The sequence below is a fragment of the Megalopta genalis genome, unplaced genomic scaffold (assembly GCF_051020955.1).
Source record: "Megalopta genalis isolate 19385.01 unplaced genomic scaffold, iyMegGena1_principal scaffold0086, whole genome shotgun sequence".
Classification (NCBI taxonomy): Eukaryota; Metazoa; Arthropoda; class Insecta; order Hymenoptera; family Halictidae; genus Megalopta; species Megalopta genalis.
Window position 1 is genome coordinate 174,866 of NW_027476155.1, and position 144,179 is coordinate 319,044.

The window sequence follows — 144,179 nt, forward strand, 5'->3', positions numbered from 1 at the left end:
TAATTTATATGTTTTCTTGAATTTAGGAACCAGCACTAATAATAAATGAGTAACTAAATGAATAATAAGTAAATCTGTCGAATTTTATAATTAGACATATCTAATTAGATATGTTTTATAATTGTAATGTTATTATAATACGATTAGACTAAATAATTATATTATAATGTTATAATAGAATTGTTTACGAATGATATTCTATAAATACGACGATTATCAAATATATAATTTTGTATATAAAATTTTTTATGATTTTTGTGAAATGCGTTTATAATTTTGGTAAGATGTTTTTATAATCTTTATTAAATGTTTTGTTAGGGATATCTTCGTATCCCTTAGTGCCTCATCCTGGCCGCCCCGAGGTCGTCGCCGACGCGTCACCGGCGCGTCCACCGCGTACCACTCTGCTTGTTTCTTATGGTCACAGTCTGTGGGACCCATGTGCACGCTAGCCACGTTTTGTACTAATGTTTATTAAACCACGTTGTGTTAAGTAATTAACCTGTGTCTCTCACTTCCATACCTCTTATCATGTTTCTATCATTTTTAGAAAATGTTTCCTCGATTAATAAAATGTAGTTATAATTCTTACAAAATGTAGTTGTAATTCTTACAAAATGTAGTTATAATTCTTAGAAAATGTTTCTATAATTCTTATAAAATGTTTAAATAACTTTTATAAAATGAATGATGAGAAGTTTGATACAAAATTTGCAAGCTTTCCGTGAGATTAGGGTTATCCAGAAGTTCTGGAAAAATATTAATCCTTCGCTCCTGCGTTGTCATATTTTCGTTTCGTTATCGGATATAAATGATTCAGCTAGAGCCGATAATCGAATGCTTTTTTCGAATACAAAAGTGAGTTTGGTTTTTATTTCCTGTGGATTGAGATTCTCTTCGCTCTGCGTGAATACATTGGCATGCATATCATACTAACTGTTGTTGCTGCAGACTGCATTGATTTTAATCGCGCAAATTTTCTCATATATTACCATCGAAATCTAACATGAGTATTTCAACGAGATTTAATGTGCAGTAATATTAGATTAAAAATTACAAAATTTAAATTTGTTGCATTCAATTCATTTATTTTGTGTATAATAATCTAGTTTTATTTTGAGTTTATTCAATATTTATAGTTTATATACATAATTATTTATAGTTCATTTAGAACTCTTTTTACATGTACACAATTATTTATATCTTTTATACGATTTATTCTATATACACATACGTAATTATTTATATTTTATTCAGGGTATATTTTATACGATATATTTTATACAATTATTCATATTTTATTTCTAATTTACTCTATATGTACATAATTATTAATGTCTTCTCGAAAATATACATATCTACATGTAATTTTAGTGACGCCTTATTTCAAATTCATTTTGTATAAACATAATTGTTTATGCTTTATTTATTTGTTCTATATACGCATCATTACATATGCTTTAATTAAATGCTGTCTTAATTGTTATACTTTAAAATTGATTTTATGCGTAACTATTCAAATTTGACTTAAATTTTTCGACAAGATATATTAACGCAACAAACATTCCAAAAATAAAATTGACATTCGCGTAAACGATTCTTGAAAGTATTTCTATTTTAATAAATCAAATACTTGCTCGCCTCGAAATGCAATCAGCCATTTTGCATACAAACATTTGAGCGGAACACTGAATTGACATCCGCAAACTTAGAACTTCGAGTAACAAAACAACGGCTCCATTTCTTGATAAAAATCAAATTTCCCTTTCCAGCTTTATCCATTTCTTTTACCGTACTGTTTTAGAATTTTTCATATATTCCACGCCGGGGAACCGCTACACTCCAGCAGATTAACAATCTTTTTGTTTCTCCTCTCGTTCGGAGAACAAAGCAGGTTGATTTTATGGCCGCCATGCAATCTTTCGAGAGCGCGTTGCAAGAAGCAGTATAATTTCCGACAGAACCATTCCTCTGGCGTGGAAAGAATTTTACAGACTATTCCGGCTTCAGCTAATCTGTCCACAAAGTTTTAAGTCCATGATCTTATTACTCTCGTTTCGAAAAATGACCGAAGATCAATTTCTGTTTTGGTTGTTCCGATTTTTAGAAAAACACTTCTATATAAAAGAATATTCGTACGTTCGTATAATTTTTCCTAAATAAACAGCGAGAATGGGATACTTTTAGATCATTTAAAAGTTATTCATTAATAATATTATTAATATTAATATTATTCATATATTAACAATTTTATTATTAATACTAAAACATTTCAAAATTTCATATATTTGATTAATCATTTAATTGATTAATCAATTAAATTAAACTTGCAAAGCAAAGTAATATGACATCGATTACTATTTCAACATTCTTATCTATTGCAAATCTTAATAGAATTAAGAAACTTTTATGAATGAGCATAGAAATTAGATTTTAAATAATTTTGTCACTCGCATACAGGTGACGTAGTCAAAGTGTTAATGATGCAATTAATATAATTTAATAGTTTCACTTAAGTTGGATACGTTAGAATTAACAGTTAATTTTTGTATAAATAATTTCGAAAATGAATATCTTATCGGTGTTTGGGTCAAAATAATTGGTACAAGTAGCTTTTTCAAGTGTCGGTAATTGGGACATCTGCATTATTTTTATTCTTCATTAATTTCACATCAAATTTATGCTTTCTACAAGTATTTATATATATATATGCAACAGATGAACAAAAAATCATGCTTAATGTGTCGGTAATTGGGACCCTTACCCTACAGTGCACGTTACAGTGCATTCTTCTAGAGCACATTGAGCGTTACAAAATAATATACATCCTCGTCCAAAAGTATTGGAACTATATTTATTTAGCATAAATTATAATATTAAAAATAAACAAACATGGAAAATAAAGAAGAAATAAAGAAGAAGTAAATTTAAGAATAAGTTAAAATATTTCAGGCAATTTCCTATCGAATTTTCTGCAAGCCTTCTGATACTTTTGTAGGGGGGTGTACGAAGCACCCGGACACCGAGCGACTGCGATCTCTTTAAAAATCGAACGAGAATCAACGTTCTTGGAGAAAAAGCGCTCGTTTACGATTTGGTCCAGCAATTAATAATTAGTTTATTGGGTTGTTGGCGGTGAAACGTGCTCGACGTGCGGAACGCTTTAATTGAAATTGGAGCAGAAGCGGCTCCGTGGTCAATATTCCATGAATATTTTGCACTTGCGAAAGAACTCCATGAATGCCACCTCCTCTGCCGGCATTATTAAATCGCCGGCGTCTACCGTAATGTATTGTGCGTTACGTATTGTCGGTGTATGAAAACAAGCGCGAACGGCGCCGCGCCGCGCCGGGATAAAGGGAACGCAACCATAATATGCTGACGATAATGAAAGTGTGTTGCCGGCAAGAACGGTCAAAAGTGCCCTAAATTCGGCTCGCCGCGATGTCGAAATACGATGAAGCTACAAATAACTTGTGCCAGCAGAAACCACCGCCTGCCGAAATATGGCTTTGCAATCGTTATTTGCAACGTTGTTTGTTAAATACGGGCCTTGAAACGCGACGCGGGCGACCTTTACCGCGATTCCGTGCCAATTCCCGTGATTCCGTATTTAATTGTTGAGAAAATATTATTAGCAACGTTATAAGCAATTATTATTATTTTTATTATTTAAATTGGTTTCTTTCATGAATTCGGACGTATTTTGAACGAAGACTTTGTGGAAATTGTGGAAGCTTTCATTGGACGGATGTTTTTTTAAACATTGTTTATACCGGCCTTTATTGGCAAATTTTTGACAATGGATTCGTTGATAAATTTTGTCAGTATCTGATTTATTATACTTGTTTCTTATTTTTGGAATTGTAACTCAATTGTGATTATAAATGTTAATTGAAAATTCGATATTATTTCACTTTATATATAAGTACGATTGTAATATTCAATCTTACTAACTTGGGCACACTTACAATGAAAATCATATAAAAGACTATGACTTTTCTTTTTGGCTTCTTTAATATTATAACTTTTAACAGCAACTTTCATTGTAAGTTAATTGTGATTTAATATCATTGATATTTCAATCAATTAATTTCAATCAGAACTTTGATTTCAATTATCGATATTTATTAAAAATTTGCGGTAACCTCAATGTTATTATTACTGTAATTTTCAAGTTACTTTGGGCACGATTTCAATAAAAATTGTGTAGGAACTGTATTTGAATGATCTTAATTCTTTTCCTTCATTTGATGTTGCAACTTTTAATAGCACATTTAATTGTATCTCTTATAATTTACTACCATTATCTTCAGAACAAAAATTGTAATTTAATTATGATTTACAATAAATACAAGTATCCAATACATTCGAATATACTGTAATTCGAATATACCGTGTCGAATATACTGAATATACTGTAATTATCAGACTGCAGACTTTTATGCATTTATGGCAAAAATGTGTCACACTGTTTTCGACTTATCAAAACTATTCCAAGAAACAATTTATTTTTACACAATGTAGATATTTCTTACAACCGTGTTGGAAAATTGATATTTTGCATAAAGATCCGCAGTTTAGTAATTACAATTATATGAAAACTCGATAAAAATTATAATAACTCCTTGACAAGATAATTTAAGAGGCTTGTCTTAAATAGAACACCCTGTATAACTAGCGTTGACATTTCCAAAATATCACCGTAAACATAAACATGTTCAACTTTCTGAACAAACCCTCCTCAGGCCGTCGTAAAGAAGCAAGCTAACAATAAGTAAATAAAACCGCAGCGTTCATTCGACAGAAAAGTGTACTTTGCAAGTGCAGGGACGTACTCCTTGGAAAAAAGATCACACTCCCCGACGTTTGAGCTTGACACACAATGTAAAATTACCTTGTTCAACTTTCTCCTATTTACTACAGAAACAGCGGCTCTCTCGAAATACCATCGTTCCGACTATTGTACATACAATTTCATTCTCAGCCTCAGTCTAAGTCTCAGTCTAAGTCTCAGTCTCATTCTTAGCCCCATTCTCAGACTCACTCCCATTCACAGTCTTACACTCAGTCTTAATCTGAGTCCCATTCTCGGTTTCAGACCCATTCTCAGACCCATTCTCAGACCTATTCTCAATCCCATTCTCAGCCTCATTTTCAGCCCCATTCTCAGTCCCATTTTCAGTCTCATTCTCAGATTCATTCTTATTCTTATTCTCGCCCTCATCCTCATTTCCCGAAGCCAGTCCCCGCCCGTGCTGCTCTACGTCGGAATTCAGCACGCTCAGCACTATTGCGTTCCGGAAAAAAGTGCGTGAGCGGTGTCGTCACACCGAAAAATCGGTTTAAAAGCCAGCCAAATCGTCCAAGCATTCAGTTCGCTACGATTGTTCAACCGATTCTACATCGATGAATTCGTTAACAGCATGTCTGTGCGGTTTGTTGGTAGCTGCGATGGCAGTGCAAGCAATGCCAGCTGGCAAACTGGAGACCAAGATGGCCGAATCCTCGGCGATCAGTCCCAAGGATTTCCATTTGGAGGATGCGGGTGCTGAGAAGGACAGGCTGAAGAAGCAGGCGTCCTTCTGCGTGGAGATCCGTCCAGGTGCTCAAAATGGACAGCAGGTGTCTCAGGATGGGTCGCAGATGAAAATGCAGGGCCTGAGCGTGGTGCAACAATCGCAGGTGGCGCCAAAGATGCAGAGTTACAGCTTCCAGCAGGCCCCGCAGCCTGTGCAGTCTCTGGGAGTCTTCCAGGCTCCTCAGGTAGCAATTGCGTCGTGCTTTCTAATTTACCATGCTTCTCTCGACGCATAAATTCACTATGATCTGCATGTATCTTGATTTTGTGTTATTTCTTGAGAATCGTGAGAGATTTAAAGTTTTCGACAAAAGTTGTTCGTTTTTCGTAAGAGCTCTCATTTAGTAAATAATTCATCGATTGTTAATTTCGATCGATGAAAATGTACACGTAATTCTCCATTTTGTGTCATAAGTCTTTGTAATTATTTGTATAATTTAAAGGGAGAACTTATGCGTTCGAAGTTTTTTTTATCGCTTATGGTTACAGTAACACTTAATTTCTCGGTGATTCGAAGAATTTATTCGAAAAATTGATTCAAAGGATGTCTTCGAAACGTTATTCGAGAATTTATTCGAATCATTATTTGAATGTAACATAATTCGAATAAAACTTTACTCGAATCATTATTTGAAAGAAACTTTATTCGCGAATCATTATTTGAATAAAACTTTATTCAAATCATTATTTGAATTCGTTATTTGAATAAAGTTATATTTGAATAATTTATTCGAAAGATTAGTCGAATAAAATTTTATCCGTAAAATTTATTTTCAAACTGTACGAAAAAATATTCATAAAATTTATTCGGATTGTTCAAATGAAATTCTACTTGTATAATGTCCAACTCTGCTATTCCGCCATATCGTTGATTTCATCGCCACTGTGAATTCTGTTGGCGTAGTACCGATCTCCAAACTTCAACGCTAATTGATAGTTCTTAAAAATTCGTACCGACGGAGCTTGTGTGTGTTATGAAATAGTTTTCCATCCTCAGGCATACGTGGTGCCCCAGCAGTCGTTCGTGGTCCCCCAGCAGGTGGTGCCCCAACAGGTGGTTCCCCAGCAGATGATGCACCAGCAGGTGGTCCCTTCGGTGCAGACTCTGCAGATCATCCAGCCATCTCAACCTTGCCCTCAGGAGTCGAAGGTGCAGATCGTAGAAAGGAGAGTCGAGGTCCCAGCACCGACTCCAGTCCCCGAAGTGGTCACTGTAAAGCCCCAGCCCCAGCCCGAGAGGATCGTGGAACCGCAGACTCAGGTGATCGAGACCATTAAGCTGGTCCCAGTGCCCCCAGTTTGCAAGGATAAACTGGTTGTCGTGCCCTCCAAGCCCATGGTGGTCGTTCCTGAGCCAACTATCGTCAAGGTGCCTCATTGCACTCATCAAAGCGAAGGGATGACCTGCAACTGCAATCAACAGGCGATAAGGGCTGCCGCCGTAGGACCTGTTGATCACATGCATCACATGCACATGAGGGCTCATACTCATCCCATGCACCTTGGCAAGATGATGACTGACTTTCGTTTCCTCAAGGACCCAAAAGCTTAGAGGTAGGTGAGGAAATGTGTTAAATGAGCATTATTTAGGGACTTCGGAGTGTTAACCAACGCGGGGGTGCTATTGAAATATGAATTCAGGCAATTTTATGAATCTAGGGAATTTCGGTTTCATGAATCGGTGGCTATCTTTCGGGGATTCACAGTAAAACAGGTTAGGGAAGTTTTTGTTTATTTGTTAACCTGGTTTTACGAGATTCACAATGTTGAATTCTGGGGGAAATTCTGTTTTATAATTGCATCAATGCAGAACAGAATTATTTGGAACTTAATTCAAATGGACGGGTTGACTTTTTTAGATCCAAGTTCAGGAAATGTGTGGTTATGTTTGTCAGTTTCCGGCACTCTGCATCGAGATTCCTTCAAGTTAGATGCTTGAGTAAATTGATAGTTCGTAGGGTTGAGAAGGAAAAATTTTCAATTCTGAGTCTAGCAGTTTGGGGAATTCTTGTTTTATGAATTGGTGGCTATCCACAGGGATTCGCAAAGTGGCAAACTAGAGAATTATTGGATTATAAATTCATAACAGTGCAGGTTACTTACGATATTAAATTCTAGGGGATTTTTTACTATGTAGAGCAGAATTGTTTGGACCCATATTCAAATGAAAAGTTGATTTCCTTTTTAGCTTCAGGTGTAAAAAATGTGAGGTTATGTTTAACAGTTTCAGACATTATAATATTGGGATTCCTTCGTGACAGAAGCTTAAGTAAATTAATGGTTTTTCAGCTTGAGATTTTTCAGTTTTTCAGTCCAGGAAATTTTGTGTTTCATAAATTGCTGGCTTGTCTCTGGATATTCAGTGTGTGGCAAGCTATAGATTTGATTTATAAATAGAATGTTTGGGGACAGAGTGGTGGTCTAGTGAAAATGTTATTTTTATAAGTCCATCTATACAGTAAATATCTATTTTAATCTTTATTCAAACGAAAAGTTGATTTTTTAGCTCTGAATCTAGTAAATGTGAGGTTACGTTTGGATACTTTTGCAGCACGACGTATTTCTTACACTACAAAATTAAAATTTCTTCTCTTCTTCTATAAGATGTTTAATTAAACGCATGATTCATGGGGCTCGGGCAAAATCAAAAAATATTAAACGACCTTTCACGAATCCGTGGCAGTTTAAGGCTAGGGAATTATTGGTTTATGTGCTGGCAACAGCGCCTAGGGGATTCAAAATGTGGACTTTTAGCAATTCATGTGAAACAAAATAATTCAAAACTTTATTTCATTAATCCTGAGTGATTTTTATTGAAGTTTCTGGGATTATTAAATAATAATTATTAAGGATATTAAATAGACGGGGACATTAAAAGAGGGAATTAAATTAACATTGCAAAAATTCGTTATCCGATGCGAGAATAATAATTCCAACAATGTGTAGATTTATTTCAGCGAGCCTGGTGAAACTGCGAAATTTAATTTCGGCACATTCTCTGTATCGCAGATGAGCAATACACGTTGGATTTTCTGATGACTCTACAGCGAACGCGATGACGATCGATCTGTAGGACTCTAAAAGTAGATTCCGATGTAATGCTTCTGTACGCTCTGCGAGATCAAATAAAATGAAAAATTTGATGATACAATCACGTTGTTCAGCCGGCTAATTAGCCAACAACTCCCTGTAATAAATTTCCTACGAGCTAATTTAATTCCCCATCGGAAGTTTCCTCACCAATATTTAAATCTTCGGTCCCTCTATTTATTTTAAATTACGCTTTTCGGTTCGGCGGCTTTTCACGTGAAATAATTACACGCCGTTTAATTTATCTCATTACGTTCATACTTGCTACAATTACGTCATTGATTAAACAACGAACAGCCGTACTTTTAATAATGACTCGAACATTTGATACGATTTTAACACACTTCCCGGCCATTAATTCTTTTCAGTTTCTATTCTCATCGTTGTTTAAATAATTTATTAAATGGAAGGTATCGCTATTACGAAATATTTAAACAATTTCGCAAAATTAAGCTAAAAAAGGTAGTAGGCTCCTATATATTTTGTGACTTTTATATAAATTAATTTCGAGCGATGGATAAGCATATAATTTTATAAATTTGGCATACTTTGGGCAGACTTGGCATACTTTTACACTGTCCGACACGATTTTTGGGTTCCTATAGCCACTATGAAATTCTTGTAGAGCTTCACTCCCTGAACAAGAATCCGTAAACCGAATTACTCCATCACCCTCAGTTTTTTAAATAAACGAACTTTTGTAAAAACCCAAAATTTTCGACAAAAATGAGGTATTGCAAGAGAAAAGTAAAAACGTTAGAAAGTTCTAATTGGTGTTGAAAGATAGAGGAGTTACCAACTCCAAATACTCTGGTGTGATTTTTTGTGTGAAATATAACACAGTTTGGTGATTATTATCCACAGAAATATGTAAAAAAAAACAGAACATTGAAGTACTAAACAAAGTTCAAATATTATTTACGAAAAGTGGATGCCCCATTGGATCTCTCCATCGGTGTCGATTACGCGTAGTTTCGGCCCTGTCAGACAGAGAGAAGCGAGCAGCGAAGCTCATGGCGGCAAAACGTCGTGTACATGTTGCCGTCGAACATTTTCTCGATCTACTCGAAATGTATATCGTTCCGACGCTTTTACCGGGCCGTTTCTTCTTCAGAAATGTCTACAGAATCCGATCCTGGGTAGAGTTTTCGTGCTGAACAAAAAACTTTTCGTAAAAATACAAAAATATTGCGCAGAAACTGCTCACGTCGACACTTTTTTAAATTTTCACATTAATTTATTGTTATTTAGGACCAAAAACAATTAATAAATTGCATGCCATTATATTCGGGAAACTCTCCTCTATCTTTTAACACTAATTAGAACTTTCTAACGTTTTTACTTTTCATGCAATACCTCATTTTCGTCGAAAATTTTGGGTTCTTACAAAAGTTCGTTTATTTAAAAAACTGAGGGTGATGGAGCAATTCGGTTTTCGGATTCTTGTTCAGGGAGTGTCACAATCTTGTCGGACAGTGTAATTAGTGATATATAAATTGTGACAATTAATATCGTTTTTTAAAATCGTTTTACACTCTAAATTACATACACATAGCTTTACTATTAATATTATGGCATCGACATAAAAATATACGTCATTAAACGTGCAGCAACGCTTTTACGCTTTGAAAGATCTTCGAGAAACAGGTCTGTCAATTAAAAATATTGGAAAAAATTATGGCATTGGCATTAGAACAATTCAACGCATTCACATGATGCTACAAAAATGAATGCGCTTGGAAACAAAAATAAACGCGAACTTCAGCGAAGAAAAATAGTAAAGCTACATTATTACGATATACTAAATAAAAAATTATTATCATGGTTCGTACAAAGAGGGATACTAGGAGACCGTATAACCGATGCTCTTATATTAGACAAGGTGGCGGAATTAAGAGAAAATTTTCCGTCATATTCGGGATTTAAAGCGAGTCATGGGTGGTTAACAAGATTAAGAGACAACATGGCATACGCTTATCAAACATAGACAGGGAGAAAGCTAGTGTTGATCAGGATGCATCAAATGCTATTATAATCGATTTTGAAAAGATGGTAGAGGAAGAAAATATAAGTTTGGAAAATGTTTACAATATGGACGAAGGTGGACTTGTATGGAAAGCACTTCCAACAAGAATACTGGCTAGAGAAGAACGTTCCCGGCGAGGTCGAACAGTGAACTGTTAGATCTACGGAGGTCGTAAGTCTCCGATTAAATCGTGTATGACACCGAGTCTGCGCGATTTCCTATGACTCTTTCGAGTGATACGGATGGTAAGTTGATAAAGAATGGTTTTAACATTGGCTGATATCAATAACACTATATTTTAACATAACATAACAATTTTTAACGCTAGGGTGACTAACTGTACTTGGCTTAGAATGAATTGAGTTGATGGTGAGACCATCGACGGAGTCTTAACCAAATTTTTTACGCGTTGATGTCTGGTTAGTATTTATCCGTTCGTTGTCTGTTTTGTTTTTAAGAAGATTCGTTAGGGGCGTGAAGTTTTCAATGAGACACTCGGATTCAATGTTTTTTCAAGTTTTCCGGATCTAGAAAGAGAGGCAGTCGTTTTGATATATTTATATTATATATTTATATATTTATCACCTAATACAGTATCTGATCTGGAACCAATGGATCAAGGGATCATAGGAAAAACAAAAAGGTGACCGCCCCGAAGTAACAGTCACTTGCAGGTATGAATCGTACCTGCGAGTGAATCTCACGAAGAATCCGCGCGTCTCGAAGGTTGACCGTGGCGCAGGTAATAAGACTGGGGAAAAAGTGGGTAATTGGGTAATTGGTGTTGTGCAGAAGGTAAGGGGAATACGTGACGGTGAGAGAATTTTGGCGACCAGATGTAGGCAGCGTTGAAGGAAATATTACAGGCAGGAAATAACGGCTTTTCGGTATAATTAGATACTATTATTACGGTCGCTTATTTGTTTGTGGAAAGACGCTTGCAGTACAGATGGAGTCGTTTGATAATTTTCGGAATCTATTGTATGGTAGGGACGGTGTTGGGTCGAGCGTTCGAGCCGCGTATGCTTTATTACTATCGATAGCTTCTATATACTTTTAACGCGGAACAACAAGTCTTAATGGACATGAGGCGAAAAAAGATAGAATTACAATTGGCTTATGTGCAAATGCGTTAGGCACACATAAGATTATGCCTATTGTAATTTATAAATATAAAAACCTAAGAGCTTTGAAACATGTACTTTCATTACCTTACAGGCAGGAAATAACGGCTTTTCGGATAATTAGATACTATTGTTAATTTTACTATTGGTAATTTTCGGAATCTATTGTATGCTTATGTCCCGACGGTGTTGGGTCGATCGGTCGAGTCGCGGATGCTTTATTAATATAGATAGCTTCTGTAATACTTTTAACGCGGAACAATTGTAGTTTCTAAGTTGATGATTTTTTCGAGCCGTCTTCTTTCCGGCAATAAAGTCATTTCTGCATTTTCGAGTAATGCACGCCTCATCGGCAGCATTTTTTATAATAGGGTCATTAGCACGCACCGCTTCGGTCGCCCGTCCAGGCTTTCTTGCTACCTGCGGCACTGCGTGCTACGTCACTTTTACATCCCCTCTCATCGCGTCACTGATCAATCAATTTCTATTCTTCGTTTCTTGTGTCATTGTGTCATTCAACAAAAAGTCTTAGTGGACATGGGGCGAAGAAAGATAGAATTACAATTGGCGTATGTGCAAATGCGTTAGGCACACATAGCATTATGCCTATTGTAATTTATAAATATAAAAAGCTAAGAGCTTTGAAACATGTACTTTCATTACCTGTAATTTTTAAATCGCAGTCAAATGCACGGATGGGTAGAACGTTATTTTCAGATTGATTTGAAAACCATTTCAAACCATCAGTAAAACAATATCAGGAGGAAAAACAAATATCGGAGAAAGTAAAATGATGTTAAATGATTGCGAAGCTTACAAAATTTCGCTACAAGAAGAGGAAGATTTTAAAATTATATATTTACCATCTAATACAGCATTTGTCCTGGAACCAATGGATCAAGGGATCATAGGAAAAATAAAAAGAATTTTCCGGCACAAGCTTTTGCGACTTGTTTTAACATATGATCAAGGAATAAATGAATTTTATGACGATTACACATTAAAAACCTGTATTGACATTTTATCGGATTCGTGGTTCAAAGTTACAACAAAGAACATAAAAAATGCATGGAATAAACTGCTACATAATAATAATCCTGCTGGCCCTTCAATTCAATCACACATGGGAGAGTTTGAACCTGATTGGCCAGAGATAATGAGTGCAATTACAGGAGAGCAATGCACCCTGATACATGCCACACAATTTTTATTAGACTGTGAGGAGGAAGAAAGAAGGAACGAAAACGAAAAAACAGAACTGCAAAATGAACCAAACAACCACAATAAATTACATGCGGCCCTTAAGTTATTGACATCTTACAGTAAAAGAGAACCACCTTACATACAACACCTTATGGAGGCATTAAAATTATATCTTTTGAGCAAGGATAAATTAAATAAGTAAGTACATACGTATTCATATACAATGGTAAAAATTTGCAGCCAATTTGAATATGAATTATTTACAAATTAATGTTTTTTTTTTACATTATTTGTTATTAGAAAATAGAGGAAAAACACCACCTTGTTATAACGACGTATTTTATTTATTACGTAATTTACTAAAATAAAATGAATTACAGATTAAGTATCAAGTAAATAAATGTTGTTCAGTCTCATTGCAAGGCTGGAAATCTGTTTCGGTTTCCTTCCGTATTCAGGAAGAAGATCCGAAAGAACGAAATTATTTTATTGTGAAAAGGTGAAAGTTTTAGTATTTTAGGTGTACCCGGTGACTACGCGACGCATCCCGATTGCCATAGCCAGGGTGGTACCAGCGATCGCGAACTCTCTGACCACCCTTCGTACCTGCGAAAACTGTGACAGCAGCGCACCAATTTGCATCTGATCGATTGTACCAAACCATCGGAAAATAGCATTTAAAGCGACAAATTTGAATTTTTTGGGAGAATCAAATAAACATCATTGCCTAAACTTTTCACCATCGCACACCACGTGCATCTTGGCAGCGCATTACGCGCAACGTCTATCGTCTTTGATTCTATTGGCAACAGAAATATCTGTCCAAACTATATCACGTTTGGTCTCATTTGAATCAGAAATCCATCAGCAATATGTTAAAAAAAAATCAGTATTAAAATGTTAAAATTAAAAAAAATCTATGTCATTGTATTATGAGCTGTCTTCCGGGAATTCGAGTCAAAGGAGCCGGGGCGCGTGCCGCAGCACACGTGTTCACCGACTCGCATAGCGAGAAAATCGATAAATTACAGGGTCGCGCAATATCTCGGTGTCAGAAGTGGCATACTTAAGTCGCGCCAGGAAGAGAGACACTACTATACATGTATATACGGTCTAAGGACGTAACGCCCACGCGACACAATCTCTCAATAAGAGCGCGGTCCCTAGATCGAGATGTTCGATCTCAATCCATAAAACCGCGGTGTCACCAGTCTGGCTCATAACGCGTCACGGCTGTCTGGCCTCGGAAAGCGAGGGAGAGGCTCTTCGGAATCGAGCAGATAGCACCGTAGGACCGCTGTCAGCCGGCAAAGACCGAGCACCCGGCGATCTATCATCCGCGATCCTCTCCCGGGAACGATTGTTAAAGAGTTTCGAATGACGGCCGGCCATTTGCGATCGATGGCCCATCCACGCGCGAGCGCGATATCGGTTTTTCCACCTAGAATTAGTATCTGGCTACGTTCAACCCCCCGTTTGACTCGGCAGCCGTTCCTCCCCCCCTCTCCATAAGAGACGAGAAGAATCCCGGGGGTTATAGGAAGAGGATTCTCGAGGTTCTAATCTCCTGATGGTCGATCAGCTTAGCTTTTTACGGGGGCCGTATGAAAAATCTATCAGGGTTAAAGCGTCGCTGAATCATTGATCGCTTATGCACACCGGCGCGGCTTTATCGGATGGATTCTCCTGTGAGGAACCGTTTCCGAGCGGCGCGCCGATTTGAAAAATTCAGCCGCGTACCGGGCACTAATAGAGGACTTTTTGCAAGTTGACGAGCCATCCGAACCGGGTGCGCCCGTTAATTATTTTATGACGCGACGTCCACGGGATTCGCGGCGATGCTGGGGGAGGACTTAGGCTGTCTTCCCACTTGGAACCGTTTTATAGCCAATTTCAATCGACCGATTTCAATGAAATTTTCAGCGTGTACAGGGTGTTCCACGTAACCTTTGCCACGATTTTTTCCAGCATCTCCGGCGGTCTAACAAATAAACGTTTCGAACAAATGTTACTCGGTTTTTAGCCGGCTACGGATTGCGATATAAAAAGCTTCGGAAAGAAATATTTTACGTAAAGAAATCAAGGTCACTTTCATTTTTTTTTAAGTTGCACAAGACGAATTCGATGACCTGTTATACCACGACCTTCGGATGACCTTGACGTAACACAGTTTTCAATGACAACATATCACTTCGTTGATCGCATTTTTTGTGCGTCAAGGTTGTCCGTAGGACATGATGTAACATATCGTTGGATTCGTCTTGGCACAAGCTACAATGATATGAAGTAAAAGATATAAGATGCAATTTAAGAAAATGAAGGTGACCTTAATTTTTTGGAATAAAACACTTATTTCTGAAACTTTTTATACCGCATTATTCCGACTATTTTTTATTCAAATTAACATTAGATTTACGGAACCCGTTAAAATGGCGTGTCACCAATTTTTTAATTTACGATTACGGCAAATGTTACAATAACACTTGTTGAGAATCAGAATAAACGTCTTATTGTTACTTTTATAAACTCATTTAAAACAGCTGTTTTTTGTCTAAAAATCTAGTATTAAATAAATATTCCAAAATGTATAATCTTATCTACAAACATCAATTCATCGAACAGTAGTATAAATATTCAACAATAACATTTTTAATCGTCGTAAAATCGATGATAATATTATACCCTCTGAAAAGCGTTCCGTAATAGGTACAGTAAATTCTCCTTAATTGATGCTCAGCTTAGAAACAAAAATGGACAATTTGGGAAGAAGAGATACAATTATTCGAGCTTTGCGGCTCGTTTTTATAGTTAACGATCGTCACCAGCTATAAAAGCGAGCCGCAAGGACACGAAAGCATTCTTTTTGGAAGAAAATTGCTGCTATATTTTTAGACATAATCATTTCAAATTTATATTTATTTATATGTAAAATAAAATTTGTATTCTAAAGATTTCTATGGAATTTTCAATGAAATAATCATCAATTATTAATGAATTGAAAATGAAATAAAAATTGAGACCATCTTCAACGAAAAATTTTAATTCTGACCAACGATGCCCTAAAATATTGGTAGCGGTACGGTAAATTTTGTTGGCGCCTCGGAGTCGCCATTCGAGTGCAAAGGGTTAGTTTTTATAATCAATCGTACGTCAGCGGTGTCTGGCATTCTTCGAGCGTCATTTAAAAATGTTTATTGCTCCATGATATAGTAAAAAAATATACGGTTACGATCGCGAGAGTCTACAGAATCGTTCTACGAAAAATTCGTGCCTCTAGCGTCACAAGTTACACCGGGAAAAATTCTCAAACGCGATAATTTGACTGCTGAAAAAGAAACTCATCTCCCAGCAATTCGAGTTTCAAACTGAAATCTTCGAAGAACCGACAACGAGATCGAGAAAAGATCGTCTCGCGACGTGTAAATGAAATCGGAATCTACGAGATAAAATTCATCGTCGGTTATCATCACGGCCGGAAGCGTGACCGCGGCCTAATAAGTGTCCTCGAGCGGGTGGTTTCGCTCACCTCTTGGAGCTCTGCGCGCCCATCGCGGCGATCACGGCCGATTGGCGGGAAATTCGAACGGGGTTCCAGCGCGTCCGCGGTGCGGCAACAGCAATCAACCGAATAATTTAAGGGTCCATCGAGATAACGGTAGGTTACGACGCGGGTCGCGTCTGTATTTCCGGCATCGATGCGAACCTATTCGCTTAACGACGAGATTTCCCACGATGCGCAGCACGCACGCGTGCACAAATCGAGAGGACCGTTCGATACAGTCTTTTGTCCCACTGTCGCTGTTAAAATAACGTGATTCCGCGAAAGACACCGGGACAGGAGCGTAATAGAAACACTGATACCGAACCGGCCGCGGCCGGCCGATCGTCACCGATTTTACGATTTCCCGCTAGCTCCCATGGACCCCCGTGGACCCCCATGAAACCAATATGGCCGCCGGGAAATAATGGGACAGTAGGGCAGCTCTCTCGCGATACCCTGTGCGCATTTTATGCGAAATCAACTTTAAATTCATCGCGCCCCGCCAGCCGAGAATCATTCTCCCCGACGTGAAACAATTCGCTCGATTCCATTCGAAACGAGATTAGTTTTTTGGTTGATGCGCGCACCGGGACGAACATGAATTCTTCTGGAAATTTGGCGGTACGTCATGCGGCCAGAATATGCCGTGAAATATGATCGCCACGTATCTTTCTTTTAGAAAATTTTAACGTTTTCGTAGAATTTTTAGTCCGTTCTTCGATTTCCCAGGTTTTATTCGTCGATTGTTGTTTATGTATTTAATGTTGTTTTTATGTTGTATGGTTTTTAGTACGGTTTTTTGATGCAGCAATGGCTCGACGAGCATCACGGGTGATCAATTTTATAATTGTATGAAGTGATTGTTTAAACAATTTTTTATCTGGAGCGAGCGTATTTTTACGTTTGCAAGAAAATATTAATATTTCTTGTCCACGACAACATTGAGCTTAATACTAATTTTTAAGCAATTTTTAAGAATTTTTTGGAAAAAAACACGAGACTCTGACCTTTTTTTATAGAAAAATTTTTCGAGTTGGAGTAACTTACTAAAAATTGTTCCGGGTATTCAATTTTATAATCATTAATATCTGATGTTTGTTTAAACTGTTTAATTGTAGGAAAATACGTAGCAAAATATATTTAATGATAATAACAACCTTGAGGAAAACACTAATTTTTTAAAGATTTTCGAAACAACATGAGAAGTTGACGATTTTTTAAATTAGCAACTAAAGCATTCGAATAATTTTCTTTAATTAAATGATTTAATTTTCAATAATAATAATAATTATATAACTATAAACAATTTTCGTTAATTTAATTCAATAATTTTGTTAAATACAATTTAATTTTGTCCAATAAGTGTTAATAAATTATTTAAAAAATGGCATTTTAGAAATCGTTTTCGGTAAAATTATTATATTATTATATTTCATTTTATTATAAATTCCATTTTATTATTATAATTAACTTAACGTCCGACTTTGTTTCACGGGCCTGTCAAAGGGGAAATTTAGAAAATTTTTAAGATTTTGTGAAATATGTTCGTAGTCGCTAGAAGCTACAACGTAGTCACATTTAAACAAAATCCGAAACAGTACTCCGAACGGTGTCCGTTTTCGCGTGAGTAGACCCGAATTTATGGTTGCGTCTGATCGTTACATCGAAAATATCTGCGGATGCCAAGGATTAACCGTAGCAGGTAATAAATCAGAAAAGCGTTTTGTCTCGTAGGAAGCAGAAAGAAATGAGGGACTCGACGAAAACTCGCCACCGACTCTACTTTTGGCAAACGACTGCGGGCGATATATAATACTGTAAAATACTAAAATGTATAAGGGAGAATAACGTTTTCACGAAAATACTGCTTCCCACGGATAGATCGATATTGTCTACAATTCATCATCGGGAGGACAAGCGCAATACAAATTGAATCATTCGGAAATCTTAATCGTTTCTCAATGGTTAATTTTGAAAATAGTGTTTTTTTTATTTTGAAAAATTTAATTTATTATTTATATAACATTAATAATTATAATTATACATTTATTATTTAGATAATGATAAGTTATGTACATGTTAAAAATTTCACTGAAATCGGTTGACCTTCGTACGAGCTGTAAATAATTAATGATCGCAAAAATCGCAGTTTTGTTCCGACCTTTTACACTTTTGATCAATAAGTATGAGAAATTTGCAATTTTTACAATCTTTTAACGCTTGTAACTTACCATTGCGTTAAACGATTTCAATGAAATTTTCAGCATGCGTATAACTTACCGAGATCTACAAGACGCATTTTTTACATTTTCGTTAGATTTCATAATATAAACATCCTTTTTTATTATTAAATAATTAACTTTCATATTTCAAAAGAAGTATTCGAAATTTATAGATTTTGTCATTATTAATAAATATAATTAACTAATGATATATATTGAAATTATTAATAAATATTTTATTAAACAATCATTAATTAAATATCTCGAAGTTCGAAAAATCGGCAAAATTAGCCCAAAAGTGATCAAAAATAGCTTCCTCAGATAAGAAAGTTAAACAACGAGAGTTTTTTACTTCGTTTTGTCATTCCAAGTATGTAATAGCAAAATTGTAACATTATCTATTATACAGGTCCCTCTATGATCTAAAAAAAAATTCAAATCGTCTACTCTAATTTTAAAAAAGTTAAAATAGCACCTTGAAAAGTGTTCGAATATCAGTGGGAGTCACTGTATACATATAGCTGATGGCCGGCCTCGGCGACCAAGGGTTGTATTCGCGAGGCATTTTCATGCCCGGCATCTTTTTCGCCGGCATTGTTCGTCCTTGACGAATACGAGGTTCTCTGTTCTTCAGCAAGGGCGAAATGAACAGTCCTCTGAAGCATTGGCGGATTAATGCGTACTGGTGCCCGAGGCGCGATACAAAATTGAGATCCCCAATACGCTATGACACGCTATGACAAATAGAGCGATTATTAAAAAAAGTTTTATTTGAAAATAAAAATTTTATTTATGGCATTGAGAAATTAATTTCAATAACAGCTTTTCGGGACTTTTGCTAGTGCACAGTCGAATGCATGTGTAGATTTCAGCTAGCGACTTGCGTTCATTTGTCGCATATGCATTGCATTTATATCATTTTACCACATGAAATAATATCACGTCGTTCGTTTCAACAGACAGCTGTTATATTATGTACAAAAAAAACAAAATACTACTAATTTATCAATATGTAATTTAATCAAAATAATACATGTTTGCTGGCTTTAAATGGACTTACATCATTTTCATAATTAGTCAATTGTAATAATCATTTAATTTCAGTTATGAAATTTTAAATATCATTTGAAATATATTTTCTATTAATCCATATAATTTTGTTTATTAATAATAACAATAAATAAAATAGGAGTCTCGTTTCTTATTTTGAACGTCAAACATATTTATACATTGTTAAACTTAAAATAAGATATTGTTTTATTTATTTACCGTAAATAACCAGACCCTGTTTAGTCCCGGTAGGTTCTGCTTTCCCTTGCAAATCATAATTTTCATCAAGGCTCGGTGCGAGCCTGTTTACAATGGTTCCTTCATTGACTCATTTGCACTGGCTCGGCCTAATCCGCCGCTTCTCTTTTTTTTTTTAATTTAACCGAACGAGCCAATCCTTGCAAAATCCGTATGACACGACCGGTCATCGCAGGTACATGTGCTTACCTGATAGCCGGCAGCGGTGGCTAATGGTTTTCCACGGGAGACGTTTTCATACCTGGCGCATCTTTTCCGGTAGTATCCTTTTGTCATTGTTCGTCCTTGCTGATTAGGACGTTCTGTCCTTTAGCAAGGACAGTATAAATAGCCTGCCGATGTCAACGGAAACACTTATTCTGCGATCAGTGCAGCAACAACCAGCAATCAGCAAACAGCAGTGATCAGTGCGAAGACTTCGGCGAATTTTCTCAGTTAATTTTCCCAGTAAAGTATAGTGACAATTTCTTAGTGAACTAAAATGGCATGGTACGTACATTTTTGCTATATTTTTCCGCGAACATTCTTCGGTCACTTGTTTTGACTAATGTTTTCCGTGTGTCGGGTATAAGAAAGAACAATTTATTTTTACGAATTTAAATATTTATAAATAAAATATATTTTTCATCGAGACACGAATCAACCTCTAGTTTGGCCGGATACGGAGAATTCTCCCTAATTGATGCTCGGATAGTGCACGAAGATGGACAAGTCGGGAAGAGGAGATACGATTATTCAAATTTTTGTAAATTGAAATCTTGAAAATTATAACATTTAAATACTAGATAATTTAAAAAATGTACATTTAGAAATCGAAGAACTTAAAAATCGTGAATTTGTAAATCAAAGAATTTAGAGATTGAAATCTTAAAAATTAGATCATATAGAAATCAGCTAACTTCGAAATTGTAAATTTATAAATCAGAGAATTTAAAAACCGTCAATTTGAAAATCGGACGATTCAGACATTGGAATCTTAAAAATCAGAAAGTACAGAAACCAGATAATTTCGAAATTATGAATTTAGAAGTATGCGCATTGAAACATCGTGCCATTCGAAACGGTTGGATCGAGAAATTGCAAGTTTCTCGGAACGGAAAAATGTGTTTAATCCTGGCGTATAAATATTTCCAATTTATTCGCTTATAAAAACGAGTCGTCTACAAAGTTGTCGATTCACCGATAACTATAAAAACGAGCCGCGAGGCTCGAGTAATCGTGTCTCCTGTTCCCAGATTGTCCATTTCTGTGCGTAATCCGAGCGTCAGTTAGGGAGACATTACTGTATCTCCAAACGTTTCTGCAAACTTGATTCGATTAAAGCTTCCGTCGTTTAATATACCGTTTAATATTACTATACCACACGCCATCAGAAGCTGCAAGATACGTGCATACTAATTAATAGTTTCTTTTCGTTCAGTTCCAGAACTACAACTGAATCCTGCATTCAGTGGGGCTCCATAAATGGTGGAGAAATCGAGTTCGAGTCTCTGACGGAGAATACTTTGGAGGGAGCATTAGAAGTAATAAGGAAAAGCTTTTTCCCCAACGAGAGCATCTGCAAAGGCATAAATCTGTTATCGGATCCTTGTAGCGTCAAAGCGCTCGAGGAGGTGTGTTTGGCAGTTACTAGAGACGGTGTCAGCCTTGTCGCAATCGAAGTCAAGACTCAGAAAGTTGTTGGTGTCGTTCTCAATAAAATTAAGAAAATAAAAAGAGATGAAATTGACCCGCGGTGGTTGTGGGGGCAACCACCGTACGATCGACTTCCCCCGATCATCAGGCATCCTCCTGAAATGACTTGGCTTGAGAGCTTCAGAGAAGATTGTGAACATCACACGGCCAATGCCTACCTAGATTTGATGATTGCTATAAACGACCAGATAAATTTATTCGAATATTATGATGTTGATTGTATTATGGAGTGTATGTTCCTGGCTACGCTGCCGGAGATGCAGCAGCAAAATATTGGCGAGAGCTTAGTGTGCTTGTCCGTGGATGTTGCCAATGCGCTGGGTAGTGGAGAAGATGTGAAAGTACCATTAGCCGATACTGGAGGTGATAGTATAATCCGTCATTACCTGGGCGTACCGAAGTTAGTGACTGCCGTCATGACTTGCAATTACGCGCAGATCATCGCGAGGAGGTGCCGCTTTAAGGTCTTTAAAAGGATCAATTACAGGAACTTTGGCTGGGATAACGTACCGTTCCGCGAGAGAATCGGGGATGAGCATCGTGACTTCACTGTAGTAGTCTAGAAAATAAAGAACTTGTACGATTCTTAAAGAAGATATCGCGATATCAAGAAAATTATATTTTATTTAGTATTTACGTGTGTTTAGCACGATTACGATAATATAATTTTGACCGAAGTTGTCAATTATTATCCTCGAAATTATCTTTGGAATTATTAATTTTGAACTTATCATCTTCGAAATTGTTATCTTCGACATTGTGATCATCTTCGACATTATTATCTTCGAAATTATTATCTTCGAAGTGATCCTAGAAATAATTATCTTTGAAATTGTTATCCTAGAAATTATTATCTTTGAAATTGTTATTCTATAAAGTGTTATCTCCGAAATTGTTATCTTTGGAAATATAGATCTCGAAATTATTATCCTTGAAATTATTATCCTTGAAATTATTATCCTTGAAATTATTATCCTTCAAATTATTATCTTTAGAATTATCATCGAAATGATTAAAATAACACCAATTGACCAAAATATATTCGCTATGCATTGCTATTGGAATCTCGTCGATTTATCAATCGACTTATCAATGAAAAGTGTAGAAATAAAACAATGAAATTTATACTTTTCTGCCTGGTTACTCGTCGTTTAAGCCACTTCATGAAGGAACGGAGATCAGGCACTCGCGCATTTGCATCAACATTTGCATTGTTGCGGCGCAACGCCGACGTAAAATAAATAAAGCAAATCGCCGAGAATTCCGGAATTCATAAAGTTCGCACGGAATCGCAGTTATTCTTTTCTGATTATTATTCATGGTCGTGATGAATAAGTCGCGTCCGTTCCTTCGGAACCAACATCTTTTTCTGTGAAATATCAGCGGAACGATGCCGCCGTAGAAACAAATTGGAAATATTTATACGCCGGGATTAAACACATTCTTCCTTTCCGAGAAACTTGCAGTTTCTCGATCCAGCCGTTTTGAAAGGTACGATGTTTCAATGCGCATACTTCTAAATTCACAATTTCGAAATTATCTGGTTTCTGTAGTTTCCGATTTTTAAGATTTCAATTTCTGAATTGTCCGATTTATAAATTCACGATTTTTAAGTCTTCTGATATCTAAATTAACAACTTTGAAATCATTTGGTTTCTAAATTTCCTGATTTTTAAGATTTCAATTTATAAATTCTTCGATTTTTATGTTATTTGATTTTTAAGATTGCAATTTATAAATTCTTTGATTTTTAAATTCACGATTTTTATGTCATTTGATTTTTAAATTTAGAATTTTGAAGTCATCTGATTCCTAAATGTTTTAATTTTTGAGATTCCGATTTCTAAATTCTTCGATTTTCGAATTTGTAATTTTTAATTTTTCAGATTATGGTACCTAAATGTTTCGATTTTTGAAATGCGATATCTTGATTGTTATTTCGGAACAGTTTGTATTCCAATCGGCGATCTATGGATTATTGTAGAGTGGTTTAAACGACGCCGTTATTAACACTGTCCGGAGGTTTGTCGTTTTCACGTTCGAACTAGCCAGCGGTTAATCGAACCTTGGTAATGTCCCGCGTACACGCGGAATTAGAAACGTATAATTCCAATCCAATTCGCCTGCCACGTTGAATTTCATTTACACCGGCGCGACGGCGGTTTTGGTGCGTCCGATTTGATTAGCAGTAACAATTCGGTTGACTGCAGTTTGTTTAGACGATTTAGATTCAATGGATTCAATCCGCGAAGCCGCTCCAAAGGGAAACCGAACGGTTCGCACGATTAGCACTTTTCTTTTCGTTATTAGCTATTGTTATTATCTTGTGTTATTATCCACAGCTTGGTTGTGTTAAATACAAATTGTCTACGTCGATCGCGACATACAAATACAATACTCTATAATATGACCGAATTTGGCTTCCGATGATTCCACCATTTTGCATTTGAATAATGATGTTTCGTCATAAATTTATAAAATTCTATTGCCATTATTAACAATTGATCTTACTTTTCGTAGATTATTATTAAAAGAACAGGATTTGGAACGACTTTATCGCCTAATAAATGCTCTGTGACGAAAGCTAACCCAAAATCGACAATTACTGTTTAGCAACGTACGCTTTCAAAATATGCAAATATCATAATTATACAAAGTTCTCGCTATTAATAATTGTGGCTTGTTAACAATTGTTGTTGTGATAAAATTGTTCGTAATTCATTGTAAATATATTGTCAACAATTGTTGCTGTAATAAAATTGTTCATAATTCATTGTAAATATAATGTTAATAATTTGTATCATTTGTCGTAGACAAATGTATACAAATTCTTGAGCAATTAATAAATTCTCAGTCTGCTTCATTGATAACAAATTTTGCAGTATGTTTTCAATTTCTTTAAAAATAAATATTGACGCAACGATAAAGAAATGTTCAGAATTTTATGAATATAATACGATGATAAATAAAAAGGGAAGTTTGTAAATACGGATATGTAGTTACAATAGAGGAATAATCAAAGTGGTGCACACATCCGATTGACTGCTGCGTTCTCACTGTAATTTCCGATCCGCGTCGCGATCTAGTGGATTAACAGAAGCTTGCGGTCTCGTGTTAAAACGGATATTAACAGACTGCAACTAAAATAATCAATTAAACCCCTTTAACAGAATTGCATGCAGACGTGAATCCTATTAGCGGCTTTGCTCAGCCTCTAATACATTCGTTATGTAACAGAGTTGCAATCATTGTAGAGAGGATAGCGAATTACATGTTTTTGAAAATCCATTGCTTGAATTTTGAATAATTTCCGTACACAGAAAATGGCATCAAATGGTATAAAATAGCATAAAATTGCCTAAAATTGCATAAAATGGGATAAAGTAGCATAAAATGGTGTAAAATGGCAGAAAATGGCAAGGAAAGCTAGTAGATCACTGTTTTTGGTCCCAATGGAAAGAGGAGACTTCATTCTATCAGATCATAGTCATTTCAATCGCTATGAAAAGTTTAAATTATGAGAGAAATGTGAATTTGAAAATAACCAAAAAATTACCATCTCTACTTAGAATGGGGGGTCTTAAAGATACAAAGGCACTAATACTGAATAATCCAAACGGCGCGAAAGCTAAGATTTCACCCTTTGAAATGTATCTAAGGACACCATTTTATAGTTTTTTTTGTTAACAAAGTTACGATATTTTGAATTTCAGGATTTCATTCGGAAGAGAATCCAAGGTGCTATACGATGGCAAACAAAAATCATAGATCAATATTTTCGGGCTCATTCGAAAGGGGAGACTTCGTTCGTTAAAATAATTGTGAACTAAACAATTTTTTGAACCACTCAGACGTATGCGAATATGAGAAATCGACAAGACGGAAACATTTGTATTTACAGTGCAGGGTATTAACGAAATAAAATTTATTAAACAGAAGAATTAAGATGCTACGAAACTGGAAACTTGGACTTTTAAAATGAGTCGAAGAACACCACCCTAAAAAATGTTCGCCTAGAATTCCACGACCTCAGAAATCACACTAACCTTGGACACTTTTTTTCAAAACTGCCATGAATTGGCAACAAAATATCGCAGATCAATGTTCTTGGACTCGTTGGAAAGGGAATACTTCGTTTCACAGAATCACGGTGATTTCGTACGCCGGAGAAACGTTTCGAACATATTAGAAGCACGCGAATTTGAAAAACGACCAACAATGTTCCATTTTCGCTTATCGCTCGAGTTCCATCGAACCATTTTTCGTTTCGTGCGATTTATGGTGTAGTGCCGGCAGTGCACAGAGCCAAAAATATTCGCGCCGAATCGGAAATGTGATTATCATGTTCGCGCGACCCCCAGCCGCCGAAATTCAATTGGTCCAGCAAGTTTCGGTTGATCCAGCAAATTAGAACTTGGTGAAATATCGTTGGCGCACTTGTAACAATGACACGGAGTCACTAGAGCTTCAGATGATCGCGATTAGGGCAAATTTCGCGGGAGTTAGACGATTACGCTAGTTCTGGCTCGTCGTCGACGGATAATAAGACGGATAATAAGAGCACGCTTCGCGACGGATAATTTACGATTTTTCGATGATTTTTAGCGGTGGTTGACGAGAATCGCCGGTACGAATGTCGGACAATTTTATTTCATACTTTTAATTGCTCCTGAACAAAATTTTCATCTCCTTTTTATTTTCTGCACAGTGAAACTGCCCCTTTAACAACGACATCCTGATGTTATTCCATTTTCTTGTATATTCAGCAAATTTATCAAATATTAAAATAATGTGTATAATAAAATTTGTACTTTTTATCCCCTTTTCCTATTTTTTTTTAGAGCGGAATAGCCCGTTTTTAATTGCGATATGTATATTTTACTCTATTTCTTTATGTGTTTTCAAAATTGTTTTGACATTAAAAAAATGTTTATAACAAAAATTAAATTTTTCACGCCATTCTTACCTTTTTCAGGGTGAAACTACCCCCTTAATAACGATGTCTAGACATTACCATATCTCCATGTTTATTTCTGAAATTTAACCGTATATTAACAAAATATTTGCAGTGAAAATTAAATGTTTTTATTTTTCGTAGTACGAAACTACCTCCTGAATAAATAAGGTATCTTATAGGTGTTTCCCTCTCTGCATAAATATTTCTACAATTTTATTGGATATTAAGAAATTACTTCCAGCGAAAATTAGATTTTGCACCCCTTTTTATTTTCTTTGAGATAGAACTTCCATATTTTTAAAATTGCACCAGATATTAAAAAAATTTAAGATAAAAATTTAAAGATATTAAAAAATTAAATTTCTTTCCTTCGTTTATATTTTTAAGGGTGAAACTATCCCCTCCTTGCTCGAATGATATATATTCGATATGTACTAAATGTTCAAAAATATGTTACAATAAAAATTGAATATGTTGTCATTTAAAACAATGCAGTCATATAATGTAACAAATATAAATTTTCTGTCTCGTGTAGAGTATGCTAATCAACATGACAATGAAAGAAATCGTATTGTAAGGGGTTAATTACGTCGGAGAATCTGTAAAATTTTTTCTCCGAGAAATTTATAAATAGCCCGAGGCTATAGGAAAATTAAAAACTTTATAATGAAGGGATCGAAATAGTTAAATTTTGTGGAAGGGTAATTATTCCTCAGTCGAAGTTTGGTTGTTGACAGGAACAGTGATTCTTCGAACGAAATTTCAATTCTTCACGAACTTTTGAATAACCTGTATGTTTTCTAATGTGCAACAACCATTAGAATCACAGTGTTTACATAGATACATATATCGATTTTCCAGTGAAATTCGTGATATTTAAAATAAGAATTGAAATATCATAAGCATTTTTAGAGTTGTTAATTATATTGTTCAATATTGTTGATAATCATATTTTATCGATTTATAATAGTAAATAATATAAATTATAGCAGTAGTAAATTCTAGCCAGACTACATAACATATGTTAATTTTATAGCAATTACAATTTGAATGCCACCAGTTAATGTTAGATTAATACGAATTTTGATTTCAGCAATGCTAATGCGAAAATTTACAGCAATTTGAATTTCGGTGATATTAAATAATATGTTACTAAGGAATTTTCAAAAAATGCAAAATGTCGAAGAAATTTCAGAATTGTTGTGTACTGTTGATAATCAAATTTCATCAATTTATATTGTCAATTGATTCTACAAAAAATTAAAATATACACGCGAATATTTACGCTAATTTCACGCACAAAATTCTCGACATATGTAAATAACAATTTCAATCGCCTCTCACTTCTCATGCAGCATCCGATCATTGAATACATTGATTTTCACTGCTCACGCATCATTCGATTCCGCAGTTATACCAATTATACAATTTTAATAAAAATAACCCCGAAAATATTAAATAACTAATTAAAAATTATTTCAATTACTTTTTTCATTCTTGATACATTAAATACATAACTTTCTTATTATTAAATAAATGAATTTCCTTATATATCAAGTATGGAATTGTTATGTGTACAGTAAATTTTCCCTAATTGATGCTCAGCTTAGAAACAAAAATGGACAATTTGGGAAGAGGAGATACAATTATTCGAGCTTTGCGGCTCGTTTTTATAGTTAACGATCGTCAACAACTACAAAAACGAGCCGCAAGGCCACGAAAGCATTCTTTTTGATAGGAAATTGCTGCTATATTTTTAGACATAATCATTTCAAATTTATATTTATTTATATGTAAAATAAAATTGGTATTCCAAAGATTTCTATGGAATTTCCATTGAAATAATCATCAATTATTAATAAATTGAAAATGAAATAAAATTTGAGACCATCTTCAACGAAAAATTTTAATTCTGACCAACGATGCCCTAAAATATTGGTAGCAAAATATATTTCCTAATATTAGCCATAATTTTTATTTATTTGCATTTAAAAAAAAGCAGCTTCAGTAACGTAAAAATTACTTGAAATTATAGTGCGGTAAATTTTGTTGGCACCTCAGAGTCGCCATTAGAGTGCAAAGGGTTAGCTTTTAAAATCAATCGGACGGCGGTCCCCATTAAAAAGGTACGTCAGCGGTGTCTGGCATTTTTCGAGCGCCATTTAAAAATGTTTATTGCTCCATGATATAGTAAAAAAATATACGGTTACGATCGCGAGAGTCTACAGAATCGTTCTACGAAAAATTCGTGCGAAAAATTCGTCACAAGTTACACCGGGAAAAATTCTCAAACGCGATAATTTGTCTGCTGAGAAAGAAACTCATCTCCCACCAATTCGAGTTTCAAACTGAAATCTTCGAAGAACCGACAACGAGATCGAGAAAAGATCGTCTCGCGACGTGTAAATGAGATCGGAATCTACGAGATAAAATTCATCGTCGGTTATCATCACGGCCGGAAGCGTGACCGCGGCCTAATAAGTGTCCTCGAGCGGGTGGTTTCGCTCACCTCTTGGAGCTCTGCGCGCCCATCGCGGCGATCACGGCCGATTGGCGGGAAATTCGAACGGGGTTCCAGCGCGTCCGCGGTGCGGCAACAGCAATCAACCGAATAATTTAAGGGTCCATCGAGATAACGGTAGGTTACGACGCGGATCGCGACTATATTTCCGTCATCGACGCGAACCTATCCGCTTAACGACCAGATTTCCCACGATGCGCAGCACGCACGCGTGCACAAATCGAGAGGACCGTTCGATACAGTCTTTTGTTCCACTGTCGCTATTAAAATAACGTGATTCCGCGAACGGCACCGAGACAGGAGCGTAATAGAAACACCGATACCGAACCGGCCGCGGCCGGCCGATCGTCACCGATTTTTCGATTTCCCCCTAGCTCCCGTGGACCCCCGTGGACCCCCATGAAACCAATATGGCTGCCGCGAAATAATGGGACTGTAGCCGAGATACGGGCGGCTCTCGCGATACCCTGTACGCGTTTTATGCGAAATCAACTTTAAATTCGTCGCGCCCTGCCAGCCGAGAATCATTCTCCCCGACGTGAAACAATTCGCTCGATTCCATTCGAAACGAGATTAGTTTTTTGGTTGATGCGCGCACCGGGACGAACATGAATTCTTCTGGAAATTTGGCGGTACGTCATGCGGCCAGAATATGCCGTGAAATATGATCGCCACGTATCTTTCTTTTGGTAAATTCTAACGTTTTCGTAGAATTTTTAGTCCGTTCTTTTCTATTTACCAGGTTTTATTCGTCGATTGTTATTTATGTATTTAACGTTGTTTTTATGTTGTATGGATTTTAGTACGGTTATTTGATGCAGCAATGGCTCGAATGATTCTCAAAGCTAATTTAATAAATAATAATCGTGTTAAAGGACGTGAGGGATATGTTTGTCAGAGAAATATGAAGAATATTATCAATAAGATACTCACCCATTTAGTTGTAAAATCCACTTTATGCACGGAAATGTGTGGGGGATAGTGCATTGACCACATTTACGTACTTTGTTAATCTTCACTGTACACCACATGTTTAAAAATTTCATACGTTACAGACAAGGTGTCATGCACACTAGAAAATTAAAACGGCCGTCACGGTTAAATTACTTACTATTTCGGGTCCGAAAAATTAGTAAATATTCTTCAGACGTTCTAAAGTAAAGGTGAACAGCGTTTTTCTTAAAAATATCACTGTAAAAAAAAATCCGGAAAGTTCTCGCTTCGTGATTTGTTCAATACTTCGAACGCGGCTCGAGTCCGTCCCGACCATCTGTCAAAGCCTCTTTCTGCGGGCTCTCGAACTTCGCGCCGTCACCTCCCATTGGTCAGTGATTTCCGTTAATAAATCGTAAACAAAGACGCAGATTGCATTTTCGCAAAGGAAAAAGTTACTTCAAATGACCTCAGCTACCCCTCATTTTCGGCTGTTAGAATAATTTGTGGAACACCCTGTATATTTAAATCATTTATATATATTTTATTGAACATTTATTAGTTAAATATCTCGAAGTTCGAAAAATCGGCAAAATTAGCCCAAAAGTGATCAAAAGTAGCTCCCTCAGATAAGAAAGTTAAACAACGAAAGTTTTTTACTTCGTTTTGTCATTCCAAGTATGTAATAGCAAAATTGTAACATTATCTATTATACAGGTCCCTCTATGATCTAAAAAAAAATTCAAATCGTCTACTCTAATTTTAAAAAAGTTAAAATAGCACCTTGAAAAGTGTTCGAATATCAGTGGGAGTCACTGTATACATATAGCTGATGGCCGGTCTCGGCGACCAAGGGTTGTATTCGCGAGGCATTTTCACGCCCGGCATCTTTTTCGCCGGCATTGTTCGTCCTTGACGAATACGAGTTCTCTGTTCTTCAGCAAGGGCGAAATAAAGAGCCCTCCCAAGCATTGGCGGATTAATGCGTACTGGTGCCCGAGGCGCGATACAAAATTGAAATCCCTAATACGCTATGACACGCTATGACAAATAGAGCGATTATTAAAAAAAGTTTTATTTGAAAATAAAAACTTTATTTATGGCATTGAGAAATTAATTTCAATAACAGCTTTTCTGGACTTTTGCTAGTGCACAGTCGAATGCATGTGTAGATTTCAGCTAGCGACTTGCGTTCATTTGTCGCATATGCATTGCATTTATATCATTTTACTACATGAAATAATATCACGTTGTTCGTTTCAACAGACAGCTGTTATATTATGTATAAAAAAATAAAATACTACTAATTTATCAATATGTAATTTAATCAAAGTAATACATGTTTGCTGGCTTTAAATGGACTTACATCATTTTCATAATTAATCAATTGTAATAATCATTTAATTTCAATTATGAAATTTTAAATATCATTCGAAATATATTTTCTATTAATCCATATAATTTTGTTTATTAATAATTACAATAAATAAAATAGGAGTCTCGTTTCTTATTTTGAACGTTAAATATATTTATATATTGTTAAACTTAAAATAAGATATTGTTATTATTTATTTACTCTCTTTATGTGGCGGTGTTTTGAAATAGTCATGATGCACAGGCGTTATATAATGTAATAACTGTTTCATATCCTTATATTTTTCGTATGTAACAGATCTCTCGGCATCGCTATACAAAGATGACATTTGAAAACATTAATTCCACTTGGATATCTCCCGCATCACTATACCTGCAGGAAAATTCTTCATACCATCGAATGCCCCCTTTCATGCTAAACAACTTTTGTAGGAACATGTTTTCGATAACTTCACCCTGTAAATATATCCAATAACAAAGGTACTGTAAATAACCAGGCCCTAATTAGTCCCCGTAGGTTCTGCTTTCCCTTGCAAATCATAATTTTCATCAAGGCTCGGTGCGAGCCTGTTTACGATGGTTCCTTCAATTGACTCATTTCCACTAGCTCGGCCTAATCCGCCGCTGTTCTTTTTCTTTTAATTTAACCGAACGAACCGATCCTTGTAAAATCCGTATGACACGACCGGTCATCGCAGGTACACGTGCTTACCTGATAGCCGGCCGCGGTGGCTAATGATTTTCCACGGGAGACGTTTTCATACCTGGCGCATTTTTTTTCGGGTAGTATCCTTTTGTCATTGTTCGTCTTTGCTGATTAGGACGTTCTGTCCTTTAGCAAGGACAGTATAAATACCCTGCCGATGTCAACGGAAACACTCATTCTGTGATCAGTGCAGCAGTGATCAGTGCGAAGACCTCGGCGAATTTTCTCAGTTAATTTTCCCAGTGAAGTATAGTGAGAATTTCTTAGTGAACTAAAATGGAATGGTACGTACATTTTTGCTATATTCTTCCGCGAACATTCTTCAGTCACTTGTTTTGACTAATGTTTTCCGTGTGTCGGGTATAAGAAAGACAATTTATTTTTACGAATTTAAATATTTATAAATAAAATATATTTTTCATCGAGATATGAGTCAACCTCTATTTTGGCCGGATACGGAGAATTCTCCCTAATTGACGCTCGGATAGTGCACGAAGATGGACTAGTTGGGAAGAGGAGATACGATTATTCAAATTTGTAAATTGAAATCTTGAAAATTAGAAAATTTAAATACTAGATAATTTAAAAAATGTACATTTATATATATAGAAATCGGAGAACTTAAAAATCGTGAATTTGTAAATCAAAGAATTTAGAAATTAAAATGATAAGATTTAGAAAATTTGGGAAGCAGATGATTTAAAAATTTGTAAATTTAAGAGTCGGAAATCTTAAAAAGCGTAAATGCAGAAATCAAACAATTCAGAAATTGAAACGGTAAGAACTAGAACATTTAGAAACCAGTTGATAACAATTAAAATTTCAGAAAACTGAAAAATCGTGAATTTATAAATCAAAGAATTTAGAAATTGAAATCTTAAAAATTTGATCATATAGAAATCAGCTGACTTCGAAATTGTAAATTTATAAATCAGAGAATTTAAAAACCGTCAATTTGATTTGAATTGGAATTGGAATCTTAAAAATCAGAAACTACAGAAACCAGATAATTTCGAAATTATGAATTTAGAAGTATGCGCATTGAAACATCGTACCATTCGAAACGGATGGATCGAGAAATTGCAAGTTTTTCGGAACGGAAAAATGTGTTTAATCCTGGCGTATAGATATTTCCAATCTATTCGCTTATAAAAACGAGTCGTCTACAAAGTTGTCGATTCACCGATAACTATAAAAACGAGCCGCGAGGCTCGAGTAATCGTGTCTCCTCTTCCCAGATTGTCCATTTCTGTGCGTAATCCGAGCTTCAGTTAGGAAGACATTACTGTATCACCAAACGTTTCTGGAAACTTGATTCGATTAAAGCTTCCGTCGTTTAATATACCGTTTAATATTACGTGCATACTAATTAATTGTTTCTTTTCGTTCAGTTCCAGAACTAATACTGAATCCTGCATTGAGTGGGGCTCCATAGAAGGTGGAGAAATCGAGTTCGAGTCTCTGACGGAGGATACTTTGGAGGGAGCATTACAAGTAATAAGGAAAAGCTTTTTCCCCAACGAGAGCATCTGCAAAGCCGTAAATCTGATATCGGCGCCTTGTAGCGTCAGAGCGCTCGAGGAGCTCTGTGTGGAAATTGCTAAAGACGGTGTCAGCATTGTTGCAGTCGACGTCAAGACTGGGGAAGTTGTTGGTGTTGTTCTCAATAAAATTAAGATATTGAGAGATCATCCGATGCCGAGAGATCCTGTAACTAACCCGCGACGTCCGTGTGGGCGCCCACCGTTTCGTCGACATCGCCCGGTCCTCTGGCGACCTTGCCAAAAGAGTTGGCTTGAAAGATTCAAGGATAATTGCGTACATCACCGGGCCGGGGCTACGTAGATTTTCTGATTGCTATACACAGCAAGATAAATTTATTCAAATATTATAATATTGATTGTATTATGGAGTTGATGTTCCTGGCTACGCTGCCGGAGATGCAGCAGCGAAAAATTGGCGAGGGCTTAGTGTCCGTGTCCGTGGAGGTTGCCAATGCGCTGAATAATGGACAGCAAGTGAAAGTACCGATATCTGACACTGGAATTAATAGCGTGATCCATAATTTTCTGAGCATACCGAAGTTAGTGACTGCAATCATGACTTCCAATTACGCGCAGATCATCGCGAGGAGGTGCCGCTTAAAGGTCTTGGAAAGGATTAATTACAGGGGCTTTCGTTATAGTGACGTATCGTTCCGCAAGAGAATAGGGAAGGAGCATCGTGACTTCACTGTTGTAGCCAAGAAAATAAAGAACTAATCGACGGTTCAGAAGATATCGCAATGTCAAGAAAATTATATTTTATTTAGTATTTGCTTGTATTTAACAGGATTTCTATAATTTCGACCGAAATTGTCAATTATTATCTTCGAAATTATCATCTTTGAAATTATTAATTCTGAAATTATCATTTTCGAAATTGTTATCTTCAAAATTGTTATCTTCGACATTGATATCTTCGAAATCATTATCTTCGAAATTACTATCTTCGAAATTATTACCTTCGAAATTATCCCAGAAATTATTCTAGAAATTATTATTTTTGAAATTGTTATCCTAGAAATTACTATCTTTGTAATTGTTATTCTAGAAAGTGTTGTCTCCGAAATTGTTGTCTTTGGAAATATAATTCTCGAAATTATTATCTTTGAAATTATTATCCTTGAAATTATTGTCATTAAAATTATCATCGAAATGATTGAAATAACACCAATTGGCTAAAATATATTCGCTATGCAATCTCGTCGATGTAACACTTATCAATGAAAAGTGTAGAAACAAAACAATGAAATTTATACTTTTCTGCCAGGTTTCTCGTCGTTTCAGCCACTTCATGAAGGAACGGAGATCAGGCACTCGCGATCGGGCACTAATACTAAATAATCCAAACGGCGCGAAAGCGAAGATTTCACCCTTTGAAATGTATCTAAGAACACCATTCTACAGTTTTTTTTGTTAACAAAGTTACGGTATTTTGAATTTCAGAATTTCATTCGGAAGAGAATCCAAGGTGCTATACGATGGCAAACAAAAATCATAGATCAATACTTTCGGGCTCATTCGAAAGGGGAGACTTCGTTCGTTAAAATAATTGTGATTGCGTTTGCCAAACAATTTTTTGAACCACTCAGATCTATGCGAATATGAGAAATCGACAGGACGGAACCATTTTTATTTACAGTGCAGGGTATTAACGAAATAAAATTTATAAAACAGGAGAATTAAGATGCTACGAAACTGGGAAATTGGACTTCTAAAATGAGTAGAAAAACACCACCCTACGATATTTTTTAACGAAGTTATGGTATTCTGAATTTCGAAAAATGTTCGCCTAGAATTCCACGACCTCAGAAATCACATTAATCTTGTATACTTTTTTTCAAAACTGCTATAAATTTGCAACAAAGTATCGCAGATCAACGTTCTTGGATTCGTTGGAAAGGGAATACTTCGTTCCACAGAATCACGGTGATTTCATACGCCGGAGAAACGTTTCGAACTTATCAGAAGCACGCGAATTTGAAAAATGACCAACAAAGTTTCATTTTCGCTTATCGCTCGAGTTCCATCGAACCATTTTTCGTTTCGTGCGATTTATGGTATAGTGCCGGCCGTGCGTAGAGCCAAAAATATTCGCGCTGAGTCGGAAATGTGATTATCATGTTCGCGCGACCTTTACGAAGGCGGCTGGCCACCCCCGGCCGCCGAAATTCAATTGGTCCAGCAAGTTTCGGTTGATCCAGCGAATCAGAATTTGGTGAAATATCGTTGGCGCACTTGTAACAATGACACGGAGTCACTACAGCTTCAGATGATCGCGATTAGGGCAAATTTCGCAGGAGTTAAACGATTACGCTGATTCTGGCTCGTGAGCACGCGTCGCGACGGATAATTTACGATTTTTCGATGATTTTTATGTCGAAATTATGAATGTCGGACAATTTTATTTCATAATTTTAATTGCTCCTGAACAAAAAATTTTCATCCCCTTTTTATTTTCTGCACGGTGAAACTGCCCCTTTAACAACGACATCCTGATGTTACCCCTTTTTCTTGTATATTTTGCAAATTTATCAGGTATTAAAATAATGCGTATAATAAAATTTGAACTTTTTATCCCCTTTACCTATTTTCTTTTAGAGCGGAACAGCCCCTTTTTAATTGCGATATGTAGATGTTACCCTATTTTTGTATATGTTATCAAAATTCTCATGACATTAAAAAGCTGTTTATAACATAAATTAAATTTTTCATGCCTTCCTTACTTTCTTCAGGGTGAAACTACCGCCTTAATAACGATGTCTAGATATTACCTATCTCCATGTTTATTTCTAAAATTTTACCGTATATTAATAAAATATTTGCAGTGAAAATTAAATGTTTCATCCCTTTTTATTTTTCGTAGTACGAAACTACCCCCTGAATGAATGTGGTATCTTGTAGATGTTTCCCTCTCTGCATAATTATTTCTACAATTTTATTGGATATTAAGAAATTACTTCCAGCGAAAATTAGATTTCGCACCCCTTTTTATTTTCTTTGAGATAGAACTTCCATATTTTTAAAATTGCACCAGATATTAAAAAAATTTAAGATAAAAATTTAAAGATATTAAAAAATTGAATTTCTTTCCTTCGTTTATATTTTTAAGGGTAAAACTATCCCCTCCTTGCTCGAATGATATATATTCGATATGTACTAAATATTCAAAAATATGTTACAATAAAAATTGAATATGTTGTCATTTAAAACAATGCAGTCATATAATGTAACAAATATAAATTTTCTGTCTCGTGTAGAATTTATTAACGACAGAGTATGCTAATCAACATGACAATGAAAGAAATCGTATTTCAAGGGGTTAATTACGTCGGAGAATCTGTAAAATTTTTTCTCCGAGGAATTTATAAATAGCCCGAGGCTATACGAATATTAAAAACTTTATAATGAAGGGATCGGAATAGTTGAATTTTGTGGAAGGGTAATTATTCCTCAGACGAAGTTTGGTTGTTGACAGGAACAGCGATTCTTCGAACGAAATTTAAAATAAAAATTGAAATATCATAAGAATTTTATATTGTTCAACATTGTTGATAATCATATTTTATCAATTTATAATGGTAAATAATATAAATTATAACAATAGTAAGTTCTAGCCAGACCACATAGCTTATGTTAATTTTATAGCAATTACAATTTGAACGACACCAGTTAATGTTAGATTAATACGAATTTTAATTTCAGCAATGCTAATGCGAAAATTTACAGCAATTTGAATTTCGATGATATTAAATGATATGTTATTAAGGAATTTCAATAAAAGCAAAATGTCGAAGAATTTTCAGAGTTGTTGTATACTGTTGATAATCAAATTTCATCAATTTATATTGTCAATTGATTGTACAAAAAATTAAAATATACACGCGAATATTTACGCTAATTTCACGCACTATATTCTCGACATATGTAAATAACAATCTCAATCGCCTCTCACTTCTCAATCATCAGCCGATCATTGAATACATTGATTTTCACTTCTCTCGCATCATTCGATTCCGCAGTTATATCAATTATACAATTTTAATAAAAATAATCCCGAAAATATTATATAACTAATTAAAAATTGTTTCAATTATTGTTTTCATTCGTGATACACTAAATACGTAGCTTTCTCGTTATTAAATAAATGAATTTCCTTGTATATCAATTATGGAATTTATATACATCCATATTTCGGTTTCGTGAAATACTAAATAGAATTGATTCTCATATTATACAATAATTGAATTTTCGAACGTGATAATTATGGCATGGAACTCTTCGGAATTATAGCTGTGTTTGATTATTGAAGCACATTAGCGAGCCGAGAGATGACCAAGCAATATTAATTATGATTTCGAAAGTTTTCTTTTCGAAAGAAAATTACTGCTATATTTTTAGACACAATTTTTTTAACTTTATATTTATGTATATATGTACAAGAAAACTTTAATTCTGAAGATTTCTACTTAATTACCAATGAAATAATTATCAATTATGAATGATTTGAAAATTAAATAAACATTGAGACAATCTTTAACAAAAATGTACGTGTACATATCCATTTATTACTAATGATTTTATTCTCCACGATCTTCATGAAACTTCTTTGAAAATAGGTTTTAATAATTATTTCATATAAGTTCGTAACTAAAATAAATATTATAATTAAAATAAATATATTTATTTATGGAAAATGTTTTCTGTTCTTGATTTTCACGTAACTTCAACCAATGTAATATTTAATTATCATTACACATAAATTCAATTTAAATGAATGTTGAAATAATCGTAAGAATAATACGCGGTTGTATTTGTTTATAGAAGGTGATTTTCTCTCGTTAATTTTCATCGAACTGCAGAGGAAATAATAATAATAATAATAATTATTATGAACAAATTTCATTAAAATGGTTCCCAATTATTAAAAGGAGAATACGTTCGATAATGAATTTCTCCTGACGAATTGCACAGAGATTATTACAACAACAAATGTATATTTTATATAGACATGTAAAATCAGTGGCCTAATCGAAGCTTATCAAACATTCACGAAACCAGTACGAAATAATCCTTGCGCTGATAGCTGGCTCATTATCAATCCATCAAATCCATAATCCCCTATGCAACAAATACGACGTGAACTCGAAAGTCGATCATTCTCTTTCTCGTCGATCAATACCGTTGAGAGTTTCGCAAAATTTTCCGCGAAAATCTCGCATCAAACATAATTCCGCTATTCGAGTTTAGTTAAATGTGAATTCGAGCCGAATGATTTCGCACGATCCATCAAATGATAAATGTCGTCGACTGTAGAAATACTATACATTAAAAAATCACAGCAGAAGCTCAATGATTGTAAGAATCGTTGTAATACATGGCAGAATTCCGATACATGCAAAATACAATTAAGAAGAAAATGATAGAAATATTAGAAACTTGACGAAATACAATAATCAAATATAAAGATAGTAAAATGTAGAAACTATATAAATTCAGTAATCAAATGTAGATATATTCAAATATGGATACTATTTATTATATATTACTATATATATTATATTTATTATATTATTATATTATAATATAGATTATTAATATACAACAAATATAAAATTTACTGAATTTTTGAATTCATGTAGCTTCTACATTTTAGTATTTTTATATTTGGCTATATGTATAAACAATATAAATAGAGCATACGTAATAAATAAAGAAATATTAAAAATATAAAAACTGCACGAATGTAATAATCAAATATAGAAATACTAAAGCCATAGAAACCACTAAAATGCAACTGGCGAATATAGAAACACTAAAATATAGAAACTACGTAAATGGAATAGTCAAATACACAAGAACTAAAAATTTAAAAATTATGAAAGATGCAAAATAGGGGAAAACTATAAAAAAAGACCGGTGTAAGTTGTGATTACGAAAAATATAGAGTCTACAGAAAATGCAATAGTCAAATATACAAGTACTAGAAATTTAAAAATTGTAAGATATGTAAACTGGGGGAAAACTATAAAAAATACCCGCTGTAAATCGTGGTAGTACTAATATAAATGACAAATAAAATTAATAACTAATTACCAATGATCAAATATAGAAATACCAAAAATTTTAGAAAGTGTAGAAGATATAAAATAGGCGGGGAATATAACAAACAATATTATAAATGATAAAATTATCGTTATCATCATTTTACACTTTTAAACATTACACGAAGCAAAATTGTGTAACTTAACAAAAAAAAAATTATTGTGTGTGTATTATACTATTTTCTATATTTAATATACATATAATTGGGTTGATGGTTTTAATCAATCATCTTCTCCTAATAGCATGTAATTACAGTCGCATTACAATATTCATCATACTCCAATCACAATCACAAATGGCGAGTTCTAATTACATTACAGCCAATATCGTATAATATTATATGTACATAGTCACCTTGTCACCGTCCACTCACCACAAACCACATCCAGTCTCTCACGAAATCAATATTAGCTTATAAGAAATTTATATTTCGACAACAGGAAACAATAATACCTCTCATCATATTAGTTTATGTCAATTTAACAGCAATTTGAATTTTAACGACACTAATTAATGTTAGGATAATATGAATTTTAAGTTCGAGAATATAATATTTTAATATATATAATAACATATATAATAATAATTTAATAATATTTTTTGTACAGAACTTCAACTCTCATGCTATTAAATAATATTTTTTGTTCAGGTATTAAAGCTCCAATAATATTGAACGGAATTATAATAACATCGATACGAATTTTATATTAAATTTATGGGATATATGATGCTCAATGTTATATTTTCATATGATATTGTTTAAAATTGTCTCATATTGTTCTTTTTAACAATGTTTGTTATATGACGTACAATGATTATTTATTGATATCACATTTATGAGGAATTTAGATATCAATAATTACTATCGCATAAATAACGATAACTAGATTGTTGCATCATTAAAATATTTGAATAATACAACGAGGAACTCAAATTTCCATGATTTTAAATAATGTTTAATTTATTAGGAATTCCAGGATCAATAACATTATACACAATGTAATCGTACTAAACCATTCTTATTAGGTTAATGCATAATTTAATACGGTAATAATGTATTAAATGCTGCAGCAATAAAAAAATATAAAAAATGTAAATTTGATAATATTATTAATTATATATATTTTATATATAAATATATATATATATATAATTAATAAAATATTATTAAATTAACATTTTTTATATTTTATAATATATAATTATAATTATGTATATATATATATATATATATATATATATATATATATATATATATATATATATAATTATACTATATAATATACAATATAATAATTTAGTATAATATACAGTATAATATATATATATGGTATATAAATATATATATATATTATACTGTATATTATACTAAATTATTATATCGTGTATTATATAGTATAATTAAATACATTTATACTGTATATCATACTAAAAACTGTACATTATATATAATATAATGTAATACATTAAATACTATTTCTAGTATTTTACATAATTGCCAAAAGCTGAGTAATTAAATTATGTTACGTTCGCTATCAGCATAGTTATATTTATTGTATTTATTGCATTAAATACATTGTATCATCTTACGCGACATGATGAAAATGCCGCCAAAGTGAAGGCATCAATTCTCTAAATATCATGCTATGTGCTATAATTTTAAATAATTATATTCAGAACATTAATATGACGTTCTTTATGCTGCGGGCGAACGTGTTAAGCAATGATCCAAACGCCACGGGTTGAAATGACCTCGACGGTCCATAAACCAAAAATAATATTCTTCCTAATTGATCGCATTTTTTAATTCGAATCTTAACCGTTAGAAGCGATACGCAATTTCAATGCGTTCCTTTTAACGCTGCCAAAAACCTGTTCCCAGTCACGTCCCACCAAAATTGATATTCCCCGCCGTCGCCACAAATTTCCAATAAACTCGCCGCACCAACAGCGCCGCCGAAACCGAAGAAGGAAAACTCGATCGACACTCGCGTGTTTCCCGGTAACGAATCGTCGCTTTCGCCACTCCAACCACGAGTGCAAACACTACGTGGCTGCATCACCGACACCTTTAGGTGCTGGATCGGGGTGGGGTGGGGGGTCGTCGTTGGTGTTCGCTAAAGGTTGCCTCTGTGTTGTAAATAAACGGCGCGACCCGATCGTACTGAAGATAGAAGCCAATCATCCAGCAGGATTTCTGGTTTCCTTTAGTTCCGTCCCCCTCCACCGCTTTCTTCCGTACCTTATGGAGCATAGCAGTACTATCCCCCCCCCCAAAAAAAAAAATTTGCCGGAAAGCGATATTCGGAGTACGTATAGACTAACGGTCGTAAGACGTTGCCCGCGACCATCGAAACCGTCTTCCGACGGTTAATCCGATACATGGAGTTGCGAAATTTCAGCGACACGGTTGTTTTTATGTTTCTGGTCTCCTGACTTCTGCGAACGGCGGATTACGATCGCCGGATATCCATCTCGGTGGACGTAGAATAAAGCAGACCCGATTTTCTGAAGCTTCGCAGATTATGGTATTCGGAAATAAAAGAATTTCGTAGCTTGCTTTCAAGAGCCTTTTAGAGTGTAACGTACGGAGAATCTTCCCACGAATTTTTTATATTCCCTCCTGAAGGCATACGCCAGGCTGGCGCCAGCCAGCCGGGGATTCATTTGTATATCGCGAGTCGAGTACCTCCGAGAGAGTACGACGACGAACATTTCTGGAGTCGGACCACATAGGATCATCCCCACTACCATTTTTCCACAGAAAAACTGACTATATAAAGGGCCCAAACGCGACCGGGAATTGGGCTAGTTTCGAGTCATTCGTCGACGCGGAAACATTAGTAACATCGAGTTTCAATTCTTCTTCCGCGAAAACTTACTTACAGTTGTAAAACCCAACGCGTAATAATTTAGTTTTTACCAGTTTTCTTTGGTTTCAAGTTTAATCATTTCCACCTCCTGTTTCAAACCAGTAGTTGGTATAACCCACCAAGATATATCTTAACCGCTCGAGGTATATCTTTATTTCTTTTCTAACCCTAATATCAATTTCTCCAAACACCTTATCCTAATTTTAAAGGTAGCTACCCGTGTCGAAATAAACATCGGCTGGTCTACGCACCTCATCCAAAAATTCCAATTACATGCAACCTCCGGCCACCCAAACTGCCTGGCCCTCGGCTCGTAACAAGAGCATGATAAGACGAGTAGTATTGTGGTCATTTAATCCTGAGATAGTAGCGTCTGAAAGCAGAGGAACTTAAATATTTTTGATAAATTATTTTCGTTTAATTTTAAATAGAATCGTACGTGTTTTGATGAAGGGCGAAGAAACGAATCCAACAAGTATAATGATTGAATACTTTCGATTGTTTAACCTCGATATGTTTGCGTTTGAAAGTTGATTACTTAATGTTTCGGACACGATATTGTTACAAGAATTATATCTCTTTTTTAATGTTTATGATAATATTGTTACGGCGACTTGTCCAAATCAAGTGGCTGTAATGTGAAACAGCCCTGTTGTGAACACCTCCTTAAAGAATAATAGAAGAGAGGGGTTGCCACGGAGGTGTGTTATCAACGGACAATCGAAGAGTCGGGATCGGACCGTCGAGCGGTCCAAAGATCTCAAACATAATTGAATTGAGTTGTATTATAGTTTATGTACTTTATTGTAAATAAAATGCCGCGACGCGAAAGAAATGCAGTAATTCGCAACAATATTATTGAATCAATTGTTTTCTCATATAATAAAGCACTCCTTAAAGTAAGTAGAAACATAAATTTTGTTTATTTATTGCACATGTCCTTTTGTATAATAAGCGATAAACAAGATAGTGACGAAATTTAACGTCACAAAAATAATCGGACAGTCCGTAGGTATAGGTGAACTAGTTTTTATCGATGGTATTATGGATAAAATGAAATATTTGGACATTTTTTAAAGAAAATTTAATTACAAGTGTTATAAATATGGGTGTACGTACAGTTTTAAGTTTTATTAGGACAGTGATCCTAAACACAAGGTCAGAATTGTACAGGAATATTTGTTAAACAATTGTCCAAAAGTACTGCATCCTTCTCCTCAATCGCCTGATTTAAATCCAATTAAAAATTTATGGGATCAACTGGACCACAAAATTCGTACAATACTTACAAAGACAACAACAAAGATAAAACAACGTTTGTTAGACGAATGGAAACGAATTTCGTCGGATTATTTAAATAAAGTCATCTGTAACATGCCCAAGCGATTACATGAAGTAATAAAACAAAAGGGTCAACCGACAAAATATTAATATTATGATAACGTGATTAAAAAGATTTTCATTTTATATAAAATTAATGTAATTCATTCACTGTCCGAATATTTTTGTGACGTTAAATTTCCTCACAATCTTGTTCATCGCTTATTATACAAAAGAACATGTGCAATAAATAAACAAAATTTATGTTTCTACTTACTTTGTATGAGAAAACAATTGATTCAATAATACTATCATAAACAATAAAAAGGAGCAATTGTTCTTGTATCAATATCGTGTCCGAATATTAATGCGAGTCACTGTATATATTCATTATACTCGTTGCATTTGTCTTTCGATGCTCTACAAGAATATCGGTAACAATATACAGAGTGTTGTATAAAAGTGTGCTGGAAACAGGAGTAGTCCTCAGGAGTAGTATCTTTTTTTCAGATACAAATATCAAGCGGATTACGAAAAAAAACCGAAAAAATGGACGTCGGATCTGTTGTACATACGAAAACCACAGAATGGAGCGATAGAAAAAGACATATCCCTAGTTAACAATACATATGTAACAATAATTTAAACAATATTTATAATTGATTATGTTTTTCTTATTACATTGTCTATAATCATATTGTTCATAACTGATAATATTCTTTATTACTACTTTAGACAATATATTTGTACTACGTGACCTATAATATTATTTAAAAAAAATTGGTTAAGTAAACATTTTTATCACAATTAAATACAAAAATTACTTAACACGAAGATCGTCGTATGAAATTTTATATTCCAATCATATAATTGTAGTAAAAAATCGTAGGCAAATATTGTAGCTAAAATAGAAAAATATTGACATCCACAAAAAATAAGTACTTGGTCAATGAAAATATATAAAGTAAAATGTACAACTAAAATGTTTAGAATAAAATGTTCAAACAAACTGTTCGATAAACATGCTTAAAATAAAATGTTCAACTAAAATGTGTAAAATAAAGTATTCACAACCAATATGTTTAAAATGAAGTGTTCAAAATAAAATGTTCAACTAAAATTAACATCTACGAAAAATAAGTTCGAAACAATGCTTGTGTACGTCGATAGCGTCTGGTGTCGCATTTCGTATCGACAGCGCATTCAAATTCAGGAAACCTCGAAAACATGAAAACACCGATTTTCATAAAAGTCGCACGAAGTTGTGGATTGTGGCCAACTCTTTGAGCGAAAAGTGCGACGTGTGGCGTCGGGTGTCATCTGTCGAAGGAACGTGCAAACGTCGGAATACAAAAATTCTCCCCTCCACACTCTCGCCGATCCCATCGCACACTCTAACCGCCATTTCTGGCGCGGCTCCTATCGGGTCCCTTATTTCGTCGACGAAAAAATGGGGAGGTGGGTGAACTGGAAGAATGCAGTCTCAAGCCTCCGCGACCTAACCCAGTGAAATGAATTGGAGGATCGTGCCCCGACCGTGAAAATCGACGCCAGAAAAATATTTTCCTGGCCTTCGTGCTCCGGGCAACGAACGATGCCGATCTTTTGCGTAAGCCGCTTCCAGATATCTCGCAGAGTCGCTGAGATCGCTCGGTCCCCGAAAAATTCCGTTGGAAAAGTCGTTCGCCCATCGATAGCAAAGATTTCTCGCAGACGGAAGTGGTCACGATTTTTTTTCTTGCGGATTTTAGGGTCGAAGGTTTAGGTTAGGTGGACGGGTTTTTATGGAGCTTGGTGGATGGCGTATGAAATGGAGGGTTCGGGGTGTAGTGAAAAAAAAAGATTGCAAATTGAATTGATATTTTATATTGCTAGTAATAATAAAATTTTTTATTTCATTAAAAAATCATTCAAATAATTCGACAAATTATTTATTTATTATTGCAAATGATAAAAAAAATATTTATTATGCAAATAAAATGTTATTTTTCATTTGGGTTTTAGAGAGGGACGAAAAGATTTAGAATACTATTTGCGCTGATATACATATGTATACTTAGTGAATAAATTTAGGATAATGTAAATTAAAGGGTTGGAACTTGAGTTCCAATATATCAATTACTAAAGAATTGAATTTGTATTACAAAGTTTCAATTATTTAAATCTCAAAATTTTAATTTTTTTAATTTTAATTTAAATATTAAGTTACACTTCTGCTTATGTCTACATGCTCCTATGTATTCAATAAATAGATTTTGGCTAGATTTTCTTTCTAATGTAAATTAAGGGTTGTTGACCAAGGTGATAATTACTGAAGGGGTGAATTCGGAGTGCATAGTTAATATTTAAAATAATTTCGAAATATTGATGAGTATTGATTTATTTTTGTCAATAGATTTAAGCTAGAACTCCATTTCCTTATAAATTTAAAGGTCCAGGGTTAATGACTGACGTGTATTAGTTACTGCTGAAGTAAATTTGGGGTGTAAGGTGAGTATTTTAAATTACTGTGAAATATTCACGAATGCTGATTTCAGTCAATAAAGGTCCGGCTTCCCTTTTCGATGTGAATGGAATGGTCGAGGGTTAATGACCGATTGATCGTGGGCAAAGTGAACATTTACAATCATTCCGGAATATTTCTGCATGCCGACGTATTTTTATAAAATCGACTTAGACCAGGTTTGCTAATACATTTCTATTAAATACGTTAAATAAATTTAAGTTAGCTTTCCTTTATTTTCTGAATCAGGGCGCCGAGGCTTGATGATAAAGATATCAACTATTGAAAGGGTGATTTTGAGGTGCAAAATTGACAGTTAAGATTATTCTAAGACACTCCCTGCGCTCTGATAATATTTTCTTGTCTACACGTATTCTGTAAGCAAGGGTTCGAGGTTCCCCTCTTGTACACAAGTTACCCAAAGGGGTGAGTTTGGGGTGCAAAGTTGGCAGTTTGTATTATTTTGGAAAGTTTGTTGATACTAATATTATTTATGTCATGTAAATTTCGGCTGGGTTCTCCTCTTTTTAATGTAAATCAGCTGGTTGCGGGGCGGTGTTGTACATCTAATTTACAGTAGGGACGAATTTTGGGGTGGAAAATTCACATAATTTTCGGAAGCTCGCAGATACTTACATATCTTTATTATGTAAGTTCATGTTGTACTTCCCTTTTAATATAAATCGGGGGATTGAGGGTTGAAGCTTCAAATGTTGATTGCCGAAAGGGTGAATTAGGGGTAGAAAGACATTTCAAACATTTTAGACGAATGATTCATTTCAAACATTTAATTGTAAACATTTTAGTTGTGTGTGTGTGTGTGTGTGTGTGTGTGATTATTTTAGATGATCATTTTAGTTAAACATTTTAGTGAAACATTTTATTTGAAACGCTTAAATAGAATGTCCTTTTGAAATGAATTTATAAACGCGTCTGAAAATATTATAGAAATTAAAATTTCAGAAAAATTAGAAGTCAGTGATGTTTTTGATGAAGCCGACTTACAATTAGAGAGTTTAATGATCCCTTCGAATGCCCGAAATATCTCTCTTAAGATGGAATTTTGCGGATCGGCATAATGGCTGATCTAATTTCACCGAATTACTCGCGCGACGGATTCTGGGACGATATGGGATTACCAAATCGCGTAATAACCTAATATTTCACCAGACTTCCCTCAGTCACGATGACAGTTTTCCATTTTCCTGGGCGCTTATGCCGCGAGAAAATACACGGGGTCGACACCAGCGCGAATGTTTAAATAAAAAGCGAGCAACGAACGCTTTCGGACCGCTTGTTGCTGATCGAGTATGTATAATTACCCCGACGTTATTGATACTTTTGGACCACGTTCGTAGTGTGCAATTCATTTTATTATTTACTTTATTAACGTCGATCACAGAAGTTACTAGGTAAACTGAAAAGTCACTAGCGAGGCACGACAAAATTGTCCATCAACTTTTAAAATATTTTGACCAGAAGTTTGCATAAAAATGGTTTAGTGATTATGAATAATATAATTTATATTAAATTTTTTAACGACGACCGCAGAAGTTACTAAATCAACCGAAAAACCACTAGCAAAATGCTGAAAAATTATCACAATCAACTACCAAGAATATTCGATTATTTTGCATAAAAATGGTTTCGAGACAGTGATTAATAATTTCTTAATTTTACTAATGCTGACCACGTAAGTTACTTGTTAGATAAACTAAAAAGTTAATAGCCAATGTTATGTTAAGAAATTAGCATAATATTAAGATGATTTATGGGAAGAGCGAATGTTTCAGAAAGTAAGATTTGCCTTTATACATGTACTCACGACTACTCTCGAAAATAGTCTGAGCACGAAAATGGGCACCGGATACATTACGATGACAGTCAGCTCCATCAACCGTGTTACGGCAGCGAGAGAGAACAGGAATGCGGTTAGAATCAGAAGTATCACCAGCTTCAACAGACCTATGATTGCCTAGAATTATAGTTCTGGTCATTACAACGTCATGAAAATTACTGGCTACCACATAAACGTACCCGCATAAAAATAGAGTCTACGACCTCCTCGGAAACTACGTAAACCCTCGCACCCTAAATTCACCCTTCTAGTAACTGATGCCTTAAACATACCGCACTCAACCCTTGCACGCATATTGGGAAGCTAATTTACGACACATTTAGTCAATTAATTTTTCTAAGAACGAAGAAATATCTTGGAATAGTTTAGACCGTAGTCTTTCTACCCCTAATTCACCCTTTCGGCAATCAACATTTGAAGCTTCAACCCTCAATCCCCCGATTTATATTAAAAGGGAAGTACAACATGAACTTACATAATAAAGATATGTAAGTATCTGCGAGCTTCCGAAAATTATGTGAATTTTCCACCCCAAAATTCGTCCCTACTGTAAATTAGATGTACAACACCGCCCCGCAACCAGCTGATTTACATTAAAAAGAGGAGAACCCAGCCGAAATTTACATGACATAAATAATATTAGTATCAACAAACTTTCCAAAATAATACAAACTGCCAACTTTGCACCCCAAACTCACCCCTTTGGGTAACTTGTGTACAAGAGGGGAACCTCGAACCCTTGCTTACAGAATACGTGTAGACAAGAAAATATTATCAGAGCGCAGGGAGTGTCTTAGAATAATCTTAACTGTCAATTTTGCACCTCAAAATCACCCTTTCAATAGTTGATATCTTTATCATCAAGCCTCGGCGCCCTGATTCAGAAAATAAAGGAAAGCTAACTTAAATTTATTTAACGTATTTAATAGAAATGTATTAGCAAACCTGGTCTAAGTCGATTTTATAAAAATACGTCGGCATGCAGAAATATTCCGGAATGATTGTAAATGTTCACTTTGCCCACGATCAATCGGTCATTAACCCTCGACCATTCCATTCACATCGAAAAGGGAAGCCGGACCTTTATTGACTGAAATCAGCATTCGTGAATATTTCACAGTAATTTAAAATACTCACCTTACACCCCAAATTTACTTCAGCAGTAACTAATACACGTCAGTCATTAACCCTGGACCTTTAAATTTATAAGGAAATGGAGTTCTAGCTTAAATCTATTGACAAAAATAAATCAATACTCATCAATATTTCGAAATTATTTTAAATATTAACTATGCACTCCGAATTCACCCCTTCAGTAATTATCACCTTGGTCAACAACCCTTAATTTACATTAGAAAGAAAATCTAGCCAAAATCTATTTATTGAATACATAGGAGCATGTAGACATAAGCAGAAGTGTAACTTAATATTTAAATTAAAATTAAAAAAATTAAAATTTTGAGATTTAAATAATTGAAACTTTGTAATACAAATTCAATTCTTTAGTAATTGATATATTGGAACTCAAGTTCCAACCCTTTAATTTACATTATCCTAAATTTATTCACTAAGTATACATATGTATATCAGCGCAAATAGTATTCTAAATCTTTTCGTCCCTCTCTAAAACCCAAATGAAAAATAACATTTTATTTGCATAATAAATATTTTTTTTATCATTTGCAATAATAAATAAATAATTTGTCGAATTATTTGAATGATTTTTTAATGAAATAAAAAATTTTATTATTACTAGCAATATAAAATATCAATTCAATTTGCAATCTTTTTTTTTCACTACACCCCGAACCCTCCATTTCATACGCCATCCACCAAGCTCCATAAAAACCCGTCCACCTAACCTAAACCTTCGACCCTAAAATCCGCAAGAAAAAAAATCGTGACCACTTCCGTCTGCGAGAAATCTTTGCTATCGATGGGCGAACGACTTTTCCAACGGAATTTTTCGGGGACCGAGCGATCTCAGCGACTCTGCGAGATATCTGGAAGCGGCTTACGCAAAAGATCGGCATCGTTCGTTGCCCGGAGCACGAAGGCCAGGAAAATATTTTTCTGGCGTCGATTTTCACGGTCGGGGCACGATCCTCCAATTCATTTCACTGGGTTAGGTCGCGGAGGCTTGAGACTGCATTCTTCCAGTTCACCCACCTCCCCATTTTTTCGTCGACGAAATAAGGGACCCGATAGGAGCCGCGCCAGAAATGGCGGTTAGAGTGTGCGATGGGATCGGCGAGAGTGTGGAGGGGAGAATTTTTGTATTCCGACGTTTGCACGTTCCTTCGACAGATGACACCCGACGCCACACGTCGCACTTTTCGCTCAAAGAGTTGGCCACAATCCACAACTTCGTGCGACTTTTATGAAAATCGGTGTTTTCATGTTTTCGAGGTTTCCTGAATTTGAATGCGCTGTCGATACGAAATGCGACACCAGACGCTATCGACGTACACAAGCATTGTTTCGAACTTATTTTTCGTAGATGTTAATTTTAGTTGAACATTTTATTTTGAACACTTCATTTTAAACATATTGGTTGTGAATACTTTATTTTACACATTTTAGTTGAACATTTTATTTTAAGCATGTTTATCGAACAGTTTGTTTGAACATTTTATTCTAAACATTTTAGTTGTACATTTTACTTTATATATTTTCATTGACCAAGTACTTATTTTTTGTGGATGTCAATATTTTTCTATTTTAGCTACAATATTTGCCTACGATTTTTTACTACAATTATATGATTGGAATATAAAATTTCATACGACGATCTTCGTGTTAAGTAATTTTTGTATTTAATTGTGATAAAAATGTTTACTTAACCAATTTTTTTTAAATAATATTATAGGTCACGTAGTACAAATATATTGTCTAAAGTAGTAATAAAGAATATTATCAGTTATGAACAATATGATTATAGACAATGTAATAAGAAAAACATAATCAATTATAAATATTGTTTAAATTATTGTTACATATGTATTGTTAACTAGGGATATGTCTTTTTCTATCGCTCCATTGTGTGGTTTTCGTATGTACAACAGATCCGACGTCCATTTTTTCGGTTTTTTTTCGTAATCCGCTTGATATTTGTATCTGAAAAAAAGATACTACTCCTGAGGACTACTCCTGTTTCCAGCACACTTTTATACAACACTCTGTATATTGTTACCGATATTCTTGTAGAGCATCGAAAGACAAATGCAACGAGTATAATGAATATATACAGTGACTCGCATTAATATTCGGACACGATATTGATACAAGAACAATTGCTCCTTTTTATTGTTTATGATAGTATTATTGAATCAATTGTTTTCTCATACAAAGTAAGTAGAAACATAAATTTTGTTTATTTATTGCACATGTTCTTTTGTATAATAAGCGATGAACAAGATTGTGAGGAAATTTAACGTCACAAAAATATTCGGACAGTGAATGAATTACATTAATTTTATATAAAATGAAAATCTTTTTAATCACGTTATCATAATATTAATATTTTGTCGGTTGACCCTTTTGTTTTATTACTTCATGTAATCGCTTGGGCATGTTACAGATGACTTTATTTAAATAATCCGACGAAATTCGTTTCCATTCGTCTAACAAACGTTGTTTTATCTTTGTTGTTGTCTTTGTAAGTATTGTACGAATTTTGTGGTCCAGTTGATCCCATAAATTTTTAATTGGATTTAAATCAGGCGATTGAGGAGAAGGATGCAGTACTTTTGGACAATTGTTTAACAAATATTCCTGTACAATTCTGACCTTGTGTTTAGGATCACTGTCCTAATAAAACTTAAAACTGTACGTACACCCATATTTATAACACTTGTAATTAAATTTTCTTTAAAAAATGTCCAAATATTTCATTTTATCCATAATACCATCGATAAAAACTAGTTCACCTATACCTACGGACTGTCCGATTATTTTTGTGACGTTAAATTTCGTCACTATCTTGTTTATCGCTTATTATACAAAAGGACATGTGCAATAAATAAACAAAATTTATGTTTCTACTTACTTTAAGGAGTGCTTTATTATATGAGAAAACAATTGATTCAATAATATTGTTGCGAATTACTGCATTTCTTTCGCGTCGCGGCATTTTATTTACAATAAAGTACATAAACTATAATACAACTCAATTCAATTATGTTTGAGATCTTTGGACCGCTCGACGGTCCGATCCCGACTCTTCGATTGTCCGTTGATAACACACCTCCGTGGCAACCCCTCTCTTCTATTATTCTTTAAGGAGGTGTTCACAACAGGGCTGTTTCACATTACAGCCACTTGATTTGGACAAGTCGCCGTAACAATATTATCATAAACATTAAAAAAGAGATATAATTCTTGTAACAATATCGTGTCCGAAACATTAAGTAATCAACTTTCAAACGCAAACATATCGAGGTTAAACAATCGAAAGTATTCAATCATTATACTTGTTGGATTCGTTTCTTCGCCCTTCATCAAAACACGTACGATTCTATTTAAAATTAAACGAAAATAATTTATCAAAAATATTTAAGTTCCTCTGCTTTCAGACGCTACTATCTCAGGATTAAATGACCACAATACTACTCGTCTTATCATGCTCTTGTTACGAGCCGAGGGCCAGGCAGTTTGGGTGGCCGGAGGTTGCATGTAATTGGAATTTTTGGATGAGGTGCGTAGACCAGCCGATGTTTATTTCGACACGGGTAGCTACCTTTAAAATTAGGATAAGGTGTTTGGAGAAATTGATATTAGGGTTAGAAAAGAAATAAAGATATACCTCGAGCGGTTAAGATATATCTTGGTGGGTTATACCAACTACTGGTTTGAAACAGGAGGTGGAAATGATTAAACTTGAAACCAAAGAAAACTGGTAAAAACTAAATTATTACGCGTTGGGTTTTACAACTGTAAGTAAGTTTTCGCGGAAGAAGAATTGAAACTCGATGTTACTAATGTTTCCGCGTCGACGAATGACTCGAAACTAGCCCAATTCCCGGTCGCGTTTGGGCCCTTTATATAGTCAGTTTTTCTGTGGAAAAATGGTAGTGGGGATGATCCTATGTGGTCCGACTCCAGAAATGTTCGTCGTCGTACTCTCTCGGAGGTACTCGACTCGCGATATACAAATGAATCCCCGGCTGGCTGGCGCCAGCCTGGCGTATGCCTTCAGGAGGGAATATAAAAAATTCGTGGGAAGATTCTCCGTACGTTACACTCTAAAAGGCTCTTGAAAGCAAGCTACGAAATTCTTTTATTTCCGAATACCATAATCTGCGAAGCTTCAGAAAATCGGGTCTGCTTTATTCTACGTCCACCGAGATGGATATCCGGCGATCGTAATCCGCCGTTCGCAGAAGTCAGGAGACCAGAAACATAAAAACAACCGTGTCGCTGAAATTTCGCAACTCCATGTATCGGATTAACCGTCGGAAGACGGTTTCGATGGTCGCGGGCAACGTCTTACGACCGTTAGTCTATACGTACTCCGAATATCGCTTTCCGGCAAATTTTTTTTTTTGGGGGGGGGGATAGTACTGCTATGCTCCATAAGGTACGGAAGAAAGCGGTGGAGGGGGACGGAACTAAAGGAAACCAGAAATCCTGCTGGATGATTGGCTTCTATCTTCAGTACGATCGGGTCGCGCCGTTTATTTACAACACAGAGGCAACCTTTAGCGAACACCAACGACGACCCCCCACCCCACCCCGATCCAGCACCTAAAGGTGTCGGTGATGCAGCCACGTAGTGTTTGCACTCGTGGTTGGAGTGGCGAAAGCGACGATTCGTTACCGGGAAACACGCGAGTGTCGATCGAGTTTTCCTTCTTCGGTTTCGGCGGCGCTGTTGGTGCGGCGAGTTTATTGGAAATTTGTGGCGACGGCGGGGAATATCAATTTTGGTGGGACGTGACTGGGAACAGGTTTTTGGCAGCGTTAAAAGGAACGCATTGAAATTGCGTATCGCTTCTAACGGTTAAGATTCGAATTAAAAAATGCGATCAATTAGGAAGAATATTATTTTTGGTTTATGGACCGTCGAGGTCATTTCAACCCGTGGCGTTTGGATCATTGCTTAACACGTTCGCCCGCAGCATAAAGAACGTCATATTAATGTTCTGAATATAATTATTTAAAATTATAGCACATAGCATGATATTTAGAGAATTGATGCCTTCACTTTGGCGGCATTTTCATCATGTCGCGTAAGATGATACAATGTATTTAATGCAATAAATACAATAAATATAACTATGCTGATAGCGAACGTAATATAATTTAATTACTCAGCTTTTGGCAATTATGTAAAATACTAGAAATAGTATTTAATGTATTACATTATATTATATATAATGTACAGTTTTTAGTATGATATACAGTATAAATGTATTTAATTATACTATATAATACACGATATAATAATTTAGTATAATATACAGTATAATGTATATATATATATATATATATATATATATATATATATATATATATATATATATATATACCATATATATATTATACTGTATATTATACTAAATTATTATATTGTATATTATATAGTATAATTATATATATATATATATATATATATATATATATATATATACATAATTATAATTATATATTATAAAATATAAAAAATGTTATTTTAATAATATTTTATTAATTATATATATATATATAATTAATAATATTATCAAATTTACATTTTTTATATTTTTTTATTGCTGCAGCATTTAATACATTATCACCGTATTAAATTATGCATTAACCTAATAAGAATGGTTTAGTACGATTACATTGTGTATAATGTTATTGATCCTGGAATTCCTAATAAATTAAACATTATTTAAAATCATGGAAATTTGAGTTCCTCGTTGTATTATTCAAATATTTTAATGATGCAACAATCTAGTTATCGTTATTTATGCGATAGTAATTATTGATATCTAAATTCCTCATAAATGTGATATCAATAAATAATCATTGTACGTCATATAACAAACATTGTTAAAAAGAACAATATGAGACAATTTTAAACAATATCATATGAAAATATAACATTGAGCATCATATATCCCATAAATTTAATATAAAATTCGTATCGATGTTATTATAATTCCGTTCAATATTATTGGAGCTTTAATACCTGAACAAAAAATATTATTTAATAGCATGAGAGTTGAAGTTCTGTACAAAAAATATTATTAAATTATTATTATATATGTTAGTATATATATTAAAATATTATATTCTCGAACTTAAAATTCATATTATCCTAACATTAATTAGTGTCGTTAAAATTCAAATTGCTGTTAAATTGACATAAACTAATATGATGAGAGGTATTATTGTTTCCTGTTGTCGAAATATAAATTTCTTATAAGCTAATATTGATTTCGTGAGAGACTGGATGTGGTTTGTGGTGAGTGGACGGTGACAAGGTGACTATGTACATATAATATTATACGATATTGGCTGTAATGTAATTAGAACTCGCCATTTGTGATTGTGATTGGAGTATGATGAATATTGTAATGCGACTGTAATTACATGCTATTAGGAGAAGATGATTGATTAAAACCATCAACCCAATTATATGTATATTAAATATAGAAAATAGTATAATACACACACAATAATTTTTTTTTGTTAAGTTACACAATTTTGCTTCGTGTAATGTTTAAAAGTGTAAAATGATGATAACGATAATTTTATCATTTATAATATTGTTTGTTATATTCCCCGCCTATTTTATATCTTCTACACTTTCTAAAATTTTTGGTATTTCTATATTTGATCATTGGTAATTAGTTATTAATTTTATTTGTCATTTATATTAGTACTACCACGATTTACAGCGGGTATTTTTTATAGTTTTCCCCCAGTTTACATATCTTACAATTTTTAAATTTCTAGTACTTGTATATTTGACTATTGCATTTTCTGTAGACTCTATATTTTTCGTAATCACAACTTACACCGGTCTTTTTTTATAGTTTTCCCCTATTTTGCATCTTTCATAATTTTTAAATTTTTAGTTCTTGTGTATTTGACTATTCCATTTACGTAGTTTCTATATTTTAGTGTTTCTATATTCGCCAGTTGCATTTTAGTGGTTTCTATGGCTTTAGTATTTCTATATTTGATTATTACATTCGTGCAGTTTTTATATTTTTAATATTTCTTTATTTATTACGTATGCTCTATTTATATTGTTTATACATATAGCCAAATATAAAAATACTAAAATGTAGAAGCTACATGAATTCAAAAATTCAGTAAATTTTATATTTGTTGTATATTAATAATCTATATTATAATATAATAATATAATAAATATAATATATATAGTAATATATAATAAATAGTATCCATATTTGAATATATCTACATTTGATTACTGAATTTATATAGTTTCTACATTTTACTATCTTTATATTTGATTATTGTATTTCGTCAAGTTTCTAATATTTCTATCATTTTCTTCTTAATTGTATTTTGCATGTATCGGAATTCTGCCATGTATTACAACGATTCTTACAATCATTGAGCTTCTGCTGTGATTTTTTAATGTATAGTATTTCTACAGTCGACGACATTTATCATTTGATGGATCGTGCGAAATCATTCGGCTCGAATTCACATTTAACTAAACTCGAATAGCGGAATTATGTTTGATGCGAGATTTTCGCGGAAAATTTTGCGAAACTCTCAACGGTATTGATCGACGAGAAAGAGAATGATCGACTTTCGAGTTCACGTCGTATTTGTTGCATAGGGGATTATGGATTTGATGGATTGATAATGAGCCAGCTATCAGCGCAAGGATTATTTCGTACTGGTTTCGTGAATGTTTGATAAGCTTCGATTAGGCCACTGATTTTACATGTCTATATAAAATATACATTTGTTGTTGTAATAATCTCTGTGCAATTCGTCAGGAGAAATTCATTATCGAACGTATTCTCCTTTTAATAATTGGGAACCATTTTAATGAAATTTGTTCATAATAATTATTATTATTATTATTATTTCCTCTGCAGTTCGATGAAAATTAACGAGAGAAAATCACCTTCTATAAACAAATACAACCGCGTATTATTCTTACGATTATTTCAACATTCATTTAAATTGAATTTATGTGTAATGATAATTAAATATTACATTGGTTGAAGTTACGTGAAAATCAAGAACAGAAAACATTTTCCATAAATAAATATATTTATTTTAATTATAATATTTATTTTAGTTACGAACTTATATGAAATAATTATTAAAACCTATTTTCAAAGAAGTTTCATGAAGATCGTGGAGAATAAAATCATTAGTAATAAATGGATATGTACACGTACATTTTTGTTAAAGATTGTCTCAATGTTTATTTAATTTTCAAATCATTCATAATTGATAATTATTTCATTGGTAATTAAGTAGAAATCTTCAGAATTAAAGTTTTCTTGTACATATATACATAAATATAAAGTTAAAAAAATTGTGTCTAAAAATATAGCAGTAATTTTCTTTCGAAAAGAAAACTTTCGAAATCATAATTAATATTGCTTGGTCATCTCTCGGCTCGCTAATGTGCTTCAATAATCAAACACAGCTATAATTCCGAAGAGTTCCATGCCATAATTATCACGTTCGAAAATTCAATTATTGTATAATATGAGAATCAATTCTATTTAGTATTTCACGAAACCGAAATATGGATGTATATAAATTCCATAATTGATATACAAGGAAATTCATTTATTTAATAACGAGAAAGCTACGTATTTAGTGTATCACGAATGAAAACAATAATTGAAACAATTTTTAATTAGTTATATAATATTTTCGGGATTATTTTTATTAAAATTGTATAATTGATATAACTGCGGAATCGAATGATGCGAGAGAAGTGAAAATCAATGTATTCAATGATCGGCTGATGATTGAGAAGTGAGAGGCGATTGAGATTGTTATTTACATATGTCGAGAATATAGTGCGTGAAATTAGCGTAAATATTCGCGTGTATATTTTAATTTTTTGTACAATCAATTGACAATATAAATTGATGAAATTTGATTATCAACAGTATACAACAACTCTGAAAATTCTTCGACATTTTGCTTTTATTGAAATTCCTTAATAACATATCATTTAATATCATCGAAATTCAAATTGCTGTAAATTTTCGCATTAGCATTGCTGAAATTAAAATTCGTATTAATCTAACATTAACTGGTGTCGTTCAAATTGTAATTGCTATAAAATTAACATAAGCTATGTGGTCTGGCTAGAACTTACTATTGTTATAATTTATATTATTTACCATTATAAATTGATAAAATATGATTATCAACAATGTTGAACAATATAAAATTCTTATGATATTTCAATTTTTATTTTAAATTTCGTTCGAAGAATCGCTGTTCCTGTCAACAACCAAACTTCGTCTGAGGAATAATTACCCTTCCACAAAATTCAACTATTCCGATCCCTTCATTATAAAGTTTTTAATATTCGTATAGCCTCGGGCTATTTATAAATTCCTCGGAGAAAAAATTTTACAGATTCTCCGACGTAATTAACCCCTTGAAATACGATTTCTTTCATTGTCATGTTGATTAGCATACTCTGTCGTTAATAAATTCTACACGAGACAGAAAATTTATATTTGTTACATTATATGACTGCATTGTTTTAAATGACAACATATTCAATTTTTATTGTAACATATTTTTGAATATTTAGTACATATCGAATATATATCATTCGAGCAAGGAGGGGATAGTTTTACCCTTAAAAATATAAACGAAGGAAAGAAATTCAATTTTTTAATATCTTTAAATTTTTATCTTAAATTTTTTTAATATCTGGTGCAATTTTAAAAATATGGAAGTTCTATCTCAAAGAAAATAAAAAGGGGTGCAAAATCTAATTTTCGCTGGAAGTAATTTCTTAATATCCAATAAAATTGTAGAAATAATTATGCAGAGAGGGAAACATCTACAAGATACCACATTCATTCAGGGGGTAGTTTCGTACTACGAAAAATAAAAAGGGATGAAACATTTAATTTTCACTGCAAATATTTTATTAATATACGGTAAAATTTTAGAAATAAACATGGAGATAGGTAATATCTAGACATCGTTATTAAGGCGGTAGTTTCACCCTGAAGAAAGTAAGGAAGGCATGAAAAATTTAATTTATGTTATAAACAGCTTTTTAATGTCATGAGAATTTTGATAACATATACAAAAATAGGGTAACATCTACATATCGCAATTAAAAAGGGGCTGTTCCGCTCTAAAAGAAAATAGGTAAAGGGGATAAAAAGTTCAAATTTTATTATACGCATTATTTTAATACCTGATAAATTTGCAAAATATACAAGAAAAAGGGGTAACATCAGGATGTCGTTGTTAAAGGGGCAGTTTCACCGTGCAGAAAATAAAAAGGGGATGAAAATTTTTTGTTCAGGAGCAATTAAAATTATGAAATAAAATTGTCCGACATTCATAATTTCGACATAAAAATCATCGAAAAATCGTAAATTATCCGTCGCGACGCGTGCTCACGAGCCAGAATCAGCGTAATCGTTTAACTCCTGCGAAATTTGCCCTAATCGCGATCATCTGAAGCTGTAGTGACTCCGTGTCATTGTTACAAGTGCGCCAACGATATTTCACCAAATTCTGATTCGTTGGATCAACCGAAACTTGCTGGACCAATTGAATTTCGGCGGCCGGGGGTGGCCAGCCGCCTTCGTAAAGGTCGCGCGAACATGATAATCACATTTCCGACTCAGCGCGAATATTTTTGGCTCTACGCACGGCCGGCACTATACCATAAATCGCACGAAACGAAAAATGGTTCGATGGAACTCGAGCGATAAGCGAAAATGAAACTTTGTTGGTCATTTTTCAAATTCGCGTGCTTCTGATAAGTTCGAAACGTTTCTCCGGCGTATGAAATCACCGTGATTCTGTGGAACGAAGTATTCCCTTTCCAACGAATCCAAGAACGTTGATCTGCGATACTTTGTTGCAAATTTATAGCAGTTTTGAAAAAAAGTATACAAGATTAATGTGATTTCTGAGGTCGTGGAATTCTAGGCGAACATTTTTCGAAATTCAGAATACCATAACTTCGTTAAAAAATATCGTAGGGTGGTGTTTTTCTACTCATTTTAGAAGTCCAATTTCCCAGTTTCGTAGCATCTTAATTCTCCTGTTTTATAAATTTTATTTCGTTAATACCCTGCACTGTAAATAAAAATGGTTCCGTCCTGTCGATTTCTCATATTCGCATAGATCTGAGTGGTTCAAAAAATTGTTTGGCAAACGCAATCACAATTATTTTAACGAACGAAGTCTCCCCTTTCGAATGAGCCCGAAAGTATTGATCTATGATTTTTGTTTGCCATCGTATAGCACCTTGGATTCTCTTCCGAATGAAATTCTGAAATTCAAAATACCGTAACTTTGTTAACAAAAAAAACTGTAGAATGGTGTTCTTAGATACATTTCAAAGGGTGAAATCTTCGCTTTCGCGCCGTTTGGATTATTTAGTATTAGTGCCCGATCGCGAGTGCCTGATCTCCGTTCCTTCATGAAGTGGCTGAAACGACGAGAAACCTGGCAGAAAAGTATAAATTTCATTGTTTTGTTTCTACACTTTTCATTGATAAGTGTTACATCGACGAGATTGCATAGCGAATATATTTTGGCCAATTGGTGTTATTTCAATCATTTCGATGATAATTTTAATGACAATAATTTCAAGGATAATAATTTCAAAGATAATAATTTCGAGAATTATATTTCCAAAGACAACAATTTCGGAGACAACACTTTCTAGAATAACAATTACAAAGATAGTAATTTCTAGGATAACAATTTCAAAAATAATAATTTCTAGAATAATTTCTGGGATAATTTCGAAGGTAATAATTTCGAAGATAGTAATTTCGAAGATAATGATTTCGAAGATATCAATGTCGAAGATAACAATTTTGAAGATAACAATTTCGAAAATGATAATTTCAGAATTAATAATTTCAAAGATGATAATTTCGAAGATAATAATTGACAATTTCGGTCGAAATTATAGAAATCCTGTTAAATACAAGCAAATACTAAATAAAATATAATTTTCTTGACATTGCGATATCTTCTGAACCGTCGATTAGTTCTTTATTTTCTTGGCTACAACAGTGAAGTCACGATGCTCCTTCCCTATTCTCTTGCGGAACGATACGTCACTATAACGAAAGCCCCTGTAATTAATCCTTTCCAAGACCTTTAAGCGGCACCTCCTCGCGATGATCTGCGCGTAATTGGAAGTCATGATTGCAGTCACTAACTTCGGTATGCTCAGAAAATTATGGATCACGCTATTAATTCCAGTGTCAGATATCGGTACTTTCACTTGCTGTCCATTATTCAGCGCATTGGCAACCTCCACGGACACGGACACTAAGCCCTCGCCAATTTTTCGCTGCTGCATCTCCGGCAGCGTAGCCAGGAACATCAACTCCATAATACAATCAATATTATAATATTTGAATAAATTTATCTTGCTGTGTATAGCAATCAGAAAATCTACGTAGCCCCTGGCCCGGTGATGTACGCAATTATCCTTGAATCTTTCAAGCCAACTCTTTTGGCAAGGTCGCCAGAGGACCGGGCGATGTCGACGAAACGGTGGGCGCCCACACGGACGTCGCGGGTTAGTTACAGGATCTCTCGGCATCGGATGATCTCTCAATATCTTAATTTTATTGAGAACAACACCAACAACTTCCCCAGTCTTGACGTCGACTGCAACAATGCTGACACCGTCTTTAGCAATTTCCACACAGAGCTCCTCGAGCGCTCTGACGCTACAAGGCGCCGATATCAGATTTACGGCTTTGCAGATGCTCTCGTTGGGGAAAAAGCTTTTCCTTATTACTTGTAATGCTCCCTCCAAAGTATCCTCCGTCAGAGACTCGAACTCGATTTCTCCACCTTCTATGGAGCCCCACTCAATGCAGGATTCAGTATTAGTTCTGGAACTGAACGAAAAGAAACAATTAATTAGTATGCATGTAATATTAAACGGTATATTAAACGACGGAAGCTTTAATCGAATCAAGTTTCCAGAAACGTTTGGAGATACAGTAATGTCTTCCTAACTGACGCTCGGATTACGCACAGAAATGGACAATCTGGGAAGAGGAGACACGATTACTCGAGCCTCGCGGCTCGTTTTTATAGTTATCGGTGAATCGACAACTTTGTAGACGACTCGTTTTTATAAGCGAATAGATTGGAAATATCTATACGCCAGGATTAAACACATTTTTCCGTTCCGAAAAACTTGCAATTTCTCGATCCATCCGTTTCGAATGGCACGATGTTTCAATGCGCATACTTCTAAATTCATAATTTCGAAATTATCTGGTTTCTGTAGTTTCTGATTTTTAAGATTCCAATTCCAATTCAAATCAAATTGACGGTTTTTAAATTCTCTGATTTATAAATTTACAATTTCGAAGTCAGCTGATTTCTATATGATCAAATTTTTAAGATTTCAATTTCTAAATTCTTTGATTTATAAATTCACGATTTTTCAGTTTTCTGAAATTTTAATTGTTATCAACTGGTTTCTAAATGTTCTAGTTCTTACCGTTTCGATTTCTGAATTGTTTGATTTCTGCATTTACGCTTTTTAAGATTTCCGACTCTTAAATTTACAAATTTTTAAATCATCTGCTTCCCAAATTTTCTAAATCTTATCATTTTAATTTCTAAATTCTTTGATTTACAAATTCACGATTTTTAAGTTCTCCGATTTCTATATATATATAAATGTACATTTTTTAAATTATCTAGTATTTAAATTTTCTAATTTTCAAGATTTCAATTTACAAATTTGAATAATCGTATCTCCTCTTCCCGACTTGTCCATCTTCGTGCACTATCCGAGCGTCAATTAGGGAGAATTCTCCGTATCCGGCCAAAATAGAGGTTGACTCATATCTCGATGAAAAATATATTTTATTTATAAATATTTAAATTCGTAAAAATAAATTGTCTTTCTTATACCCGACACACGGAAAACATTAGTCAAAACAAGTGACTGAAGAATGTTCGCGGAAGAATATAGCAAAAATGTACGTACCATTCCATTTTAGTTCACTAAGAAATTCTCACTATACTTCACTGGGAAAATTAACTGAGAAAATTCGCCGAGGTCTTCGCACTGATCACTGCTGCACTGATCACAGAATGAGTGTTTCCGTTGACATCGGCAGGGTATTTATACTGTCCTTGCTAAAGGACAGAACGTCCTAATCAGCAAAGACGAACAATGACAAAAGGATACTACCCGAAAAAAAATGCGCCAGGTATGAAAACGTCTCCCGTGGAAAATCATTAGCCACCGCGGCCGGCTATCAGGTAAGCACGTGTACCTGCGATGACCGGTCGTGTCATACGGATTTTACAAGGATCGGTTCGTTCGGTTAAATTAAAAGAAAAAGAACAGCGGCGGATTAGGCCGAGCTAGTGGAAATGAGTCAATTGAAGGAACCATCGTAAACAGGCTCGCACCGAGCCTTGATGAAAATTATGATTTGCAAGGGAAAGCAGAACCTACGGGGACTAATTAGGGCCTGGTTATTTACAGTACCTTTGTTATTGGATATATTTACAGGGTGAAGTTATCGAAAACATGTTCCTACAAAAGTTGTTTAGCATGAAAGGGGGCATTCGATGGTATGAAGAATTTTCCTGCAGGTATAGTGATGCGGGAGATATCCAAGTGGAATTAATGTTTTCAAATGTCATCTTTGTATAGCGATGCCGAGAGATCTGTTACATACGAAAAATATAAGGATATGAAACAGTTATTACATTATGTAACGCCTGTGCATCATGACTATTTCAAAACACCGCCACATAAAGAGAGTAAATAAATAATAACAATATCTTATTTTAAGTTTAACAATATATAAATATATTTAATGTTCAAAATAAGAAACGAGACTCCTATTTTATTTATTGTAATTATTAATAAACAAAATTATATGGATTAATAGAAAATATATTTCGAATGATATTTAAAATTTCATAATTGAAATTAAATGATTATTACAATTGACTAATTATGAAAATGATGTAAGTCCATTTAAAGCCAGCAAACATGTATTACTTTGGTTAAATTTGATAAATTAGTAGTATTTTATTTTTTTATACATAATATAACAGCTGTCTGTTGAAACGAACAACGTGATATTATTTCATGTAGTAAAATGATATAAATGCAATGCATATGCGACAAATGAACGCAAGTCGCTAGCTGAAATCTACACATGCATTCGACTGTGCACTAGCAAAAGTCCAGAAAAGCTGTTATTGAAATTAATTTCTCAATGCCATAAATAAAGTTTTTATTTTCAAATAAAACTTTTTTTAATAATCGCTCTATTTGTCATAGCGTGTCATAGCGTATTAGGGATTTCAATTTTGTATCGCGCCTCGGGCACCAGTACGCATTAATCCGCCAATGCTTGGGAGGGCTCTTTATTTCGCCCTTGCTGAAGAACAGAGAACTCGTATTCGTCAAGGACGAACAATGCCGGCGAAAAAGATGCCGGGCGTGAAAATGCCTCGCGAATACAACCCTTGGTCGCCGAGACCGGCCATCAGCTATATGTATACAGTGAGTCCCACTGACATTCGAACACTTCTCAAGGCGCAATTTTAACTTTTTTAAAATTAGAGTAGACGATTTGAATTTTTTTTTAGATCATAGAGGGACCTGTATAATAGACAATGTTACAATTTTGCTATTACATGCTTGGAATGACAAAACAAAGTAAAAGTCTCTCGTTGTTTAACTTTCTTATCTGAAGAAGCTATTTTTGATCACTTTTAGGCTAATTTTGCCGATTTTGCCGATTTTTCGAACTTCGAGATATTTAACTAATGAATGTTTAATAAAATATTTATAAATAATTTCAATATATATCATTAGTTAATTATATTTATTAATAATGATAAAATCTATAAATTTCGAATACTTCTTTTGAAATATGAAGGTTAATTATTTAAAAATAAAAAAGGATGTTTATATTATGAAATCTAACGAAAATGTAAAAAATGCGTCTTGTTGATCTCGGTAAGTTATACGCATGCTGAAAATTTCATTGAAATCGTTTAACGCAATGGTAAGTTACAAACGTTAAAAGATTGTAAAAATTGCAAATTTCTCACACTTCTTGATAAAAAGTGCGATTTTTGCGATCATTAATTATTTACAGCTCGTACGAAGGTCAACCGATTTCAGTGAAATTTTTAGAATGTACATAACTTATCGTTATCTAAATAATAAATGTATAATTATAATTATTAATATTATACAAATAATAAATTAAATTTTTTAAAATAAAAAAAACACCATTTTCAAAATAAACCAATGAGAAACGATTAAGATTTCCGAATGATTCAATTTGTATTGCGCTTGTCCTCCCGATGATGAATTGTAGACAATATCGATCTATCCGTGGGAAGCAGTATTTTCGTGAAAACGTTACTCTCCCTTATACATTTTAGTATTTTACAGTATTACATATCGTCCGCATCTGTTCACCAAAAGTCGAGTCGCAGGCGAGTTTTCGTCGAGTCCCTCATTTCAAGAAATATATTTCGCTACCAATATTTTAGGGCATCGTTGGTCAGAATTAAAATTTTTCGTTGAAGATTGTCTCAATTTTTGTTTCATTATCTATTAATTAATAATTGATGATTATTTCATTGGAAATTCTATAGAAATCTTTAGAATACAAATTTTATTTTACATATAAATAAATATAAATTTGAAATGATTATGTCTAAAAATATAGCAGCAATTTTCTTTCAAAAAGAATGCTTTCGTTGCCTCGCGGCTCGTTTTTATAGTTGGTGGCAATCGTTAACTATAAAAACGAACCGCAAAGCTCGAATAATTGTATCTCCTCTTCCCAAATTGTCCATTTTTGTTTCTAAGGCTGAGCATCAATTAGGGAGAATTTACTGTACACATAACAATTCCATACTTGATATATAAGGAAATTCATTTATTTAATAATAAGAAAGATATGTATTTAATGTATCAAGAATGAAAAAAATAATTGAAATAATTTTTAATTATTTATTTAATATTTTCGGGGTTATTTTTATTAAAATTGTATAATTGGTATAACTGCGGAATCGAATGATGCGTGAGCAGTGAAAATCAATGTATTCGATGATCGGATGATGAATGAGAAGTGAGAGGCGATTGAAATTGTTATTTACATATATAGAATTTTGAGCGTGAAATTAGCGTAAATATTCGCGTGTATATTTTAATCTTTTGTATAATCAATTGACAATATAAATTTATCAAATTTGATTATCAACAGTATACAACAATTCTGAAATTTCTTCGACATTTTGTTTTTATTGAAAATTCCTTAATAACATATTATTTAATATCATCGAAATTGAAATTGCTGTCAATTTTCGCATTAGCATTGCTGAAATTAACATTCGTATTAATTACTATAAAATTAACACATAAGCTATGTAGTCCGGCTAGAATTTACTATTGTTATAATTTATAGTATTTACTATTATAAATCGATAAAATATGATTATCAACAATATTGAACAATTATAATTAACAACACCGAAAGTTTTTCGACGGCTCGATTTTTATTTCGAACATCATGAATTTCACTGGTAAATCGATATATGTATAGCTGTGTAAACAGAATTCGTGCACAATCTGAGCGTCAATTAGGGTGGATTTACTGCACCGTACGGTAAATTGCACGGGAGACCGAGCGGCCGGGCACGGTCATTAGCCAAGAAAACGTAGATTGTTGCGTACATTGTTTTCTTGTTCATTTACAAGAATGCGTACAGTCCGCGGACCTTCCAGCGGATTGGGCAGAGGAAACGTTCACCCCTTAAGGTACCGTTACGGCCATTCACGATCGAAGAGAATACAAATAAGAATTTCTTGGTTAATCTCCCCCACCATTATTCACCCGTAATCAATAGACTAGAATGCCGTGCTGATGATGGGCAGAACATTGTCCGATGGGGGAAGGGGCAAGCAGAAATTAAAATCAGAAATTCTAGCATACCCAAATACGTGACATGAACGGTCGGTTCTTAGGACCGGTTGTAAAATTATAAGGACTTTCAAGGGGCCAGACCCAGGATCTCGACTTTGATACTTTTACGACCGGTCCTCGAGTTTATGGCACGCATTATATTATTATATATATATTTAATGATAAAAGTTCTTTCTTTTTCACTTAAAAATCGATGTAAATATCGACATTAAGATGCGATCCTTTGCGATCATCGAGAACGAATCTTTAACCCAGGCACGGTTGTTCTAGTCGACGACTTTTCGAATTGTATTGTAAAAGTGTTTACATACCTCACTGATTAATATCTATACGATGGAACTTGAAAAATCGATGATTATATCGAGAAATAACGAATAGTATAAACAAATAGTTTTGTTGAATAGCATGTACAAAGCATCGAATCTGATCATCGATATCTTATAATATTCGTTTTAAAACATTGTTCGTATCACCTATATTTTTTAGATATTTCCACGTTTCCATATACATTCATAGTACATTGTATATTAAATTCTTCCCAATTTTCTTTCGGCTTCTAAAGAAAAATGGGCAATTTGGAAATAGGAGATACGGTTATTCGAGCCTTGCAGCTCCTTTTTATAGATACCGATTGTCAGCAACTATAAAAACCAGTTCCAAGGCTCGATTAATCGTATCTTCTCTTCCCAAATTATCCATTTTTGTTTCTAAGCTGAGCATCAATTAGGGAGAATTTACTGTACACATAACAATTCCATACCTGATATATAAGGAAATTCATTTATTTAATAATAAGAAAGCTATGTATTGAGTGTGTTAAGAATGAAAAAAATAATTGAAATAATTTTTAATTATTTATTTAATATTTTCGGGATTATTTTTATTAAAATTGTATAATTAGTATAAATGCGGAAACGAATGATGCGTGATCAATGTATTCAATGATCGGATGATGAATGAGAAGTGAGAGGCGATTGAGATTGTTATTTACATATGTCGAGAATTTTGTGCGTAAAATTAGCGTAAATATTCGCTTGTATATTTCAAGTTTTTGTATAATCAATTGACAAAATAAATTGATGAAATTTGATTATCAACAGTATTGAACAACTCTGAAAATTCTTCGACATTTTGCTTTTATTGAAAATTCCTTAATAACATATAATTTAATATCATTTTTTTTAAACATATAAAAAAATAAGGTAACATCTACATATCGCAATTAAAAAAGGGCTGTTCCGCTCTAAAAGAAAATAGGAAAAGGGGATAAAGAGTTCACGTTTTATTATACACATTATTTCAATATCTGATAAATTTGATGAATATACAAGAAAATAGAATAACATCAGGATGTCGTTGTTAAAGTGGCAGTTTCACAGTGCAGAAAATAAAAAGGAGAATATTTTGTCCAGGAGCAATTAAAATTATGAAATAAAATTGTCCGACATTCGTACCGGCGATTCTTGTCAACCAGCGCTAAAAATCATCGAAAAATCGTAAATTATCCGTCGCGACGCGTGCTCTTATTATCCGTTTTATTATCCGTCGACGACAAGCCAGAACTAGCGTAATCGTCTAACTCCTGCGAAATTTGCCCTAATCGCTATCATCTGAAGCTCTAGTGACTCCGTGTCATTGTTACAAGTGCGCCAACGATATTTCACCAAGTTCTGATTTGCTGGATCAACCGAAACTTGCTGGACCAATTGAATTTCGGCGGCTGGGGGTCGCGCGAACATGATAATCACATTTCCGATTCGGCGCGAATATTTTTGGCTCTGTGCACTGCCGGCACTACACCATAAATCGCACGAAACGAAAAATGGTTCGATGGAACTCGAGCGATAAGCGAAAATGGAACATTGTTGGTCGTTTTTCGAATTCGCGTGCTTCTAATATGTTCGAAACGTTTCTCCGGCGTACGAAATCACCGTGATTCTGTGGAACGAAGTATTCCCTTTCCAACGAGTCCAAGAACATTGATCTGCGATATTTTGTTGCCAATTCATGGCAGTTTTGAAAAAAAGTGTCCAAGGTTAGTGTGATTTCTGTGGTCGTGGAATTCTAGGCGAACATTTTTTAGGGTGGTGTTCTTCGACTCATTTTAAAAGTCCAAGTTTCCAGTTTCGTAGCATCTTAATTCTTCTGTTTAATAAATTTTATTTCGTTAATACCCTGCACTGTAAATACAAATGTTTCCGTCTTGTCGATTTCTCATATTCGCATACGTCTGAGTGGTTCAAAAAATTGTTTAGTTCACAATTATTTTAACGAACGAAGTCTCCCCTTTCGAATGAGCCCGAAAATATTGAACTATGATTTTTGTTTGCCATCGTATAGCACCTTGGATTCTCTTCCGAATGAAATCCTGAAATTCAAAATATCGTAACTTTGTTAACAAAAAAAACTATAAAATGGTGTCCTTAGATACATTTCAAAGGGTGAAATCTTAGCTTCCGCGCCGTTTGGATTATTCAGTATTAGTGCCTTTGTATCTTTAAGACCCCCCATTCTAAGTAGAGATGGTAATTTTTTGGTTATTTTCAAATTCACATTTCTCTCATAATTTAAACTTTTCATAGCGATTGAAATGACTATGATCTGATAGAATGAAGTCTCCTCTTTCCATTGGGACCAAAAACAGTGATCTACTAGCTTTCCTTGCCATTTTCTGCCATTTTACACCATTTTATGCTACTTTATCCCATTTTATGCAATTTTAGGCAATTTTATGCTATTTTATACCATTTGATGCCATTTTCTGTGTACGGAAATTATTCGAAATTCAAGCAATGGATTTTCAAAAACATGTAATTCGCTATCCTCTCTACAATGATTGCAACTCTGTTACATAACGAATGTATTAGAGGCTGAGCAAAGCCGCTAATAGGATTCACGTCTGCATGCAATTCTGTTAAAGGGGTTTAATTGATTATTTTAGTTGCAGTCTGTTAATATCCGTTTTAACACGAGACCGCAAGCTTCTGTTAATCCATTAGATCGCGACGCGGATCGGAAATTACAGTGAGAACGCAGCAGTCAATCGGATGTGTGCACCACTTTGATTATTCCTCTATTGTAACTACATATCCGTATTTACAAACTTCCCTTTTTATTTATCATCGTATTATATTCATAAAATTCTGAACATTTCTTTATCGTTGCGTCAATATTTATTTTTAAAGAAATTGAAAACATACTGCAAAATTTGTTATCAATGAAGCAGACTGAGAATTTATTAATTGCTCAAGAATTTGTATACATTTGTCTACGACAAATGATACAAATTATTAACATTATATTTACAATGAATTATGAACAATTTTATTACAGCAACAATTGTTGACAATATATTTACAATGAATTACGAACAATTTTATCACAACAACAATTGTTAACAAGCCACAATTATTAATAGCGAGAACTTTGTATAATTATGATATTTGCATATTTTGAAAGCGTACGTTGCTAAAAAGTAATTGTCGATTTTGGGTTAGCTTTCGTCATAGAGCATTTATTAGGCGATAAAGTCGTTCCAAATCTTGTTCTTTTAAAAATAATCTACGAAAAGTAAGATCAATTGTTAATAATGGCAATAGAATTTTATAAATTTATGACGAAACATCATTATTCAAATGCAAAATGGTGGAATCATCGGAAGCCAAATTCGGTCATATTATAGAGTTTGTATTTGTATGTCGCGATCGACGTAGACAATTTGTATTTAACACAACCAAGCTGTGGATAATAACACAAGATAATCACAATAGCTAATAACGAAAAGAAAAGTGCTAATCGTGCGAACCGTTCGGTTTCCCTTTGGAGCGGCTTCGCGGATTGAATCCATTGAATCTAAATCGTCTAAACAAACTGCAGTCAACCGAATTGTTACTGCTAATCAAATCGGACGCACCAAAACCGCCGTCGCGCCGGTGTAAATGAAATTCAACGTGGCAGGCGAATTGGATTGGAATTATACGTTTCTAATTCCGCGTGTACGCGGGACATTACCAAGGTTCGATTAACCGCTGGCTAGTTCGAACGTGAAAACGACAAACCTCCGGACAGTGTTAATAACGGCGTCGTTTAAACCACTCTACAATAATCCATAGATCGCCGATTGGAATACAAACTGTTCCGAAATAACAATCAAGATATCGCATTTCAAAAATCGAAACATTTAGGTACCATAATCTGAAAAATTAAAAATTACAAATTCGAAAATCGAAGAATTTAGAAATCGGAATCTCAAAAATTAAAACATTTAGGAATCAGATGACTTCAAAATTCTAAATTTAAAAATCAAATGACATAAAAATCGTGAATTTAAAAATCAAAGAATTTATAAATTGCAATCTTAAAAATCAAATAACATAAAAATCGAAGAATTTATAAATTGAAATCTTAAAAATCAGGAAATTTAGAAACCAAATGATTTCAAAGTTGTTAATTTAGATATCAGAAGACTTAAAAATCGTGAATTTATAAATCGGACAATTCAGAAATTGAAATCTTAAAAATCGGAAACTACAGAAACCAGATAATTTCGAAATTGTGAATTTAGAAGTATGCGCATTGAAACATCGTACCTTTCAAAACGGCTGGATCGAGAAACTGCAAGTTTCTCGGAAAGGAAGAATGTGTTTAATCCCGGCGTATAAATATTTCCAATTTGTTTCTACGGCGGCATCGTTCCGCTGATATTTCACAGAAAAAGATGTTGGTTCCGAAGGAACGGACGCGACTTATTCATCACGACCATGAATAATAATCAGAAAAGAATAACTGCGATTCCGTGCGAACTTTATGAATTCCGGAATTCTCGGCGATTTGCTTTATTTATTTTACGTCGGCGTTGCGCCGCAACAATGCAAATGTTGATGCAAATGCGCGAGTGCCTGATCTCCGTTCCTTCATGAAGTGGCTTAAACGACGAGTAACCAGGCAGAAAAGTATAAATTTCATTGTTTTATTTCTACACTTTTCATTGATAAGTCGATTGATAAATCGACGAGATTCCAATAGCAATGCATAGCGAATATATTTTGGTCAATTGGTGTTATTTTAATCATTTCGATGATAATTCTAAAGATAATAATTTGAAGGATAATAATTTCAAGGATAATAATTTCAAGGATAATAATTTCAAGGATAATAATTTCGAGATCTATATTTCCAAAGATAACAATTTCGGAGATAACACTTTATAGAATAACAATTTCAAAGATAATAATTTCTAGGATAACAATTTCAAAGATAATTATTTCTAGGATCACTTCGAAGATAATAATTTCGAAGATAATAATGTCGAAGATGATCACAATGTCGAAGATAACAATTTCGAAGATGATAAGTTCAAAATTAATAATTCCAAAGATAATTTCGAGGATAATAATTGACAACTTCGGTCAAAATTATATTATCGTAATCGTGCTAAACACACGTAAATACTAAATAAAATATAATTTTCTTGATATCGCGATATCTTCTTTAAGAATCGTACAAGTTCTTTATTTTCTAGACTACTACAGTGAAGTCACGATGCTCATCCCCGATTCTCTCGCGGAACGGTACGTTATCCCAGCCAAAGTTCCTGTAATTGATCCTTTTAAAGACCTTAAAGCGGCACCTCCTCGCGATGATCTGCGCGTAATTGCAAGTCATGACGGCAGTCACTAACTTCGGTACGCCCAGGTAATGACGGATTATACTATCACCTCCAGTATCGGCTAATGGTACTTTCACATCTTCTCCACTACCCAGCGCATTGGCAACATCCACGGACAAGCACACTAAGCTCTCGCCAATATTTTGCTGCTGCATCTCCGGCAGCGTAGCCAGGAACATACACTCCATAATACAATCAACATCATAATATTCGAATAAATTTATCTGGTCGTTTATAGCAATCATCAAATCTAGGTAGGCATTGGCCGTGTGATGTTCACAATCTTCTCTGAAGCTCTCAAGCCAAGTCATTTCAGGAGGATGCCTGATGATCGGGGGAAGTCGATCGTACGGTGGTTGCCCCCACAACCACCGCGGGTCAATTTCATCTCTTTTTATTTTCTTAATTTTATTGAGAACGACACCAACAACTTTCTGAGTCTTGACTTCGATTGCGACAAGGCTGACACCGTCTCTAGTAACTGCCAAACACACCTCCTCGAGCGCTTTGACGCTACAAGGATCCGATAACAGATTTATGCCTTTGCAGATGCTCTCGTTGGGGAAAAAGCTTTTCCTTATTACTTCTAATGCTCCCTCCAAAGTATTCTCCGTCAGAGACTCGAACTCGATTTCTCCACCATTTATGGAGCCCCACTGAATGCAGGATTCAGTTGTAGTTCTGGAACTGAACGAAAAGAAACTATTAATTAGTATGCACGTATCTTGCAGCTTCTGATGGCGTGTGGTATAGTAATATTAAACGGTATATTAAACGACGGAAGCTTTAATCGAATCAAGTTTGCAGAAACGTTTGGAGATACAGTAATGTCTCCCTAACTGACGCTCGGATTACGCACAGAAATGGACAATCTGGGAACAGGAGACACGATTACTCGAGCCTCGCGGCTCGTTTTTATAGTTATCGGTGAATCGACAACTTTGTAGACGACTCGTTTTTATAAGCGAATAAATTGGAAATATTTATACGCCAGGATTAAACACATTTTTCCGTTCCGAGAAACTTGCAATTTCTCGATCCAACCGTTTCGAATGGCACGGTGTTTCAATGCGCATACTTCTAAATTCATAATTTCGAAATTATCTGGTTTCTGTAGTTTCTGATTTTTAAGATTCCAATGTCTGAATCGTCCGATTTTCAAATTGACGGTTTTTAAATTCTCTGATTTATAAATTTACAATTTCGAAGTTAGCTGATTTCTATATGATCTAATCTTTAAGATTTCAATCTCTAAATTCTTTGATTTACAAATTCACGATTTTTAAGTTCTCCGATTTCTAAATGTACATTTTTTAAATTATCTAGTATTTAAATGTTATAATTTTCAAGATTTCAATTTACAAAAATTTGAATAATCGTATCTCCTCTTCCCGACTTGTCCATCTTCGTGCACTATCCGAGCATCAATTAGGGAGAATTCTCCGTATCCGGCCAAACTAGAGGTTGATTCGTGTCTCGATGAAAAATATATTTTATTTATAAATATTTAAATTCGTAAAAATAAATTGTTCTTTCTTATACCCGACACACGGAAAACATTAGTCAAAACAAGTGACTGAAGAATGTTCGCGGAAAAATATAGCAAAAATGTACGTACCATGCCATTTTAGTTCACTAAGAAATTGTCACTATACTTCACTGGGAAAATTAACTGAGAAAATTCGCCGAAGTCTTCGCACTGATCACTGCTGTTTGCTGATTGCTGGTTGTTGCTGCACTGATCGCAGAATAAGTGTTTCCGTTGACATCGGCAGGCTATTTATACTGTCTTTGCTAAAGGACAGAACGTCCTAATCAGCAAGGACGAACAATGACAAAAGGATACTACCGGAAAAGATGCGCCAGGTATAAAAACGTCTCCCGTGGAAAACCATTAGCCACCGCTGCCGGCTATCAGGTAAGCACATGTACCTGCGATGACCGGTCGTGTCATACGGATTTTGCAAGGATTGGCTCGTTCAGTTAAATTAAAAAAAAAAAAGAGAAGCGGCGGATTAGGCCGAGCCAGTGCAAATGAGTCAATTGAAGGAACCATTGTAAACAGGCTCGCACCGAGCCTTGATGAAAATTATGATTTGCAAGGGAAAGCAGAACCTACCGGGAGTAAACAGGGTCTGGTTATTTACGGTAAATAAATAATAACAATATCTTATTTTAAGTTTAACAATATATAAATATATTTGACGTTCAAAATAAGAAACGAGACTCCTATTTTATTTATTGTTATTATTAATAAACAAAATTATATGGATTAATAGAAAATATATTTCAAATGATATTTAAAATTTCATAACTGAAATTAAATGATTATTACAATTGACTAATTATGAAAATGATGTAAGTCCATTTAAAGCCAGCAAACATGTATTATTTTGATTAAATTACATATTGATAAATTAGTAGTATTTTATTTTTTTTGTACATAATATAACAGCTGTCTGTTGAAACGAACGACGTGATATTATTTCATGTAGTAAAATGATATAAATGCAATGCATATGCGACTAATGAACGCAAGTTGCTAGCTGAAATCTACACATGCATTCGACTGTGCACTAGCAAAAGTCCCGAAAAGCTGTTATTGAAATTAATTTCTCAATGCCATAAATAAAGTTTTTATTTTCAAATAAAACTTTTTTTAATAATCGCTTTATTTGTCATAGCGTGTCATAGCGTATTGGGGATCTCAATTTTGTATCGCGCCTCGGGCACCAGTACGCATTAATCCGCCAATGCTTCGGAGGACTGTTCATTTCGCCCTTGCTGAAGAACAGAGAACCTCGTATTCGTCAAGGACGAACAATGCCGGCGAAAAAGATGCCGGGCATGAAAATGCCTCGCGAATACAACCCTTGGTCGCCGAGGCCGGCCATCAGCTATATGTATACAGTGACTCCCACTGACATTCGAACACTTCTCAAGGCGCAATTTTAACTTTTTTAAAATTAGAGTAGACGATTTGAATTTTTTTTAGATCATAGAGGGACCTGTATAATAGATAATGTTACAATTTTGCTATTACATACTTGGAATGACAAAACGAAGTAAAAAACTCTCGTTGTTTAACTTTCTTATCTGAGGAAGCTACTTTTGATCACTTTTGGGCTAATTTTGCCGATTTTTCGAACTTCGAGATATTTAACTAATAAATGTTCAATAAAATATATATAAATGATTTATATATACAGGGTGTTCCACAAATTATTCTAACAGCCGAAAATGAGGGGTAGCTGAGGTCATTTGAAGTAACTTTTTCCTTTGCGAAAATGCAATCTGCGTCTTTGTTTACGAGTTATTAACGGAAATCACTGACCAATGGGAGGTGACGGCGCGAAGTTCGAGAGCCCGCAGAAAGAGACTTTGACAGATGGTCGGGACGGACTCGAGCCGCGTTCGAAGTATTGAACAAATCACGAAGCGAGAACTTTCCGGATTTTTTTTACAGTGATATTTTTAAGAAAAACGCTGTTCACCTTTACTTTAGAACGTCTGAAGAATATTTACTAATTTTTCGGACCCGAAATAGTAAGTAATTTAACCGTGACGGCCGTTTTAATTTTCTAGTGTGCATGACACCTTGTGTGTAACGTATGAAATTTTTAAACATGCGGTGTACAGTGAAGATTAACAAAGTACGTAAATGTGGTCAATGCACTATCCCCCACACATTTCCGTGCATAAAGTGGATTTTACAACTAAATGGGTGAGTATCTTATTGATAATATTCTTCATATTTCTCTAACAAACATATCCCTCACGTCCTTTAACACGATTATTATTTATTAAATTAGCTTTGAGAATCATTCGAGCCATTGCTGCATCAAATAACCGTACTAAAAACCATACAACATAAAAACAACGTTAAATACATAAATAACAATCGACGAATAAAACCTGGGAAATAGAAAAGAACGGACTAAAAATTCTACGAAAACGTTAAAATTTTCCAAAAGAAAGATACGTGGCGATCATATTTCACGGCATATTCTGGCCGCATGACGTACCGCCAAATTTCCAGAAGAATTCATGTTCGTCCCGATGTGCGCATCAACCAAAAAACTAATCTCGTTTCGAATGGAATCGAGCGAATTGTTTCACGTCGGGGAGAATGATTCTCGGCTGGCAGGGCGCGATGAATTTAAAGTTGATTTGTCTATTGTCTATACTGTCCCATTATTTCACGGCAGCCATATTGGTTTCATGGGGGTCCACGGGGGTCCACGGGAGCTAGCGGGAAATCGAAAAATCGGTGACGATCGGCCGGCCGCGGCCGGTTCGGTATCGGTGTTTCTATTACGCTCCTGTCCCGGTGCCATTCGCGGAATCACGTTATTTTAATAGCGACAGTGGAACAAAAGACTGTATCGAACGGTCCTCTCGATTTGTACACGCGTGCGTGCTGCGCATCGTGGGAAATCTGGTCGTTAAGCGGATAGGTTCGCGTCGATGACGGAAATATAGTCGCGATCCGCGTCGTAACCTACCGTTACCTACCGTGGACCCTTAAATTATTCGGTTGATTGCTGTTGCCGCACCGCGGACGCGCTGGAACCCCGTTCGAATTTCCCGCCAATCGGCCGTGATCGCCGCGATGGGCGCGCAGATCTCCAAAAGGTGAGCGAAACCACCCGCTCGAGGACACTTATTAGGCCGCGGTCACGCTTCCGGCCGTGATGATAACCGACGATGAATTTTATCTCGTAAATTCCGATCTCATTTACACATCGCGAGACGATCTTTTCTCGATCTCTTTGTCGGTTCTTCGAAGATTTCAGTTTGAAACTCGAATTGCTGGGAGATGAGTTTCTTTTTCAGCAGACAAATTATCGCGTTTGAGAATTTTTCCCGGTGTAACTTGTGACGCTAGAGGCACGAATTTTTCGTAGAACGATTCTGTAGACTCTCGCGATCGTAACCGTATATTTTTTTACTATATCATGGAGCAATAAACATTTTTAAATGACGCTCGAAGAATGCCAGACACCGCTGACGTACGATTGATTTTAAAACCTAACCCTTTGCACTCGAATGGCGACTCCGAGGCGCCAACAAAATTTACCGTACCGCTACCAATATTTTAGGGCATCGTTGGTCACAATTAAAATTTTTCGTTGAAGATGGTCTCAATTTTTATTTCATTTTCAATTCATTAATAATTGATGATTATTTCATTGAAAATTCAATAGAAATCTTTAGAATACAAATTTCTTTTTACATATAAATAAATATAAATTTGAAATGATTATGTCTAAAAATATAGCAGCAATTTTCTTCCAAAAAGAATGCTTTCGTGGCCTTGAGGCTCGCTTTTATAGTTGGTGACGATCGTTAACTATAAAAACGAGCCGCAAAGCTCGAATAATTGTATCTCTTCTTCCCAAATTGTCTATTTTTGTTTCTAAGCTGAGCATCAATTAGGGAGAATTTACTGTACCTATTACGGAACGCTTTTCAGAGGGTATAATATTATCATCGATTTTACGACGATTAAAAATGTTATTGTTGAATATTTATACTACTGTTCGATGAATTGATGTTTGTAGATATGATTATACATTTTGGAATATTTATTTAATACTAGATTTCTAGACAAAAAACAGCTGTTTTAAATGAGTTTATAAAAGTAACAATAAGACGTTTATTCTGATTCTCAACAAGTGTTGTTGAAACATTTGCCGTAATTGTAAATTAAAAAATTGGTGACACGCCATTTTAACGGGTTCCGTAAATCTAATGTTAATATGAATAAAAAATAGTCGGAATAATGCGGTATAAAAAGTTTCAGAAATAAGTGTTTTATTCCAAAAAATTAAGGTCATCTTCATTTTCTTAAATTGCATCTTATATTTTTTACTTCATATCATTGTAGCTTGTGCCTAGACGAATCCAACGATATGTTACACCATATCCTACGGACAACCTTGACGCACAAAAAATGCGATCAACGAAGTGATATGTTGTCATTGAAAACTGTGTTACGTCAAGGTCATCCGAAGGTCGTGGTATAACAGGTCATCGAATTCGTCTTGTGCAACTTAAAAAAAAATGAAAGTGACCTTGATTTCTTCACGTAAATTATTTCTTTCTGAAGCTTTTTATATCGCAATCCGTAGCCGGCTAAAAACCGAGTAACATTTGTTCGAAACGTTTATTTGTTAGACCGCCGGAGATGCTGGAAAAAATCGTGGCAACGGTTACGTGGAACACCCTGTACACGCTGAAAATTTCATTGAAATCGGTCGATTGAAATTGGTTATAAAACTGTTCCAAGTGGGAAGACAGCCTAAGTCCTCCCCCAGCATCGCCGCGAATCCCGTGGACGACGCGTCATAAAATAATTAACGGGCGCGCCCGGTTCGGATGGCTCATCAACTTGCAAAAAGTCCTCTATTAGTGCCCGGTACGCGGCTGAATTTTTCAAAGCAGCGCGCCGCTCGGAAACGGTTCCTCACAGGAGAATCCATCCGATAAAGCCGCGCCGGTGTGCATAAGCGACGCTTTAACCCTGATAGATTTTTCATACGGCCCCCGTAAAAAGCTAAGCTGACCGATCATCAGGAGATTCGAACCTCGAGAATCCTCTTCCTATAACCCCCGGGATTCTTCTCGTCTCTTATGGAGAGGGGCGGGGAGGAACGGCTGCCGAGTCAAACGGGGGGTTGAACGTAGCCAGATACTAATTCTAGGTGGAAAAACCGATATCGCGCTCGCGCGTGGATGGGCCATCGATCGCAAATGGCCGGCCGCCATTCGAAACTCTTTAACAATCGTTCCCGGGAGAGGATCGCGGATGATAGATCGCCGGGTGCTCGGTCTTTGCCGGCTGACAGCGGTCCTACGGTGCTATCTGCTCGATTCCGAAGAGCCTCTCCGTCGCTTTCCGAGGCCAGACAGCCGTGACGCATTATGAGCCAGACTGGTGGCACCGCGGTTTTATGGATTGAGATCGAACGTCTCGATCTAGGGACCGCGCTCTTATTGAGAGATTGTGTCGCGTGGGCGTTACGTTCTTAGACCGTATATACATGTATAGTAGTGTCTCTCTTCCTGGCGCGACTTAAGTATGCCACTTCTGACACCGAGATATTGCGCGACCCTGTAATTTATCGATTTTCTCGCTATGCGAGTCGGTGAACACGTGTGCTGCGGCACGCGCCCCGGCTCCTTTGACTCGAATTCCCGGAAGACAACTCATAATACAATGACATAGATTTTTTTTAATTTTAACATTTTAATACTGATTTTTTTTTAACATATTGCTGATGGATTTCTGATTCAAATGAGACCAAACGTGATATAGTTTGGACAGATATTTGTGTTGCCAATAGAATCAAAGACGATAGACGTTGTGCGTAATGCGCTGCCAAGATGCACGTGGTGTGCGATGGTGAAAAGTTTAGGCAATGATGTTTATTTGATTCTCCCAAAAGATTCAAATTTGTAGCCTTAAATGATATTTTCCGATGGTTTGGTACAATCGATCAGATACAAATTAGTGCGCTGCTGTCACAGTTTTCGCAGGTACGAAGGGTGGTCAGAGAGTTCGCGATCGCTGGTACCACCCTGGCTATGGCAATCGGGATGCGTCGCATAGTCACCGGGTACACCTTAAATACTAAAACTTTCATCTTTTCACAATAAAATAATTTCGTTCTTTCGGATCTTCTTCCTGGATACGGAAAGAAACCGAAACAGATTTCCAGCCTTGCAATGAGACTGAACAACATTTATTTACTTGATAATTAATCTGTAATTCATTTTATTTTAGCAAATTACGTAATAAATAAAATACGTCGTTATAACAAGGTGGTGTTTTTCCTCTATTTTCTCATAACAAATAATGTAAAAAAAAACATTAATTTGTAAATAATTCATATTCAAATTGGCTGCAAATTTTTACCATTGTATATGAATACGTATGATGTTTACTGTAAGATGTCAATAACTTAAGGGCCGCATGTAATTTATTGTGGTTGTTTGGTTCATTTTGCAGTTCTGTATTTTCGTTTTCGTTCCTTCTTTCTTCCTCCTCACAGTCTAATAAAAATTGTGTGGCATGTATCAGGGTGCATTGCTCTCCTGTAATTGCACTCATTATCTCTGGCCAATCAGGTTCAAACTCTCCCATGTGTGATTGAATTGGAGGGCCAGCAGGATTACTATTATGTAGCAGTTTATTCCATGCATTTTTTATGTTCTTTGTTGTAACTTTGAACCACGAATCCGATAAAATGTCAATACAGGTTTTTAATGTGTAATCGTCATAAAATTCATTTATTCCCTGATCATATGTTAAAACAATTTGCAAAAGCTTGTGCCGGAAAATTCTTTTTGTTTTTCCTATGATCCCTTGATCCATTGGTTCCAGAACAAATGCTGTATTAGGTGGTAAATATATAATTTTAAAATGTTCCTCTTCTTGTAGCGAAATTTTGTAGGCTTCGCAATCATTTAACATCATTTTACTTTCTCCGATATTTGTTTTCCTCCTGATATTGTTTTACTGATGGTTCGAAATGGTTTTCAAATCAATCTGAAAATAACGTTCTACTCATCCGTGCATTTGACTGCGATTTAAAAATTACAGGTAATGAAAGTACATGTTTCAAAGCTCTTAGGTTTTTATATTTATAAATTACAATAGGCATAATCCTATGTGTGCCTAACGCATTTGCACATAAGCCAATTGTAATTCTATCTTTCTTCGCCCCATGTCCACTAAGACTTTTTGTTCAATGACACAATGACACAAGAAACGAAGAATAGAAATTGATTGACCAGTGACGCGATGAAAGGGGATGTAAAAGTGACGTAGCACGCAGTGCCGCAGGTAGCAAGAAACCCTGGACGGGCGACCGAAGCGGTGCGTGCTAATGACCCTATTATAAAAAATGCTGCCGATGAGGCGTGCATTACTCGAAAATGCAGAAATGACTTTATTGCCGGAAAGAAGACGGCTCGAAAAAACCATCAACTTAGAAACTGCAATTGTTCCGCGTTAAAAGTATTATAGAAGCTATCTATTATTTAATAAAGCATACGCGGCTCGACCGCTCGACCCAACACCGTCGGGGCATAAGCATACAATAGATTCCGAAAATTACCAATAGTAAAATTAACAATAGTATCTAATTATCCGAAAAGCCGTTATTTCCTGCCTGTAAGGTAATGAAAGTACATGTTTCAAAGCTCTTAGGTTTTTATATTTATAAATTACAATAGGCATAATCTTATGTGTGCCTAACGCATTTGCACATAATCCAATTGTAATTCTATCTTTTTTCGCCTCATGCCCACTAAGACTTGTTGTTCCGCGTTAAAAGTATATAGAAGCTATCTAAAGTAATAAAGCATACGTGGCTCGACCGCTCGATCCAACACCGTCCCTACCATACAATAGATTCCGAAAATTACCAAACGACTCTATCTGTACTGCAAGCGTCTTTCCACAAACAAATAAGCGACCGTAATAATAGTATCTAATTATACCGAAAAGCCGTTATTTCCTGCCTGTAATATTTCCTTCAACGCTGCCTACATCTGGTCGCCAAAATTCTCTCACCGTCACGTATTCCCCTTACCTTCTGCACAACACCAATTACCCAATTACCCACTTTTTCCCCAGTCTTATTACCTGCGCCACGGTTAACGGTTTGACTACAAAATGTGTAAAATCGTTTAAAATTGAAGACTGATTTAAAATTGTCTAAAATCGCAGACTGACTTAAAATTGTTTATGATCAAAGGCTAATTTAAAATTCCTTAAAATGGAAAACTGATTTAATATTGTTTGTGATCAAAGGCTAATTTAAAATTGTTTAAAATGGAAGACTGATCTAAAATTGTTTAAAATCTATTGAATAAATTAGTTTGTTTGCTAACATAATCTTCTTACTACATATTACGTACTATCATTTATTTTATTAAAATTTTTGCTCGATACGATCCACGAATTCTCATAAATTAATTCTCAAGAACCTCATAAATGAAGAAATAATTCTGTAACATTTCATAAATGTATTCCGGTTTTATCAGCGGATAAAAATGGCTCGCGACTAGCTCGTCGATCTGCGCGGATTTAATTACAAAATCAACGCGCTGCGAAAGGTTATAGGTGCAATTAGGATCATTAAGATCGGCGATCACACGCCCGGCAACACAGTAAATTAAGAATTATAATTGCCTGCCGAACAATAATTATCTCGGGACTAACAAGTCGGCCGACGCGGCCGAGCTTGCGTTTAATTATCGCTAGCATGAATCAGTTAAAGCGAACGTGACACGAACACGCTCTTGATTGTTTTTTCTTAGCCCGAACGCTTTGATTTCTTTCCGTTGTTTTATGCGTTTCATTTTTTCTTTTTAATAAACTACCTGACGGAATTCGGAATGGAAACGAGTCGGTCGGTCCTATCGCGTTTTTAAAAATGGCGGAGGATAATGGAGATCCGCGCCGCGCACCGCGTCCACAATGAAATATTATTTTTAATTAACCCGGCTGAATATTATTTTGCGTTATTTATGGCCACGGATCTACCCGGTTCTCAGCTTCCGCCGGGTTCCTCATTTGATCGCGGACACGCGGACTTTAATGAAATTTATTGTATTAGTTTCATTGGAATTTTATAATTATGTGCTCCCCGATGAAATTTATTGTGATCGGTTGAATGAAATTATTGACTGTTCTGAAGTACTACATTCGATTTTACTGGATTTCTTGTTATTTTATAAAATTCTAACAAATATCACTTGTATTTATGTCCAAATAGACTAATTAATAAAACTCAAAGAAATCGTCAAATGTATTTAGGTTTATTGTTGTACGATTTATTTGGTTAAAATCAGTGAGAAATTAAATATTTCGTTATTTTAGTTAGTTTATTTTATTTTACCCTGTATAATAAAATATTTTCGTATTTTTGCTGATATCAAAAATATGTGCCAACTTTCTTTAGTTCAGAGCTAAGAATATTACGATTGATGTTCTTCTTTTCTTTCGAGATCATTTTCTTCCAAGTATTGAAGATCATCGCTATTTTGTGCATATTTACACATATTTTTTCAAAGGTCATTGTAATGTTTGGCTATCAAAAATCAAAAAATTTTGTAATTTTGTGAAATTCAGTTTCTGATATGTTTCTTGGCAGACAGGACGCAGACGACGATATAATATCGAAGAAATCGCTGCAGTCGGTCAGGGAGACCATAATCTTCCTCAAGGAGCGTACGTAACGATTTTTACGATTTTACCACAAATTTAGAAATCATTATAATCTAAAATTTGTTTTAGATTATAAAAATTCATTTTAAAACGAAACGTCAAACTGTCGACTACAACTTCTTTTAGCTTCTTAATTGAAAATTTTTCATTTTTCTTTAACCGTGAATACCACACGCATGATATTTGCGTAGAATAATTCTACACATTCTCCTGATTACGACGATACACTGTTTTACAATATTACGAACATTTAAACATGTTTAAATAATTCTTAAAGAGAGGGAGGCATTTTCCACAGTCCTTTTGTAATTTATTTTCAAAATTAAGTATCCGAAGGAAGATCCGACTAGAAAATATAAATGGCGTTTTCTAGGGTTTAAGCTAGATTTGGTAAACTCTAAAGTAACCGGAAGTTAGGTCTCCATCTTAAACCACAATTAGAAAACTATTCAAACTCCAATTTTTTAAAATACAAGTTTAGATTTCGCTATCCAATGTTAATGAAATAGCAAAAAAGTTGTGGGTCAGAACAGACAGATTATTATTTTATGCTAAGTCCGCCATTTTTATTTCCTACCTTCTCTACTTTCAATTTTCCTCCCTAATTGGCAATTGTTATTTCGTTTCATATCTTGAGTCATATTCTCTGTTCACCTTTGGTGCTCTCATTTATATTTTTTAGTTGACAATTCTCAGAATCAGTTCTCTACTTTGTGCAAATACTAACGAAAGTTTTTATTTCTATTTTCCATTCGGCATTTTTTCATTTCAGTTCGTGTTACTGTAATTTATCAGTTTCCATTTTTATATTTTATTTGGCAATATTTAATTTCCGTTTCTACACACACACGCACCAGTACTTCCATTTTTATTTTTTAATTGGCAATTTTTACTTTTATTTCTTATTTGATATTTTAATTTGTAGTATCTATTTGGCAATTTTTCATGTTAGATTCCACTAGATGTTTTAATGTCTGTATTCTATTTGACAATTTTTAATTTCAGTTTCCAAATCAGTACTTTCATTTTTATATTTTCTAATTGACAATTTTTACTTTCATTTTCTATAATATTTGGCATTTCAATTTCTGCTATCTGTTTGGCAATTTTTTATGTAAGCTTCCACTCGGAGTTTTAATTTCTATAATCTATTTGGCAATTTTTAATTTCAGTTTTTACTCAGAACTTTCATTTCTATTTTCTGGTAGACAGTTTTGTATATTATGTTGTATTTGTTATTCCAATTTTTATTTTTTCATTTGGTAATTTTTCAATTTGGTATTTACTATTAGTTTCGATTTTTATACTCTGTTCAGCAATTTTTCATTTCAGCTTCTAGTTATTACTTTCATTTTTATTTTCTAATTAGTCACTTTTTATTTTGTTCTTATTTTATTTACTGCTTCATACTTTTATTTTTACTTTCAAATTGACAATCTTTTGTTTTAATTATCATTTGATATTTTTCATTTCTATTTTCTAGGTAGCAATTTATATTTTTGTTTACCACTTGCTACGTTCATTTTTATTTTTTAATAGGCAATATTTATGTCTAGTTTCCATTTGGTATTTTCATTTTCTAATATTATTAATTTTAATGGCACGTATAAGTTATTTTTCATAATATTATGCTAATTACGGTATTTTTTGTCCTATTTGTTACTTTCAATTTCATTTTCTAATTAGCAATTTTTAGTATTTGTTTCTATTTCTTTATTTCTATATTCCAATATTGCTAATACTAACAATATTATTCTTAATAATTTCACATATATTTCTCAGAAGAATGTAGTTCATTATTCACAAGAATAATATTATTATTGTCGCACCTAAAACAGACCATTCTATTAACCTTCCTAGCTGCCATGTAAGAAATATTTCTGGAACATTAAATTTTATCCAATATACGCTTCATGCTAATGAAAAACAATATAACTAAAGATGCTTTAATGGTCATACTATTATGGTAAAAAAATAGAATGAAGGAGATAAGTTTAAGGTTTCTTTTATATGGAGCACCCTGTATGTACACGCGTACACATTATTTCACTTGCACTGGTTGCAAATACATGTTTAAGGAAAAATATTAATTTTATTGCATTTGTTAAATCGTATATGTACATATATTTTTGAGAAAAATGTTTCGAGAATTCTTATCGATAATATTATTATAAAGTATAATAAAATACAGTCAATACACACACAGTCAATATGCATAATTTAAATAATATATGCACCCCTCCCCTAATTTTCTTCTGCAACATTTCACTTTGTCGAAATGAATTTTTCACCTTTTGATAGAAATTCGATTCGATAGAAAATGGCCTGCGTTTATTATCAAAGCGTATAATATAAAAAAGTATAAAATATGAAATGTATAATATAAAAACGTATAAAATATAAAATATATAATATAAAAAAGTATAAAATATAAAATATATAATATAAAAAAGTATAAAATATAAAATATATAATATAAAAAAGTATAAAATATAAAATATATAATATAAATATATAAAGACATATACAAATCTTCGTTTTTATATTTTGTTTAACAAGATTTGAATCGAATGAATTCGCAACGACTAAAGAAATTCATTGCTGCAAGTCTGCGCATTTAACTGAATGGCGAATCAAAGTTGACGGGAACGCGGAACAACGCGAGGTTGCCGGAAAAGTGTTAACGTGTTTTTAATTCGGTCGTTCGCGAGGATAACAACGCATTCTTTTCGATTGCACGCGCACGCTGATGAAATGAACAAGTAAACGACGAACGCTGAGTTAAGCAATAATTCCGCCATGTTGCTCAATCGTTGATTCGAAACGGTGCCCGATAATTAAAAGGGGTCACGCTGTGTCAGACAGTTTGTAAAATTTCATTTTCGTACTTCGACGTGTTCTTTGATGCGCACCGCTTTTGGAAAAAATCCTTGCAAGCTCCATGCTAACGAAGAGTAATTAAAATAGGGTCCGACGCTGCATTGGTACTTTTGAATCAAATTCACGCACCCGAGATCGATTTTGCGACATTTTTCAAACGCCATTCTCAATGTTGCTTCAGAAAGTATTATAGTAATTTCAGTTAATTTCCGTATTCCTTAATTTGTTTGTTTCTTCGTTGCTTCATTTATCACGTCGTTTCTCCAGTTTTTCATTTCTTAATAGGTTAATTTTTGTTTTCGTCAGTTTGTGAATCATTTAATTTTTTTTGCCATTATTTCTTAATTTATTTAATTCATCATTTCATCAATTTCTGAATTGTTTTGTATCCTCATTCCAGACTTTGTTTATTCAATGCTTGTAATTTGTTAATTTATGTGTTTCTTCAATTGTTCATTCTGGTTTCCACCAATTTCTTGTTTCTCTTCATTTATTTATTTATTTTGCCATCTCTTATTTCGTTTATTCTGTCATGTCCTATCTCCCTTATTTCACATATCTTTGACTTCCTAATTTATTTATTTCATCATTCCTGATTTTGTTTATTCAACTTCTTAATTTACTAATTTGTCAATTTACTTATTTCTGGCACTCCATATTCATCACGAAAGCATCCAGTCCTCGAACTGGACAGGATTGGGAATTTGGTTTTTTAATTTGTTGATAGCACTGGTCGAGGAAAGTAAACGAACAGCAGTCGTTCACAGAAACTTTCGCACATTTGTACCGTTATTTGTTAACGTAAGTCATCAATTTCCGTCGCAGCTAATTAATCGTTTTACGCTGCCTGTCCCTATCTGCAATATAAATATCGACTTCCATAAATAAAGTAGCATTTCCTCGTTTTTGTCATTTATAAACTCGAATCAATGAACGCTGAGACCCAATAATTTCCAATTCGACGCATGGTGTACCTTCCTTTCGATTGTTTTTTTGCAAATTCTCCTACATTATATCTGCTCAGAAAAAATTGCACCCTTTAAATCGAACAAAAACCAAGTTTTTCAGATTTTACATTTCATTTCTGCCTACAAAACAATTTTATTTGAAAAATCGCTTTAAGCAATAATATTTCAGCATTTCTTATTTTCATGTAGAAAGTTCTCCACTTTAACCATTGTTTAAATAATCCTACAGCAACAACAAAGTTAAAAAATAATTCCATATTGAAACACTACTAATTAAATCTCCAAAAAATAACTAGACATTGGCACCATAACCTAACTGTCCGCCATGTTGCACAAACGGTCCCAATTGAGTCAGCAGTCGTCAGAAAACTGAATATCGAATAGTTCCAAAGTCAAATTTCCCTTATTGACTTACAAAATCATCAAGAACGGACAAGTGTCACACACCTAACCTCCAAAGCGTTCTTTAACAGCTTTTCAAACAATTCTATAGCAATAACAATTTCAAAGAACAATGTTACATCGAAACAATTGCATAAATACAATTTTCTACAGGCATTTACAAAAACGTTCTAAACAGAACAATCAAAAACTAACGCTACTAGTTAAATCACCAAAAAATAACTAGACATTGGCACCATAACCCAACCATCCGCCATGTTGCACTAACGGTCGCAATTGTATATCGAGTCGTTCCAAAGTCAAAGTTCCCCTTATTAGCTCGGAACATCATCACCATCGACAACGGATAAGTTCCACTAACCTAACCTCAATAGCGTTTAGCACGATCAACTAGGAAAGTAGCGCACGCAGCGCAGGCCAATGGTTACCATAAATCCGACGCCATCCGTCCCCGCACGACTATAACTACCGGCGGGGGGCCAAGAATCGTAAGAGCGGTGATTAAATGGTAATTTCGCATCGACCAGCTGTCAATCCGGGGGTGACCGCCGATGTGATTGTGAGGGACGCCCTGGGCTTAATACGGCAGGACGTCGGCGGCCGTCACGGAGAGCTGCTGGGCAAGCTTCTTGATTTACCAAGACATCCCCGACCGAGAGATCGGAACTACGCGGTTCGCTGCTTCCGATAGCGCTGCTCTGTCTTTTTCACTTTAACGGTAAGCCCCGGGACTTAACCTCACCCATTCCTGTTCTATGACCGCGAAGCTTAAACGTTCCCCTATCCGACTATCTGCCTTTGACACAACCCGAAATTCCCCCCGACTGTCTCACTCTTCAATCCTGGACTAATCCTGTGCGCGAATAGATCGTTTTCGCGCCACGTTGTTTAAGAATGATGGATTTTGGTACCTCAGACTTCACAATCGCAGGTTTTGATGTTGCAGATCACGGTGTGATAGATTCTGGGACACTAGACCACAGTAACGTTGATTTAGGGAGCCTAAATCATGGTAACATAGATTTTGGAACACTGGATCATAGTAACATGGATTACAGAATACTAGATCATAATAACATAGATTTAGGAGCACTAGATCATGGTAACATAGATTTCGGAACACTAGATCATAGCAACATAGATTTTGGAACACTAGATCATAATAACATAGATTACGGAACACTAGATCATAGCAACATTTTTGGAACACTTGATTATAGTAACATAGATTTTGGAACACTGAATCATACTAACATAGATTTTGGAATACTTGATCATAGTAACATGGATTACAGAACACTAGACTATAGTTACATATATTTTGGAACACTGGATCATAGTAACATAGATTTTGGAATACTAGATCATAGTAACATGGATTACAGAACACTAGATTATAGCAACATAGATTTTGGAGCACTAGATCATAGTAACATAGATTATGGAACAGTAGATCATAGCAACATAGATTTTGGAACACTAGATTATAGTAACATAGATTGTTGAACATTGCATCATAGTAACATAGATCTAGGGGCCGTAGATGGTGGTAGCTCAGTTTTAAAGACCCTAGACGATATCATCCCAGTTTTTAAGCATCCTAGACGGTAACATCTCATTTTTAGGGATCCTGGATAGTGACATTCCAGTTTTAGGGACCCTAGATGGTAGCATCCCAGATTTAGGGGCCTTAGATGAGGTGACATCCCACATTTTGGGTCTCTCTTTTGTGAATCCCCAGGAAAACATATACTTCCAAAGAATACTCTAGAATACTAGCTTAAGCTTTAACACCCCTAGATCTTAGTTTCAATGCGTCGGTACACTAGCTTTAAGGGGCATAGACTTTGTCATCCTAAATTTTATTACTCTAGGTTTTAACATCCTAGAATTTGGCAGTGCGTATATTGGTACCATTGATACTGCATTACCACATTAGAGTTTTGTTCCCTATATTTATGAATCCAGATTAGATTGCTTTAAATAATTTTCTCCCGATTTGAGCTATAAATAATTCTATGATATAATATCGTCCCTGGGAATTTAATATTTCAGGTTTAATAGCCCTCTCTAGCACAAACGATCTAGAATCCCAGAAATATAACCGTAAAGGTTAAAGGTTGCTTCAAATTATCTTCCTTTTAGTATAAATTCTGCACTTGTGGAATACTCTACTTCTATGATATAATGGTCTCCCCAAGGGCTTAACATTTGGGGTATGGTACCTGACCAGCGAACGAGGTAGTATCCCAGAAATATAACCATAAAGGTTAAAGATTGCTTTATATCATCTTCCTTTTCATGTAAATTCTGCACTTGCGGAATCCTCTAATTCTGCGATACAATAGTCCCACTAAGGATTTAATATTTGGATCGCGGTACCACCGACTCTGTTCGGGCTATTTCCTAATTCTAGCACATTATAATAGCCCCCTACGGCTTTAATATTTGAGTTTTGACTCACTTAACTAGCAGATGACGTAGAATCCCAGAAATACGGCCACGGAGGTTACACGTTGCTTCGAAATTATCTTACCCCCAGATGGGGTTGAGCTAAATTTTCAGATTGTGTTATTCTTTAATTTTACACTGCTTCTCCTAGGGCTTCAATAGTTTAATTTTGGCATGCCTGTAGGGTTCCAAATATTTACTATGATATGACTTTCTGCTAAGTTTCTAATGGCCTTTATCTTCTAGTAAGATATACAAACCTTAATTTGTATCTAGTTCTTTAGTATATAACTCTCTTCTATAAATAATTTCTTCGTTATTTCTAAATTTTTATTGAATGAGTTTAGGTTAGAATTAGGATTATTCTACTCACATTCTAGTGACCTTTTCCTTCTAGTGAGATGTACAAATCTTAGTTTGTATATAGCCTTCTTCTATAAATAATGTCTTTGTTATTTCTAAATTTCTAGTGAATGAGTTTAGGTTATGTATAACATCATTAATCACTCCAGTCTTGGTACTGCAGAAGATTCTTCTATTATTATCAGTATGACTTTCTAGAGGCCATTTTAAATTAAGCCAGTAAGAAACCCTTTTACTGGATCCTCTTTTTTATAAGAATCTGTTCTTTTAACCCAGGAGCCCTGCTTGGTCGATTCAGGTTAAGTGTTAATGGAATTTCTTATTTTCGTCGTCCGCTAGCGAGGTAACCAACCTGAATCCATTAATCACTCCAGACTAGGTGCTACACGAGGTTCCAAAAACATCGCTATATCTTTTCGATCGGTACCTTTTAGTGAATTGTCCAGTTAGTGAGTTAGTCCAGTTGGTCTAATAACATGTGTGAGCATTCAGCTGAAATTTGCATAAAACATACACAAATGTTCTCTTGCATACAATTACTAATATTCAAGATATTACTATTAAATAAAAACATTTATCGCGTCAGTATTATTACGATTTTAAAATATATCGACATTAATGGACATTTAAATATAAAAATTACATATAAAAATCTGTATAAAAATGTAATTTTTCTTAGCGAATTTACTAGCGAGTTTTCTAGTGACTTTCCCAGTGAAGTTTCTAGAAAAATCATCCGTCAAAGATTTTCAACTGATTAAGCATTGATGGAAATTTATACATAAAATACATAAATCTTAATAGACCTAGTAATCATATGTAGTAAATTTCTTAGTATATCTCCTAGTTAGTTTCTCATGATTTTTCTACAGAACTTTATATCGAAAATTTAAAAAATACGGAAACATCGATGGAAAATTATACATAAAATACATAAATCTGAACATAACAAATAATTTTTTCTAGTGATATTCCTAGTCAATTTTCTGGTGTACTTAATACCGAAGATTCTAAAACATATTAAAATTGTTAGATATTTGTACGTAAAATACAACCAAGTTATTTTTTCTAGCAAAATTCCTAACGAATTTCCTACTGAATTTTCTCTTGTCGTTAAAGAGCCAAAGACAAAAATTGCCCAACGGTGAAATCCGAATGGAAATCTCGGGATTTCATACCAAAACTGTACGAAACAGATCTATTTCTTTCGCTGATGTCATCTGGCCCAGAGCGTTGCTCTCCGGGGCAAGTTAATGAACGGATGTAGGTCGGGCAGATTCTATTTTCATTTATCGCTGCCGAATTCGATCAGTCCGGGCTCTTGTTAATTAATATTCGAGACCGGGAGGATTATACTTTGTCGGGTTGTAGAAACGCTCACGATTTAACGGGCTCGCAAGACTGATTCCTCGAATCGAAGGAGAACAAATCGTGGTCTAAATTACATAGATTTTCCCGGGGATTGATCGATCGTCTACCATTGCAGCCAGCTGACCTGCTGAAATGGAAGCAAGTAGCGACCGGATTCAGCGAATTAATTACCGAAGCCCCTGACCAACTGCAGCTGAATGAAGATCGATCGCACGACATGGTAACCGTGGACGACAACGCCGAAAACGCGACCACCGGCTTAAGAAGCCGGAACCGCGTGTTGGCGGCGTAAAGAAGGACAAATGGGAGCGTCAAAGTTCAGATAAATCAGGATCAAGATCGAAAGAAAACACGGCGTTAAGTCTCCCCCCCCCCTCGCTCTCGCTGGAAGAACAACGAGATTACAAAAACTTTATGCGCGCTTCGGCGACCGGTTTGCTTTTTAACTTAAAAATACGACTTCACCTGCTTCCGTAATCCGACATTTTTGCCCATTAAATGGAAGATCGTTCTATTAACGAACGTGCTTCTATAGAAGAGCAAAAACAATGACAGCGTTGTTCGCCATGGCACCGCTCGCTGTCTACGACAAGGATTCTGAAAGGACAACTCAACATCCTACTTCTAAAAGATCTGAATTGTTATTGTATCGAATTGTGTTATAGTTAATATCCTTTATTGTAAATAAAATGCCGCGACGCGAGAGAAATTGTGTACTTTGCAACAATATTATAATCGTATAATAATAAGTTGAACATGACAAAATTATCATATTTGAAGCATGACATTTTTGGTTCGGATTTTATATTATAATTAAATACCATACATAAATATGTAATGTAGAGCTTATAGTAACTATGTATTACTTACTCGGTCTTTTATTTTTTACACAATAAAAAAAAATGTTTTTCTTTCTTTTTATTCATGCAACCTGTCGCAATCCCCATTCCGGACTTTTTAAAAAATATAAAATATTTTAACAACGAAACATAATTTGTATATAATCATATTGTTACACAATTTTTTGTGTATATACATAACTTTTGCCGTCAAAAATTTCAAAAAAAAATTTTGCAGTTTGTCGAAAAAATGCAACGGAGACCGCAGCTCGCGAGTTCATTTCTCGCGCAGCTGAAATATCATCCTTTGAACCTTCCCGGTCATGGCGGAGCGAGAACGTAAAACCGAAACGGCGGCCCGGAGTATTTTCATTTTAATAACGAATTTATACAAATGCTCGTCGGCGATCTCGGATATCAGAAATTTCGCCGTTTTCAATTCCAATCGATAGAGATATTAACCGCCATTACGTTGTACGAGAGTTCCGACGCAGTGCCGAGCAACGCTGTTCGCCTAATCAGCCGCCATCCCACGGGAACCGTCGAGTTTCCGGAAGCTTTACGCATTTATTTTCACTGTGCGCGGTTTCTTTAATCACACGCCATTAAATATGTAAACTGCTCTCTGCCAGTGGTTTGAATTCGAATCTCATCGCCGGCAGCTTTTGAATTTCCGCGCTCGACCGCGGCATCCATCGGACATTTTCGTTTGAAACTTAATTTTCTTGGAATCGTTGATCCGGGAACGATCTTCTGACGCGTTTCCTACGAATTGGTTCATTTAGCTCGTCAGCTGAATAGCAAATTAATTTGCAACGTTGTAGACACTTGATTTAATTGTTTAATAATGAATTGTCTAGTTTTCATTTTTACTTATTTATATTTGTAACAATGTCGTAGCTGATTCGGCAGTACGTGTGCTAAAAATATGTATAATAATGTGATATTATTTATAATATTTATTAACTTGCGACATTTTAGCGATATGATTAAATTATTTAATAAAGAAGTTTGGCGACGGTCGTTGTGTGTGTTTGGTCGAGAAAAGGAGAGGGGAGACGTTTCGTCCGGGGCCCGCTAGAGGACTCATCAGTAAGGCTATCCTAGCGTGCCCTTGCCTTAGACGTGGGGGTAGGACGAAGTCTCTGTATATATAGGGATCGAGGCGGCTTGGTTACTAGCGGGAAGAAGAGCCCTCTGCTGGCGGGTCTGGAGGTAGCCGCCACAGAAGTTTCTATTTTCAATCGATATTTGTCCATATCTGCAATAGTGTTAATATTGTCCTCAGTAATAAAAGATCTCGTAGCTTGAATTTGTATTTATTCATGTTTATAATACTGTTAATATTGTTTCTAATATTGTTAATCTGCAACATTCTATATATCTAATTAAATTATCAAATAAATAATTTCTTAGTTTTGGTTATTACTTATTTATATCGATAATAATGTTAATATTGCATTTAAATGTTGTGATCAATTTTTCCATATTTACATACTTAGAATTTTGATTAAAATTATTATTAATTTAATAACATCAGTAGAAAAATTTATTTCTAAAATTCTTAAATTATCGAAAATCGATGAAATTTATATTTAAAGTAGCTTCACCTATTTGTTCAACATTAATTACCAGTATATCAATCGAATTCAGTCAAATTCCATTTTATTTAATTGCAGAAGTATCAGAAATAGTTTCTGGACGTATTAGAAGATTATTTGGATGAATTTTTCTAGGTGCATATTTAACAATTATTTCTGTCTTCGATAGTTATTATATTTTTTTAAAATCCTATTACTAAATAAGTTTGAAAACCGAGATTTCTAATACATTAAAAAAAAGATGTCGTCTGTTAAGTGCTGTTTCTAAAGGAATTCTTTCAATTTTATCGAAATAATTTTTATCGAAATAATTTTCTTCGTTTTTGAGACTCGAATTAAATCACAGAGAGCACGCGGCATTCCAGTGGATGGTAATTAATTAGGCTTTTATTCTGCAGCAAGTACACAGCATTTAAAAGCCTCGAGAAAATTTCGTTATTGCGGACACACGGACGGAGGAGGGTAGTAACAGAGGCGCCGGTGCGCTCGAAACGTGTTTGAAACTAATTTGCTACACTTCAGCTCATTAAAATAATTATTCGACGTAACGGTAATTATGCAACCGTTACAGCTTGATGCTTGCGCTTTTCCCGTGCTGTCGACGCTATCAATCTTCCAATGAAACAAACGTGTCCAATCTTTCTCCGGTTTCAATCAAGTATAAAATTTCATAAAACAAATTTTCATCAGGCAATTAAGTTTTTAAAGCATTCGAAACTTGTTTTCGAATATACCTGTAAATAAGTTCCCAAATAGATGGGGAACATTTCTGTACATAATTTCTAAAATAAATGACGAAAATAGTTTTCTACAATTGTCGAAAAAAATGGAGAAAATAATTTTGCACAATTTACAAAATAAATGTAGAAAATAGTTTTGAATAATTGTCAAAATAAATGAAGAAAATGATGATATATACTTTTTTTTTTTTTTTATTTATCGTGGGGGAAATCTGCTGGTCAGACACCCCCGTCCCGCCCGAAGGGCGGGGCGGGGGTAGTGCGGGGTTCGACCCGCTAAAACCCCCACGGAGGCCTAGGGCGCTGGCGATTAGCGGGGGAGCCACGGGAACTCTCAAGAACACGACCGCGGCTCCCCCTCGCCTGGCCGGCCACCAGGATGGAGCGGTGGCTGGCCGCATCCCGGGGGGAGATTAATCCTCCCCCCATGAATCATCTTGATTCGGCGGAGCGGGGGACCGCACTCCACACCGCCTCGTCATGACGGCCGCACCGGCGGCCGTCGGGGGCGACGACTTTTCGTCGCCCCCACTTCTAAAAGGACATCCTCGGTTGGCGGGCGGCGGGCAATTGAACCAGAGATCTGGTACACCCGCCGCCCGCCTATTCTCAGCTGCTCGGCGACCCCGCTCGGCAGCCTCCTTCTGCAACATTACCTGTTCGCAGAAGGCTATGGCTGCCGCCCATTTTGTCGGGCTCTCCAGCATGGCCCCAACTAAGCTGGAGAGAGCGAGGTCGCGACCAACTTCCCTTCTTAGGACTCGGCGCAGCACTGAAAAGGCGGGGCATACCTCCAGTGTATGCTGCGCCGAGTCCTCCTCCGCGCCACAGTGGTGGCACCCCTTCGTCGCTTCCCGACCGATGCGACACAGGTAAACACCGAAGCAGCCATGCCCGGTGAACACCTGCGTTGCACGGTAGGAGAGCCTGCCAAACCGCCTCTCCCGCAACGAGGTGAAGTGTGGCAGGAGAGCCCCAGGGACGCGCTCGCCGGCATGGGAGCAAAGCTCCGCATGCCATCTGGCGAGCGCTAATCCCCGGGCCTGGAGCTCGAAGCACTCGACCGCCTCCCGCTCCGGCGGGTAAATGATGATATATACTGTAAGATATTTTAATGATTTTTAACGAATTCTGTACTATTTTATACAATTCTATACTATTGTAGTATCGTAATTTAGTGGGTACGTTTAGGACGAGGAGGAGTGTTAGGCTTAGGGGACCGTAGTTTTAAGTCTTTGTAATTATGGTAGGCAATAGAAGAGAAACTTTGGCGAAGGCCGGGTCAGATGAAAAAAATCCCTTGGCGACGGAGTGCCGGCGGATGCGATTGGCACGTTTTTAGAAAAGGCAGGCATTGTGTCGGAGGAGCGTGTTTGGAGTGGACAAAGAGTGTACGAGAGTCGTCGAGTGAGGAGTGTTGCAAGTTGTAAAATTAAGTGAAGTAGTTGTAATCCTAGTTGAAGGTACGGTACGCGATATTTTCTGTCTTCACCACGTTTTGTCCTTTCCTAATCGATACAGATTCTATATTGTTTAAATATTAGACAATTTCTACATAATTTTGAGGGCTCAGCCGGGATTTGAGGAAAAGGTAGCGTTGAATGATAACAATGATATTGTGACTGTAGGAGTTGAGAGTTGAACTTTAGTTGTTGTGTTGTGCATTGAAAAACCTTTCAAGATGTCTGAAGGAAACGATACCGTTGTCGAAGTATCACAAGCAAGCCTATCTGCTGACAAATTAGAGGAAATTCTAACAATGAAGTTAACCGGTTTAAAGGAAGAATTGAAGAGCCGCAAGCTGAGGACGTCGGGAAATAAAAAGCAACTACAAGATCGGCTTAAAGCAGCCATAATGTTGCAAATCGAACATGCCGAAGAAGAAGATGATATTGATGGCAGTGAAGATGAAGAAGAAGGAAGCGATGTGAGACGATGCGTGCGTCGGATGCAGGCGTTAACATTCAGGGATGTTGTGGAGTCCATGCGTACATTTAGCGGAGACGATAAAGCAAACATTCGTTGTTGGCTCGAAGAGTTTGAAGACATGGCGGAGCTATGTGAATGGAGTGAAGTACAAAAAGTTATTTATGCGAAGCGGTTATTGCGTGCAACGGCGAGATTGTCCGTCGACTGTGAAAAATGTTGTCGCAAATGGGTCGAGATGAAGCGAGCATTGGAGTCCGAATTTGGTAAAACTGCAGATACGTACAAGATACATAAAGAGTTGTCACGTAAAATTAAAAGATCGAACGAGTCGTATCAAGAATACATTTATCAAATGTTGGAGATTGCGAAGCAAGCAGACGTGGAAGTCTCAACAGTTATTAAGTATATTATTGACGGAGTTCAGGATTTCGAGACAAACAAAACGATATTGTACGGTGCTAGAAATATACGTGAGTTGAAAGAAACATTCAAAATTTACGAAGACATGAAGGAAAAATCAAGAACGAAAAACAGGCGACCTGAGGAGAAGAAGAAGACGACCGTCCATGGAACCTCGTCACAAGGTGAATCACAGCAAGTGGCACGGTAAGAATTAAGGCGATATTTTTTGTGTGGAAACCGATACCATACGGCTGCAAACTGCCCGACGAAAGAAAGAGGACCCAAGTGTTTTAAGTGTCAAGGCTATGGGCATGTTGCGTCAAGCTGTAACGGTGCGAATGGGCCAGCAAGGGTTGTGAGTAGTGTGTCTGAAGCGTCGAGAAAGAAGCGAGTTAAAGAGGTGCAAGTCGAAAATTGTAAGTTGACAGCGTTAATAGATTCTGGAAGCGATCTGAATTTGATGCGAGCGGATTATTATGTTAAAATTGATGCTCCTTGATTGAATAATAAGATTTTGCAATTTCGTGGTGTCGGAGCAGAGAACAACCACACATTAGGGGAATTTTCAACAACTATTGCAATAAATCAGATAACATATCCAATAAATATACACGTTCTACCCAATACTTGTCGTCCCATAGTTTAATAATCAGTACAGAATTTTTACATTCCGTAGAACTAAGTATGAAAGGAGAAGAAATTTCTATTAAATAAATAGATTTGCCGGAAATTTTTAATGTCAATGTCGAGGCTATAGTTGACAATGTAGATTTATCACACGTTGCGGTTCCTGAACACAGAAATGTTATAGAAGATTGTGTTGCAAATGATAAACCATCTAAAACGAAAGAAGTAGGGATTAAAATGAGCTTGATACTGCAAGACGAGATCCCAGTGTACGAGAGACCGCGATAAATCTGAAGTTGATAAACAAATAACGTCATGGTTGAAAGATGAAATAATTCGAGAATCTTGTTCAGATTACGCAAGTCCAATTGTACTAGTAAAGAAGAAGGATGGCACAACTAGAATTTGTATTGGCTACACACAGCTTAATAAAAAAAAATGGTAAATGATAGATATCCCCTACCTTTGATAGAGGATCAATTGGATTTATTAGAAGGCGCGAAAGTATTTAGTTCGTTGGATCTCAGAAATGGATTTTTTCATGTTCCCATTAATGAGAATAGCAGAAAATATACCGCCCCCGTAACTCCCACCGGTCATTATGAATTTTTAAAGGTTCCGTTTGGGTTATGTAATTCGTCAGCCGTCTTTCAAAAGTATATAAATGCAGCCTTCAAAGAGTTAATTGCAACCGGGGTCGTTTTGACATACATGTGTTTCGTTTAAATTTGAATCTAAATCACGTGTTTCGTATCAATTTGAAGTTAAATCGTTTGTTTGGTATGCATTTGAAGCTACATCATGTACTTCGCATGGATTTTAAGCTAAATCATGTGTTCCAAATGAATTTGAATTTAAATCGTTTGTTTCGCATGAATTTGAAGCCAAGTCTTCTGTGGCGGCTACCTCCAGACCCGTCAGTAGAGGGCTCCTCTTCCCGCTAGTAGCCGATCAGCCTCGATTCCTATATATACACAGAGACTTCGTCCTACCCCTACGTCTAAGGCAAGGGCCCGCTAGGATAGCCTTACTGATGAGTCCTCTAGCGGGCCCCGGACGAAACGTGTCCCCTCTCCTTTCCACGACAACGACACTTTGAACCGCCGCCAAACTTCTATTTCTCGTAGATTTGAAGCTAGATCGTTTGTTTCGCATGGATTTGTAGCTTAATCATTTGTGTCGCATAGATTTGAAACTAAATATTCTATTTCGCATGGATAAATCGTTTGTTTCGCATGGATTTGAACCTATATCGTTTGTATCGCGTATGCATTTGAAGCTAAATCGTTTATTTCTCATGAATTTGAAGATAAATCTTCTATTTCTCATGGGTTTGAAGCTAATCATGTGTTCCGCATGAATTTGAAATTAAATCGTTTGTGTCGCATGAATTTGAAGCCAAGTCATCTATTTCGCAAAGATTTGAAGGTAGATCGTTTGTTTCGCTTGGATTTGCAGCTAAATCGTCTATTTCGCATGGATTTGAATCTAAACCTTCCATTTGGCATGGATTTTGAGCTAAATCATGTGTTTTGCATGAATTTGAAGAGAAATCATGTGTTTCGCTTAAATGTGAATCTAAATCACGTGTTTCGTATCAATTTGAATTTAAACCGTTTGTTTGGTATGCATTTGAAGCTACATCATGTATTTCGCATGGATTTTAAGCTATATCATGTGTTTCGCATGGATTTGAAGCTAAATCGTATGTTTCGCATGAATTTGAAACTATATCGTGTGTTTTGCGTGGAATTGAATCTTAATCTTTTGATTCGCATGGATTGGAAGCTAAATCTTCTATTTCGCATGGATTTGTAGCTAAATCGTATGTTCCGCATGAATTTGAAACTAAATCGTTTGTGTCGCATCAATTTGAAGAGAAATCTTTTATTTCGCATAGATTTGAAGCAAAATTTTCTATTTTGCATAGATTTGAAGCTAAATCGTGTATGTCGCCTGAGTTTGAAGCGAAGATATCTATGTCGCATAGATTTGACCCTAGATCGTTTGTTTCGCATGGATTTGAACCTATATCATTTATATTGTATGCATTTGAAGCTAAATCGTTTATTCGGATGAATTTAAAGATAAATCTTCTATTTCGCATGCATTTGAAGCTAATCGTTTGGTCCGTATGGATTTGTAGATAAATCGTTTATTTCGCATGGATTTGTAGCTTAATCGTTTCTTTCCATAGATTTGAAGATAAATCTTCAGGTTTCGCATGAATTTGAAGCTAAATCATGTGTTTTGCATGAATTTGAATCTAAATCACGTGTTTCGCATCAATTTGAAGTTAAATTCGTTTGTCTGGTATGCATTTGAAGCTACATCATATATTTCGCATTGATTTGTAGCTAAATCACGTGTTCTGCGTAAATTTGTAGATAAATATTCTAATTCGCATAGCTTTGAAACTAGATCGTTTGATCACGTGGGTTGTTTCTTAATCGTATGTTTCGCATTACGTTGTTGTACGTTGCATTACTTTGTTTTTACGTTGTTTTGTGTTGTTTTACCTTGATTTACGTTGTTTCCCGTTGTCTCACGTAGTTGTTTAAAAGAGTATTAGGTTGTTTTACGTTTCTATACATTGTTTTTACGTTATTTTATATTGTTTTACATTGCTTTACGTTGTGTTACGTTGATTTACTTTGTTTTGCATTGACGATTTAAAATGTTTGACGATGCTTTACGTAGTTTGCTTTGTTTCGCGTTGTGGTTTAAAACAGTATTACGTTGCTGTACATTGTTTTTACATTGTTTTATACTGTTTTACATTACTTTACGTGTTACGTTGTTTTACTTTGTTTCGCATAGATGATTTACGTTCTTTTACGTTGTTTTGCTTTGTTTTGACGTTGGTTCACGTTGTTTTACCTTGCTGTACGTTGTTTTACACTGTCTCACGTTGTTGTTCAAAACCGTATTACGTTGTTCTACGTTGTTGTACATTGTTTTTACGTTGTTTTATATTGTTTTACATTACTTTACGCTATGTTACGTTGTTTTACCTTGTCTTACGTTGTTTTACGTTGCCTCACGCTGTTGCTTAAACCAATATTACGTTGTTCTACGTTGTTATACGTTGTTTTTACAATGTTTTATAGAGTTTCACATTGCTTGTCGTTGTGTTGAGTTGTTTTACTTTGTTTCGCATAGATGATTTACATTGTTTTACGTTGTTTTATCTTGCTTTCGTTTGTTTCGCACTGATGATTTACATTAATTCACGTTGTTTTACTTTGTTTTCCTGTTGTTTTATGTTGTTTTACCTTCTTTACGTTGTTTTACGTTGTCTCACGTTGATGTTTAAAACCGTATTACATTGAGCTACATTGTTATACATTATTCTTATGTTGTTTTATATCATTTTACATTGCTTTGCGTTGCGTTACGTTGTTTTGCTCGCCTCGCATTGATGATTTACGTTGATTTACGTTGTTTTACTTTGTTTTATCTTGTTTTAAGTTTTTTTTACGTTGTCTCACGTTGTTTTTTAAAACCGTATTACGTTGTTCTACGTTGTTATACATTGTTGTTACGTTGTTTTATATTGTTTTACATTGCTCTACGTTGTTTTACTAACTTTTTCTTTGTTTTGCATTGATAATTTACGTTGTTTTACGTTGTTTTATTTTGTTTTTACGACGTTTTTATGTTATTTTAGCTTGTTTTACGTAATAATCGAGGTTGTTTAATCAACAACGTGAGAAAGCGTAAATAAACGTAAAGGAAGGTAAAATAATGTACTACAACGTAAAAACAAAGTAAAACAACGTAAATCATTATAGCGAAACAAAGAAAAACAAGCAAAACAACGTAGAAAACGATAATCATTAACGCGAAACAAAGAAAAACAAGGTAAAACGACGTGAAAAACATAAATCATATATGCGAAACAAAGTAAAACAACGTCACACAACGTAAAGCTATGTAAAACAAAATAAAACAACGTAAAGCAATGATAGAACAACGTAATACTGTTTTAAACAACATCTTGAGACAACGTAAAACAACGTAAAGCAAGGTAAAACAACGTGAAACAACGTAAAACAACGTAAAACATAGAACAACGTAAAAGCAATGTATAACAACGTAAAACACAGCAATATGGTTTTAAAAACAACGCCAAACAAAGAAAACAACGTAAATCATCGTAAAACAACGTAAATCATGAATGCGAAACAAAGTAAAAGTACGAAACACAACATAAACCAATGTAAAACAGTATAAGTCGACGTAAAAACAATGTATAACAACGTAGAACAACGTAATACTATTTAAAAAACACCGTGAGACAACTTAAAACAACGTATAGCAAGGTGAAGCAACGTAAACCAATATAAAATCAAAGTAAAATAATGTAAATCGTCAATGCGAAACAAAAAAAACAACTTGACGCAACGTACAGCAACGTAAAACAATATAAAACAACCTAAAAACAAAGCATAAGAACGCAGAAGAACATAAAACTGTAATAAATAACAACGTGAGACAAGACGAAATAACGTAAAGCAAAGTAAAACACGTAAAATAACGTAAATGATGAATGCGAAACGAAGTGAAACAACGTAAAGGTGGAGGTTGGTAAGGTGGATGGAGGTAACAGGTGGAGGTAGAGATAGAGATAGAGGCACATACGTAGCGGTAGAGGTAGAGGTACATGCGTAGAGGTAGCGTTTGAGGTACATGCATAGAGGTAGAGGTACATGCGTCGGTTTAGAGTTAGAGGTACATGCGTAGAAGTAGAGTTAGAGGTACAGGTGTATAGGTAGAGGTATAGGCATAGAGGTAGTGGTAGAGGTAGAGGTACAGCCGTAGCGGTAGAGGTAGAGTAGAGATAGACGTAGAGGTAGAGGTAGAGCTAGAGGTAGAGGTAGAGGTAGACGTACAGACGTAGAGGTAGAGGTAGAGGTACCGGGCGCAAGGGTAGAGGTAGATGTATAGGTAGTGGTACAGGCGTAGAAGTAGAGGTACAGGTACATGCATAGAGGTAGAGGTACATGCGTAGCGGTAGAGTTAGTTGTACATGCGTAGAGGTAGAGGTACTTGCGTAGAGGTAGTGGTACGTGCGTCGGGTTAGAGTTAGGGGTACATGCGTCGGGGTAGAGTAAGAGGTACATGTGTAGAGGTAGTGGTAGAGTTACATGCGTAGAGGTAGAAGTAGAGGTACATGCACAGAGCTCGAGGTAGAGGTAGAGGTAGTGGTAGACGCACATACGTAGAGGTAGAGGTAGAGGTACCAGGCGCAAGGGTAGAGATAGAGATGGAGGTAGAGGTATAGGTGTAGAGGTAGAGGTACGTGCGTCGGGGTAGAGTTAGAGGTACATGCGTCGGTAGAGGTACATGCGTACAGGTAGAGATAGAGGTTCATGTACTCTACCACTACGCCTCTACCTCTACCTCTTTGCATGTACCTCTACCTCTAACTCTACGCCTGTATCACTACCTGTACCACTACGTATGTTCCTCTATCTCTACTTCTATGCGTGTACCTCTACCTACACCTCGACTTCAGCGCATGTACCTCTACCTCTACCTCTACGCATGTACCTCTACATCTACCTCTACGCTTGTATCTCTATCTTCTCCTCTACGCATGTACATCTACCCGTCCAAGTTGAACGTAAATGGCTTTTACAGAGCCCCGACGGCACAGACGACGACGACGGAAATGTTGCACGATACTATTTTCTCTGATGCAAAGTGTCTTTACCTTATGTTCTTCCTGCTGCACGTTTATTTCTTTGCTCTCTGCTTTTTAAAGAAATCTGTTGTTTTCTGCTCGTTTACGTTTGCCTGAGTGGTCCTTACCTTAGCGACACTGTGAGTGACACGTCCCTTAAAATTCTCCCTTGAATTTTGCTCCAGTTTTCAATGGGAAACGTTGTGTTGCCCGCGACTTCCGATTTGTTTAACCATGGTGTTTCCTCCGTGCCGCAGGAATGTTACCCCGGAACATTGTAATATTGAATGTATGCTTTATCCCGCTTCATTTCCCCACCAGGGATTTCGCCCGACTGCATACCTTCAATTCTCACGTACTCCGTCCAGGTTTCTGTTGTTAAAAGCAAATATAGCAGGAAAGTTAAGTGATACTTGAATTCGAGAGGGTTGAAACAACCCTCTGGAATGTGCGGCGTCTCGAAAATTATCTTCGAAACTAATTAGATTCTTATGTTTAGTTGTTTTTGTAGTTGTAATGTTTCCATTTTCAATTACACAACGCTATACTTACTGAGTATACTAATCCGACCAAAAATTATATGCAAGATTTTACGAAATCTCCGTATTCGACTCTACAGCTTCCAAGAGCGATTATCGTAGACACGAGAAAGCAAAATTTTTTGGTTTATCGTTTCGATTGTTGCGTCTGACTTCTGAAACACTAACAGATAGAGGCGGTCATTCCTACGATTTACGCGTTGCGGAGATTCCAAGAATAGCGAACGTCCGGACGGTGTCACTTTAATGCCAACGGTTTCGGAAGTCCATTATTCATTTACGCCATCCTTCGATTAATTATTATCCTGATAAACGTCACCCGGTGCGCAATCCGCCGATAAATCGTTATTCCGCAAACGGGCGCAACCGATGAAACGAGCAATTGATCTCGCCAACATCACGCGAGATAATTGAGCCGACGACAATTTTTTTACCGGAGATCAACGATTATACTGGATCGAGCATATTGCTACTTTGTTTGATATGCAAACCGAGCCGTTATTCGCTTACAACTATCCGAACAATTCGATTATAAATGGTTAATACATGTGAGCTTAATTGAACGAAGCGCCATTAAATAAATAGAAAAAAATATTGGCGAAAGACGCCGTTAAATGCACGCAATAAATTATCACCATATCTTCATTTGCTATTAGTTCATTAGGATTTCGCGTATTTCTGTAAACCCTCTGTTCGCTCGAATTTTGTGCACCATTATACAAGAACTGGAAACTCGAAACTAGGAAATATGAATCTCTAGATGCAAAATAATGACGAAACTACAATGTTATTTTCTCGTGTTTTTTAATAATACCGATTGCCTTTTACCATCGTATTATTAAAGCTGTTTAAAAAAGCAGCCTTAAAAATAACTCCGCGCAGAAAATTCGAAATAATTCCAAGGGAACTACGAAATTGAAAATTGTCTAAATTTTCCCAAAAATTTGCACCAACAACTATTTTCGTACATTTTTTCCACATCAGGAAATAACAGAGATAAATCGCAGAGCGCGAAAACAGAAATTTGTCAAGCGACAATGGGTATAAAATGTAATTTGTCATTTTCGTGCAAAGCTGCAAATGAAATCGTATAGAACGACTCGCAGGCCTAGTTAAAATCCGTATTCAATTGAGCAATATGAAGGGATTCTGGGAAAAATTCTATTCAGAATTTTCCACTTATTTCTCCACGTTGGTTCGCTACTGTTCTCGTATATATTGTTCATTATGGTATTTACCCGGCCCACATTCGCGGAACCGTTGTCAATACGTTTAATATATTTGTGCGAGCGGAGCTGTTATTGTTGAACCGGCTTTTAGCGCTAATAAAAATATTTTCTGCAACCGATACGTTGATAATTAATTTTGCAAATGCACGGTTTGTTTCATCGAATGTTTTTCCAGAGGTTTGCCAGAGATGAGCAGTACAAGGTGGCTCAAGCGTTTCATTTTATTGCAATATTTTAATTTTGCAATATTTTAATATTGCGTTTACTAATTCATCAATTTGTAATGTGAAATTCTTCTAAATTGTACAAGTTCAAGAATAATTTACTTTATTGTTCTTTGCCTGCTTTATATCATGGTGAACTATTAATAATAATTATATACACAAGTAACGTACTAACATATAAGTGTGGATCTGTGGCATCAACAATAATAAAAAAAGACACTCACCATCTTAGCTTGATCTCTGAAATCACGTTTTAACACTAAATCTATCAAACCCTGTTCATAGTAATAATAATCGGTTTCTCACTTTTCCTTTTAAAAACGTAGAAAATCTATTTTACTTTCGCAGAAAATAATTAACTACATTTTCTTTAGTAAGTTTAAATAAATGCAGTAATGTCATTTTTTTTAAATAACGCAGGTCAGTCACTTCGAGTGCTCTATTTAGTGTGAATAATTTCCGAACTAACATGGTTCTCGGTCATCGATCCCATAGACAGTATTCTCGCTTCGTTTTCACGAGACACCCTATATGAACAGTCGTCGTTTGTAAGACAGGATACACGTGACGTGCAGGCTCCAATGCAGCACTCGTAAAAAACATTGTAAAAGTGTGTCAAGTTGTAATGACTTTCCGGATCTGCAACCGCGGCGAGATATACCGTTTCGCAAGTGATCATCAACCGTTGCCAGGTTGACGTCGATTTTTAATGAAAAGCGTTAACGCGAATTCCGGGATCCCCGCTTTCGTCAAACACACAGACTTTTATTTGGCCACGTTTCGAGGACCGGAGCCGTCGAACTTTCGCTGACGGTTGCAGTTTCCGCGAAATTTCGGAACGTAAATCTGTTCCCGCGCGCACGCGATGGGGAGTTCCGAGACGAGATGGGAACTTCGCCGGCTGAACTTTGATGTACGAACTATGAACAGCCTAATTTCGGTGTCAGAATTCACACTTTCAAATGCAAATCCCTTTCGATATACGTTTCCTCGGGTGAACATCTTGATTGTAAATTTTACGGTATCTTCGGCGAACTGAACGTGATCCCGCCACCGCCTCCAACAAAAACTGTTTGCCGGGACCAAGTAGCTGAGAAAGTCAGTCAAGAGATACGTTGTGTGTGGTTTTAGTGTAATTTAGAGCGTGCTGGGCTCGCTCGATTCGTGTTCTTGAAAACAAAAGGAACGAACCGGAATGAAAGAACGCTTCTGCGTGACGTCACTAGTTCATTTAGGTGTAGGTTAACGTACAACTTGTACAGTTACGAGCTGCAATAGTTAACTAACAAACTCACTAGAAAGTATAAACAATGATACATTGGAAACAAGGATCAATTGCAATCAAGGATCATTAATTAAATATTACACATACATGTGAAAGGAAGAACAGTAAAACAAAGGGAAATAGTATACCCTTCTTATATTAGTAAATTACAAACTTTGCTCTTATTTATCGAACGAATTAATTGATAAGTTAAATATCTTTTGTAAATTTTTCTCTTAAAAATTCTTTTTTGTACTTTAACACTTTGACTGCCGCGTCGTCTACATATGGGCGATCGAAAATGATTGAATTATCAGATTTGAAAATTGATTTTCACGCTAATCCGTCATAATTTCCTAATTTTATTAATACCCGCGAAACGTAATAATATTGGAAATGCGATTCACGAGATACAAGTTTGCTTGGCAATTCGTAATTTAATGAAATGAAATACTTTAATTTCGTGAAATTTTAGTGGTTGTCGAAGCGTGGCAGTCGATGTGTTGAAGTCAGTAATAAATGAGAAAAGGTGTTTAATGTCGAAAGAAACTGGCAGAAAGTCGAAGCCTAATACGACGTTTAATTAGTTATGGCGGAAATCGCGCGGAACCGTAAAATACGGGCTGCCACGTGCAGTCCGCACGTTTAGGATTAACCATGTCAAGTTCAAATTAACCGGGCGGAGCTTCTGATAAGGGGGATTTCATGAGATCCATTCTTTCCGGTGAATTATGTATCATATGATTACATATCGTTTTCATAATCGTCGACAACAGGCAGCTATAAAAATGATCCGCGAGGCTCGATTAAGCGTATCTCTTCCCAAATTGCCCATATTTTTTAGGTTAACTTAATTATTGACTGATCCTCGCAAGTGTACAGGACGTTGCAAAAGTGAAATGATTGAGGGAGAAACTGATGTACGAGCACCGGAATGGGTACCGCGTAAATCACGAATGAAAAGGGTCCAGCAGAATCTATTCGTACATGATCGAGTTCACGTCGACTTCGCGCAGCAAGAAAGAATTACATCCATATGACAATAACACGAGGTTCAGTCAGCGCTGGAAAGTGCTCGAAACCCCTGAGGACTTGCCCGGAAAGTTTAAGCAGAACGGATAGATGTAGGAAGAGAACTGAAAAAGAGTCCGAAAGAGGAAAAGTAACTCATCCCAGGGACGAACAGATAGGTTACGTCCGCTAATAAGTGGAGTTCGCTCTGTTCCTGGTATAACTCGGAACATTCGAAAACTTTTAGAATCCCTTTATTTTCCATTTTTTTTCGCCGTCGTAAACATATAATCGCAGTCGTCGCGGGAATACCAAATGAAAACTAATTTCGACGGTGTTCTCAAATTTGGCTTGTCGGTTCGAATAATTGTGGAGTAAGATAGCATAAATGTACAATAGAACCAATATCTTTTATTCTATTGGGTTGGCAACTAAATAATTGCCGATTTCAGTTATAGATGTCTTTCACTCCCATTTTTATGATATCCGTAAATGTTATATTATAAAATCATTATTATTATTATTATTATGTTATTTTTTATTATCCGTGAATGTTAGCAACTCGACAAATTGAATGCAGCGGTCAAGGAAAAGCGACTAGAATTGGTCAATCGTAAAGGTGTCATTTTTCAGCAGGACAATGCTAGGCCGCACATGTCTTTGTCCACTCGGCCAAAATTGATGGATATTGGTTGGGAATTGATGTTGCACCCACCATATAGCCCTGATCTCACGCTATCGGATTACCACTTATTTCGATCCCTGAATAACTCCCTTCGTGGTAAAACTTTTAATGATGATGACGGTGTAAAATTTCACTTAACTCAGTTTTTAGCCGGAAAGCGTGGAATTTTCAAATTGTCATAGAGATGGCAAAAAGTCAGCGAACAAAATGGAAAATACATTACAGATTAAACTGCATTCCAAGTAAAAAAAAATTTTTTATTTCATGGAACAAATTGGCAATTACTTAGTTGCCAACCCAATATATTGTCTAAATACATTTCATATGAAATATTTCCATGTAAGAGATGTCATTTGAATATAAATACACGCGTTTTAGGAAGAATTATTTGTTTGAACCATTTGCAATACTATATGCAGCACAGAATTTCACAGACGACGTTTAATATTAACGTTATGAAATTACAAGTATAAAAATGCCAACAACAAATATTTCGTTCGTTTGTTCAACAATTAATTGCATTATTTTAGCAAATGAAATGTTTGTAATTACCGGTGAAATTAGAGCAACAGTTTTTATAACCACCGCATTGTTCCATCGATTGATTTTTGCAGTGCACAAAAATTGATTGACTTAACGGCATCATGTAAATTCTAATAATATAATATTATATTATAATATAAGCTTTATATTATTATATAATATATATAAATTTAAATTTTATTATATAAATGATTATATTATATCGGATATTATAATATCCGAAGCTTATATAATAATATAAGCTTCAGATATTCAATGTGTTTCTGAATTGATTCCAGTTTCGAGGAATTCCTCGCAACAGCAAATAGAGCCGGAGCAAATTCTGTTTCCAGTACCACGGATATTATTCGCAGGAGTAATAAGCCACTTCGGAGACAATATTGAAGTCCTAAAAGTCTTAAAAGACTGTGCGGAAACTTTTCCTGATTCTGTTCGTTTCCGAACAACAAGGACAAGGGAACCAGATAAAGCCCAAGCGGCAGGAAGCGCTAGAAGTGCGAAATAAAGTAGAACGAAAGGGCACCTCGGGGAAACACGTCGTACTACCAGCGAAACGTAATATTAATAAATTTTCGAACGCGATATTACAGTCTTGATTTCGTGCAATCCTTAAAGCTCACTTATTTGCGAGATTGTATTCGTGTGTCATTATATAAGAATATGAATTTATGAAAACGCAAATAAATCGAACAATTCGATTAACTCTACTTTTTACCAAAATAGTGAAAAGCACTGTGGCGGCTACCTCCAGACTCGCCAGCAGAGGGCTCCTCTTCCCGCTAGTAACCGATCCGCCTCGATCCCTATATATACAGAGACTTCGTCCTACTACCACGTGTAAGGCAAGGGCCCGCTAGGATAGCCTTACTGATGAATCCTCTAGCGGGCTCCGGACGAAACGCCTCCCCTCTCCTTTTCTCACCCAAGCACACACACTACGACCGCCGCCAAAGCACATTTAAAAATCTGAATTTTAATTTATTTTTTTACAGAAGCGTCAAAAATATCTTTCAAAGTTTTCGTTTCGCCTAATTTCTGAGAAAGGAGTCGAGAGAGGGGTCAAAATGAGATTTTAATTTAACAGTATTTCTACATAAGGGGTTAAAGACGACACTTCATCAAATTTTCGTTTAGCATTATTTCTACGGAATGGGTGAAACGACACTTTATACAACGTTAATTTAATAGTATCTCTACGAAAGGGGAGAAAAGACACCTCTCAAAATTTCCGTTTAACATTATTTCTACGAAATGGGTCAGAGGACACTTTTTAAAATTTCTATCCGAAACAATTTTCTAAGTTAAATCACTTTTCCTCAGCCGGCTTCTCAACTTTCCCTAGAACGATTAGAAAAGTGACGTGGTAAAAATAGGTATACACAGACCAAAGTATAGTGAAAGTATGATCGATGATGTTCAATCTTCGATTAACGCGAATTATCAATACCCTCTTTCCCGGCGCTGCGGAAGAGTGTTGAAACTTCAGATTCAATTTGAACTAACTACTCCGACATCAATTTGGAGAGCGGTTGGCGCGTTAAACGGGTGAAAAATTCAAGTTTGCTGGTGCAATTTCCAAGGAATATTATGTTACACGCTTGCCGGAATCTGAAGGCAAATGGTACATTACATCCTTCGGGTAAGGCACGCCACTTGGCCGTAAGCTTAATGGCTCAAACAATCGGGCGCAAAATTCTCAGGTTTGACTCGCGGTGTCGCGAAACTTCGACGTCAAATTTCCGACACATTCGTTCATAATTATCGCAGCTGCGACCGCGCTTTTCGTCGCCGAGGGACACGCAATCGCGCAACAGTTTGCGCGACAAAGAGGCGACTCCAACGCCGATGTCGTGTCAAATGCTCGCCTAAAAAACTCAAATTTCGGTAGCGACAAGAAAAAGGATACATAGATCACCGAGTTGATCGATTCATCGGCGACACAGCGTTCGCCTTATTTAGCGCGGACGAACGATAACTGCTGATCTAGGAGGAACAGCCCCAAGGACTCGGAAAAGGGGCCGAGCGGAAGAAGAATTCCACTCGTAAAACGCGGGAGGGCTAAGGAGTATGGGTGCAAAAGCAATGATCACATATTATCCGTGGACATATATCTCCCGGTTTTAGGTGCCGCGCGATTTTTTCGTCCGATCTACGGCAATATTTCGGCGACCTCACGGGTTCCCGAGGGTCACTTGCGACTCGTCCAACTGCGAGGCCGAGGGGGGCCTCGCTAATTGAACGTGTAGGACACTGGAGCCAATTACTGTGAGCTAGCCAATTACTGCGTCTTTTGTATATTTTCAAGCATAAATAACATAATCGAAAAAGATATACCAAACATTTCTACTTAAATTCAAATTAATTTCTTCTAATACTATAAAATTTGTTTGAACTTTTTTATATCGATTTCGTGAATTTTTCAGCAAAACTCGAGAAAATAGTGAACGAATTGTGTTGGTGAAACGAATTAAAATTACCGGAGAACAAAACAGTGATTATTTGTTCAAATAACCTACATAACCTGAAAATTTTAATCATCTCTGAATCATCATCAAATCGTATTTTCGAGAAGAAGAAACGTAAACAGGAAATTTTGTTGATACAGTTATCTCTATTGAGAAACTCTGTACCTTTGAGTTCTTCAAAACTGTTCATTAAATTGCTGGATTTGTTTTCAGCAGTGGGAACGCCAGGAGTCCGCTAACGAGGCACAGTAATTGGCTCATCTGACCTACAACAGCATTAGAGAGGCTCCAATTACGTCTGTATATCGTTATGCAAATTTTCTAAGCTGCGACTCCGAAAGGCGAAACGCGTGCACCGGCACGCCGTCCGGATTTTAACCGTGCGTGGAAAGCTCGATTACTTCGTTCGAATAATAAGCATGTCTTTAATCGACCAGGATACGATACACGAAATCCCAATTGAGTTTGTTGGAAAGTTCGGTGCCGGGCTCGGCGTCGCCTCCCCCCCTCGCCGCGGAAATCCGATTCGCGCGTTTCGAATGGTTCGCGAAAAGTGGATACGCGTAAAGAGAAACAGATGCAAATTGGATTGCGCGACGCGAAATAAATGTCGCGGGTGCTGCGGCATGCATTCGGCGCCGCGGTATTTAATGCGGCTGAAATTTAGTATGCGACTCTGTCGCGTTGCATTTCTGTTGTAAATCGTCTGCGACCGCTGGAAATATTGTCGCGGAATCATTCGATGGATAAATGCTTGCACGTACGAGATGGAAATGCGATAACTACGCGAGTCGAGAACAGATTTCGATGGTATTTTCAGCCGTCCGTGTTACCGGGATCTACGACAAGTATTCTCTAAATTTTCATGAGCTTTTAACCTTATTCATTATTCCAATCTTTTTCATCATTTCAATCGATTGCTAGATTTGCCCAATATTTTAAAGTTTAATGACTTTAGTAAATTGGTTAGTTTTTAAAATATTATTCCGATTTACCAAGAATGTTTTTAACCATTTGCAGTGCAGTAAATGAGTCAGTCACGAGTTGAAACAAAATTCGATTCTTCCATTATCAGTATCTAGGAATTAAAGTAAATAAAGTCAGAAGAAAAAAAATTATCTCGTTTTATAGAGAAATGATTCGAAGGAAAGATACCAAGAAAAATATCAGTTTCATAGACATTTTCAGCTTATTAACCGTGAGACATCTGTTAATAATATTTTTTCATATTAAAAAAGAAACAGAGGTATTCCAGTGCTAGTTTTGTACTGTATGGAGTACTGTCTTTAGAAAAGTATGTCGAGAGTTTCACCCAACTTGATAACGAACATAATACCCACGCAATAAAATACAAACGTTATACTTGTTATTCGTTTAGTACAGCCTGCTTAAAAAGACAAAGAAAGTAGTAATGTCTACTACATTATGTATACTTGCTATTAAATACCATGCTCTTTCATATACTTGACTGGGCAAATTATTTCACTAACGCACGTGTGTTTCTATCAATAACCAAGTCTGGTAATTCGGCTGGCAATCCGAACTGCTGCTCCACTCCGCTTTTGTGTACTTTCAGTAAAGACCGCCGCGATACCATTCGAACCGGGAAATAATAGCACAATCTGACACATGTGGGGTCTGAGCAAAGTCTTATGGACCTCGACTTCCGGGGTTTCGTGTATCGAACAGGTCTAATCGAGTATCAGGGATTTCAAGGATTTCGCAAGTTGGGGACTCCATAGAAGCTTCGAAGACCTCGGGACCATCCTGGACAGGGAATACTAGGATATCCAGAATATCCTGAAATCCCTAAGATGCTCTACGACTTCGCGCATGCGAGGTAACTCTTGAAAGTTCGCTAAAAAAAATCTGGGCACTCTAGGATCGTCATAAATAGCAGCCAGGTCGATGGTATAGAATCTACATATTCTATGCTATAGGCTATAGATTATGCAGTTCTGTGTTGGTCCGAACGAACGGTTGCGTTTGTCGGCTCCTTCTGTGTCCCCAATGAACTACGCATATCGAATAACAATACCTTACCTGAATCGTATCGGATGAATGCACGGGGCTGAGAGTAAATAATATCGGATGACTCTGTAATTATATCTGTATCAAGATTCGGTGTACCATGCCCCGAACAGTCTGAATAGTACCCGGTAACTCTGATCTTAGTTAGTCGCGATCAGTTTCTGGCCCGCGATTATTTGTTTCCTTGAAGCTGTTACTTACTTTATCATTTTTTAAGTATATCGGTTCTTGATAATTCTTATAACCTAGTGGTCAAATATAGTACTTCCTTATTTGAAGGTTTACTTTTGTTATATTCTGACACAAAAATAGATTATTATCTAAGCATTTCATTCGACTTCTCTGCTAGATGATAATATATTTGAATAATATAATGATTATGTGATAAAACGTTTGGATAGCCGAATATTGCAAAAATAAATGGTCTGATAAGACAGTACGAGATATATAAATTATTAAAGAGGTAAAAATCTTTTTGGAACCTTTGTGCTCACTATTTTTATTTTCTATATATATCGTCAGTATGCTAATAAAAACCAGTAATTATTATCGTTCAAGTATGGATATCCAATGGATATTTACTTATTTTTGTAATATACTGACCCAAAAATAGTTTATGATGGAAGAATTTCATTCGAGTTCTCTGCTGTATGGTAATATATTTAAATAATACAATGATTAGATGATGAAACGTTTGGATAGCAGAATATTGCAAAAATAAGTGGTCTGATAAGACAATACAAGATGTATAAATTATAAAAGAGTAAAAAATCTATTCGGTATCTTTGTGCACACCATTTCTATTTCCTATAAATATCGTCAGTATGTCAATAAAACCAGTAATTATTATCGTTCAAGCTTGACTATACTGACGATATTTATATAATAGAAAATTAAAATGGTGTGCACAGAGATACCAAATATATATTTTACTCTTTTATAATTTATACATCTTGTATTGTCTTATCAGACCATTTATTATTCCAATATTCTGCTATCGAAACGTTTTATCATCTAATCATTGTATTATTTAAATATATTATCATCCATCAGAGAACTCAATATGAAATTCTTAGATAATAAACTATTTTTATATCAGAATATTACAAAAGTAAACCTTTTCGTCCTAAATGGACCTCTTGTCGATTTTTAGCCGAAGGAAGATACGTCGTTATGGCATTTCCCTGGCCGGAAGTCACGGCGTGAACACCAGAACGCAAAAATATTTGGCCTTTCGTTCGACCAAACGTGTCGATGAACTTTCATAGTCAGAGATACGGTATAAATCGAATGACTGTACGCGAGCAAAAGAGTCGAGCACGAAAATTTATTGAGATCGTTATTTGTACCGTGTCTGACAGTCACTGGATATTTCTACTTCCAGGGAGCATCGATCCTAGTACGTACATATTTCGTTTCACTGTTTGCTAACAGCTGAAATGAAATTTATGTGAAGAACAAAGAATGCAAGCAGTCAATAAGAGTTTACAAATTATAATTGAGCCGTTTATTTTGAAAGTGGCATAAGTCACTTTTTTTTTAATGAAAAGATACCGTTCAATTGTAATTAGTGTTGCCATTAACTCGATTTTTTTGAAAAAGTAACTTGTGCCACTTTCAAAATAAACGGCTCAATTGTAGCTGGAGCAATTATTTGTTCGTATCGAATAAAAAAAGATCAACGACAGCGCCAGTTCCGTCCAATACTTACAAATATCTTTCTTAATATCTTACCAGTTCCATAAAGTGGTCTATTTGAAGCTTCAATATGTTTCTAGGTTGACCTCGAGACATTGGACATTTCAGAAATCGCTTGGACCGATGAATTTTGTATTTTTATCAATTTTAAAAATTTTTTAAATTTCGAACTTCGTTTTCGTCTACCTCCGATGGCAGTCCTGAACGCGAATGATCCGTAAGCACCTTTATAAAAGCAATGAAACCATTTTCTGTACGAACGGAATGATCAAAGATCTACCTAAACGGCGCGAGCACAGTTTGTGCAACGACAATTGCTTTATTTCCACCGCGAAACACGTTCGCCGGAAGGTATCGGGAGCTTGTACACGTGTCACTCAACATTTTCCACAGTGCAAAAGATAAAATGCTTATCGTTCCCTTCCCTTTCCACGCCGAATGCCGCTTTTAGACTTAACTCGATCATCTCGACATAGTTACCTTAGCGACTAACACTCTGCGCTCGTTAAACACATTGTGAGTAGCGGGGAACGCGTTCCGCCGAGCATCCGGTACAAGAAAAATGTGTCGAAAACGTTGAATAAATCTCACCGGGGATACTCAGCGTCCAACGGATCCACTGCAATTTCCTCGAGCAACGTAAGAATCGTATTATTGCCCGACTGCGAGACCGACGTCCGTGATTACAATTTTATTGCTTCCGTCGTAGACGTAGCTCCGCGACGGTGAGCTTGGAGTCGCGGCAGGCACGCGTAATTAACGGGAAAACTATAAAGGATGGACGACCGCCGAGGACGATACGCACAAAGGTGTCCCACGATGCCATTCTTAATTACTGTTCCGGATTGATTCGTCGGATGCGGTGCCGTTAGGACTTCAGTCAAAGCGAAACGTCTGGCTCTAATTGCGTTCGAGCCGTTTACGGCGATTGCGTATACGCGCGGAATTTGTCCCAGCAAAACTCGGGACCGCGCGTACGCCACGGAATTCCATCATCTCGAGAAAGTTTGGCTCGCCTCTGTCTCTTCTTCGACCAGGTTTATGTCGCGAACATGACGAAAACGCTGTTTCCGAGATTCAGACGATTCTCACATTCCGCGATCATTCCGCATCCTTCGCGGATGATACCGAAATACCAGTCGCGCATTCCGGCCTCGAAAGTACCAGTAAACACACTCGGTATCGCGTGGGGAAATAGAGGAATGGCTCAGGGATAAAAAAGAAATAATAGCTAACTTCGGTGAGTGTAACCGCGTCACGTTCACAGTTTCCAGACGGTATCCGCCGAATGTTAGGGAAGTGGAGCCGGTTACTGTGGGGTGACCGATTGCTGTGCCTTTGGTTCCTTGACAGGGATAATTCATTTTATATTTATCGAATTAGACGCGTTACATTTTTTCTATTGGAAATTGAACAAAATAAGAAAAATACGAATATTTAATATGACATATTCGGTAAATAGAAAATTAATTATCCTACACTAATTGACAGGTATATTTAATTCCGTATTTATCCAATAAGATGCGTTACATTTTTGTTATTGGAAATTGAACAAAATAAAAGAATGCGAGAATTTAATATGATTTATTCGACAAATACAAACATAATTATCACGCAGTAGTTAACTGCTTAGTGGACACGGTAGTTCGCTCGAAAACTCTTTTGTGTATTTTGCCAAACATCTTGTGTTCCTTCTATATTTCAATAATGATCAAATTTGTACTAATGCAAAAGACACCAACGAATAATTGAAATGTATCAAAAAGTGAGATATAGGTAAAAAAACCGTTCAATTTGTCGAAAACTTCGAACATCACTTTGATGGACACAGTACCTCGCTGAAAAACTGTCTTGCATATTTTATTAAATATTTCGCGTTCTATCTATACTTGAATCGATATATGTACATATACAAAAGACATCGATGTACAATCGAAATGTTCAAGACGAGCAACACAGATAAAAAATACTGCGGATTTTTTAGAACATCGGTCGTCGCTGTAATAGGCTCAGTGAATGACGTACTTACCCTAAAAAACAAAAACGTAAAAAAGGGGGGGGGAGACGAATGTATCGGCAGAGGAAAAAAGTCATCCGTATGCCTCTTTCCGTAAAGCTCCGAAACGGCCGTTTCGTTACCAACAGTAATCCTAGTCGTCGAAGACCCTGCACGTTCCATGTTCCCGGAGCGGAACAGCTGAGCTGCGCGCTGCGTGTACGAGAATAGATATCCGCGGCAGGTCGATAAACGGCGTGGAAACAAAAGGGAAACAGAATAGAATCGGCGGGGAACCCGGAAGCCGCCTTGGTATAAGGGATGATAAGCTTTGCGAGACGGCGTCACCAAACCGGAATATCGGTTCCGTTCGCTTTGGTTCTCGCTGGCGCGGCGAACGGCCATTTACATCGACACGATAATAAGCCGCGCTCGAAAGTACCGTCGAAACCTCTCGAGATTCTGGAAGGAATTGTCGTGGAATTTGGTCTCCAAAGACCAACCCCGCCTCCTCGCGGCGGAGACTGGGCAACGCACATCAGTATGGGCGGCAAAACAGGGTAATGGCATCCCTCTGCGTTAGCTGCGAGCGTTTCTTTTGCTAGGACCTGCGCGCAGAGGAGTAACTTGTTAGAATTGGACATGGATCTCGTTAAGTTCATGTGCGCGCTAACAGGTGACAAGAGAGGCAAGAGCAGGGGCCAATGATAGATATAAACATAGTGGTGCATGACATGATTACAATTGACTTCCCTACTACAGGTCTGTGACGCTGGGTCGACGCGGTGCTTGCGTGTGGCGCTTGGCGCCCGCTACCGTGGTCGACGGTATTATTGCTACTACCACCCGCGGCCCTCGGGCTTGTCGGTGGTGTATTTCCTACCCGCGGCCTTCGGGCTTGTCTGGGTAGAATGCATCTGCAGCCCTTTGGTTTGTCGAGCGGTGCCAAAATTACTTCAATGACACGGGCTGGCTGTGTTGGGTTCAGCAGTCAGCTCTATAAATTTATCAGAAGCAAATACGTAAATAGCCGCCCGCTGACCTAGCACGCTGCACTATTGCTGTCGTGTGGTATCTTGGGGGCGGCAAGACGGCAAGAAATGCCGTTGTAGCGGTTGGCGTGCGGTGCCGAGCACCCGCCGCCGCGGTCGCCTGGCAGAACGACCATCACTACTTTCATATTATTATCGCCGGCATTATAGCCGGCGAAATACTTAAAACAAACATACAACTCCTTGCAGCCGACAGATGAGTTAAGACCGGGTCTTCTGACTCCCCGGTCCAATGAACTTAACAGCGATGCATAAGTGAGCACCACTTCGCCCGGTCAGAGCAGGCTTCGGCCTCGTTAATGCTCTAGTCTAGACAATAACTGTCGTGGAATTTACCGCGAAATCCCGCGTACAACGGCGTGAATGGAGGTAACCGCGCAGCCGGCAAAAAAAGACCGCGAGGTAAAAAGAGGCCACGTTTCGCGGCCTGGCACTGGGAAAAGTGGAAAGTGCAGTCGGGCAAACGAAGGCAGAGGAACGGGTGGAGGGGCGGGTGGGGAGACGGCGATTAAACGAGGCACTTCTTTACATTACGCTTGACGCGATGAGACGAGCGAATTAAATGAGACCGGCGCGGCGTTCACGCATCGTTTTCCTTCAAATCTCGCGGAATCCGCCGCCGGTTTCAAATTAGTTCTTGATGTCGCACGACCAACGTGGATGCTCGCAAAGTCTCTTAATGAATGGTATAACGAGGGTGTGTCGCGAATTCTGCTCGGCGCGTCGAGCCCGCGAAATAGTCTGCCGCTGATGATGCACGGGGTGTCTCAGCCCGGATAAGCCACCGAGATGTCACCTTAAGCTTCCGACGATCACAGCCTAGACGATTTTCTAGTGGCTCCGCCAGCAACCGCTCTTAACGCTCTCTCACCTGGCCCCGCTTGCACTCGGAACCTCGAGTTGTGTTTTTTATCGGTTTTAACCATAAAACTGCTGAGCACTTCGCACGATCGACGGATGTATGGTTTTTTTGACAAGATTGCGTTTAGTCGCAGGTTGTACAAATTCCATTCAGATTCATATTTGCAATATTTACATCCTTGTTTGAGCATTAATTTCTATTCAGATTTATCATATTTGTGATGTCTTTATTCATATTTACATGGTGATTTCTATTCACATTTATTCATATTTGTGATATTTATATTCACACTTACATATTAATTAATATTCACGTTTATTCATATTTGTGATATTTATGTTCATATTTACATATTAATTAATATTCACGTTTATTCATATTTGTGATATTTATGTTCATATTTACATATTAATTAATATTCACGTTTATTCATATTTGTGATATTTATATTCATATTTACATATTAAATCCGATTCGCATTTGTTCATATTTGTGATATTTATATACATATTTACATATTTAATTCCTATTCATATTTATTCATATTTGCAATATGTGCTTCAAGCAAGAAGTTCATTCGAATTTCACGAAGAAATATTTTAGTAATTTCAATAATCGTCCCCCATTTTCCGAATTTAATTTCTGACAAAAAGTCAGTCTAATGAAAACATTGATTGAATGGAAAGAAATACATTTTACAACATTATCAGTGAAACAGTGAAACTATTTCATTTAAACAAGAATGAATAAATAATTGTTTCATTAGACGTCTCATTAACAACCACAACTATTCAATTCTCCAATGTGAAAGTTTTCCATTAAGTTGAAATTGTAACAAACATTTTTATTATTCTCACTCATCCAATTTTAACACGTTGTTGATTGTGGGTTGCAGATAGAATTTCAATTCCATTTTCGACGACACCCGGAACAAATGAAATAAAACGAACGAGTACGTGCGGTAAAAATAAATGTTCAGCAAACCTTGTCGCGTACAATATAATGACCGTTTCCTAATTTATTTAAATTAATTGCAAAACTTCACTCGTACACAGGTCTGTCTCAATGTATTCTTTCGCTTCTGACGGTTTTCGATTTCTCAAATGTCTTCTTAATTCCGTAAAATTCTTAGTTTCTTAATAAAAATTAAATTAGAATATTTCAGACACTCGTAAAGAGAAAGCTAAGTGCAGTCTTCCGACAAAAAGAATAACGAAGCAAAACGATTCGGATAAGTAGAGAAAGTCCAAGTGTATTGTTGCTGTCAAGTGGCCAGGATTTATGGCAGGGGCCATGTGCTTGGGTATCCCGACGGTATGGGTCTGTCTTTGGCCGTTCCGGGGCACGTGCGACCCCGTCATAGCGTCTCCTGGTCCTTGATTACGGTCCAGTCAATTACGGTTGGGTCTCGCACTGTTTGGGCACGTAGGCCCATCAGCGCGGGATGTTTAGCAGGTGTTAGTTTGCCATTCTCGCTGCTAACTCCCGGCCCACCGCTTTGGGGCAATCTCAATGGATCTGTGATTGCAGTGATTGGACCGTAATTCCTTGCCGCCCACCCTAGGTCAAGAAGAGTAGGGAGGACCGAGGTAATATTAGGGATGACCCCGTTCCTCTAACGAGAGACATTCGTGAGACCACAAGGGACTCACTGGACACGAAACCACAAGGGACTCGGGAGATACACGAGAGTCAGGAGAGACCACAAGAGACTCTAGAGACATCGTGAGAGATACGCGAGACCATAAGGGACTCACGAGATACCTAAGAGACTTAGTAATCGGACGGCACACCACGTACAAAATTCTACAGAGCTCGAAGCTCACAAGGAGCACCAACGAGCATTTTAACATGTATTGTACTTAAATCTCGGGGAACTTGTTAGCAAAGGATCAAAACGTTCCGCTCATGCCTTTGATATTTTCGCGCGTTTACCCGCGGTTAATGCGGGAACATTCAAAATCAGGTTAAGATACACGATCTATTAAGAGCTGAAATTTAATATTTGCTTTACTTTCGTTTTTGTTTTTTTTTCTTTTTTTACTGAAAGTAACTTCACTGTGCCGCTAAAAAGAAGCGAATCGACGTCGAATTCGCAGTTTTGCTCGCCCCGAAATGTGTAACCGAACTTTCCGATGGAAAAAATTACACCGCCGTGGTTGCAACGTTTTCAGAGAAAATATCTTGGACGCGAATTTTCTTTTCTATTGTGAGCAAATTCTCGCCAGCCTCTAATCCGGGTTTTCATCGACTAGATATTTCGCTGGTAAAAATTAGGCAGCGATAAAAAGAAGTCTGCTTAATTAGTACATTTACTATCCAAGTAAATTCAAGGTGCATTATAATTACAGATTAACTGACTGCAGTTTTTCGTGCATTTATTATAAAAGTTAATAGCTACAATTTAATAATTATATATTTATAAATAATAATTGAATATTTTAATGTACTTTAAATACGCCTTAATTTGTTGAAATTATTAAAAATATATATATATATATACATGAAAAGTCCATAAGCGGTTCTTATTACTTACAATAGATGCAACAAATTTTTATTTTGTATAAAGTAAGTTTCCTTTCTTTACGAATTTATTTATAGGTTCCTGTGTCTTTCTAAATTTCTAGTATGCTTCTGAAAAAATTTATTTACGTCCTTCAAATGACGTCGAAGATGACAGAACTTTCATATAACGTTCAATAGTTGCGTTTTCTTATTTCAATAAAATTGGATTTACAACACAAATGAGACACCGTGCAATACTTCACGATAGCAGCAAGAAGGACTGTAGCTTAATAAGCCCCATTAATAATACGGCCACAGGGAATGGTGCAATGCGTATTTGGATTCATTCGGAGTCCGAAAAAGCTGCTGAAGTAAATGGTGTAGGAATGAATAATTTCTTCGAGAAACATATGGCACGTCTTTCCATCTTCACGTCGGCGACTTGCGAATGCTAATTAAGCGGATAAGAGTTTTTCCTCCAACAACAGATTTATTGGAAACGTGAAAATAACTTCCCCAGTCATTCGTTACAGTGGATGTTCGGACACTTTTTAATACGGAGAAAATGTAATGACATTGAATCGTGAAGAGGCTCAATTTAGCAGACAATCGCCGAAACAATATTTACATAAATTAAAATTGGTTGAAATGGTAAAGAGAAATTTAAAACAGAAACCATACTTTTTAACTTTTTTATTTGAGTGATTAAATTATGTATAACATGTCATAAAAGGAATACAATTGTTATTTCAATCTATTGTTCAACTCTATAAAGAAATAATTATACCGTACGAAGACATAATTGCGTAATTATGAAGAAATAATTGCGCATGAGGTACAGTAAATTCTCCCCAATTGTCCCTCAGCTTCGAAATGAAAATGGACAATTTAGGAAGATGAGATACGATTATTCGAGCCTCGTGGCTCGTTTTTATAGTAAACAATTGTAAAACAAGCCACAAGATCATTTATTAATCGTGTTTAATAATCGTAATAATCGAAATTAATAATCGTAATAATTATCGTATTTAATAATCATATCTCCTCTCCCAAATTGCCCATTTTTGTGCACAATCTGAGCGTCAATTAGGTAGAATTTACTACAGTTTCGACTAATAAATGTACCATCCTATATTCCACGGTCGGCTGGAGGTGGAAATTTCCACGGTGGCCTGTATCCTCGGAGCGAGGGTGGTGCGAGAAGGGGCTGGGCGAAGGGGACGAAGAAGGAGGACGCGAAAAGCGATGGTCACCTCAGTCACCTCAAAGAAGAGGCGAGTCGTCACCCCCCACTCCCAACAGGAGAGGACCTCTTCTATTGGCGGGCGGCGGGCACTAAGTCTAGCAAGAGCTGGTTCACCCGCCGCCCGCCTACCCTCAGCTGCTCGGGGGCTCGAGGCGTGGGCGCACACGCAGCCCCCGAGCTAGTCGGTCCCGCTCAAGACCTCGCCCGGCAGCCTCCTTCTGCAGCATTACCTGTTCACAGAAGGAGATTGCTGCCGCCCATTTTCTAGGGCTCTCCAGCATGGCCCCAACTAAGCTGGAGAGAGCGAGGTCGTGGCCGACTTCCCGTTTTAGGACTCGGCGCAGAGCTGAAAAGGTGGGGCATTCCTACAGCGTATGCTGCGCCGAGTCCTCCTCCGCACCACAGCGGTGGAACACCGTCGTCGCTTCCCGACCGATGCGACACAAATAAACACCGAAGCTGCCATGCCCGGTGAATACCTGCGTCGCCCGGTAGGTGAGCCTGCCATTACGCCTCTCCCGCCACGAGGTAAAGTGTGGCAGGAGAGCCCCGGCGACTCGCTCGCCGGCGTAAAGACTTACCCTTGCCAGAGCGACAGCTGGGAAGCTGTCCCAGGCGAGTTCCACTTCCTCGCCCGTGTTTCCATGACGTTGACTCGAGAGGTTCCTCGCTGCCGTCAGTGTGTTCATCCCCATCCCGTCACCGACGAAGAGAACGTCGCCCCGCGCCACGCCGCACGGCGGCGTCGTCACGCTGTCGCTCGAACTCGCCGCCGACACGCGAATACGTGCCTCGATCGCGTGTGTCGCAACCTCATACCAGACCTCCCGCTCTGCGAACAGACATTTTTCTCCATTCAGGGAATGTTGTGTATCGTAATCCCCTCTCCCCTCACGAGCCTCGAACCCATCTTAATTGAATCTATAGTCCGGGCGCGCTCGACCGAGCTATGAATCTACGTGGAAAAGGATCACTAGTCGGAAACGGCTTCTTATCTTAGCTTGTAATGATGTTGTTAACGGAGAAAATTTACTTTGGCGAGTTTCTCGATTTTCATTACCTGTAGAACTCCGTTTTTGCGAGCTCGACGGCAGGCTGTTGGAGCTGCGCAGGGTGGTGGGGCCAGTTACTGAGTGGTAGTAAATTACTTTGTGTTTTGTTTATATTCGAACGTAATTAACTTCTTTTTTTATTAAGCTGTTAAACACCCTATGGGTTTATTAACAATATAATTTGTAATATATTATTACAAAATTAATATTACATGTACAATATATTGTACAATATTATTACATATTACTTTGGATATATGAAACTTGTCAAGTATTGTATCTAACGCTCAAGGATCATAATTAACTTCATGTTTGTCGAATAAGGTCTAACACATTTTTATATTTAAATTGAAATTGATTGTTTATTTGTTAAAATAAAACATGCAAAAGACAAAAGTTCTTAAAATACGGAAATTGTTTGAATTTTTGGTACTGAATTAGCGAGATCTCCTGTCAAGCTTGCGAAAAAGCTTAACAAAATGGCGAACGAATGAAGATCAATGTTCGGTAAAATAAATTGTTGCAGTCCCTTTGAAAGGTGTAAGTTATTGTAATTGTACTGTATATGTTTGATTTTCTTCATATTGTGTTTAAATACTTCTATGAAATAAAATATGATATAAATATCGAAGTATATATCCTTCTTTAAACAGTTAGCTGTCTTCGACGAGTATACTCGTCACGAAGAAATAGCAAAAATTTATGTCACGACGAGTATTCTCGTCACGAAGAAATAGCAAAAATTTATGTCACGACGAGTATACACGTTACGAAGAACTAGCAAGGATTTATGTTACGACGAGTATACTCGTCACGAAGAAATAGCAAGAATTTATGTCACAATGAGTACGTTTGTCATGAAGAAATCACAAAAATTTATGTTACGACGAGTATATTCGTCATAAAGAAAGAACAAGAATTTAGGTTACGAGTATACTCGTCACAAACAAGTAACCGATTAACAGTGCTGTTAGATTGCTTTCAACGTACCAAAAATCGCAAAAATGAAAACGAACGTCTAGTTAACTCTTGTTTGTTGCTCTCAAGATAGTGAATGTTTATACCGCATAAATAAAATATTGCATAAAATTCTCTGCATTTAGTGTTTCATATTCCGCCAATCGCTCTCGCCACACACGCATAAAATCCGCAGCCCGCTCGTTACACTGTCAGCCATATTGAATCTTCGTCTATTCCGCCGATTCCCTCGACGCTAATGTATTAAACGTTTAAATATTTTAATGCGGCAAGTGGACATTCTCGATAACGGAAACCGAACTGTAACAAGGTGTTATTAGACGCCGAGGGGGATTCGCGAGCGCTGAAAACGTGGAACGACGATGATGCTAATCTTTAAGTACCGTGCTTCTTCCCGGGCCAGCTCGGCTACGTTGGAATTGTCATGTTGCAGGCTGAAATCGCGCTCCCCTGTCTGCGACAGAAGCGTCTCTCGTTTGGATGCTGCCGAAGGGGCCGGATATATTAATTGAATCTGTTAGTAAAACGGACCGAATCCAACTGTTTCCGGGGAAGTCGTTTGCCGCTGTTACCCGCGGAAAAAAGATCGCCTCGCCAGCGTTAACCGAGTCAAAAAAGAAACGGAACGACGGAGATTAGAGTCTTCTAAGGGTCGCGTAAAAGTCGTGGAATTTCGCCGAGTTATCCCGACTCGAAGGGATAATACCCAACGGAAATCGTCGACTTTTAAAGCGTCCGATAAAATGGGAAAATAGAATGCATCGAACGGACGAAATTCTTATCAATTATCTCAACATTAAATTAATTTCTCCGGCTGTGTTTCACTCGATTATTATGTCTGCCCGCTTCGCCGGACACAGATGCAACTAATTTTACATAATTAAATTGTACTTAGCATTACTCGTGTGATACGAATTCATTTGATAATTAACCAACCGGCACGGAAATAATCAACGATCTAATTGTACGAAATTCTTTTCTTTTCTGTTTTGCAATTATGTGGAGCGTATTGGTTAAACTCACTAATTATTTTAATTGTGCACACTCGTTACACGACTACGATAAATTGACTGAAAATTTTATGAAAAATTGAAATTGTCAGCATTAATTGCAAGATTTTGGAGCTACGTAGAGATTTCATTCTTTTTCGAATTATTTTATTCTGTTGAAAATAAAATAACGGTATTTTTGTATCGTTTAATTTATTTTTCTTCTTCGTTTTCCGTTTGACCTACTCATTTTTGTCACAAATGCATAAAATCCGCGCTCTAATGATAAGAGCACACGTTCCACCCGGCGTAAAATAACTTTTGTTCGTCGTCGCTGTATCCTTCGTTTTATCAGTTTATAAAAGTAACAATGAGACATTTGTCCTGATTTTTAACAAATATTATTGCAACGTTTGCCGCAAGTAACATATAAATTGAATAAATAACTCGTAAATGTATCTCTATACGATAAAAATAATCGTAAATTAAAGAATTAGAGACCCATTATTTTGACAGGTTCCGTAAATCTAATGTTAACCCTTTGCACTCGAAACTATTTAAACTGTAAATATAATCATTTTTCTCACTTATAGTATTTTTTATTTTATACGATAAAATGCATTTTATGCATATGAAATTGATTCTTGGAACTCACACAACAGTTATTGTTATTATATAATTATTATATAATTATTATATAATTATTATATATTATATAATTTTTTAAATCTAAACTTTATTAATATAAACATTATCTTAAAACGTGATGTAACAAATTTTAGTGGTGCCTCTGAGTCACTCGAGTGCTAAGGGTTAATCAAATAAATTTACTAGCAGCGTCAATTTTGTCACGAAGTATTATTTCCGTTCCGTTGCCTACGTGACGGAAGAGAGACCATTCTGGCCGAACATGATAATGTGATTATCAGACAGTGGCTTCTTATACTATCGCAGCGTGTTTAGGGCAACCTGTTATGCAACTAGACGGAACAGTTGACGCAGAAAGTTGGCCAGATTTGTGCCGGCGGAGATTTTGTTCGATGGCAGTGTCGCAGAAAATGTATTATGGTGGGCGACTGTTTCCTGGAAACTGCGCCACTCCAGGATCTCGTCTCTACGGTTTGCTTAGAAACACATTGCCGGCTAGTAGCCACTAATGGATGAGTTTAAACTGCGCCATACCTACCAAACTACCATATCCTGTCGCGATGTTGGCCAACCCCGTATCTCCATGAAAGCAAGATCCGATACACATCGTGCTACAGAGTTACAATCTGTGCACCCCTTCGGAGACATGTTTCTACTCCGGAACTGCCTTAAGGAAAGAACCCGCCGTGTAAATGGTACTACAGTACTATCTACGGAGTGTTCGCGTGTCTACAGAGTGGCCCGAAAGTAACGATAATATTTTCTACTAAATCTTGAAGTTATATCGAAGTTATATATATATATTACTATCGAGCCCAGAATCTTGAATCACTCAGGGTGTCCCGAATATGTCTCGTAATCCGGATATTGGAGGTTCCTGAGGTCATTTGAAGCAACTTTTTCCTTTGCGAAAATTTTCTCCGAAGCTTCGTTTACGAGTTATTAACGAAAACAAAGATCAATGTTCGAAAGTTTAACGTTGTCAATAAATATAACGGGATAAATCGAAATTTTCTTCTTTATTAACATGTGTGCCATCAACATTATAAATCGATAACGATTCCGTATTTTCTGCAAAGGGAATTAAATTAATTTTACGAAGGCAGTTAATTACAGTCACATAAACCCTACCGTTAATAATCAGAAAATTTGCGATTCTACTTTGTTCCATATTTTCCATATTTCGTGCAACGGACGTGGCGCATTTAATAAAATATTGTATCCCATGCTTCTACTAACTTTGTTTTTTTTTTTTAAACGATGAATCGACGAGAGAAACTGCAGATATGTAAATTACTCTCTTCGTGCACAAAGGAGAGAGGGAATACGTGTATTTTTATTTTTACTAGGAAACATTTCAATCACGCAACACGGTGCACGGAGAAGTTATGAAACAATACTGAAGTTATTCTTTTATTGTGCTCAGCATTGCAGAATATATTACAATGCCCGAAACGCGTGTATAAACTTTTATTCAGGAATATGCATCACTTTTGATCCGCATGAGACAACAACTTTTATCAAGATCAGTGAAACGAAATGAATACTCTTTTGATAATCACTTCGGAATCAATGCAAAACTGTATGAAAAGTTTGTACTGTTGCACTGAACAACAAGGTTCAAATGGATATTTTATAAGGAATATAGACAAAAGGCATTATTAAAAAATATTGGATAAAAAACATAAAGTGCAATACTTTGACCATTATTTCTGCAGAGTGTAAATGGTACGGTATAAATTACTTCAAGTATTATTTATTTTGTATTATATATATATATATATAATATTATTATATATTATTATATATATATATATATTATTTATTATGTATTATATATATATATAATACATAATAAATAATACTTGAAATAATTAAAATGTATACTATAATATATAATAAAATATTATATATATTACAATATTATAATATTATACTATATAATATATATCATAAAATATACACTATAATATATATTCCATATAGTATAAACAGAATTAGTAATAAATGATAAATAAACGAAATTGATAACAACTGATCGCCGATACTTATGCAGCATAATTTATTATTCCATTTTTACATAGCAGTGAATCGTGTAAAAAGAAACAATCGCTGCTGTATATTGTAACATAATTGCATTGGAACCTCACTAGTTGCAGTTTCGATACCGGCACGTGACTTGCCTCGGTTGAATGTGATCAAAATACGTCGGTGGCTGTTGTGTAATTACGGGAAACACGTAGCACAAGGTACTACGTTGTCTAATATAGTAGCATCGATGGTATATAGTGGAGATGAGTGATTCCGTATAGTTGATTGATCGCCTCGATAATTCCAGGAACTTGGTCACTTGCAGCTTTCATGTGCTTTCGTGCAACTATCGGGGCTCTACCGCGCAACAGATGAAATTCCATCGAAACAGGAATGCCAATAATATTCAATTTATAGAATGATTCGTTTACTTTCCAGACGACAGGAAAATAAACGAATTTTTATTTGCTGTAGCTCGTACATTATTGTTAGACTGCGGATCTTCACGCGAAATAAAAATTGTTCGTATCAATTGCAAGAGAGTCGAAATCGAATGATTACATTTTTTCTAAACTAAACCTACCAAGACGGTCAGGATGACCGGTTTTAGATTTTATATTTTAAAATTGCTGAAATTATAGAGACTTTTTCATAAGAAATTATTAAATGAATTTCACAGTCCGAGTATTCGTTGTAATAAAAATTATGGGAAGTCTAAATAGATTCGGTTTTATCGTTCTTACAGGGCAACAGAAATTCGTCGCTTTTAGTGCTCGGTAGGTTTAGTGTTAAAAAATCTAATAAGCTAAAACTATAATACATTGACATTCATAAATACTTTTAATTTGTCTGCTGATTTAAATTCGTTGCTAGGCTAGTAATTGCTCAGTTTTCACATACAGATGTGCCAAGGAAAATGGCTGTTTCAAAATGACCGTATAAAATTCTCGAGATTTTAACAAAACAAATCATTCGAAATCCTGAATAAACAGCGACAACATGGAATGCCTCTGGACCTTTCCTTCGCGTGATTGGACTGCAGCAGCTCGCAAATAGTAGATTTCATTTCCGAACTCCCTGCAGTAGTATCACAGCTGATTCTGCGCAATTTGGATCCTGAACCTCTTCTCGGCGCAGCTCAAGTATCGCAGGAATAGTTGAATGTCTGTAGGTCAGATCCGAACCTGGGACGAACTGCAATGCGTTACAAAGAACGCGCGGAGAGAAAAATGAAAGAACGTTTCCTTGGTGAAGGTATTGAGGAGCTGAGAGTGACGGTTCGAAGGAATCTACCTAATCCCGCGGTAGTGCAAAGAATTGCGGCTCACGCTTGGATCAAAGCCGAGGTGGTATTTCGACGAATTCCGCGAGGTTTTTCAAACCACGCTGACAATAGGAATGGGGTGAAGACTGTTGCAATAAGACGCGGCAGATATATTAGAATGGCGTACAATAGAATATCCTATTTTGACAAGCTTGCGGTAGCAAGCTTATTATTTAGTTCCAATAAGTAGACTGCGAATCTTTATGGAAACTTTCGTGAATTTTTGTACAAAAATGGTAAAAGAAAGGCGAAATTTCTTACGTCAACTATAAAATGCTTTCTAGTCAACGTGCGACAATATTACAAAGATATTATGAATTAATCTATGAATTGCTACAGAAAGATAATGAATCAATTTTTGTTATGCACGTTTATGTGAATTTTAATGGGTAAAAATCAGTTCAATTGTAGTAAAAACACAGATTTTGCTGTTCCGTAACGTGGAGCAAAGAGAACTTTTCACCAGTTTTATTTTGATTTGCTCGAGACAACTTTTTCTATCATCTCCAATTTATTGTCTAAAAGGAAGAATATTTCAAGCTTATTGTAGCATATTGTACAAAATCAGGACACGCGTTCAAAAATACCAATTTTACCCTTTATAAAATAATGTTACTGAAAATTTTAATTTGTCGAGCTTGCAGCGAACAAGTATTCGTATTATTTTTAATATTTCTGTTACAGAAGTTTTGCATAAAATGCAAAAGCTTCATACGCCACGATGCATTTATTTTGATATGACGATCATTCTAACTAAAATCGGCTTTTCAAGCTTGACGAAATAATTCCGTGTCAGTTCTATATATCCCTACATGTTTGACATGGAACTGTCGAAATCATTTCTACAATTATACGCCCGGAAATAATAAGGACTTTGTATAGCTACGTATCACGGTCCCAGCTCGCATGCACTCGTGATATTGAGAGCTTCGAAGCCACAATCGTAGAACACAACTTACGGAGCTGAGTTTCACCTTCGGTCAAGTTCTATGTGGTCGGGGCGCAGTGGAAACTGCTGAGCTCCGCGCAGGTGCGATAAGTTGCGCTACATATGAGGTACGAAGCCAAGGCAGTGCTTCCGACAATTCCTCGAAATCTGCCAAAACGGATTTAGGATATCATAAGCTCCTTAGTAGTAATACGTAGAAAATGCATCAGAATGTTGTACCTCTCTTCGGGGAAAATATTTCAGCAGAATGCTTAAACGCGATTGTTGAAGTAAATTATTACAGTCTTCGTTGAAAACGAAGATTATTTTTAATTTTAACATAGAAATAATTACTGTCACTGTGAAAGTTTCTAACGTTGATCGACGCGAATAAAAAATGAATGGAAAAATGATTCAAGAATAAAGCAAACGGTACAAAATATTCGATGCTCTTTTGTTTATACGTCAGAAACTATATCACATAATTTCTTTATTCCGTATCTTATAAAAATATATATAATTTCATATTAATATTGTCTTTATATATATAGTTATTAAACAGTATATTATTATAATAATTATAATAATATTGTATATATGTACAAACAAAGTTAGTATAAAATTTAATATATATCTTTATAATTATTATAATAATATACTGTAATATAATATATTATACTTATATATATATATATATATATATAATAATATACTATATTATAATAATATAATAAGCTATTAAACACTGTATAATTATAGTAATTATAAAGCCAGACGTCCGTTCTATCGAATAGAATACTTTTTACCAATAGTAACAGTAACCCTGCAAAAATTGCATTCTCATTTCACAGTATGCCTGAATGCAAGTTTCTCCTAAATTAAGTACAATTCGATAGAATTATGTGGAAAGTGTATGTCCAGTCCACCACGCGAAGCGTGAAGCGTGACCAGGGATATATATGTACCTATATATACGCCTTGTATCTGCATCAGCAACATGGAGTACTTCAGGAAATTCCTTAATGTGGTCGGATGGCTCGACCCTACCAAGGTGGATTTTATTTCCGAACTTCCGCCGGAGGTGTCGTAGTTGATCGTACGCACGTTGGATCCTCGATCTCTGCTTTGCGCTGCTCGAGTGTCAGGTAAGTGGTTGAATGTCTGTAAGGATGATCCTATACTCAGACGAACCGCGAGACACTACAAGCAGCGCATAGTGCAGAGAAAGAGAGAACGTTTTGCTGCGGCTGCTGTTAAAGAACCGAGGGCGACGGTACATAGAGCAGTTCCATTTCCTACTCAGGTGAGAATGGTCGCACCTCATGTACAAGCTCGGCCAGCTTTGACAAATTCGACGTGTGCTCGAATGCGTGGCAGGTCTATTATATTGTAGTGTTTTTTGTATTAATAAATTGTTTAACCTGACATTTGCTCCTTTCAGCAAATAAATATTATTATTATTATTTAGTTAAGTAAGTGTATATAACTTTTAATTTTTTGATGTATCTTGACCAGTTTCTTTAATAGTAGCAATATTTTTTTAGGTTTATCATAGGACTATTAATAATAAATTGTATCTTGTATAGTTGTATTTTGACCAGCTGCTTCTATAGTAACAATTTTTTTTTCTAATTAGTTCTAATATGACGTAACTAAGAATAACTTGGCATCATATTTGACGATCTCTGCAGCCAATGCGAGTAAAGAACAACTATAGCAGATCTCTACACCGACAAAATGAAAGTTCACTTATCCGCATTTCATACGTACATACAGAGTGTCCATGAAAAATGGTGTACAAGTGGACTCCAGCCCAGAAAAGCACAGAGACGTCTTTAAGACGTCTTAAAGACGTCTGGTGTAGAACATTCGCGACAATCAGAACAATCAGAACTTTCGGAAGAGTTCTCCAAACATTAACGGCAGTCACTGTATCGCCATTAACGTTCGTACAACTTTTAAAACACAATAACTTTTTTAGAACTGGACCAATCGACTCGAATTTTATTTAAATGATTTTGCTATTGCTTGGAATGACAAAAGAAAAAAGAAAAAAGCTCATGTTCGAACATTAAAACTCGATTTACTCGGAAACTACGTGCCGTGCAGCTGTAACGGCTACACGAGTCATATCCGCGCATTACGCCGACTCTTTGCGATTAATCCACCGAGAAACAGGGCAGCGCAATTTGTATCTTTCCGTATATCTCGTATTTTTACGGGGACGTGTAACCGGCATGCATTCCGGCGGACAGGCGATTTACGCTGTGTTTCGCGTTACACAATGTGTTTATACATGATGTACGATTTAGATGTGTCTGAGGAGAAAAAAAATGTAGGAGAACGCTTCTCGCACGCATACAATGTTTGCAGACTTTTATGCGAAATAAATATCTCTCAGAAAACACGTCTTACAACAAAGTATCTTCGTCGATAACTTTAGTTAGGTACAAATAACGCGCGAATCTTTTTAAACTATCCTATTATCGTTCTCAGTCACAAAAATATCGTGAAACTATCGATCTGAATTCGAAACGGTCGTAAAACGTCTAACAAGTTCGCGCGAAATGATTATTAGGTCTACCGGAAAGTTGTAGAATATACTTTCCATCGTTACTTATGACTTCTTGCCAGCGCGATGGCAACTTGTAAATGCCAGTTTTGAAAAATGATTTATTTTTAGAGGCGAAGAACTCAACTAGTGCTTGGTTGACATCAGCTACATTTTTGAATTTTTTTCCTGTACAAAGTTTTGCAAAGAGAGAAACAAGTGACAATCAGAGGGTGCTAGGTCTGGGGAGTATGGTAGATGTGACAGAATTTGCCTAGCTCTGCGATTTTCTAACGAGTCGCCAAAGCAGCATGTGGTCTGGCAGTATCATCGGTAGCCATGTTTTCACGATCGCGTCTCGCTTAATAATGACATGAGACATCTTTGTTTCAGTTTATTTAGGAGAGTACATGTGTGTAAATGCAATGATAATGAGAGATAGTCATATATGTCTCAAATCAACATGAGCATATGGATTGAAACTTGAAGTGACACTATCGGACAGAACTTTCCGGAAGACCCAATAAAAAGAAACGTGGTCCGTTGCTACTGCAAACGAAGACGCTACATCGAGTATTCGAAGCCGATTATAAAAACGAGCGTACACGGCACGATCCATAGAATATTTCAGCCGACGGTTTGCCGTCCGAACGATTCTTTCGCCGTGTCGTTAACCCGAACACCGTGAATGGTTGATACTTGGACGATGAGAGCTACGGATTTATGGCGGTTCGGTAGTCGGTGACGCATGTGTGCACGGTCCGGCGCCGGAATTTATTTTACTAGGCAATTCTGATAAATATTTGCGTGGCCGCGACGGATTGATATCCACACGGAAAGCCGTTCTCGTGCCTGTTTCCTATTATCGATTGACCGCGCGCATCGCGCCGGCTGAATATTCACAAATATGCGCGGTCCGATGATTCCTCCGAGGGCAGAGACTCGCGCGGGATGTAAGCCTGCCATTGCGCCGGCCCGTATGCCGGCTATGTTTGTATAATCGAAAATTAATTACCATGAATTCGCATGCCCAGCTAGATTAGTGATCCGCATTTAAAATGCGCCAGATGCTGCGATTCATGCGCGAAATCGTGATCCAACCTAGATAGTAAACACGATTGTGTAGTACGTGCCTCCATTTGCCGAGCTTACAGGGGCTACACCATCCTTCACTTTTCGGCAACGCGATAGAGTCTGCGGGAGCAGTGATTAGTACCGTTATTAATGGTTGGTAAACCTTCGCGGGCCAGGATTTATCGGAATACTGGAAATATTTCTTCTCGGAGTAGCGATGAGAGTCGGCTCGACTGTTCATTGATAAGGCATAATTGTGACAAAATGTAAACTTCGTTGCAATATTTTGGACCTAATCAACCGGGGATTGTCATTTAATCTTCTCGCAGGTACAGCACAGATTCCGGCAAAATCTCTTACACTCGACACGCCATTATTGCAATTAATCGTTGATAGAGGGCCGTTTTACTGTTCTGCTCACACGGACAGAGATTTATAGTGCTTCAAAAAGGCACACTCAGTTTTTTCGTAATAACTTCACGTAAAGAAATGGCACGTTAAAGCAATCCGGGCTTCCCGAGGCACGGTGTATACGGGAATGACATACTTGCTTCGGGAACGTTAATGGGAAAATAATTCGACTCGCGCGAATATTTAATTGTCGCGAAATGATCGAATAACGACGATCGCTGGAATCAAATGAAAATTAAAGAATAATATCGCTTTCAAGAAATAAGTAGCTGCATTTTTCCATAGAACTGAATTTAATATTTTATAATATTTTTGATTCAATTTAATAAAATATACAAATGTTTAACCACGAAATTGTTTCGTCATTATAAATACGTTGCAACAAGTAGAACAACATTACGTTATATGCTCATTTACGGTATATGCTCTTAATATATTGTTTCGCTCTTTACGCATTTTGCAAAAATCATTGCTATTTTCGATTCGACGTGAAAGATAGAAAGAACCCTGGTGACATGTTTACGACGACGCGTGCAAAATATTTTGACCTGTCTCTCCATTTACATTTTGATGTAAATGCAACATTATATTTATCAATTTTGCAACGGTTCTGGCGGTCGACCGTAGAATATTTTTGTTCGTCGCAGCGATAATGCGTCGCCGGTTCTGTTCAACGATTAACTTTGTTAATTATCATCGCTTATCGTCTCTTGTAATTTTATTGTAACTCCAATGAGTAATTACTGTATTGCCAATCACGTTTGAATTCCGTTCTGAACGATGCGGGAACAAAATGAACCGGAATCCAGAAAATAACCGTTCCCACCTTTGTGGATTATAATTCTCTTTCGAATCGAAATTGCTCCGACTCAATAATTTTAAGCTGCGCTCCCCCTTCTGTTTATAAATTAATGCGTTAAATGAAACTAGCACGCGAAAGCTAATTTCCTTCGTTACAGTTCGTTTCACGCGGAAAGAACCGAACTGGAAGATAGAATGTTTAATCCGATATGGAATCGATATAGAGTCCCGATGTAATAATTGGCATCTACAGAAACCGTAATCGGAGCCAATATAAACGAGCTCATATTTCATCTTACAACTGGACCGCGGATCTTTATGCCTTTATGGCATGCGCACACTTTTCAAACGCGAGGGAACCTGTAAATTGTCTTAGTTACAATAGCATTTTCTCATTTTATTTCTACTTTATTTCTACTTTATTTCTGTCTATCACGTTTCTATTTCTATTCATATAATCACTCTGCTAATCTTTTCAACGCCGCGTTTAAATGAAGGAACTTTCTGCATACGATCATGTACAAGGTTATGTCAAAATTATTGCACAATCGAGAAATGAGGGATTCCGGGGGTCATTTGAAGCAACTTTTTCCTTAACGAAAATGCAATCTGCGACTTCGTTTACGAGTTATTAACGAAAAACGCTGGCCAATGAGAGATCGCGTACGGCTTACGCCCCACTCTCACGACCACTGCCGCTGCGCAAGGGCGGATCGGCGGTCACACTCGCTCTCCGATTGGTCAGTGTTTTTTGATAATAACTCATAAACCAAGCCGTGGATTGAATTTTCGCTAAGGAAGAAGTTGTTTCAAATGACGCGAACCCCTTATTTCCCGCTTGTACAATAATTTTGAGACAGAAGTCTCGAGTGATTTAACGTGCAGCACCTGCCCAAAGGCTTATCCACACGGCCCCCATGGGCGCGGAATTGAGATACGCTCAATAAGCGCGCTCCCACATGCCAAGCCATGCAGGAGCTACCAGTTACTACGAGGACGCGGACTCTCGTCAGCAGACAACTGGTGGTGCCGAGCCCTTTCTATGCTCTACCGGCTCAGCAGGTCGGTTCCCGAGCTGAATACCGCAGCTCACTCGTCGAGCCTCGTGGAGGTTCAAGTGTGGCTAGGGCACGTTTGCCCCTTGCGGCCTGGGTTGCCCAGGTGATTGGTTGCATCCCGATTTCTAGATCCAGCGGCATGTTGCTACGTGGCGCGTTCAGACAACGAAAATGCGGCATTCCGGTCAGACCAGAAAAACCGCATAACGTGACGCGGGGGACTGCAGCCACAAGTGACAACAGTCCCCCGGTAGGGAGTAGTACAGCATATTCAATGCTGTACATGAACACGCCACAGCCCGTATGCTTAGTTCAGGGGCCTCGCCATTATGCGAAGTACTACATGTACAACGCACTGGCGGTCTCAAATACCCTCATCGCCGATGCATCTGATGCATCCGTCAACTCGGCAGCATTCACTCCGTCGGCGTGTTGCTTTGTGGCGTGTTCAGATAACGAAAATTCGGCATTCTAGTCAGACCAGAAAAACCGCATAACGTAACGCGGGGGACTGAAGCCACAAGTGACAACAGTCCCCCGGATGGGAGTAGTATAGCATGTTCAATACTGCACAAGAACACGCCACAGCCCGCTTGCTTAATCACGGGCCTCGTCATTATGCGAAGCACTACATGTACAACGCACTGACGGTCTCAAGTGCCTTCATCGCCGATGCACCTATCGACTCAGCAGCAACATTCAATCCGACGGCGTGTTGCTTCGTGGCGTGTTCAGACAACGAAAATGCGGCATTCCAATTAGACCAGAAAAACCGCATAACGTAACGCGGGGGACTGCAGCCACAAGTGACAACAGTCCCCCGCTAGGGAGTAGTACAGCATATTCAATGCTGTACACGAACACGCCACAGCCCGCATGCTTAATCTCGGGCCTCGCCATTATGCGAAGTACTACATGTACGACGCACTGACGGTCTAAAATGCCTTCATCGTCGACGCACCCATCGACTCGGTAGTAGCAACAACCTTCGCGAGGACTAGTTCGGGGGTCGCCTCTCAACCCTGGGTGGCCACAGACCGCCACCGCCTAATTTTGAGACAGTTTGTAGAAGAATTTAGAAGTCAAAATATACTTCAACGAATAATTTAATCATTAAAATTAAGATTTAACTACAATTCCATTACCGCCAGTATATTAGAATTGCCATTTTACTAAATTATACAACGCTACAGCCGAATGTAACTTAACCGAGTTTTTAGAATACTAGCCGAAACCGAGAGTTGTAATCTGACTCTAGACTTCGCAAGACCAACTTGCAAAGAGAAATTACATCAATATTAAATACCCAGGCCGAGGATTCTTACGGATTTAACGCACGACCCGTGTTGAAAATTCCTTGGCAAAAGATAACGCCATAAATCAACGGTGTCGCGAGTCCTCACGTAAACGGAGTATTTTACTCGTGAAGAAGATACGAACGGTAACTGCATAAGAATAACAGCTAGGAACCGTGGGATATTAGTAACGCGACTTAATACTGATAAGAGTCGTTGAAAAATGCGACCGAGATGAAAGAAAGGAGACCGTCGAAAGACCCCGCTGGAAACTCCAGATAACTTTGGGAAAGTACAATACTCATCCCCGGAGAACTTTTCGAGGAGAGCAGATAAATGGTTTTAATAGTATGATCCCCGGGGTCAACCGGGCCCGGTAAAATTACAGGCCTAACAGAGGAATAAACCGAACGATAATAATGGCCGAGAAGTGTCGAATGAATATTTTACAAGTTCTTTCCGCTGGCAATTATCGGAGGTTATTTGTGCAGCTTTTCTTTGCTGTGAACAGCTTTTTTCTGGTACAGGCGTTTTGTCTCTGAACTACTTTCTCTGACGTTGCCGAGAACTTCAATGCATAATAACTTTCCTTGGTCATTCATATTAAAACTTGATATATTATTAATTTATATCTGTGGCAAAAAGAGGCACTCGTCATATCAAATCGAATCTATTTGATAAGTGGGAAAGATATATAATGTACAATAATTTTGCTGGGGATTGTTATGCACGATAAAAACTTTCCGCATTTGTCGCAACAAATTGTAATTACTTAGCAATTCCTTTCCGTTTGATTGTTTTAGTAAATCGATTGTATTACGATACTGTTAAATGCTTTCAATTATTTTACAGTTTCAAATTGCGGTTACTCATTACTATTATTATTATTATGTAGATGCACAAAATCGACAGTCTAGCAATAATGACAGAAGAATATAAATGGATCTACTAACGATGATGATGATCTACTTTCGATAAAATTGTTTCGCCAGAGCGCTAGAAACTTTTACGGATGTTTCTTCAACGTTCGGACAATCTCGGGACTCAATTCTTGACATTGTTTACGGCGGTACATGTAATCGCTGTACCGCTTTAACTTAAACTTCCATCGATGTACTTCTCTTCGAAAACATTCCCTAATAACGAGTACCTGCATTTCAAAACTTCCCCGAAGACTGCCTCGGACGCGTCGACCGCTGATTCATTGTATTTCGAGTCTCAGACTTATCGCGACTACGACCAGCATATTTTCTCCCGAGCTCCTCGAACAACTGAACTTCTCTCGCAAATTTAGCTCTCACCGTTTTTTCTCCGACACGCGCACATATCGCAATGGCCACGCGAATTGGGGAAAAGAATGATCAGAGACATTTTTAAACCAACTACGGTGCCAATGCTTTCCACGATGGAAATCAAATCAGCGTTGAATAAAAACGGTTCCTAGACAATTAACAGATTCGAAGCATTGATGGTTTATTTAAACGAACACTAATAGGCAAAACACTTTACAATTCTAACACCGTACATTCCGAAAATTATCAGAATAAAAAGTTGATATTGTTCGAAGTAGAGACACGTATTTGCTATCAACGGAATCATTGTTTTTTAATTTAATGTCGCATCTGCTTAATATCAATTAGCGATAATTTATTGGATAATATGTGTAGGGTTACATATAACGCAATATATACAATAGTCTCGCATTACATTTTTACATTATTTTCTTCATTAAGGCTTCTCAAATTACTATATAATTTCGCTAAACATTTTGGTTTCGTTTAAGTATGACACAACATTTACAACAGCATCATTTGTTAGACGAATAATACAAAAATGTCTTTGATTTTTTTACCGAACAAACGCTTTGTTATTACTTCCAGCAGTTTCTGCAGCTTTTCACCCCAATCCAAACCGATGTAACAAACTCGTGCAAAAATAAACTCTTCCACCATTTTCGCTAGAATTACAAGGACAATCTAATACCGACAGTCGAATCGAAAAGCAAAACGCTGCTACTGGCTAGAACTTTTCGCGCTTTAAATCAACGTGCTACGAAGGTAATCAGATAAAACGTCGCTTCAAAATAACCGCTAGGAGTTCGAATCGCTAAAAAAAGGCGAAAACAAACGGAGCCCGATAAAAACCGGCAAAAACCAACAGAAGTCGATAAAAACCGTTCGTAAACCGCAATCATTTTCGCACGAACTCGACGCATTATTCCGCAGGTATTAACGGATAAGTTCACCTTTGGCCGAAATCGTACGGGAGCGTGAAAAATAAAAGCAAAATTCAACGATGCCCAAGGGTTGACAGCGAGAGGGGACGGGGCTTTCCATTTTTCTCTCCCCCATAGACAACGGGCTGCTCGCTAGTTTAACTGTAAATCCCGGTGTCGGGCGCATCGATGCGGATGAAGGTGAATTGAAGCGGGAACGAGCCGATGCGAAACAAAAAGGCCGGATCCGCGGCATTATCCAACATTCGCGCTCGCAATTAGACGTTGCGCGCTCCACCGAAAACGCGGCCGTACAATATTTACCGTCGCCGATCCCGCTTGACATCCGCGAGTTTATCCGGAAGATAAACGCGCCTGTAATACGCTTTGTGGCTGATTGCCGAGATCCCGCAACTTGACATAATTTACGCCCCTGAACTTATTATAACCAGCACGAGCCGCGAGTCGCGAAACGTCGCATTGCGAAGCGGAAATCTGTTTTTGGTGCTGGAAACTCGAGTTTCGAGGTTGCAAATTTCGTTTAGCAGTAATCTAGCAGTGATGAACTAAATAACATCGAATTGACAAGGTTATTATGGTAAGACCGCTGAAGAGAGTCATCATAACTACAGTAATTTCTCCTGAAAATGCCAAATTTCGGGTTGCTGTGAATTTCCCTGGGCTAATCCTACAGTAATCTAGCAGTGATAAACTAATTAACATTGAATTGTCAAGGTTAGTATGCTAAAACCGCTAAACAGTCGTCATAACTACAGTAATTTCTCCTGAAAATGCCAATTTTCGGGTTGCTGTGAATTACCCTGTGCTAATCCTAAGTCTATGTAAATCATTACATTCTAACCGACAGTTTTTGTATAATAAATTCAAATAACACTGGCAAAAATAGCGAAGCTTATAAAAAGGATCCAAATAGGTATGAACGACAGTGTATGCGCCTACTTGATTCCACGTGTAGCGACAACCGAGGGAGTCAGCTTATGATCGCGATAGGTCGCCGCGAGAAGCATTGCGGAACCGCTTCCAGCTCGTTCGCGTCGATGGTCGCTGCCAGGTGCAACCTACTTGCTTTGAGGGTAGAACGGAACCGGATGCGAATATCGTTATCGGACTGCTGCGGCCAGCCTACTTTCGCTGGCTTTTCTCGTCCGGCCTCGGTCTATGTGCCATTTTAATTACGTGACCGATCCGAGAGCGCGGCTACCTTTGAGCTCGTCGACGCTTTGGAACAGACCCGTTTCAACGGGATAGATTACGGCCAACGTATCATCCGTACACGAAAAGGTCTTACCCATCGTCCGCGAGTTACGTCAATTCTTCTTTATTAACGGAGGTAGTTATGACGCTTAAAATGCCGGCTGATGAAGTTGCGGGCTTTCATTGGATTACGGTGATTGACCATCGGATATTTCACGCATCGGTTTGCGAACGTGAACGCTATTTTAAATATTCGGAGGCTAGCGGAACCGGTTACTGTGCGGTGGGTGACCACTTGCTGTGCCTTTGGTTCGTTTTCGGGCACAATTAAATTTATATTTGTCGAATGAGATGTATTCAATTTTTATACAGTTTTATTTTGTTTATTTTGCAATTAGAAAATGTAATGTGTTTTATTATTGATATACAGTTAATTCGATATATTATTTATTACTAATTATATTATTATTATTAATTGTATTTATTATTTATTAATTATATATTATACAGTTATTATTTTTCCGGTTATTTATGGCACAAATGATACGACGTGAGAATAGTCGAGAGTAAGCGAAATGATACCGATGAATTCCTAGCTTTTCCCGGGCAATGCTCGGCGTTTCTAACGCAGTGAAAGAGTCTCCTACGAATCCTCAAATATGTATATTGATGAAGCTTGCCACTTCTCCGCAGTTGATATCCTACGGTATCATTCCTGCGACTGTCATCAAGAGGTCATTCAATTGACCTCTTTGGAACCACACTACAGATCAATCACTCCAGTTTTCATTGCTCTCGACACAATCCGTTGAAAAGGATTGGTTACTCTTAAAAGGGCGTGTCTCTCGAAATACGGTGAAATGAAACATGGATTTGAAAGAGAATTAATCGATAGCCCTGTTATAAAGTATTTAAACTTCCCGAAACTTCTGTATAGGGGTTGAATACATCTAGTTGCCTCGCTGTTTCCAAACCAAAGCGTTTGTCCTTTGATAATGCACTTTTGTGTTCGAGTAAAATTCACAGCTCACTTACCGACTTAATTAACTATTCCTAGTTAACTATTTAAGTTAGATAACTATTTAACGTATAAAGTAAGATTTTTATATATTAACTAGTATATATTAATATATGAGTAAATTTATATATAGTATATAATATATTTATATTAATATACTAGTAATATACTACTACTCAAACTAATATTAGTTTTTATATCAATATAGCATATATTAATATTAATATAATTAATGGCTATATTGATATAAAAATTAATATTAGTTTGAAAATGTAATTCACGAATGCAGAAAATTCGCAGTGTAATTAGTTCAGTCATATTTTTTTGAACATATTCTTCATCCTTTGTTTGCAAGTCGATTTCTACTGACGCAATAAAAAATGATCCAATATGCAGACAGATGTTGAATTAATTTA

General features: G+C 36.3%; 3 protein-coding genes across 3 annotated transcripts; 2 read left to right on the forward strand and 1 right to left on the reverse strand.

Moving 5' to 3' along the window:
• The first annotated feature begins 6,635 nt into the window (after positions 1-6,635).
• LOC143262080 (uncharacterized) lies at positions 6,636-8,732 on the forward strand. Its single transcript, XM_076528041.1, has 2 exons — positions 6,636-7,135; positions 8,591-8,732. Exon 1 carries the CDS (start codon positions 6,651-6,653, stop codon positions 7,131-7,133), a length of 483 nt encoding a protein of 160 aa, XP_076384156.1. The 5' UTR covers positions 6,636-6,650; the 3' UTR covers positions 7,134-7,135; positions 8,591-8,732.
• A 23,737-nt stretch (positions 8,733-32,469) lies between these two features.
• Positions 32,470-34,126, forward strand: LOC143262081 (uncharacterized). The gene is made up of 2 exons (XM_076528042.1): positions 32,470-32,565; positions 33,673-34,126. The coding sequence occupies exons 1-2, from the start codon at positions 32,558-32,560 to the stop codon at positions 34,124-34,126; spliced, it is 462 nt and encodes a 153-aa protein (XP_076384157.1). The 5' UTR covers positions 32,470-32,557.
• Positions 34,127-48,720: 14,594 nt separating this feature from the next.
• On the reverse strand, positions 48,721-63,764 carry LOC143262083 (uncharacterized). Its single transcript, XM_076528043.1, has 3 exons — positions 63,669-63,764; positions 61,867-62,559; positions 48,721-48,784 (listed from the first exon to the last, which is right to left on the reverse strand). Exons 1-3 carry the CDS (start codon positions 63,674-63,676, stop codon positions 48,721-48,723), a joined length of 765 nt encoding a protein of 254 aa, XP_076384158.1. The 5' UTR covers positions 63,677-63,764.
• Between the last annotated feature and the right edge of the window lie 80,415 nt (positions 63,765-144,179).

Excerpts from the sequence above, each read along its gene's own strand:
- LOC143262080 (XM_076528041.1), top strand. The coding sequence starts at position 6,651 with ATGATGCACCAGCAGGTGGTCCCTTCGGTGCAGACTCTGCAGATCATC.
- LOC143262083 (XM_076528043.1), bottom strand. Across the intron at positions 48,785-61,866 it reads AATTTTCTGAGCATACCGAA|CTTCCCAATATGCGTGCAAG; the intron begins GTTAGTGACTGC and ends GTCGTAAATTAG.